General features: G+C 37.5%; 2 protein-coding genes and 1 pseudogene across 5 annotated transcripts; all 3 read left to right on the plus strand.

The window, feature by feature from the left end:
• The first annotated feature begins 7,202 nt into the window (after positions 1–7,202).
• DDX59 (DEAD-box helicase 59) lies at positions 7,203–29,223 on the plus strand. 3 transcript variants are annotated; one of them, XM_081297490.1, is made up of 9 exons: positions 7,685–7,755; positions 8,619–8,687; positions 8,773–9,569; positions 10,961–11,128; positions 16,148–16,237; positions 23,501–23,752; positions 24,439–24,591; positions 25,273–25,401; positions 28,841–29,223. In XM_081297490.1, the coding sequence occupies exons 3-9, from the start codon at positions 8,784–8,786 to the stop codon at positions 29,102–29,104; spliced, it is 1,842 nt and encodes a 613-aa protein (XP_081153616.1). In that variant the 5' UTR covers positions 7,685–7,755; positions 8,619–8,687; positions 8,773–8,783; the 3' UTR covers positions 29,105–29,223. The 3 variants fall into 3 exon arrangements, with proteins under 3 accessions (XP_081153614.1, XP_081153615.1, XP_081153616.1); XM_081297488.1 differs by lacking the exons at positions 7,685–7,755; positions 8,619–8,687 and adding an exon at positions 7,203–7,477; XM_081297489.1 differs by having other exon boundaries at positions 7,630–8,687.
• A 23,015-nt stretch (positions 29,224–52,238) lies between these two features.
• On the plus strand, positions 52,239–52,550 carry LOC308651312 (peptidyl-prolyl cis-trans isomerase A-like; annotated as a pseudogene). Its single transcript has one exon. The product of its transcript is annotated as a peptidyl-prolyl cis-trans isomerase A-like (transcript).
• Positions 52,551–55,592: 3,042 nt separating this feature from the next.
• On the plus strand, positions 55,593–121,287 carry KIF14 (kinesin family member 14). Its single transcript, XM_081300338.1, has 31 exons — positions 55,593–55,684; positions 57,130–58,318; positions 60,557–60,811; positions 62,218–62,305; positions 64,500–64,598; positions 66,027–66,079; positions 67,132–67,162; positions 67,553–67,660; positions 68,676–68,792; positions 69,264–69,379; positions 70,792–70,964; positions 72,326–72,473; positions 72,821–72,884; positions 76,263–76,447; positions 80,092–80,194; positions 81,074–81,234; positions 83,524–83,671; positions 84,133–84,285; positions 86,905–87,031; positions 89,844–89,888; positions 90,309–90,402; positions 91,640–91,769; positions 93,614–93,714; positions 96,947–97,041; positions 97,651–97,875; positions 98,051–98,235; positions 103,629–103,787; positions 104,353–104,475; positions 117,274–117,348; positions 118,308–118,443; positions 119,066–121,287. Exons 2-31 carry the CDS (start codon positions 57,240–57,242, stop codon positions 119,428–119,430), a joined length of 4,941 nt encoding a protein of 1,646 aa, XP_081156464.1. The 5' UTR covers positions 55,593–55,684; positions 57,130–57,239; the 3' UTR covers positions 119,431–121,287.
• Positions 121,288–121,896: the final 609 nt, after the last annotated feature.

Here is a 121,896-nt window from a genome sequence, read left to right on the forward strand (position 1 = left end):
AATTAGGCATCCCCTGATTTGGTATCCCAGAAGTTTCACTGTCAAAATTATGTACTTTGCACACCTGTAATCCCAATGGCTCAGGAGGCTGAGGCAGGAGGATCACAAGTTCAAAACCAGCCTCAGCAACTTAGTGAGGCCCTAAGTAACTCAGTAAGACCCTCTCTAAAATATTAAAAAGAGCTAGGGATGTGGCTCAGTGATTAAGTGCCCCTGGGTTCAATCCTTGATAACAAAAAAAAAAAAAAAAAAAGAAAGAAAGAATTACATACTCTGACTGGATCCAATGGGATGCATCTATAATCCTTACAACCAAGGAGACTGAGGCCAGAGTATCACAAGTTTAAGGCTTGTCTGGGAAGCTTAGCAAGACTTTCTCAAAATAACAAATAAGAAAGAGCAAGGCGTGGTGATATCACAAGAGACTTTGTCCTCTTTTGTTACTGCAGCATAATTTGGACTAAGTAGATTGATATGTAACCTCTTTCAATTTCTTGGATATGCTATACTACCACATTAAGCCTTTCTTTCCTGTTTTAGTTATCTCAATTCCTATTTAGCTTCTAGATTTTTGTTCAGATGTCGTTTCCTCTGGAATGCTTCCTCAAATCTCTCATATCTGGTTTGTGTGCCCATCTTACACATTCCTAGGAAATCCTGTACTTGTTCAGCATTGTTAGAGTCTGTAAACAAGTCAGGATGGCACCTGGCATTTTGCCAGAGGGAGTGGTTTGTGAAGTAGCCAGCGAGCCATTAAGTGTGGAGATTCCTTATTGGTTGACTGCTGTAGCTAGTTTATGTTAATTAAGATAAGCTGTGTGGAATGTATAAATACCTCTGTTGTCCTACAATAAACGGCTCCCACTCCTGCTGTATCAACGTACACAAGTTGTTCGTCACCCCCCCCCCCCCCCCCCCCCCCGTTATTTTTGCTGTGGCCGGACTGCGGCACAGCATAGCACTTAAAATGGAATTATCTGTCTCCCTTCCTCTGCTGTAAAGTTGATGGGGCAGAGATTATTACTTTAGCTGGGCACAATGGCACATTCCCGTAATTCTAGTGACTTGGGAGACTGAGGCAGGAGGATAGCAAGTTCAAGGCCAGCTTCAGCAACTTAGTGAGGCCCTAAGCAACTCAGCAAGATCCTATCTCAAAATAAAATATAAAAAGGGATGGAGGTGTGACTCAGTGGTTAAGTGCCTCTAGGTTCAATTCCCAATATCAAAAAGGAAAAAAAATCATAGGATGATGACTTCATATTTTTCGTCATTATATTCTCAGGTCTGGCACAAGGTGGATGCCATCAATCTGTTGAATGTTTAAATAACTCAACTTTTAGTATTTGAAGACATGGTCTTGCTATTTATCAGGCAAAGGTACAGAAGGAAGAAAGTAATAGGAGCCAAGCTCTGGGCTGATACATTGAGATGATTCAAGTGAAAAAAATTTCAGTGGCAAGTCGAATGTAAACAATCTGTGCTTTTCTGTCTTTACCTTGAGCTAAATTTATAGGAACTTCTTAAGCCTCATATACTTAAAGAGTAGGGAGTAACTATAAACTAATAGGTATGAGATTGAGGTTTCCTGAGATGAAAGAATGCTAGGCATTATTATTTCTATACATGTCTCAACAGCACATGAGAATAACATACAAGTCAGCTCACATTATTGCAGCACTTCCTGCTCTAAGATATAGCAAAGGCAAACTCTTAGGATGGATACACAAGATGTACGCATTCCACAACTGGTCTGAGTCACCCCTGGGTATTTTTCTGTCCCTCCCTGCCATGAAGCATAATAAGTAGGTATTAGTGAAGCCATCTGTGATTTCCATATGACCTACTCTGGGGAATGTTTTCTGTGACCCCACAATTAAAAGACCACCGTAAAACCATTTTAGTGAAGCTTTTTTGTAAATAAAACAGAAATAGGAGTTTCAGGTAATTATATTGTTTTCTGGTGAGACCTAAGAGGAAATCTGAATTTAAGCTCTTTAATTAAAGAGCATATAGTGGGTTAGAAAGCCACATGTGAGACCTGAGTGATTCTGAGGTTTGACTTATCAGCCCTGAAAAGAGAAGGATTTCACATTAATCATTAGGCTGGATTAAATATTAGCTTTCATAAAGCCCAATATTTAACAACTGACTTACGGAAATGATTTGTAGCTTACTAGACTGTACATTAAGAATGATTTATCCCACACATCAAGACTGGCTACTTCTCCAAAAGCAACAATATGAATGTGTACTATGTCAAAGGTTCAAAACTTCTGTGAGACAATTAAGGGAATTTGGGCAGGGCTAGAAAACATGTATTAGCCTGAGTTTTCTTCTAAGGTTTCCAAAAAGTTGAGAAATGCTAGGAACATGAAAAATAGTGGTTGGAACCAGATCCCTTGATTGAAAATAAGGGGACATGGTTATAGATCTAACATAAAAAACAGGTTAGTGCTGGGGAACAGTGGTACACACCAGTAATCCTACTAATTCAGGAAGCTGAGGCAGGAGAATTCCAAGTTAGAGGCCAGGCTTAGCAATTTAGTAAGGCTCCATGCAGCTTAGCAAGATCCTGTTTCAAAATAAAAAAGGACTGGGATGTAGCTCAGTGGTAGAGTGCCACTGGCATCATCAAACAAAAGCAGGAGGACTAGTGGGTTTAAGAGACAGACCTGACAGACCTGGGCATAAATTTCTATGGTGCCATTAACTACCTGTGTGATCTCTGGCAAGTTGATTAATTACCCTAACCTGTTTTTTCACTAATACAATGGAGATTTTAAAAACCTATTCTACAGGATTATATTGAGAATTAAACATGTCAATGTTTGAAAAATGCTTTCATAATGCCTACTCTAAAGATCTCCAAAGAAAAACTGGACTTCCCTGTAAGGAAAACTTCCTGCTTCTCAAAGTATTCAATAAGTTATTTGGTCATATAGGAGGGTATATAAAATAATTCTAGCCTGTGTCTGTATGGAGAGTGGCAGAGGGTGGTTACTGAACTCTGGTGAATACATTCAAATGTAAAATTCTACTACATATTAAGGTTTAAATTGTTTTACAAATATAAATCATAAATTAAAATGGCCCCTAAGTATACAAAACTAAAATGCTGGGGATATAGCTCAGTTGGTAGCACCACCAAAAAAACAAAAACAAAACACAAAACAAAATAAAAAACCTTAAATGTTAGAACAACAGGGGAAAATGGACAAATCTACCATTTTGATGGGAAATTGACATATCTATTTCATCCATTAGTATAAGAGAGGCAAATTGACAGGTAAGTCTGAACATGACCATTAGCAAAGATGTAGAAAATAATGAACAACTAAGCTTGATTTATTTGATACATCTCATTGCACCTATCTATTGGGGAATACATATTCTTCTACATTCTTCATTATTCTATCAAAATAATGCATTTCCAATCAAAAATCACATCAAGACTTTTTTTTTTTTAACTGACAAGTTGATTCTAAAATGTATACAGAAGAGCAGAGTTTTTGACACTTGAAGAAAGCTCAAGTCAGGGAACTTGCTCAACCAGATAGCAAAACATGTAATAAAGCTATAATAATCAAGACAGGATGATATCAGCACAGGGATAGATAGACAATTTGGAAGAGAACAGTGAGTCCAGACACAGACTTGTACATAGTGGAACCTTGATATGTGACCAGAGATGGCATTGAAGGTCACTTGTGAAAGGATCCTAGTCAATAGATAGTAGTTGGACAACTGGCTGGCCATTTGGAAAACAAAGAAGTGCATTCTTATTTCATACACAATATAAACCAATTCCATATGGATTAATGATTTAAATGTTAAAGGTAAAACTTTTCCAAAAAATTCTAAGAAAATACCTTCTTGACTTAAGGGTAGGTAAGGATATTTTTGGACAGCAAAGTTATGAGCTATGAAAGAAAAAGAATGACAAGTGTAACCATATTAAATTTGGGATATTTATTTATCCAAAGACTACAGAGAAAGTGGAAGATAGAGGCTGAGGTTGTGGATTAGTGGCAGAGCTCTTGCCTAATATATTTGGGGCACTGGGTTCAATCCTCAGAACACATACAAATAAATAAATAAATAAAGTTTAAAAAAAAAAGAAAAGAATTTGGACTTGATCCCTGATTGAGAGGAAATTGCTCTGAAGATCAACTGGCAAACTTCAGTGAAGACTATATTGATGTTTACCTATCTAAATTTGAGCATTGTTCTTTTTTATTTTATTTGTGCTGCTGGGGATTGAACCCAGGACCTTGTGCATTCAAAGCAAGTACTCTATCAACTGAGCTATATCCCCAACTCCTTGGGCATGGTTCTTTGTGTACATGAGAGAAAAATTTTGTCTTCAGAGGTTCATGCTATAATTTACTCTTAAATGATTCAAAGGCAACAACAACAAATAAATCTTTTTCACACACAAGTAAACTCTAAATCTATGTGAAAGAACATATGGGGTATATGTGGACATTGTATTAGCCATAAAACTTTCTTAGATCTTTTTCAAAGAAAGTTTAAAGTGTTTTAAAAATTAAAAGCATAGTACCCTGTAAATATATACATTTCTGGGCTTGTGTCAGTTAAAAATAAATTTAATTTTTAAAAAATTCTAAGTCATTATGGTCTTTCACAGTGCATATGCCAAAATGCATGAGGAAACTTAGAAATTCTCAAATGAAAAAAAATCACCTATTGGGGGCTGTGGCTGTGGCTCAGTGGCAGAGTGCTTGCCTCGCATATGTGAGGCACTGGGTTCGATCCTCAGCACCACATAAAAATGAATAAACAAAATAAAGATATTGAATCCGTTTATTAAAAAAAAATCACCTGTTATCAAAGTCAGTTTTTTTGTTTGTTTGTTTTGTACTGCAGATTAAACCCAGGGCTACATCCCCTTCCCTTTAAAAAAATTTTTTTTGAGACAGGGTCTCACTAAGTTTTCCAGAATAGCCTCAAACTGTGATTATAGGTGTATGCCACCATACCCAGCATCAATTACTTTTTAAATACGTCACTTAATAGATATCATATATCTATCCATCTACATGTGTAAATATGTATTTTATATATTTAAGCACTCATACAAGCCAATCTTAAAATCAGATCATGCATTGTCAAAAGTGGAAAAACATATGCTATAAACTAGGAGAAGATATTTGCAACAACTACAATTGACAAAAGATTGGTATAAATAATACATATATTTATACGCATTTTTTCCAACGCTTAAACGAGGAAGAAGAAACATCAATGAAGCACTACGTTAAAAAATGCTCAATGCTTACCTTCATGAGTAAATAAAGAATGCAAATTAAAATCATAATGTGGCACCTACTTATTCTTTTTTTAAAATGTTTTTATTGGGACAGGTGTCATGTCAGCAGGCTGAGGCAGAAGGATCCCGAGTTCAAAGCTAACCTCACAAAAGCAAGGTGCTAAACAACTCAGTGAGACCCTGTCTCTAAATAAAATACAAGATAGGGCTGGGGATGTGGCTCAGTGGTTGAGTGCCCCCGAATTCAATCCCTAAATTTTTTTTGTTTATACATTCTAGTTATACACACTAGTGAGGTTCATTTTGACATAAGGTACCTATTTATTCTTTGTAAACTACCAAAAAAGTAAGAAGTCTGACAATAAGGAGGATTGGAGAGAATGTGGGAGGCTAGAGCTTATCAGTACTGAAGGCAAAAGAGATTGGTACAACCACTCAGACAGTATCTCAGAGTTATCTTTGAAAGTTGGACATCTCCCTCCCCTCTGTTCCAACAGTGCTGCTCACAGATTCAAATGATTCTCAGATACACTTGCTGAAGGTGATCAAAAATGTCCTGCTAGCCTTGTTATTACCAGGAACAAAGCCAGATTTTGTGGGGGCATGAGTTTACATGATCAGAGAAGAGTAAGGTTTTTAAAGAAAACATACAGAATTTTGAATAATTATTAGGCTCAAAAGTGAATAGTTAGCTGGGCGCAGTGGCACACACCTGTAATCTCAGCCACTCAAGAGGCTGAGGCAAGAGGATTGCAAGTTGGAGGCCAGTCTTGGCAATCTAGTAAGGCCCTCAGCAATGTAGTGAGGAACTCAGGGAAGCAGATACATTTAGTGTGATTGCTATCAACATAGAAATAATAATGTAGCTAAATGCAAGTTTAAGGGCCTCAGCAATTTATCACGACCCAGCCTCAAAATAAAAAAATAAAAGGGTTAGAAATGCCTTTGGTTCAATTCCCAGTGCCAGAGCAGGGAAACTTTTAAAGAATGCATTTTTATATAATCATGTCTGAATACATTTCTGACAGGAAAGAACTCCCATTTAACTAGGCAGTGAAAATTAAATTTCTACTATTACCCTTAACTACTTTGATGAGTCAAAGGAACAAAAGTTGAGCAATAAAAGCAAATCTGGGAAGGCTATCTATATATTAACTATATTTTTTTTACAAGAAGAAAATGAAACAATAGTTTAGAGATGCATCCAAAATGCATCTACTAAAAATGGAAAGCAGAACCTACAAATAAAACTTGATAATGGGGGTGGAGGAAGAGGCAAGGAGTAGAATCCTGGAGATACAGAAATAAGTGCTAAATACTGATGATGTGGTTGGGTCAGATTTTCTTTTTATTAGTATGTTTTAAATTTCATGTGTTCGTTAAATATATTATTTTGTATGCATCAAATATTAGATGGGAAAATATTTAAGAATACGCCCCAAGTTATTAACCTTTACTTTCCTCCTTCCCCTCCTCTTCCCCACCTTCCCCTTCTCAACAACTAGTTTCCTGGGAGAGAGCTCCAGAGGCTGGGAAGGCAGAGAAAGGCAACCCACAGAGACCAAGAACCCTGATGTGTGTGTAGCCTGTGCCTTTTTGTCTCATTTTGGGTTCTTTCTTGGTGCTAAGGTGGAGTATGGTGGTGGTTGAAACAGTACTCGGTATATTAAATGCTACCCATTAAGTGCACTGTTTAATTTTTCAACTTATTCTTGCCAGCTGAAGGCGGAACGGCGCTTTCCGGCCGAACCGGGCCTCTGTCCCTCCCTGTCATGCTCAAACTTCCCACTTTCCAAGTATGCCAGGCCCCAGCGCCACCCTCTTGCGTCTTTCCGCGCGGGTCTGACTTTTTCGCCAGTCCCGGCCTACTCGATTACGTAAATTCTACCCAAAGGATTCCCAAACTGGGCACTCCATACAGAACCTGCTCAGCTCCAGCTCGGCTGAGATTGACAGTCCGCGGGAGCCGGGGAGGGGCGTAGAAAGAGCGCGGAGCTTCCCGGCCCCGCCCCTCCTCGCCAGGCCCCGCCCCTTCCCTCCGCCGAGCAGGAGCCCGGCCCCTTCCAAAACCCGGAGAGGTGGATCGTGCGGGCCGCATTTCGGCCTTGTCCGTAGCTGGCCCGGCCCAGCGCCTGAAAGGGTGAGCCGGCCCTGAGAGGAAGCAGATGCGGCCTCCGGTCCGCGCGGGTGAGGAACCGGGGCAAGAGGCCGCGGCAGCAGTGTGGGCCCCCCAAATCGGTTTCCCTTTCCACCCTTGCAGAGCGGAGTCCAGGCCTCCGTCTGGAACCCGACGCCCCGCCCGTCGCGTTTCCTAGCAGCGCCGTGACGTTCGCGCGCCTCCGGGTGCGCGGCCGCCGGGTGTAGGTGGGAGGCGACGCCTGTGGGGAGGGTCTGGGAACGCGCCAGGGTGCTGGGGGCGTTGGCGAGAACTGGAGGCCGCGAGGCTGCCTGCCCTGCCCGAGCCGGTTCGATTTCGTCATTTGAAGACTTCGTGTTCTGAGCTATTCCTTGTTTGCTTAGAGCTGTCCCCACCCACCCCTCTACTCTTTCAGAGAGTTAGAATGTTCATTCTGGACCCTCATTGCGTTTTATTCTCCCCCTACCCCGGCCCGGAAAATGGAATCTGGCAATTTATGTCAATAATTTTTTTTAGAAAAATATTAGTATATTTGATAGTCCTTAAATTAATTAAGAGTGATCTTTCCCAATTACTGTAATTTTACAAACATAATTTTGCAAGCTCTTTTTGTAAAAAATAGCTTGTGTTCTGGAGCCAGAATGCTGGGCCTCAGGCATTTTACGTGTGAGCTTGGACAAATAAACTTCATCTCTAGGTGGCTGAGTTTATGTGTAAAATGTGTTTATATATGAATATTTATATGCACGTTGATATACATACATTTTATTATGCTATATCGTGTTATTGTAATTTTTGCAATATGGTATATAAAATATATATAATATGTACACTAACCTGCTTTACACACTAACCTACTTTACATGATTGTGAAGATTAGGTGAGGCACTAAACACTGGTACAAAATAAGCAGTCCATAAATATTACTTAAAAATAACAACATTTTTCTCTATGGTTTGTGGTTTTGATTTTAAAGATTTTAACTGTGAAGTATCCCTTCAGTTTTCTTTGTGAAAATATTAAAAATTAATATCTACTTTAGAATTTCTATACTATCTGACTCAAAATGCAAGTAATCAATGAATAGAAGTAAACTCGGCACACCAGGGCTGGGTTGAGCAATGTGTGCAGTATTTCTACTGCTCATGTGTGTAAAGAAAAGACTGTTTTTTTGGTTTTGTTTTTAACCAGAAGAAACTGATAAATGGAAGAAAAGCTAGGTGTAAAGTAATGCCATGTGGTCTTCACTATTCCCTTAAGGTAAAACCTTGGGACACATAATCATGTGGTACTTTATATGTAAACTGAATTGAGGGTAAAATATTTCTTGCCCTTTTCTCAACAGAATATTGAAGGATGTTTGTTCCAAGATCTCTCAAAATCAGGAGGAATGCTAATGATGACATCAAAAGTTGTGTTGCTAAGAAAATTAAGCCAGAAGCCGAAGACCTTCATTTGGACAAAGGCAGAGATGTTGATGCTTTAGTTACAAAAGAAACCACTGCACCAGACAGGCCCAGAAGTGAATCAGGCTCCTTTCCCAGTCCTGCTGGCCAGTTGGCTGAGGCAGGCTTGGTAGGACCTGAACAGGGTGCTGAAGAGCCTGTGAAGTCATTTTCCAAAACACAGCGCTGGGCAGAACCTGGGGAGCCTGTCTGTGTTGTCTGTGGCCGTTATGGAGAGTATATCTGTGATAAGACAGATGAAGATGTGTGTAGCTTAGAGTGTAAAGCGAAACATCTTCTCCAGCTTAAGGAAAAGGATGAGAAATTAAAACTGAGCAGTCCGCAGAAAGCCAGTTCTGAGCCAGAGCCTCCTCCACTTGATGATGTTTATGTCTACAAAGAACACCCCTTTATTTTGAACCTTCAGGAGGACCAGATTGAAAATCTTAAACAGCAGCTAGGAATTTTAGTTCAAGGGCAAGAAGTCACAAGGCCCATTATTGACTTTGAACATTGTGGTTTCCCTGAGGCCTTAAATAACAACTTGAAGAAATCGGGCTATGAAGTACCAACCCCCATCCAAATGCAGATGATTCCAGTGGGTCTTCTGGGGAGAGACATTCTGGCCAGTGCAGATACTGGCTCAGGAAAAACAGCTGCTTTTCTTCTTCCTGTTATCATCCGAGCTTTATTTGAGGTATTTATAGAGTTTGCATGTATTATTATTAAAAATAATGACATATTTGCCATTTCATCCTTTTTAATTTTTTTTTATGTTTCATTCTTAACCATTTTAAAAATGCATGTTGAAACTAGGTATTTATAACTTTAGCCACTGGAGCTCCTCCTGATTTTGCTTCTTATAGTTCATATGCAAAACATAATTTTAGAGAATTTTTTCATTTTAAATTGAATCAAAGATCTCTGCATTGAAGGTCTAAAAAATTATTTACAAAACCTTTATTTTCAACAGATTATCTCTTAAAAGAATAAGCTTTTGATCTCATGGAAAAAATTCTGCTGATTACATGAGCTGTAGTTTATGTGTCAGTTAAGCCTCCTTGGATTTTGTATTTTGAAGGAACTGCTGTCTATCAAAATTGCAACCCTGTTGTACAGAGTTTCAAAATATACCCTTAAATATGATCCATGGTCCATCCTGAAATAATACCGCCTTATCGTGTTTGTTAGCTTACAGTGTATAAAGACCTTTCACAGATAATTTGCTTGACAAACATTTTGAGTAATGATTCCAAATACAGCGAATATCCTTTATCTGAAATGCTAGGGACCAGAAGTGATTAAAAGTTTTGCTGATTTTGAAACATTTTCATAGATATTACAGGTTGACCATCCCTAATTCAGAAATCCAAAATACAAAATGCTCCAAAATCTGAAACTTTTGAACATCATGTTGGTGCTTAAAATGTTCTGGATTTCAGGTTTTCAGATTGGGGATGCTTGACCTATACTGATGAGCTTGTGAGCTCTGACGTATGGCAAGGAAGGAAAAGAGTAAATATGGGCCAAAGAAAGGATAAAGGAGAAATATTTGGAAATCTAAAGAATGGTAAGGACCAAAATAGAACTAGAAGGCAGAAAATAAGATATGGATACACACATATATAAAAAATAAAAGTTTTTTGGTTTTGTTTTGTTTTTTTTTGGACAATGGAAGAATCTACAAGAGAGCTGAGAGGGAAAGATAATAGGTAGAATGCCAAATTTCAACAGTATCTTCCTGGTGACTATTGGGTTTTTTCTATAGAGAAGACTGGCTAAAGATTGCAGGATCCAGTTAACAAGGAACGGTCCCTCAGTTTTCCCACTTTGGTGACAATGAACACCTTTCCCTGCCCCCAGGTTTGATCTTTCATTGTGTATCTGTATTATATAAGAAATGGATTCAATTTATGATGGTCATTGGAGGCAAAACCTGCATTCAATGATCAGAAGGCAGGAGAGCTTGTATCTCTTGGGCTGATGGAAACAGAAGGGAAATGTTCCTGAAATCACTGTGGTGATTTTTTTCCATATCAGCAGGAATTAACTGCTAGTGTTTCTGACTTGCCTTTCTTGTCTTTGCAGAGAAAAACTCCATCTGCACTTGTTCTTACACCAACGAGAGAGTTAGCCATTCAGATAGAGAGACAAGCTAAAGAATTGATGAGTGGTCTGCCACGAATGAAGACTGTGCTTCTTGTAGGGGGCTTGCCTTTACCTCCACAACTTTATCGTTTGCGACAACATGTGAAGGTAAGCATCCATTTGATATAATGTCTTTGAAAAAGTTTTATAAGAGATATAGGAGTTAATAGTTGGGTTTTTTTTCCCCCTTGAGGAGTAAGTGTGGTTTTATGTAGCTTTAAAATTCTTGTTTAAGACTAAATATTTCTTTAAAGTTCATTTTATATAGGAGAGAAGCACAGTTTATTGAGTGCCTGTTGTATGCCAAATGCTGCTGGATATTCTCACATAGGTTATTCCATTTAACGATCACATTTGCTCTGGAGATAGGTTGGTATATCCCATTTTTTATGGTTGAGAAGGTGAAAGATCCATAGTCAATAAATTATAGTTGCTAGAATTGAAGGCTTAATTTACTTGACTACTCCTTCCTTAGTTATGCTATCATGTTATAATCTATATATTCTGAGATATACAAAAATATGTAAAAGCAGTGTGGTCTAGTTATAGCTTTGGAAATTAGGTAGTAATATGGCTGTAGATAAATTACTTAACTTCCCCAAGCCTCACTTTTCTTGAGTTTGAATAGAGGTGAAGATACCTGCCTTTAAAGTAAAAATTTTAATGACAGGATTGGCACATATGCTGACCACAGTGGACGGTAGCCTTAGTGCAGGGGCTGTGTCCTGGAGGCTCCCTGCTCTTCTGAGCATCAATTGTTCAATTTTGAAGGTAATTATAGAGCTCCTCGAATCCCAGGGGAGGAACTGAGATGCTGGGGAGACGGTGGGAGCACTATTAGAGGAAGCATCAACAGTTACTTATCCGCTGGCATGAAGCTCTGCAGTATTCAGGGACTTCTATGGGTGAATAATAGCCTTTCTTATATGAATGTTGTGAAGATAAAATGAGGTGTATTTGATAGATTTAAAACATGTGCCAGGCGTGGTGGCACACACCTGTAATCCCAGTGGCTCGGGAGGCTGAGACGATTGTGGATTCAAAGCCAGCCTCAGCAAAGAGCAAGGCGCTAAGCAACTCAGTGAGCCCCTGTCTCTAAATAAAATACAAAATAGGGCTGGGAATGTGGTTCAGTGGTCGAGTGCCCCTGTGTTCAATCCCTGATACAAAAAAATATATATATATGTAAAATATAATTGTAAGACATTACAGATTAATAATGGGACATTGGATCAATGATTTTTCAGCATGGACCTTCAATATATAAAACAGATAAATATTTTTTATTAATATAAAATTATAAGTTTAACAATGTATTTTATAAAGTAAACATTAAAAATATTTGGATTGAGGCTGGGTTTGTGGCTCAGTGGTAGAGTGCTAGCCTTGCAATGCGTGAGGCCCACTGGGTTTGATCCTCAGCACCACATAAATGTAAAATAAATACATTGTGTTCACCTAAAACTAAAAAATAAATTATTTAAAAAATATTTTGATGGACATCAATTTGAAATTGGGTTATTATAATTCACATCAGCCTCTGAATTAAATTTATTTTTGTTGCATAGAATATAATAGGTATGTAGGTGCAAATTCTAAACAGCTTTTAAGCAACTAATCTTGCATTCTCATTCTTAAAATAAATAATTTAATGCATTGGTAGTAATCTCCAGCTTGCAGCATGTAGTAGCTCATATGGTTGGGTACAGTGTTTTCACTGTATTTCACTTATTTTTAAGTCTCAAACTTAAAAAAAGGTGGCCAGTATGCTATACAAACCTCGGTTCCCCCAAGCTTCTTGAAAGTACGTTGTTAATTCGATGCCCCATGTATCTTACAGTATCATTTCTACAAAGACATTATCCTGTATAACCACAATGCAATTATAGAATCAGGAAATTAACATTGATATTAGAATACATCAGGAATTGGCATTGATAATCATCTATACCTTAGACTCTTATTTTTATAATTGTCCCATTTTTTTAATAGCACAAAAATCCCATTCAAAATCAAATTGCATTTAGTTGTCATGTCTCTGTCATCTCCTTCAGTTTAGAACAGTTCCTCAGTCTTTTTGGTTTTGTCATGATCTTACCATTTCTAAGATTTACAGTCTGCTGACTTTAAAGAACATCCCTTAATTGATTAGATTCAGCATATCTTTGACAGAAATTTTACAGAAGAGATGCTTTGCTTTTTTTTTTAATTGTATCCTTTTAAGTGGCAGATTTCAGTCTGTCTTTTCTGAGTGATAGTATCTGTTAAGTAAATGTAGGGACTGGGATTGCGCTCGCCTAGCATGTGGGAGGCCCTGGTTCGATCCTCAGCACCACATAAAAATAAATAAATAAAATAAAGATAAAAAAAAAAAAAGCAATATAAAGTTTCCCTTTTTTGTTATTAGTAAATATTTTGGGAGGAGTACTTAGATATATGTAAATTTGTGTTTCACCAAACTTTTATTTTATTCATTTATTTTATTTATACCAGTATGGACTCATCATTTCCTATTTTATTCAGAAGTTTATAAACTGTTATGGTCATTATTTGTTTGGTATTCCACTTATCCTTGATTTGACCAATAGAAGTACCTTCAAGTTGTGCCCTTTAATCATATGTCCATGATTCTGTGCTTGCCTTATCTTCCCTGACCCAGCCTGGCATGTCTTTCCAAAAACTCTGGCTCCTTTGGTGGAGAATTGTATTTAAAAACCAAGATTGAGTTCTCCCCATGCTCATTGTGTTTGGACTATTACTGCTTTTAGGACCTTGTAGTAAATAGATCTGGGGGATAAATATAAGTGTGTGTTTTTCTGTGTGTAGTTATTGGAGACTATGAGATAATGAGTTCATGTTAATAGTTACAATTCTAATTCAACACAACAGGAATTCCTTTAAGTTTCTTTTTTTTTGTTTGTTTGTTTCCATATTTGTAACTCTTACAGGGGAAACCAGCCACTCACTTTTTTTTTTAAATTTTTTAGTTGTAGATGAACACACGGTATAGTTATTTATTTTTATGTGATACTGAGTATCGAACCCAGTGCCTCAGGCATGCGAGGCAAGTGCTTTACCACTGAGCTACAGCCCCAGCCCCCCACTTTTCTTTTTTTAGTTATTGATTTGACCTGTCCCACCACACACACTGTCCCCTCCCACACGGTGATGCTTCCTCACTAGGTCCCACTCCACTTCCACCCCTCAGGCTCCAGCCCTCTTCTGCTCCTGCTGTCATTCCCACCCCTCCCACCAGCCTGTGTGCATTCCCCAGTACTCTCTGAGAAAAAAACACTGAAACATTTTTCAAGACCTAGCGCAAAATAAAGACCCTTTTAGATAAACAAAACTGCAAGATTATTACCATCTGAAGGAGCTTTCAAACTGAGATATTCTACAAATAAATAATTCTAGAAAGAAAGGTGTGGCATAGGTAAATACTGGCCAAAATCACATGGTGTTAAAGCATTTATCCTTGACTATTCAGGAAAATAATATAAAAGTTTTAATTATCTTCATACTTTATTAAATTATATATTTGTTAAAATGCAAGGGAAGACACTGCAAAAATGAAAAAATAATTTATAACCTAAAACCAGCAGATAGGAAGAAGAGAATAGAAGAAGTACACTCAACTCAAAATAACTAAAATTGATTTGAATATTTGTGATGTTTCTGAGGTACCTAAGCAGAACTTTATAGTTCTAGGACACGGATCTTTATAACCCTGAGATTTTATCATCCTCAGTGCTTTTTACCATTCTGTTGTTATATATTTGAAAAGTGGAATACAGTTAAATTTATTAGATCATGTGTAATTCTACTTTGTACCAGGAACTCTCATTTAATTGTCACAATAATTATTATCATTTTCATTTTCTGGGTGAGAGAACAGATACACCATTATTAAATACTAAAGAGTAGGGTTGTTGCTGAAGTTTTACTAAAGAGTCCCTACTTTTAGCTACTACTTTAATAAGTAATATATTATAAAACTCTTAAGAGCCTTGAATAAACATATAAATCATTGTACCCAGCATTTTAATTATAAAAGAAATAATGGTGGCACACCTCTGAAATCCTAGCAGTTCAGAAGACTGAGGCAGGAGGGTCGAAAGTTCAAGCCAGCCTCAGCAACTTAGCAAAGCCCTAGGTAATTTAGCAAGACCCTGTCTCAAAACAAAAAATGAAAAGGGCTGGTGTTGTGGTTCAGTACTTAAGTTCAATCCCTGGTACCTAGAAAAAAAAGGAGGAAAAAAAAAAAAGAGGAAAGAAAGAATAGGCCCAAAGAGGTTAAGGAATTTGCATTTATTCACAGAGCCAACTAGCTGTCAGCCAGCCTACAAGCCCCTTTCTTGTCCTTGCCAATCCTCAAGCCTCACTCTCCATTACACACCTCCCTTACCAGCTGTAGGCCTCAGTGGTCTCCCAGTCTCAGAAATTATATAGATGCTTTCCCTCTGCCTGGACCACTCACCTTGCAGATTACCACTGATTCTGTAGTTTGAGCTCAAGTTTAAGGTAGGACTGACAACAGATACCTCCATTTATTGTATACCTTATGAAAGAACGAGCAAGGCTTGCCGTCAGAGAAAATGTCCGTTTATTGAAGAACAGCTCTGCATATTTATAGAGCCGAGGATGGTTTGACAGTTGTCATGGGGTGCTTTTTGATTGGTGGGTAAGGATCAGGTGAGCCAGCAGGGCTAGTCTGATTGGTGGGTTAAGGATCAGGTGAGCCAGCAGGGCTAGTCTGATTGGTGGGTAAGTATCATGTGAGCCACCAGGGCTCACCTTTGGACTGCAGGATCATCTGAGCCAGCTCAGCCATTGGACAGCAGGATCATGTGAGCCAGTAGGGCTCACCATTGGAGGGCTCTTCTTGGGGGATGGGGAAGTTAGTCTTTGGAGCCGGGACTACTCCCAACACCATACTTATCTCATTAGCATTATTTGTTTCTTCCTTTATATTCCATGTTTTCTGAGAATAGAAACTATGTCTGACTTCTCTACCAATGAATTCTGAGTACTTAGCAAGTATCTGGCAATATTAGTCACTCAATAAAAATAGAATAAATGAGTAAATGTTGTCTAATTCTTAAATTTGTTTTTTTCTCTTTTATTCAGGTTATCATAGCAACCCCTGGGCGACTTCTGGATATAATAAAACAGAACTCTGTAGCACTTGGTGGAATAAAAATTGTAGTAGTAGATGAGGTAAGTAGTGGTGTTTAAAAATATTAGTCACATAATTTTGTATAACTCATAAATTATGTTATAAATTCATAAAGTATGTTATAGTTATAAAATTTTATTGTATATGTAGGGCATTTTCTCCACAGAGAAAAAAATTCCATGACTTTTAAAAAATTACAGTAGTGGTACTTAAGCTATTTCCTATGTAGAGCTAACGCTAAAATTAAACCAGAACTGTCTTTTCCTAATTGACAGGAAACATAAGTTCAACTGGTACTATCTTCTTAGTGATAAATTTTTTAAACATTTGATGCTTCATATCATTTGTCTGCAAAAGTAGGGGAATCAGTGACATATAATTATTACCAGGAGTTGTGGAGGAGGTAGCTAAATAATTCTTAGTTGGGTGACCTTTTTTCTTTCTTTTTTTCTGTGTGGTCATAAGCACTCGTGGTTATAATTTTCATTGTTAGTATACCATTATAGGCATTTTATATTTTGGGCTTCTATATGAAGGTAAGTAACTGCATTATTATTATAAATATTATGTCATATTCCATCATACACACAAGCATGAGAATACAGAACCGTGTACCAGCCCACACTGGGTATATTCCATTCCTGCTTGCAGGGTACATTTAACTTCACATAGGTCCCACCAGAAGTGATAGAGTAGAGTTTTGGTGTTACCCAGGAATGATAGAAATGTGGAATGCCAGATGTTGATCAGTGATAGCATCCTGGTATGTCCTCTAAACCCAAGTAAGTAACAGTGGGGTACTGGAGGATGTGGAAAGAAATGTAGCAAAGACTCTGAAGACAAGGTTTAGACATTTGTGCCACATCCTATGAAACTTTGGAAGTTACTTAATCTTCTAGAGCAGTGGCCAGAATGAAGAATGGTTACAGAGATGTCTCATAGACTAAAAAGTCCTAAAGAATGTAAGATTATGTTTTTCTATCGTTTAAAATATCTGCTAAGTCAGCATTTTCCTGCCATGGTCTGTTTATGGAACTCATTTATTGCCTGTGATCATCATCAGATTTAAACTGCCCATAAGACTACATTTCCATTTGTTGTTAAACTCATGTTCCTAAGTTATCCATATCATTGGAGCCTGAGAAAAGATTTTTTTTTTTTTTTTTTTTTTTTTTTGGTACTAGGGGTTGAACTCAGGGGCACTCAACTACTGAGCCACATCCTCACCCTATTTTATATTTTATTTAGAGACAGTGTCTCATTGAGTTGCTTAGTGCCTCACTTTTGCTGAGGCTGGCTTTGAACTTGCAATCCTGCTGCCTCAGCCCCCTGAGTTTCTGGGATTACAAGCGTGTGCCACCGTGCCTGGCTGAAAAAAGATTCTTGTGTGGAATTTAGTTATGTTCCATTCATTCTCAGTTCTCTTCATAGCATTTTCATTACCTTTGGTTAATAAGATTTCACACATTAATGTAAAAGAAGTACCTGTTCAGCAAACATGCACTGAGTGCCTGTCACATGCATCCCCTGTCCCAGCTCCTGGATAAGTTTGATCGGAGTTATAGAGTTTTGAATACCTGCTGAAATCTTATTGAAGAACGAAAGGCAAGAACATTATCCTATCTGCCGAGATAACAATAGTACTCAAATGGATGAGATATGGCAGGGTTTGCAAATGCTTTCTGTAAAATACCAGATAGTAAATATGGTAGGCTTTGGGGGCCATCCTGGTCTCTGTTGCAGCTAGTCCATACACATATACAGCATGACAGTGACTGTGTGTGTGTGTGTGTGTGTGTGTGTGTGTGTGTACTGGGGATTGAACCCATTCCAGGCAAGTGCTTTACCACTGAGCCGTGTCCTTAGCCCCTGCAAAACTTTATTTACAAAAACTGGTAAAAGTTGGACTTTATCCTGAGGGCCTTCATTTGCCACTGATAAAAGCTGTTGGTAAAAATAATAGGACTGTATATGGTTTGCCCATTGTCCAGGACAAATAAGACTGAAGGAGAAATGAGAGTAAACCCATTGGCACTGTAAAACATGGCTTCTCAGAGGTAATGGCATTTAGCCTGGGCCTCAAAAGGGGGAACATGATTCAGAAAATAAAGGATGTATCAAATATTCCAAGTGAAGAGACAGTGCTAGGAAGTCCAACTACCTGTGTGGCGGAAAAAGGAAAGAGACCAATCAGCTTAAGGAATTCTTCCCAAGAAACAATAGGAAGTAAAGTTGGGTGGTTAGGGTGGAGTCAAATTATAGAGGACCCTGAAAGGGAGTCAGAGGAATTTGGATTTCATGTGGGAGACAATGAGGCTTTCTAAATTATTGAGTTGGGGCATAACATGTTGAAAGTGGTGGTTTAGGAAAGTTACTCTGCTTCTCGGTACAAGAGAAATTAAAGAAGAAAGAATCTGAGACAGAGCAGCCAGCAATCCCGACAAGGGGTGAAGGGGTCAGGGACAGGGTGGAGGCAGTAGGACTGAAGGGTTAAATGAGAGTACTATAATTGTTTATGAGTCTCCTGATGACTTAATATAAGAGCAGCAGAAGCAGGCAGTGACAGAGGTGACTCCATAAATTATAAGTTGTGCCTTTAACTTTAGAAAAGGGTAAGTGGGTAACTGCTGGGTTTGGGTGATACTATTTAAGTTTGGCTTGAGAATGTTGAATTTTGTGTGCATGATGGACTAAGTGAAACAGTATGTGTAAGAAGCGTGCACTAGAATTCACTTGACATGATGGTTTCTCTAAGAGAGGGAACTTGGAGAGACATGGCTTGGGCATTTGGAAGACAAAGCAGTAAACAGAGTAATCTGAGAGACCAGAGAGGAGCTGAGAATGAATGCTGTCCTTGAAGGAGAGAAGCCACTGTTTCAAGAGGAGGGTTAGGACACAGGAATGACCAGGGGTGAATACCAAGATAATCCCTTTGAAATTTAAAAAACTCTGCTCTGTTGCCTTTCTGTGTCTCCAGTGAGACCTTTCCTTTGGACTAGAATTTTCTCCTGATACATTTATCTTCTGTGAGTGTCTGTGGCTCTGAAACCACCCCTCACTCCCCCAGGCAGGCTTTAGACTTTCTTTCCTCTCTGCTCTGTTGAACTGTACACAGAACTTGTTATTTTTCTTACACCGTGTTCTCAGCCATATCCCAGTAATTAAGCATGGTATTTACCCAAGTTTCCCTAATGATAGGAATCACCTGGCATGCTTGGTGAATATAATACAAGATCAGACTCTCACTTGATATTCTGATTCAGTAGTTTTGAGTTGGAGCCCAGGAATCTTTAAAAACTCATTCCAGGTGATTTTTACCTTCAGAGAGCTTTAGGACACACTGACTAGTAATAACCTGTCATGTAGTTAGGTGCTTGTTTGGTATTAGAATTAAGGAATGCTCATTTATTAATAAAATGCATTTTTAGGGCTTTTGATGTGCTGTATACTACTTTTGGCCTTGAGTCTACAGTGGAAAGTACTACAGATGAGTGTTCTGCCTCATGGGGCTGTGGCAGTTGTACCCACCCAAAGTAATGTGACAGAGACAACTGGTGGGCTACCTTAGATTGGTAGTTCAGAGCTCTCTGAGAAGGTGACTTATGCTGAAATCTGAACGAGAAGGAACCAGCCATGTGGAGGTCCATATGGAAGGAAGACTGTTTTAGACAGGACAGCCACTGCACATGCACTGACATGAGGCTGGTGTGGGTTATTTGGGGGCAGAAAGAAGGCTGGTGTGGCGGGATCAAGGACAATAAGGGATAGTGGTGGGAGATAAAGTCAGAGAAGTGTACAGCATGAGAGCTTGTAGGACTTCAAGGCCCTGGTGAGAGGCTGGATTTTACTCTATGTGTGATGGGAAACTACTAGCAGGTTTTAGTAGAGCAGTGATAAGATCTGATTTGTATTCTTGAAGAAGCCCTCTGGTTGCTTGAGGAGAATGGGTCATGGAGGGAAGGTGACAGGAATAGGAGCAGCACCTCCAGAGTGAGCTGGAGAAAAGTGACTGCACTGGGATGTGTTAGTGTGTCAACAGCATTGTTGCTGAGGAGGTGATTAATGAAGAGGAGATGAGGTAGGGATTTCTATTGATGTCATTTCACCAGATGTGTACTGGAATAGGGAGGAAATAAAACATTCTGTTATGAATATGTTAAATTTGAGGGGCCTGTTTGATCCAAGTGGAGATGTTAAGTTGGCAGTTGTTTGCTGAGAAGCAGTTGAGACCAGAGATAAGATTTGGGGACTCTGATATGTATATGGTATTCAGAGCCATGGAACATGTTAGTGTTATCTAGGGAGAATACAGATGAGGAAGCAAAGGAGGCCCGTGATGCAGCCCTTGAGGCTTTCCAGGTACAGAGGTGGTCCAACGTACAGAGACCAGGCAGAAAAGAGGAGTCTGAAAAAAAGAGTAGCCACTAGGGAGGAGAAAATCCATGAGGGAAGAATATAAGTATTTGAAGGAGATGATGGTAATTATGTTATGGGTAATTTAAATATGTATTTTAAGTGTATGAATTTTGTCAGTTTGGGTTGACACATCTGTTTCCCTGTTAGACATAAGTTCTTTGGAAGTGAGGTCTCTGTGTGCCTTGACCACCTGACAACCAGCATTTCTGCTTCATATTTATAATGCAGGTTCTACAGCCAGATTGCCACTGTCCCTTAATAACTTGTTATTATTCTGTATGATATACCTGTTTCCTCATCTGTAAAATGAGGGTCATAACAATGCTTACCTCACAGGATTATTATGAGGATATGTATGGCATTTGGAAAGGTCCTTGGCACATAGTAAATGCTCAGTTCATATGAATTCTGAACCACAGTTAGCTACTCAGTAATGGTTTGGCCATTAAATGTTTTCCCTAGGACCCTGAATAGAGGTAGAAGTCACATTTTCACACATTAAGGAAGTCATGAGTAATGAAATGTAAGCAACATCAAAAACATTTTTCAGAAAAGTTGAACAAAGTTTGTTTTACAATTAGGGAACACTTGTGTCAACCTCTTTTTCTCATCTCTTACATTGTTTACCACTTACTATTGCATTTCTGAGTAGCTTTGTTTTGATTTTAAGTGGTTCTAATGTTTGTAACACCTTATATTTATGTAGTACTTTTATTTTGAAGAAATTTTTTACAAGTATATTTTTTACATTTTAACCTGATAACATCCCTCTAAAGTAGGAAATGAGTTTATAAGTAGAAAACTAAGGTATAAAAAGAGCAAGGTTTGGGGCTGGGGTTGTGGTTCAGTGGTAGAGCGCTTGCCTAGCATATGTGAGGCACTGGATTCAAACCTCAGCACCACATAAAAATGAAATAAAGATATTGTCTCCACCTACAACTAAAAAATAAATAATAAAAACGAGCAAGGTAAAAAAAAAAAAAAACGAGCAAGGTTTCCCCAATGTCTGATTCATACTTTCAAAATAATGCAATTTAGATGGAGACTCAACACATGTATATTGTATTTGTATAATTATCCTTGCCACTTGTGGTTTTTCTATTCTGGTATTTTTTCTTCTGTTTTTTGATGGTTTTTAAAAATTTTTGTTTATGCCCATCATGCATTTTGAATGGCAACTATGTTTTATGAGTAATCCATGCACATTGAAGATGAATCGGCAAATGGATGGGGATGGGTGCATATCCCTACCACCTTAGAATAACCATAATTAGTGTTATTTCTTTTCAGATATTTCCTCCTGTGTATGGTTTGTAAGAGGCCTAGAGAGTTCAGACTTTAATCTGTACACATTGGGAACCCTCAAAGGATTTTAAGCAGGAATGTACTATAATCAGACTGGTATTCTGGACGAGAAGAATAGCCAGGAAGCCAGAAGACTGGTTCACAGAGCAGTGGGGTGGGAGTTGGGGGAGGCACTTCTAGACACACCTCAGAGACTGAAAGTTAGGGAGGAGGTTGTCTGCATTGTGAATTTAGTTCTTTTTGCTTTGTTGTGTCTACCAAGTTTTCTACAGTGAGCATATTCTATTATTCAAAAAAGTAAAAATAGTGTCTTAAAGAGAGACAAAGACTCTCTTTGATTTGGGCTCATGGGTAATGACTTCCACCTGGAAGAGAGTAGCTTCAGTGAGGTGAGTGGGTGAGGGTAGTGGGTGGAAGAGTGAGTGGAAGTGAGAAAGCAGAGGAATGGAGACGGCGGGTGCAGACAACTTTCAGAGCTGGTAGGAGACAGGCAGAAGGAGTTTAGTTCTAAAGGCCTAGAGGCTGCTTCTCCCAGATAGGAGAGGTGAGTGGCACTTGGGGGATCATTGAGGGATGTTTACAGAATGTACTCTGTGTGCATACATGCACGTGTTCTCAGTGTTCCATCATAAACAACAGAAATTTATTTCTCACAGTTCAGGAAACTGAGAAATCCAAGATCAAGGCCCCAGCATATTCCATGTCCAGTAAGGGTCTCTGCCTCAAAGATGGTGCCTTCTTGCTAGGTCCTCACACAGCAGGGGGGAGAGCAGCTCCCTTCATCCTTGGAACCCTCATGACTTAATTATCTCCTCAAGGTCCCACCTCATAACACTACCACACTGGGGGTAAAACTTGAACATAGTAATTTGGGAGGATACCAACATTCAGACCATACAGCCTCAACATTAAAATTTTTATTTAAAATAATATTTTGTTATAAATAAACTGTATGCTAATGGTAAAAAATAAGTAAATAAAAACCTTGCAATAAAATTTAAAAGTGAAATTGCTTCCCCATAAACCCTCCCTTGTTAACAGTTAACAATTAAGTTTCTTGAGTGTATACACATAAAATATTTTGTAACATGATAGCATTGTATTATCCACAGTGTTCTGTACTTGGCTTTTGCTCCCCTAGAATCATTCCTTATCTACTAAAGGGCTTTCTGATAATTTTTCATGACATCATAATGTTGTTACATCGATTTATCATAATTTACCAAGTCCCCTATTGATAGATACTTAGAATGTGTATACTTTTTGCAATTATTCATAATGCTGTAACAGCAATCTTTGTATATTGTTGTAAATATTTAGTTGTACAGTTTATAATTGTATGTAAAACTTTCTCTTTTGAGGGCTGGCAATTTAGCTTAGCAGTAGAGCACTTGCCTAGTATGTGCAAGACCCTGGGTTCAATCCCCAGCACCACCAAAAAAAAAAAAAAAAGATTCCCTGTTGATCCTTTGTTTTGGGACATTTTGGTATATTTTCTTGTGTGTTTTTAATTTTTATGTTTTTAATCATATTAGTCTTATTTAATGTTAAGCAAGACTAACTTCAGAATGCTTTTATTTTAGGCTGATACCATGCTAAAGATGGGCTTTCAACAACAAGTGCTTGACATTTTGGAAAACATTCCAAATGATTGTCAGACCATTTTGGTTTCAGCCACAATTCCAGCTAGCATAGAACAACTGGCTAGCCAGCTTCTGCATAATCCTGTGAGAGTGATCGCAGGAGAAAAGAATCTACCCTGTGCCAATGTGCGCCAGATTATCCTGTGGGTAGAAGACCCAGCCAAGAAGAAAAAACTATTTGAAATCTTAAATGTGAGTAATGAAGCAGTCAACCATGTTTTGTAGATTGTGTTTGCATTTTTCACAGCTCTTAAAGGGAGTGATATTTAGATTCAACTTTTTGAGGAATTTGGTGGATATTTAATAATGAATTGCTTTATCTGTCAGAATTCTGTGAGGATCAAATAAATTTTTATTTGTGAAAACATGCTATATTAATGCAGGGTGGGTTTGTCTTACCCTTGTTATAGAAAAGTATTTATGTATCAAATTATCATCAAGAATTTTTTTTTCTGAGAAATTTTAGTATTTCTTGGCTCCTCTGTCCTTGAGAAATTTTTAACTGTTGCTGATTTAAACAGAAATTTGTGAAGTGGATAATATGCACAAGCATAATTACACACACATTATTGAGTTAAATATGGCTTGTATTGGCTCATGAGCAGCCTTTAGAACTATACTGATTACACTTAAATTTTTTAATATACATTTGCAATATTAATGATTGAAAACTGTGAGGGGTGGAAGACTGGCTTCTGTTTATGCATATTTTAAAGAAAATATTCATTTTAACAGAAGATACCGTTTTATCTCCTTAATAGTATGTATTTATATATTTATAAACCTTTCAATAAATAGCTTGTACTAATGCTTTCAGAAAAACCTACCATTGTAAATTATGTTATGTGAATAATTTTAAATGTTTTTGATTTTTTCAGGATAAGAAACTCTTTAAGCCTCCAGTGCTGGTATTTGTAGACTGCAGACTAGGAGCAGATCTGTTGAGTGAGGCAGTTCAGAAAGTCACAGGTCTGAAAAGCACATCTATACATTCAGAGAAGTCACAAATGGAAAGAAAAAACATATTGAAGGTTTGACACTAAATACTGGATCTTCTCTTTGCAGTAAATCTGTTGTGCCACACTTTCAAGAGATAACATGTTACCAGCTGGTTTTTAAAGCAGACTTTTTTTTAATGACTGTGAGAACATCAGGCAAGCAGTGATCATGAAGTTAATTATTCCTCTTACTTAGGCTTCTGTGTTTTGGGAACAGTAAGCCTGTTCTCTAGGAATTGTACTAAATGGATTACTAAATTAGAATTCAACATTTCTGAAGTCAGGACGCTTTGACCTAGAGCAGAGCAGGTTTACTTCTGAAAAAGATTTGCCTGAATAAATTAATAGAGTCAGTTCCATGGTGTAGGTTTCAGATATGAGAAGATATGAGAAGACTTGTTTATTGGAAAGACATTGCAAAAATATATTGAAGTAAGATTTTAAAAAAAAGAAAAGGGGGCTGGGGATGTGGCTCAAGCGGTAGCGCGCCCGCCTGGCATGCATGTGGCCCGGCTTCAGTCCTCAGCACCACATACAAACAAAGATGTTGTGTCCACCAAGAACTAAAAAATAAATATTAAAAAAAATTCTCTCTCTCTCTCTCTCTCTCTCTCTCTCTCCCCCCCCCCCTCAAAAAAAAGAAAAGGTATGAGAATTGCATAAAACCACATAAAATGAATTCTGAATAATAAATTTTGTTGCTGTTTTGGAAAGGGATTACTTGAAGGAGACTATGAAGTTGTGGTGAGCACGGGGGTCCTGGGACGAGGCCTCGACTTGATCAGTGTTAAGCTGGTGGTGAATTTTGACATGCCTTCAAGTATGGATGAGTACGTGCATCAGGTAGGGAAGTTCTGTTACCACCGTTTTGTTAATGATCTTTTTGGAGAGGGCATTGTCAGTATGGTGTTATGTTAAAAAAAAAAAGGCAGGACAGAAAACTATGCATGTTTGTTCCTAAAACATATATGAATATAAGCCAAATTTTGGTTTCATTAGCTAGGTATATGCTTAAAATACATTTAAAAAAAACTGGAGGTAAGTTACATAAAATGTTAATTTAAAAAATTTAGACATTAAATTTCTTTTTATTCTTCATTGAGCATATTAATGGCTTTTATAATCAGAAAAGAAAACTGTTTTGAAAGATTGTTCATATTTGATTAAAATAAAATTGATCCTTTAAAGTATTTGTTTTTTTAGGAATCTTGTCTTCATCTCCTCTTTGTATCCTTACTGGTTCTAGACTTTCACCTTTTAAAGTTTCATTCCTTTCCTTTGCTGCCAAAGGTAACAATAGCTTCTCTTTCTGGCAGAAATAGAGCCTTTTCTTAGAGCCACGTTATCTTACTGACTGCTACCTGTCTTCCTTCTCAGGCATCACTTACAAACCTGCCAAATGAAGCCTTTCTCTGATGTTCTTAGAATCACCTTTGAATACCACATTTGCTTGAATCATCTACTGAAATGCTTTTAGTGCCTATACATTGTTTCTTTTATTTTTACTTATAATATAGAAGTACTTCTCTTTTTTTAATTTATTTTTTGGCACCACCTCATTTACCTGCACATCAGGGAATTGAATTAATATCCTACAGGAGTTGATTATTCAAGTAATCGAAGTGTATTTTCTTTCAAAAAAAGACTTTCACCAGGCATGGTGGTGCACACCTGTAACCCCAGCTGCTTGGAAGGCTGAGACAGTAGGATCACAAGTTGGAGGCCAGCCTTAGCGATTTAGCGAGGCCCTAAGCAACTGAGTGAGACCCTGTCTCGAAATAAAAAATAAAAAGTGCTGGCGATGTAGGTTAGTGGTAAAGCACACCTGGGTTAAATCCTCAGTACCAAAAAGAAAAAAAAAAAAGAATTTCATACACACACATGTATATACATATACAAACTTATACACGCATATTTATACACACACATATCTACTCACATGTGTATACACACATACATATGCATATAGGAACATGTTTATACCACACATACATAAATGGGACCACATCATACCAACTGTTCTATGCCTTTCTTTCTTTACTAAATATATCTTAGGTATCTTTCCTTAACAGCACACATAATAGGTATAAATGTTAATGTGTATTGAGTGCTTTCTGTATGAGCAGACACTGTTTTCTCTTTAAATGTTCTTATTTAATCTGGCTTGTTCTGTTTTGATAGCTGCAAGGTAATATGTTGTGTGTACATACTGTTATTTATTTTAAAAATATTTTATTGATGAATGAATATTTCTAGTTTATCAAATAATGTTGTTGCAAACACCCATGTTTGTGGTCTTCCGTGACTTGCTTCTTTCACTCAGCATAATGTTTTCAATGTTCACCCATGTTGTAGTATATATTAGTACATCATTTTTTATTGCCAGGTAATGGTCCACTGTGTCGGTATAATACATTTGTTTATTCATTCATTAGTTGCTGGATGTTTAGCCAAAAGTTTCCACTTTTTGGCTACTATGAATAATGCTTCTGTGAATGTTGATGTACAAGTTTTTGTGTCCACATGTTTTCATTTCTACTGGACTAGTACCTTAGGAATGGGATTACAGGCTCATTTGGTAACTCTATGTTTAACATTTTGAGAACCTGCCAGACTATTGTCCAAAGTGGCTTCATTCATTAGGTGTGGTGGCGCATGCCTGTAATCCAGCAATTTGGGAGGCTGAGACAGGAGGATGGCAAGTTGAGACCAGCCTCAACAACCCTGTGAGATCCTGTCTCAAAATAAAATTTAAAAAGTATGGAGATATAGCTCAGTATAGAGCACCCCTGGGTTCAATCTCCAGTGTCACCAAAAAAGAAAAAGTTGACTTCCCAATTTTATATCTCTAATAGTATATGAAAGTTCCAGTTTCTCTACATCCTTTGACAGCAGTTATTATTATCTTTTTATTATAGTCATCCTTGTAGTTATACAGTATTTCTTTATGGTTTAATTTGTATTCCTTAATGGCTAATGGTATTGAATGAACATCATTCCATGTTCTTCTTGGCTATGTGTATATTTTCTTTGGAAAATGTCTGTTCAAATCTTCTGCCCATTTTAAAAATTGTTGTATTTCTTATTAGTTATAAAAGATTTTTGTATACTCTAGAAGTCCTATTAGAGATATGATTTGCAAATAGTTTCTCCTGTGGGTTACAACTATCTTTATATTAGTTTTAATTTTTATTGGACTAATTAGGTAGTATAATTAAGCAAATCAGGTAAAAATTAAAGCTAATACTATATCATATTCACTTCCCTCACTTCTCCCAATCTCATTTCCTAGAGACTACCCCTTTAAACTCTTTTTTTATAATTCTTTTTTTTAATATTTATTTTTTAGTTGTACACAATACCTTTATTTTGTTTATTTATTTTTATGTGGTGCTGAGGATCGAACCCAGGGCATCGCATGTGCTAGGCAAGCGCTCTACCGATGAGCCATAACCCCAGCCCCCCCTTTAAGCTCTTTAGTGGCTTCTTCTTTTACAGTATTAAAAAGGCCTTTTTATATTGGTAGGTAGAAACTATCTATTGATTTGGGCATTAAATATAGACCTTTAAGGTTTCATTTCAATTTAAGAGCAGAAATGATTGTATTTCTCCTTCTTCTGAAGAGTACATTTTTATTTTATGTTTGAAGGCAAGTAGATTTGGGGTCTTACTGTGGATTTTCATTATATATATGTGTCCATTTAATTCTGTGAAAGTGAAGAATAACTATGAAAGAATGAATCCACTTAAATCTAACATATCAGGTACTTAGTATGCAAAAGCAAATAGTTTTTTTAATATTTATTTTTTACCTTTAGGTGGACACAATATCTTTATTTTATTTTTATGTGGTGCTGAAGATTGAACCCAGTGCCTCACGTGTGCTAGGCGAGTGCTCTTGCCACTGAACCGCAGCCCCAGCCCAGTCTTCTTGTTGTTGATGTAAGGCTTCCAAAATTTTTTTACCTTATCCCATCCACAGTGAGAAATATTTTTGTCATTACCTTCTTCCCACCACAACTACCACACACACGGGTATAACTGAAACACGATTTTCACAAACAATACTTACTTGTATTATATGTGATCACTCCAGTTTTTTACTTGGGTTGTTTCTTTAAAAATATTGCTGGTGGCAGAGGCACACAATTCAAAAACTGCTATCTGAATGAATGTCAATCTTAGCAAATCCTCTTTAAATAATAATCTTCATTTTTCTTTCAAGAGACATTAAGGTTTTATGTGAGCATTTTGAAAATGTCTTTTTTGCATTTTATTTCAGGTTGGAAGAGTGGGGAGATTAGGTCAAAATGGAACAGCAATTACTTTCATCAATAACAATTCAAAAAGACTCTTCTGGGATATTGCAAAAAGAGTAAAGCCCACAGGATCTATCCTTCCTCCACAGTTATTAAATTCCCCCTACCTTCACGACCAGAAGAGAAAGGAACAGCAGAAAGATAAACAGACACAAAACGATGTGGTTACGGGAGCTAATCTCATGGACATTATTAGAAAACATGATAAAAGTAATTCTCAAAAATGATTTGTTATGCCACTTTGAATAAGTTTTGTTGCATATTTTCAGCAGAATTTCTATAAATTATTACTGTGTAATTTGAGTAAATGATAATATTCATGAAACAGAATCTTTAAGATAGGATTTTTTTATTGATTATTTAAAGCATTACATAGCTCATGATATATCATCTTTCATACATTTGACTCAAATTGTGTTTTGAACTCCCATTTTCAGATAGGATTTTTTTTAACTTAATAAAACACATAAAGCAATATTGTATTTATTTCCCTTTAATTCTCACATTAAAAACAAAGTAAAAAAAATGAGTTTTTAAATAATTTTCTTATCTGGACAAAGTATTTTTTTTTAAATAGTTCTCAGAGCTACTATCAGAACTGGAAACATGCCACAAGCACATTGGAAAAAAATGGTTAGAACTACTCTTAAAAGAGTGTGAAATATGTGTTTTTATTCTTGGTTGTTTTTCTTTCAACCTAGCTAACAATTTTTTAATATACTTAATAATTTGGGCTACTTATCAAAGTCATGTCAAGTTGTATTAATGTTGCTTTGTAGTTTTATGTTTATGTCACTTTGCAAACTCAATAATTTTAAATACTGGAATAGGTGTTTGATTTTGATATATCTAAATATATTTCTTTAAAGTCTGATAGCATTAAATTAGTTGAGAAATTTAGGTGATCAGTAGTTATACAAAATTTGACATTTAAACAAGCTGTATAAGGTCAGCATCCTCCTTGAGGGGCTGTGGGAGAGATTTTTCAGCAAAAGTCCTGCATTGATAGTTTGTTAGTGTTGTCTTCGCCCAAAGGAGTAAGGGTTGTGGGGACAGAGGTTCTCCAAAGTATGTGATCCCTCAGTCTCTGGCTCTCTTTCTGTATGTCTGCTGTAACGTGGTGAGTACGTTTGATTTTAAGGGAACAAAGATGAGCAACTTTAAGGTTCCAGGGTGCTGTAGCAAAGGTACCTTGGAAGGCTGAACTCAACAGCATTCGCATGGTACCTAACACATACTAAGTGTCTTGAAAATGTTGATAATGATTACTAGAGAGCAAGGCAATTTTTTACTAGGCTTAAACGTGTTTATAAATAAAAGTGGGATAACCAGAAAAATAAGATGACTTTGTGAGTCACCATTTACAGGAGACCATATTTAAATAAAAATAAGTAATATTAGACTATAATGTAAACTATTAAACTGGTCAGCTTAATTTTCTGGCAGTCTGGCTTCTGTTCCCACAGATGCACTCACTGTCCTCAGAGCTGTCCCAGTATACCCTCCTCTAATCCCATTTTCTGCCACCCTCACTGTAAATTTCTTCATTGACTGGGCCTGGCTGACCTTCCTTCTGCAACTCTCACTTCCTTAAGGCAGCTCACAAATGAGATAGTTGTGGGGGGAAAAGCCCCTAACTCAGCTTTACTGTGAGAATTAAGTGAAATTGCTTATGTAAAGTTCCTTTTAAGAGGTGCCTTGGTGGGGGAGAGATGGGTAGTGCCATCAGCTCTCTTCACCATCTCCATTGCCAGGGAGAATGATTTACATACAACTTGGTTTTTAAGCTCCCAATTTGGCTTCATACTTTATCTTATGTAAGTGTTTATTCCTTCATGAAGGCATATAATATACCTCCTATTGCCCTTACCACAATCAAAACAAAAATGACTCCACAGACGTAGATATGGTACAGAGGTGACAAGTCATCCAAGGTGGCTTTCCTGGCAGCATGCATTAATCTGACTCTGGACAGACAAGACTCTTGTCTATCTTCAAGGCATACTTAGAATGACCCCAGAGGCGATGGGTCCTTGTTGTGAAAAAGTCAATAATGATAAGTAAACACAGTTCTCTTGTTTGGCTGTCAGAGTTAGGACTTATTTTATACTTACGTATTATAATATCTGGCATATATGGTATTACTGGACTCAATAACATAAGACAGATGTTTAATTTTATAGTATGTTTACAAATAGCAATTCTTTAGTTTTAACTTTATGAAAAATTTGCACATTATTTTTCTCATTTAATCTCAGATGAAAACTTGGCAAAGATATTTGCAAATAAGCAGGTTCCAGTTATATAGTTCCACTAGTTTTTTTTTTTTTTTTTTTTTTTACATTAGGGAGGGGCTGGGGATGTGGCTCAAGCGGCAGCGTGCTCGCCTGGCATGCGTGCGGCCCGGGTTCGATCCTTAGCACCACATCCAAACAAAGATGTTGTGTCCACTGAAAACTAAAAAAATAAATATTTAAAAAAAATTCTCTCTCTCTCTCTTTAAAAAAAATAAAAAATAAATTAGGGAAAATTCAAATCTTCAGCTTTGCTAACTTGAAAAATGACAAGGTTTGCTTTAAAGTTCTCTGAGGTCATCCCAAATATATATTTTCTATGCTTCATGCTTTTAAATCTCTATCTCCATGTATGGAATTTGCTTCAAAATAATATGGGGAAGAGGGAAAATATGCATGAAACAAGATTGGCCAAGAATTGGTTATTATTGATACCAGGGACTAGAAATGTTTGGACATGAGATTTTTTTGGCTTTTGTAATATTTTCTTATACATAATGAGCAATCTTGCAAATGAGACCCAAGTCTAAGTCTAAAATTCACTTATGTTTTATACACAACTTACTTCTAACCTGAAGGTAATGTTATGTAACATTTTGAGTGTGCCAGCATTTTGACCGCGACTGTTCACTTGAGGTCAGGTGTGGAATTTTCTACTTCTATCACATTAATGCTCAAAAAGTTTTAGATTCTGGGGTATTTCAAAATTTGGATTTTTCAGAACAGAGATGTTCAATTTGTATATATAATCTCCATTCCCATTCTTTCATTTGTGCTCTGAGTATCTTTAATTTACCACTGGACATTTTGGCTCAAATACAGTATGTCTAAAGCCACATTTATCATCTTCCTCATAAAAAAATCTAACTCTTCCTTTCTTACTTCCCTGTTGCCTGTGGAGCTACCCACACCCTTGGTCATGCTCAAAACCACAGTCATCATTGACTCACTTTTCTCCTAATCTCCATCTCTACTTAGTCACCAAGTTCTGTTGTTTTTTGAAAATGGCCACATTTTCATGCTGCCATATTATCACCCTGTGTCCAAATTGTACTAGCTGTCTCTGAATTGGCCTTTCTAAGTCTGAATTCCCATCACTCAATGTCCTCCCAATTTATAGCAGGAAAATGTTTTTTAGTGTATAATTCCATTATTTCTGATGATTTCTTGTTTAGACTTTTTAAAAAAATTTTTAAAAATCTTATTAGTTGATGATGGATCTTTATTTATTTATTTATATGCGGTGCTGAGAATCAAACCCAGTGTCTCACATATGCTAGGCAAGTGCTCTACCACTGTGCCATAACCCCAGCCCCTCTTGTTTAGAAATTTTAAGCAGCTCCCTGTTGACATTATCATCAAATCTGAGTTCTGGCTAGTGTCCGAATCCCTCCTTCCCCAAATCCCTCCTTTCCCAAGTCTACTCTACAACCGCTCCCCAGCTCAAACCATCTGTTGCGGCTTACTGCAGGCTAGAACAGGTCAGAAACTACCTTTGTAGGATCAGACAGTTCATCCCAACTTCCCTGAACACATTCATAATACAAGTAATTAACTGCTGGCAACCAAGAGCTGATGTGTCACTGATGAGCTCTCAACAAAACGGAAGGAAAACAAAGACTCTGCTAAGAGAAGGCCAGTTTAATTAGGGAATATTTTTTATACTTTCTTTTCCTATTTTGGATCCTGGTGATATTTGCTTGGAATTAATTACAAAGGATCTTAAGTGTTGGGAATCAGGAAATAGTAGTAAAGTGAATTTGGAAATGAGGGTTGCATTTTAGACTAACAATACTGCTCTGATGTATGAGTGAGGCAACTGAGAGCCTTTAATTAAATAAAGTCCTTTAGGAAAAGGAAGTTAAGGCATTTATAATGTTATGACTTTTAACACATTTTAAATAATTAGAACAGTTTATGACTTTTATGAATATAAAAAAAATTCAGAAAACTCCTAATTGAAAATGGCATTTTACATACAGTATCCTTGGAAAGACAGTAAAAAGGGAAATGTGGTAGCTGAAGGGAGAGGAGAAAGCTGAGAGACTTTTATGATATATCTTTTTAAAACAGTGTACAGAGGCTGGGGTTGTGGCTCAGTTGTAGAGCACTTGCCTAGCATGTGTGAGGCACTGTGTCCAGTCCTCAGCACCACATAAAAACTAATAAATAAAATAAAGGTCCATTGATAACTAAAAAAATATTTTAAAAAAAACAATGTACAGATTTCTTATTTGTTAATTGATAAATGGTTACTAGTTTTCTTTAAATCCTTTTGGATTTGAGGATGGAGGAAAGTATGGAGTTTTTCTATGTGAGCTTTATACTTAAATTTTATGGGGAAAACTAGATTATATGTTTGAGATTTCATTAATTTTACACATAAAATTAAATAGTACACATAAAATTATAATTCACTTAAACCTCTAGGAAATTAAAATAATTAGCTTAGTGATGATAGAGAGGTATTGGATGGGGGTGCATTTTTTACCTTTTAAAAACATCATTGATCAGGCTGGGGATATAGCTCAGTTGGTAGAGTACATGGCTACCCTGAACAAAGCCCTGGTTCAATCCCCAGCACCCCCCAAAAAACCCAGAAAAACAAACAAAAAAAAATCACTGATAGTTATAAATGTTCTCAGGGAAATTCAAAGGGTTTTATAGAAGTAGATAGTGCTGGGGATGTAGCTCAGTGGTAGAGTGCTTACCTGGCATAGACTCTATTCGATCCCCAGAATTGCAAAAATAAAGAAAGAAAAAGACAGACCAAGACAGAACGTGTCCTGGCACATTAGTCCAGGAGCTGAGGAGTCATTAATGGCTCCATTGTGAAGAAGGCCTAACAGCTTCTAACTTTCTCTCATCTTTTTCTGGCATTCAGTGGGCATGCAGGATGATAATAGGATCCAATTGAGCAATATGCTTCCTTGTTTAAAAAAATCAATAAAAAGGGATTCTCAGGATTTGAATTTCCTTTATGTGTAAATTAAGCTTCCATAGCTCTTCTTGATTAATTTTTGCATGGTTTCAATCTTGGATACATATATTCTCAAAGAACTAATTCTCTATTCTGATTTGCAAAAATACTGTTTTTACCAAAATGAGGACACAATCTTACAGATTTTTAGGACACAATTTATAGATTTTCTTTTTGATTGATTACTCTAATTAACACTTAATACAAAATGCAAAACTAGATGGAGCTGCTGCAAAAATACTGTTTTATTCAGTTAACCAAAGGGCTACCTACTTAGCCTTTGTAAGACTAATGAACTCAAATAGAATTGTGGGTTTTTTTAGTGTAGACATCTGCATCAGTTATATATGGCTATGACACATTTTCCGATACCAAAATAAGGACACAATCTTATAATTTTTTTCTGATCTAAATACATTTATGTGTCAGTCTTGCACAGGTTTGAAATCAATCATTATAATTATATACTCACTGAATTTCCAGATATTCACAGGACTTATGTCTATAGGCTGTGTGATGGTGACATCTTGTGATATTCTAGACCTTATGGTCTTTAGTAGCCATGAGTAACATAAGCAAATGTTAAGCTTCTTAATAGATCTGAAAATAAAAGTCAAGCTTCTTAAGAGATCTGAAAGCTTCAGACTGACAGCCTTTGAAAGCAGAGACTGTGTCTCTGAGGCTTGCTTGAGCTTCCATTATCAGCTTTTGTAATCTTGGGATAATGCTGGGAACTGTAGGGTTCTGGTTAATTGCATTCCTTTTTTTTTTTTTTTTTTTTTTTTTAAGTCTCTACCAAAGTTAACTGGGAGAACATAGAAAAAGTAGGACTACAATTAGAGATAGCAAGCTCATAGAGCTGATAGGCAGCGTGACTATGTGGATAGTGCCCTCTTGAGTTGTGCATCAAAGTCTCTGTACGTTTTAGGGTGTTTGTGAGAACTGGGAGGTGGATGTTGTGGGACCATTTAACCTCCCATAGCATTTGGCATCTTTGATGGCAATGTCATGTCATGGTTTGAAGCTAAGGCAGCTCTGACTTGGCTCTTAGCTGCCTCACGACCTCTCTGAGCTCCTTGGTTACAGTTCTGTATATCCTCACCACTTAGTATTCATGGAGCATCCCAGCATGCTTAGCAGAACACAGAACACTGGTGGTTCCCTGTAGCTCGTGGTAGATGTAGATGTGCCTGGGAAGGACAAGCATTTAACAATAACTAAAGGCAAATTAGGAATTTTATCTTGATTTCATGAACATTGAGGCTGGATTTTGTGCTTATCATGTTTTGATTTTATGAGAGAAAGAAGAATCCTTTTAAATAAATAGAAGACAGAGTTTTATTTGGCTGAAAGAGCAACAAAATAGCCACAGTGTAAAATTTTGTGCTGTGATGGAGGACTACTATTCCATTACCATATTATTTAAAATAAGCATGCTAAAAAGTAAGATGGTAATTATGAAAATGGAACTGTTAATATACTGCTAATAATAAGCAAATAATCATATAAGTATTTAGGTGATTGGTTTCTAAACTTGTGGTGCTACAAAATGAAAGCAATGACATTTATTTTTTTTAATTATAATCAATGAAAATAGAAGATGGAATGAAGAAATAATCAGAGCTCAAGGAAGGTAGGAACATAAAGTAATGAAACAAACTGAATAAGGATGACTGATATTCTTTTGGATTGATTTTACTGATTAACATTTAAAACAAAAATGCAAGCCTAAATTATCAAGAATAAAATTAACAACCCAGCTATCCTACTCCTTGGTTTATACCCAAGGGACTTAAAAACAGCATACTATAGGGATACAGCCACATCAATGTTTATAGCAGCACAATTCACAATAGCTAACTTATGGAACCAACCTAGATGTTCTTCAGTAGGTGAATGGATAGGGAAACTGTGGTATATATACACATGGAACATTACTCAGCATTAAAAGAGAATAAAAATCATGGCATTTGCAGGTAAATGGATGGAGTTGGAGAATATAATGCTAAGTGAAGCAAGCCAATCCCAAAACACCAAAGGCCTAATGTTTTCTTTGATATGAGAACACAGAAGCATAATTGTGATTGTGGGGGGAGCCTGGGAGGAATGGAGGAACTTTAGATAGGGCAAAGGGGAGGGAGGGGAAGGGAGAGAGCAAGGGGGTAGGAATGATGGTGGAATGAGTTAGACATCATTACCCTAAATACATGTATGAAGATACGAATGGTGTGAAAATATTCTGTGTACAATCAGTGTCTTGAAAAATTGTGCTCTCTCTATATAATATGAAATGAATTGCATTCTGTCATCACATATAACAAATCAGAATCAATAAAATAAAATAAAAAATAAAATTAACAATGTTAGTGAGGATGGGGGGGAAGGTACATTCATACATGGCTGGTAGGATTGCAAATTGGTGCAAACACTATGAAAAGCAGTATGCAGATTCCTAAGAAAACTTGAAATGGAAAAACCATTTAACCCAGTTATCCCATTCCTTGGTGTATACCCAAAGAAATAAAATCAGCATACTATATTGGCGCTGTCACATCAGTGTTTGTAACAGCTCAATTCACAATAACTAAACTATGGAACCAGCCTACATGCCCTTCAACAGATGAATGGATAAATAAAATGTGGTATATGTACACAATGGAATATTACTCAACCTTAAATAGAAATGAAATTATGGCATTTGCTAGTAAATGGACGGAACTGGAGACTATTATGCTAAGTGAAGGTCAAATATTAAGTGAAGGTCAAATATTCTCTCTGATAAGCAAATGTTAATTCACAATGTTTGGGAAGGGAATAGAAGTACATTGGATTAGACAAAGAGGAATGAAGGGAAGAGAGGGGGAATGGGAATAGGAAAGATAGTAGAAAGAATTAGATATAACTTTCTTATGTTCACATATGAATAAGCAACCCATGTAACTCCACATGATGTACAACTGAAGAATAGGAAGTTGTACTCCATTATGTATAATATGTGAAAATACGTTCTACTGTCAGGTACAACTAAAAAGAACAAATTAAAAAAATGCAAGCCTTGAAGGTTGAGTTAATTGAACTCTTTTAAATAGACTCTGGTTATTAATCTGCTAATGATTAAATTACTTCTAAGATAATAGAATTCCTTTCTAAGTAGGTTATAGGTACTGTTTCTCTGACTAATGCAAAGGAACTATTGTAGATAAAAAATTATTTAGTGAGCCAGGCATGGTGGCACATACCTGTAATCTCATCAACTTGGGAGGCTAAGGCAGAAAGATTGTAAGTTCGAGGCCAGCCTGGGCAATTTAGCAAGATCCTGTTTCAAAATAAAAAATGAAAAGGACTAGGGATATAGCTTAGTGGTAAAGTACCCCTGGGTTCAATACCCAGGACCAGAAGGAAAACAAATGCACATATACAAAGGTGTGTGTGTATAATTTAGTGATTCTTTTTTTTTGATACTGGGGATTGAACTCAGGGGTACTCAACCATTGAGCCACATCCCAAGTCCTATTTTGTATATTTTTTATTTAGAGACAAGGTCTCATTGAGGTGCTTAGTGCTTCACTTTTTTGCTGAGGCTGGCTTTGAACTCACAATTCTCCTGTCTCAGCCTCTCAAAATGCTGGGATTGTAGGCAAATACCTACATGCAGGGCAATTTAGTGATTCTTTAAGGAACAAAATAATAGCCTAAATTTTCAAGCTGTTTGACAAAGGCAATGAAGGATTCTGTTGCTTTTCCTGGAGGTCCAAGAGTGTTCCAACCTCTTTTGATAATTAACTGATTTAATTCTCACAAGGGCCTTATTGTCATCGCAAGGAGGTTCTGAAGGTCAAGAGGCAGAGGAGACCAGTGGGAACTTCCAGAGCTTTATTAGAAAGTGAAAGGTGTAGATACACATTCTCAGGGTAGAATGTGGGCCATCTCCAGAGCCAACAGTCCTTTGGGGGTTTGACTCTTCTAAAGGAAACCTGGTGAGGAGTGGGCATGGGAAGGTATGTGGAACGACATCAGCCTGGTGAACTCAGTGCTTTGATTGTGGATCAGAAGGTGCTTCTGGTGGTCTGGTCCTTTCTAAGATCTTCAGGTCAACAGTGTCTCCTTTGGACAATGTTAGGAATGTGCCCTTGTTTTATCTAATCTGAAAATACACTGTGTAGGTGAACACTGAACATAGGCTTTAACAAAATAAGGCAGTTTTGCAAATGAGTGAGTTTGCAGTAACTCTAAGATTTCTCAGAAATTTGGGAGTGACCAGTGGGAAGGAAAAATGGGTCTGGGGAGTAAGTCTGATCATGGGCATCTAGGTTTTCAGCTACAGTCTCTTTTTTCCTTCCCTTTGGTCTCCTTTCTGCCTATCTTTATTTCTTCTACCTTGCTATGAGCTAGGTACTTTTTAAATGGTACACAGGTTTCAGAGGGGTTTCCTAAGTTGCCCAAGATCCAAACTCAGATGGTTGGATTCTAGCGTCCATGTATATAAACACTTCTCTGTGCTCAGTTTTGACACAAGGACAACTTACAAGTTCTGTGTGTTAGGCCTTCTCTTCTCAAAACAAAGGCCATTTCCTCTGTTTAAGAACAAAGCATCTAGAGCTGGAGAAATCACCTGGACACTTCTTTGTTCCCTCTTAACTCTCCCAAAGAGGAAAAGTAGAACTATGTCCACGGCCTGTTGAAGGGCTAGGACCAGAGCCCAAGCCCTTTGGCTTTTTCTATGTCTAATTATGCCTATTTTGTTAGTTCTCAGAGCTGCTAGTACATTGCTGTGCTCTGTTATGTGAATGCTTAACAAGTATTTAACAACTGCATAACTTATAATAAAATAAGACTTATATATTAAAAAAATGGGGATGGGGTTTATTGGAGATTGAACCCAAGTGCACTTTACTACTGAGCTACATCTGCAACCCTTTTTATTTTGAAACAGGATCTCGCTAAACTACCCAGGCTAGCCTTTAACTTGTGATCCTCCTACCTCAGCCTCCCAAATCGTTAAGATTATAGACATACACCACTGCACCTGGCAAAATTTGTGTTTATATGTTATGAAAACTCAGAGCTGGGTACAATGATTCATGCCTGAAATCCCAGTGACTCAGGAGGATAAGGCAGGAGGTTTGTAAATTTAAGGATAAGCTCAGCAATTTAATAAGACCCTATTTCAAAATAAAAAATAAAGGACTGGGCATATAGTTCAGTGGTAAATCTCCCCTGGGTTAATTCCCCAGTACCCTCCGCACAGAGACACACATATTCACATACACACCCTTATATAGAGACAGATATTATAATTTCTTCTTTAAGATTATGAATTTATGGGGCTGGGGTTGTGGCTTAGTGGTAAGAGTGCTTGCCTAGCACATGTGACCCTGGGTTCAATCCTCATCACCATGTATAAATAAATAAAGGTATTGTGTCCAACTACAACTAAAAAAATAAATATATATTTTTTTAAAAAACCATGAATTTCTGGTCATTAAAAGAAAAGCTAAGGAGCTGGGATTGTGGCTCAGTAGTAGAGCACTTGCCTAGCACGTGTGAGGCACTAGATTCAATCCTCAGCACCACATAAAATAAATAAAATAAAGTCTGTCTACAACTAAAAAATATTGGCGGCTCGGGAAGGAAAGCTAAGCTGGCATGCTACAGGAAGCCACTGTTTTTCAGCCTGATCCTAGAAAGAAGGACACACGAGACAGACCTTAACCTCACCAGAGCCTGAAATAGAGTCATCCTAGCCAACTCACAGACTGGTGACCAAGGAAGTAGGAGCTATTGTAAGCCACTGGAATTTGGAGTTGTTTGTTACATAGCACTGTTCAGTAGAAACTGACTTCCATGGAAATCTTATGATGGCCAAAAAAGAAAGTCACACTAACAACTTACTATGTGCCAATTAGTTTATATTCCACTAACCCACATGATCCTTTCAAAAACCCTGTTACAACTATTATGATCCTATTTTACAGTTGAGGAAACTGACACAGAGAGGACTTGAGTAACTGCCCCAAGAACATATAGGTAGTGCAGTAAGACATGGATTTAAACCCAGGTACATGTGATTATAAAACTTGTACTCTGTCTTTTATAAATACATCATATATTATCGCCTTTTTGGGGAGCATTACTGGGGATTGAATCCAGGAATGCTCTACCTCTGAGCTACATCTTCTATCCCTTTATTTTTTGAGACAAGGCCTAGCTAAGTTGCTGAGGCTGAACGTGAACTTGGGATCCTCCTACCTCAGCATCCAGAGTAGCTGGGATTATAGGTATGTGCCACCAAACCCAGCTTTTGAATAATTAAAAAAAAAAATCTCAGCTATACAATGAAAAAAATTTTAAATAATACACAAACAGTATTATTCCAATAATAATTTTAAAACACCCAAATAGATGATAGAACATTTAATTCTATAAGATCAATATTAATGTTAAACATGAACTATAAGAATAGAGACTCAGGGCACCTGGAAGGAGCTGATAGAAGTCAGACATTGGTACGTTCCTCTGAGGGGGTAAGGTATTTCTTCATGGGCATTAGTCAAAAACAAACTTGGAAGGACTGTTTTCAAGTTTCTAGAAACAAGAAGTGAGGGTTCATTAGATTCTGTAATTATCATGACAAACCCGAACACACTTGTCTTGAGAGTGTTCTGTTCTTTCATTCATTTCAGAGGTCTCCTGTAAAGCCTCTTCCTGATGCTGTGGTGGACAAAATCTGTGACATACATTTCTATCCTCAAGAGACAATTCCTGTGGGAGGCCCAGAAGTGGCTTATCAGTTGCTTTTCAAACTGTTCCTGTTTAGTTTTGGTGGAGGGGGCTGGTGGAAGTTGGGGAGCCTAAGTTACCAGAGCACTGGCCACAGGCGCCCTTCACTCTGTTTCCCCTTCAGCTGCCATTGCTGATTGTTCTCACGCTCTTTATAGGAAGTGAGAGAGTGTCTCCACTCCCACTGCCCAGTCCTACTGGGAGGGTGAAAAGAAGAACCCTCAGTTTCTAGAAGTGACAGCCATTTCTCCTCAGTCATTCTGATGCCCCGGCTGGTGGGCGCAGAGCTGGGTAGCCTTGCTGTGCCCTGTCCTGTGCCCATCTTCCCCTCTCCTCCTCCTGCCTGGGGAGACTGGTGCTCTCCTGTTGTTGCCTGAACGTCCAAGCACAAGCCCTTTCCTTCAAGCCTGCTGTTCCTCATCAGCACCAGTGCCCACACCCATCCCTCTAGCTTCCTCATAATTAAAATTGGCTGTAACTCAAGTTAGAATGATTCTGATGAGTTAATTTCATATCGTGACTTTGGAAAAATGGCGATTTTCTCTTTTTTTCTTGAGGGAACAATTAAATGTCCTATTTGGATTATAAATAGTAGGATTTCAGGAATCAAGAAATATAAAGTGATAATATCTGCATTATGGAATGCTCTGTGTAAGGCAAATGTATTATCTCAGTTAATTCTCATAACGACCAAGAGGGGTAAATATACTATTGTTATCTACATTTTACAAATGAAGAAAATGAGACACCGAACTGAGGCCATGCAATAGAGCTGGATAACAATGTGCTCTAGAGCTTCAATCTTTTTCTTTTCTTTTCTCTTCTCTTCTCTTTTCTTCTTCTCTTTCTCTTTCTCCTTCTCCTTCTCCTTCTCCTTCTCCTTCTCCTTCTCCTTCTTCTTCGCAGTGTGAGGGCATTGAACCCAGGGCTTCACATATGCTAGGCAAGTGCTCTACCACTGAGCTACATTCCAGCCCTTTTTATTTTATCACTAAATTTCCTGGGCTGGCCTTGAACTTGGAATCCTCCTGCCTCAACCTCTTGAACATCTTGGCGTGTGCCACTGCACCTCCCTGAAGTTCACTCCTAACAACTACTGGGAAAGAAGTGAGATACTGGAAGTATCAGTGTGTGTAGATTTTGGTAGCCCACAGATTACCTCTCTTGGACAATACTTATGCCACTCCAAAGCCTGGCCCAAGTCCTGAGAACAAAGTTTACATGTTGAGCCACTTGAATGCCATCTACTTGGTGAGACTGAGCACAAACAACTGTTAAAGCCAGTAAGCCCTGACTCTAGAAGGTAACTGACAGATTATTTTGGTCAACCCCATCAGTTCACAAATGAAGAAACAGAATCAAAGAGGTTTAATTTATTTAATTGCACCTCCTGACAGCTGATGACTATTCAGGGATTTGTTTGCAGTACTGGATATGGAACCCAGGGGCACTTTACCATTCTGCTACATCTCCACATTAATTGCCTCATTTTTGCTCCTAATGTCAATCAAGTTGCTTATTACTTTGCACTTGAACCAATACCTATTCTGGCCTCCCTGCCTCAGTCTCTCCTTCAACACCTCTTTATTTCTCATGGTCATGCAGCATTGTCTGCACATCTTCTTCAAAACATGGCTTTATCTTGAGCATAAACTTGAGTACAAAGGCCTGGGTTTAAATTCCAGTTTACCATTCTACCAGTGAATAGACTCAGCCATTGTGGTTAAACACAGAGGTGGCCTGAGTCTGGACAAGGGTTTGGACCCTCACTGGCACTGGAGCACTGAATGCACCAAGGCATCAACCTGCAATGGCCAGTCAATCCCAGAAACCTCACTGAGTCAAAACCAAGAGACACAAGTTGTCCTGGAACCCAACAGGGTTGTCTTTGTTCAGGGCACAGTGGGGGTGGGGGAGGGGGGCTTAGGTACGCGGAGCAGGTGGGAGGATGGTGAGGAGACTGAATCCCACTGCCTATTTCATTTCTCAGTGAAAACCTTTCTTGTCCCTGGAAATGGAAGCAGAAATGAAACTTGTGGGGAGCCATTCTAACACGTGATTGGGTGACTCCCGTTAAGGGCCTGAGGCGCTTTGGCTCTGTCGAAGCTTTCCCGACCCTTTCCTGATGAGAGAGCCCATCCGTGTGCCTGACCACTGACCCCGGGGACCCAATCACTGACCCTGACCTTGGAGTGCAGCCCCCCCTCAACCTTCATTGGATGGAATTCTCCCCTGAATCTCTTGTTCCCCAAATAAAAGGCTACTCCCCGGCGTGTTCGCTCTCTCTCTCTCCTGCTAGCCCAGAGTAATCCTCGCTGCCCTGCTGGGCGGCTAGAGGTGGGAACCAGGGAGGCGAGCCGTCTCGGACCTAGCAATATAAATAAGGTAACTGGTTTGTGTGTTTTATTTCGATCTCTTCTAACTAACTTTATGCCTAGAACCTCATTAATGAAACCACTGCGCAGGCCGTGTGGTAGGGAAACTTTAGCCAGAACTGGGACTTATTTATAGCAGAGCAGGAAGACGGGATTTAGGAGAAAACTCATCTCCCCTCCTCATAACTCCAAGGCACAAGAGTAGAATACAAGGAGGTACAGATCAGAATGGACAGAACTGACCACCCTGCCCATGCAGATGCACACCCAATACCCCAGAAAAGCAGGACTCTTGCCCCTCCACCCCATGGGCCATTTTAATCACCCCACACTAGCTACCTTTCATACAAAGAGAGGATTGAGTTCATTGTGTGGTTAGGTAAGAAGCTAGGTTTACAGATGAGCCTGTGATGGAGGAGTATCAATTACTACATTCCAGGAATGGACCAGATTACTAAAGATTTGGACAGTTTAGGGAAATGGGCAGAAACGAGGCTAATGAAATTCAGTCTCACAAAGAGTAAGGTCTTGCATTAAAGAAGAATCCATAGTATATTTAAATGGAGCCTTAATAGGTGAAACTGCAGGAAATAATGAGGAAAGTGCCCCAGGGCTAGATAATAACATCATCAAGAGTCTAGCTGCAAGCAGGGGATTTCCTTATGGAGCAAAGAAGTAATGGTTTCTCTGTAAATGGTTACTCACGGCTCATTTAGGATCCTGGTATAATTCTGGGCTTATAGTTACTCAGAAGCTAACCCAGCACTGTGCTAAAAAGGGAGCAAGAAAGAAAAAGGAAGCATTGGTCTGGGGCTCAGAAATATGATGAATATATTTGCAGGCATTTTTCACTCTTTTCCTAAGTTCAGTACAAAAAGAACCCTTTAATTCAGGGGTTGCAAACATTGGATAGAGGCCCCCCGCAATTCTTTTCATATGTTTATCCTCTTTTGCTGACTTTTCACTTTTCACTGGTGTGTATGTCTGAAATAAAGCTTCCAGATTAATTATGAGGAGGGGGAGTAAATGCTGAGAAAGAGGAAATCAACTTTTTCCATTACATATATTTACTAATCTGCATGCTCTTTTACAAATCTACACCTTAGTTCATGATGTTTTCTTTGCTAAGATGTCTTTTCCCTCCCTGTTCATCTGGTATTGGAGGACCAGGTCTTCTTCCTTATAAGGATATGGAATAATTTTAAACTTAACATTAACTTGAACCTCATCAGGTGCCTATGAGATCAGGTTACTACTGAACCAGCAGTTAAGGATGGTCACCAACTTCATGAAATCAGAAGCTGCATAAACCACAAACTTCCACCAGGAGAGACCAACAAAAGCTCACGTTGCAGTCCTTGTCCCCAAAGCCAATTCGATAATAAGGACATGGTTTTGAGAAAAAGGAAAAGGAAGGTTAATAGTTTTGCTAGCAAAGGAGAAACACAGGGTACTTCTGTCCCAAAGGCCGTGATTCTGCCCATCAGCAGGAACAGGGGCTTTTAAAGAGATGACTCAAAGGCTACGTTCCCTGTTTCTCTGTCTATAGTTGTAATTTACTTGTTAATTTGGGAGTCATTTCTGAGATCTTCTGTTGCCATCACCAAAATCTGGGATTCTTTGTTCCTATGGTGGATGTGTACTGAAGGACAGATAACTCTGCCTAGGATGGGGAAGAAAGGTAATCCAGTTTCCTCTGAGAGGAGGGATGGGGAGAGATTAGGGAAGAGCTGGGAGAGGGACAGGGAAAGAAACAAGTCCATTTTAAAAACAAGTTGCAGTGGCAGAGCAGCAAGGGCTATACTCAAAGCAGAAAGTGGACCACTGTTAAAACAGCTCCTACAAGATTGTAGCTCACATTGTCTTGGACGGCATTGCTTTACACTTTCAGAGTGAAACAGATTTTTTCAGGGTAACAGTTTGCATTCCCTTGTGGCTTTTCAGGGGAAGGGGAGCAGCTGATGAACTGTTTTCATTTTCTTTTTTTTTCAGGACTATAATCTGAAACTGCTCAGGCCCAATTATTGTCTACTAGAATGGTCTTTGGGGATCAATGAATGCTTATGGTATTTAATATTTTAAGAATACAACTGGGAGAACTAAAGGACACTGTACAGATTCATTCTTTGGGTACAATTTCACATGAGCTGAATGAAACCCATGAAGTCCATCTGAACCTGCACCATGGCTTGTGAAACACTGTTTATCAGAGAAGATGGACAAGGCTACCACACATTCATCTTTGTACACTAGAGGAAACTGAGGAAAGGGGATGTAAATAGAACATGGAGCTCTCTGTTGTGCCTCAGACTGTTGTATCTGTGGGGGGATAAAAACAGAACTCCTTCTGATGGAGGATTTTTTTTTTTTTTTCTTTTCTGAGTCAGAGAACTGACTGTGGTCTAAACTAAAAAAAAAAAAAAATGAAGCCTTATGTAAAGGGGTAAAGGCATTGGACGGGTGTGGAATTATTCATGAAGCTGCAAGACTGAAGAAACACTCCCTTCTCCCCCTCTGGAAAGACTGATATGATGTCCAATTCTTGCAATCCAGATGGCTTCTTACTTGGCAACTGCCCTTTTATAGCCAAGATATGAGAAGCAATCACTTATCAAAATTGGTTTTATGCTACTTTTAAATTAAAAAAAAATGATTCTTGTGAATATGCCATTAAAACATGATTATAAATGTTAGGTGCAGGACAGGCTGAACTATGTTGTCTCCAGGGCAGGCTGAACCAATGTTAGCTGCAGGATAACCCACGCACCCAAACCGCGCTCTGTTTGGTCCTTTATCACCTGTTTTGCGTCAAGTCTGAACACTCAACCCCACTCAAGGCTGAACGCTCTACCCCCACTGGTCTGGTGCAACAGAAACCCACATCTGACCCCTGCCCCATCTGCCTGAAGGGAGAAGATGACACCCTTAGCAACTACTGGGTGATCCAATCATTGTACGCCAACAAGGCAGCTTGCAGACCCCCCCATTAGATTTGGGCTATGAAAACTCCCTCCTTCCAGGCCCTTCTTTCTTGCTCTTGCTCTCTCTGTCTCCCTCTCTTGCTTTCGCTCTCCCTTGCTCTCTCTCTCTTCTCTCTCTCTTTTTCTCCTCTTTTGCACTGCTGCAATAAAGATCTCTTGGTCACTCCTAGTGTTTTGGTCATTTTCCTTTCAATAAAAACAACTAAATGTGTATCATTCTAGACAGTTCTGGACATCAGGACACTACTAGTACTGACCTTTATAATAAAACGGAATTAGATTACAAAATATTTTGGAGAGAGCTGGTTTGTGGCCACTCCACCTCCTTTTTGAGATCATCCAATGCCTTTTAAAAAACCTGCTCGAAGGTAGTGGCTAGAAGCTCTTTCATTCTCCACTTAAGAGCTGCAGTTCGGCTTAGAGGAATCAGCAATATTGTCAACAGGATGTCAAAAGTGACCTTGGGCCATGTTGGCAAAGCACAGTGGAAGAAGAAGACCCCTGATAAAATTTAAACTTGGCCTTTAAAAACAATTGTTCTTCCTACATGAACTTCATGCAAGACCCACAGCTTCCTTTAAGTAAAAAAAGGCTACCCAGTAGGCTCTGGGGTTGACATTATCTTTTAAATCTTACTAATCTTCCCTGGAACAAGACCAACAACATTCAAAGAGAAAAAGAGCATTCAGTAATATTTGCTAATCCCTGAGTTTTTTTCATTTATATATTAAAAAGGATTACTACTTAAGGTAATTGCTTCTGTTAAAATTACTGGCAGTATTGCTAAATATTTTTTTCAATGAGTGATCACAACAGAATTCATAAAGGCTTCATCAGCCATACTAGACCAGGTCAAAAAGGATAAGCAGGGGGTAGGAATGAGAGTAGAATGAACCAGACATTATGATTCCTATGTGCATATATGATTGCATGACCCATGTAACTCTACGTCGTGTACAACCAGATGAATGAGAAATTATACTCCATTTATGTATAATATGTCAAAATGCATTCTGCTATCATGTATAACTAATTAGAACAAAAATATATACTTATTCTAATTATATATATGATATAAGCATATTATATTTCATAATTCCAGGACCCTTGGCCAAACACAGAATTTAGAAGAAAAATATGGAATATAACAGAATTCAAACTATTGCTATGTTCATGAAGTCTGTTTAACTCTTATGTCACAGAAATCTTTATGAAAACTGCTGTACAGGGTAGGGACACAGAGTGGAGACAGTGATGGTGCATTTCTTGAGTTCTGACCTGGCTCTGTGACTTATAGGTATATGATATCAGGCAAGTTATTTGTTTGGAAACTTAGTTTCTCCCAACTGTAAAACAGCAGTAATCATAATGGTAATGGGTAATGGAGTTCAATGAGATAATGTATGTGTTTTGCACTAAGAAACGACTCAGGACTTGTTACCCATGACGATTCAATCCAGTAAATTTGTTTCACACCTGAGAAAATTGCAATTGGGAGATTTTGACCATCCCACTCTGAAGTTGTGACAGAGCCACAGTTGGAATTCCAGTGTGGCACCCCTATCATTTCTCCACACCTTCTGCCTTATCCTTTGGATTTTAAAAGTATTAGTTTCTACAATTCTATTGAGCCTTTTAGTTATTGACCCAAACGTTAACTAATTATGAACACCTACAAAGCCGGAAAATACATCCCACATTTTAATAATCAAAAAATTATGAAATAAGCTGAATCGTAATAAATATGTGTCCTGAGAGACCATTAATGTTCATTAGTCAATGATTTTTCTTTAAATCTTAAAAAATCTATCTTAGAAGATGGAAAAATATACCCTGTTCATGGATAGGCAGAACTAACATTATCAAAATGGCGATATTACCAAAAGTTCTCTATAGGTTTAATGCAATGCCAATCAAAATCCCAACGGCATTCATTTCTTGTAGAAATAGATAAAGCAATCATGAAATTCATATGGAAAAATAAAAGAGCCAGAATAGCAAAAGCAATTCTAAGCAGGAAGTGTGAATCAGGCGGTATAGCGATACCAGATTTCAAACTATATTACAGAGCAATAGTGACAAAAACAGCATGGTACTGGTACCAAAACAGGCGGGTGGACCAATGGTATAGAATAGAGGACACAGAGACTAATCCACAAAGTTACAACTATCTTATATTTGATAAAGGGGCTAAAAGCATGCAATGGAGGAAGGATAGCATCTTCAACAAATGGTGTTGGGAAAACTGGAAATCCATATGCAACAAAATAAAACTGAATCCCTTTCTCTCGCCATGCACAAAAGTTAACTCAAAATGGATCAAGGAGCTTGATATCAAATCAGAGACTCTGCGTCTGACAGAAGAAAAAGTTGGCTCCGATCTACATATTGTGGGGTCGGGCTCCAAATTCCTTAATAGGACACCCATAGCACAAGAGTTAATAACAAGAATCAACAAATGGGACTTACTTAAACTAAAAAGTTTTTTTCTCAGCAAGAGAAACAATAAGAGAGGTAAATAGGGAGCCTACATCCTGGGAACAAATTTTTACTCCTCATACTTCAGATAGAGCCCTAATATCCAGAGTATACAAAGAACTCAAAAAATTAGACAATAAGATAACAAATAACCCAATCAACAAATGGGCCAAGGACCTGAACAGACACTTCACAGAGGAGGACATACAATCAATCAACAAGTACATGAAAAAATGCTCACCATCTCTAGCAGTCAGAGAAATGCAAATCAAAACCACCCTAAGATACCATCTCACTCCAGTAAGATTGGCAACCACTATGAAGTCAAACAACAACAAGTGCTGTCGAGGATGTGGAGAAAAGGGTACACTTGTACATTGCTGGTGGGACTGCAAATTGGTGCAGCCAATTTGGAAAGCAGTTTGGAGATTCCTGGGAAAGATGGGAATGGAACCACCATTTGACCCTGCTATTGCCCTTCTCGGACTATTCCCTGAAGACCTTAAAAGAGCATGCTACAGGGATACTGCCACATCGATGTTCATAGCAGCACAATTCACAATAGCTAGACTGTGGAACCAACCCAGATGCCCTTCAATAGATGAATGGATAAAAAAAATGTGGCATTTATACACCATGGAATATTACGCAGCACTAAAAAATGACAAAATCATGGAATTTGCAGGGAAATGGATGGCACTAGAGCAGATTATGCTTAGTGAAGCTAGCCAATCCCTAAAAAACAAATACCAAATGTCTTCTTTGATATAATGAGAGCAACTGTGAACAGAGCAGGGAGGAAGAGCAGGAAGAAAAGATTAACATTAAACAGAGACATGAGATGGGAGGGAAAGGGAGAGAAAAGGGAAATTGCATGGAAATGAAGGGAAACCCTCATTGCTATACAAAATTACATATAAGAGGTTGTGAGGGGAATGGGAAAATAAACAAGGAGAGAAATGAATTACAGTAGATGGGGTAGAGAGAGAAGATGTGAGGGAAGGGGAGGGGGGATAGTAGGGGATAGGAAAGGTAGCTGAATACAACAATTACTAATAGGGCATTATGTAAAATTGTGGATGTGTAACCGACGTGATTCTGCAATCTGCATTTGGGGTAAAATTGGGAGTTCATAACCCACTTCAATCTAATGTATGAAATATGATATGTCAAGAGCTTTGTAATGTTGTGAACAACCAATAAAAAAAATAAAAAAAAAATAAATAAAGTGTTTCAACCCTGAAAAAAAAAAAAAAATCCAGAAGGCTTCAAAATGTGCTTGCTTCACTTCTGAAATCCTGTGTTTCATTTCCGTTTGTCTCCCTCTGGTGGACTTTTCGAAAAAATACTCGCTTTCACTATCAGAATTACTGTATGGTTTATTTGCTCAAGAGTTCACTTGTGTCAGCCTGGTTCATATAGCAGAGCTTCTAGAAAACTGTCTTGCCTGAATGGGAGTCTATGCAGGGACCCCAGTTTAGAAGGATGGAAGCAGGCTGAGAGCACCTTTTCCCTGATACCTACCTGAGCACCAGGCAGCACATGCAAAGACACACATGGTATATTCAGAGAATCTTAAGTGCTTTGAAATGGCTGAGAATAAAGTGCAAGATATCAGGGTGGGAGCTGTGGCAGAAGGCACAAAGGAGGGCCAGGTCACGGGTCTATCAAATTCTATTTGTTTATTTTGTGGGTAAAGGTAATTGTATTTATTAGAATTGGGCTGCAGGGGCTGGGATTGTGGCTCAGTGGTAGAGCGCTCGCCTAGCATGGGCAGGACCCTGGTTCGATCCTCAGCACCACATAAAAATAAAGATATTGTGCTGAGTCCATCTACACCTAAAAAATAAATGTTAAAAAAAAGAATTGGGCTGCAAAAACAAACAAACAAAAAAAAACATAAAAAAGAAAAACAACCATGTTGGACTGCAGAAAACATAAATAATAGGTAACTTTTAAAACAGACATTTATTTCAGTCTTATGTAAAAGAAGTCAGGGAACTGGATGTAGTGCACTCCTGTAATCCCAGCGACTTGGGAGGCTGAGACAGAAGGAGCTGAAGATCGAGAGAAAGTAAGCCTTGGTCTTCAGGAAACTTGAATGAAGGCATAAGTAACCTGTCCTTGTCCCTATCATATCCTTGGTCCAATCATGTACCTGGAGGTTAGCATTCTGCAAGAGCAAGCTGTGGACAGACATCCCAGCAGGGTTTATGAAGAATGTCCCAGACTCTCTTGCTCATTTGTACCTTTTTCTCCTTTATCTCCATTCTTAAATTTACTGATATCCCAATAATTTGAGCCTTATTGGCCCTTTATTCCTTCTTGTTTTTTTTTAATTTTATATGAATACATATATTTAGGTTGTAGATGAACCTTTATTTATTTATTTATATGTGGTGCTGAGAATCGAACCAGTGCCTCACACATGCCAGGCAAGTGCTCTACTCCAGCCCACCCTTCTTGGTTTTAATGACAGTTGTTACTTCTTAGTAGTTTCTTTAGGTTCACAGTCTTGTGTTCTCTGGGCTTTCTGCTTGTCCAGGCTAACAGCCCTCCTGAAGCCTCTCCCCGACAAATCCAAAGGGCTTCACACCCCTCTAGACCTGGTGCACACCTCTCTAAGGGGAGCCAGGACATGAAAGGCGAAAATGAGATAGAGCAGGAGCTAGACAGCAAGAAGATCTGGGTGGGTGGGGCATCTATTTTTTTTTTTTTTTTAGATGAGAGACACGCTGAAGATGGAGGGAAGACAGGAAAAATTTGATGAAGAGAGGTCAATGGGGTGATGGAGAAGATGAATCCAGGACAAGGAGCAGGAGTAGCCCTAAGGAGTATTTTTCTAAAGTCAGAATGAAAGAAGGGATTACATGAAGGTAAGTCTGCAGCTGAAAGAAATAAGAAAAAAATGTATTAGTCGAATAATCTCAGGTGACTCAAGATGCAATTAGTTCTGATTTCATTCATATTTATGGTGTCCTTATATTCTATGCAATGTGCATGGAATAAATAATATGTATTACCTATTTTCATATACTTTACTATTTTAATCTAAATTATTTGAGTATTAACTGTATATCGTCACACATGTAACTACTTTAATTTATATACAGTAGTATGTAATGTTTTAAAAGTTGTTTCATATATCTTACCTAATTTTTCATATATCTATCTAATTAATTTTTCTATCAATCATTGATTTATTATCTCCTATTACAGGTAAAGAAGCCAGGTAAATGGCTTTGCAGAAATCCCTGTTGCCCCAAACTGCCTGCTGCCAGCCACCTTCAACCTCACATTCAACATCAATTCCACCCAGGTGTCCAACATCCTGTGCTGATGGCGAGCCCTTGGGCTGTGTCTCTTTCCAGCTCTTTGCAGACAAAATTCTGAAACAGCAGGAAACTTTTCACACTGGAGAGAAAGCATTGGGTTAAGAGGGTTCCTGCTTTCGCAGAATTATTCTTGAATTCATGTGCCAGGGAGAGTTCACATGCCATAATGGCACTGGCAGCAAATCCATCTATGGGAATAAATTTGACAATGAGAACTTCATCCTGCGGCATACAAGTGCTAGCTTCTTGTCCATGGCAAATACTCTATTCAACACAAAGGATTCCTAGTGTTTCATCTGCACTGCCAAGACTGAGTGATTGGATGGCAAGCATGTGGCCCTGGGGAGGGTGAAAGAGGGAAAGAACACCGTGGAAGCCACAGAGCCCTTTGGGTCAAGGAATGGTAAGACCAGCAAGAAGATCTCCATTGCCGAAGGTGAACAACTCTAGTAATGAGTGCACCCCGCCACCCCATCCTATCACTTTGTGCTCTTGCTCCAGTTCTTTATGTTCCAAATTCTCCTTATTCCCCTCTGAGTCTAGCTAGAATGTAGAGTTAGGCTTGTGATTATGAAATAACAGGTCTTTGAGTCTAATCTCCTAAAAGAACTATTATTTTAATGAGTCAAACTTGAAGACAGACTTGAAAATATAGGACCTTTTAAACAGCTGCTGTGTTGGCAGTAACACAGCACTCCAGCTGCCTAAATGGTAGAGAAAGGCTCTGACATTGCCTGCTGGCTTCATGTGTTGGAGAAGGCCTTGGCATCCCCCCCACCCCCACCCCCACCCCCTCTGAGTCAGGGGGGATCTGGTCACCAATTCAGAGGAACCAAGGCTTGAAAAGAATTGAGAAATGCCAGATTGTTTACTTTCTACAAACTTTGTATTAGCCAAATCTTCCTCTCCTAGACTCATTTTTCTTGTCCTTCAAAAAAAAAAAAAAAAAAAAAAAAAAAGAAACACACACAGTCTTTATTTTTTTTTAAATTTAATCAAATTGGAGCAAAACAGAGATTAGTACTGCTCCCTCTTAGAGACAATATTTCATTGTCCTCTCCTAGTTTTTAATAGAGCACAGTGAGCCCTTTACAAAAGGACTCACTATTTCATCATGTTGGTTATTTCTAGGGATTAAATAATAATCCTTATCCTTCATAAAATGTGTCACTATCATTATAACAGACAGCCCCAAAATGTAGAATCCTAGTTTCTCAGCACTAGCCTTGAATAGGGCTTTTCAATGCTTTGAAGAATTACATTAGGCTATGTAATTTAGAAACTAAAGTTTATTAAGCATTAATCCTGAATCAAATTTGATGTTGAACACTGCATACGTTATTTAATTTAATCCTTATTATGACTCTTCAGGATAGGTAACATTATCATCTGCAATTTCCAGTTGAGGAACCCGAGTCACTTAGAGGTTAAGTGACTTTTCTCTGCTAGTCAGCTTTGGACAGGATTTGCAGAGAAAAGTGCCATCTTAGTTTAATAACCAGGAGGTGAAAATCCCTCTTTTGTGTAACCTGGAGATAAATAACAGGTGGCTCTTGGTTTTGTGGGCTCTTAATCCTGTAGTTGAAATTAAATCAGGGGTTTCTAACAGAGAAAAAATAAGAAGAGGGGAGTTTGGCTATGTTCTGTGAAGTCTTGTGAATATTCCCTTCCAGTTACAGGGAGACAAGGGTGAGACAGACAAGGTCCCACTTTACCTTGAGCTCATAGTCTCATAGACAGATTAAGACTTAGTCTATAGCCCAGCATTGTCTGATTCTATTTAATTTATAATAACTGTATAACTTAAATGGACACAATAATTGCAACACTATTAATTTTCCCTCATTTTAAAACATTCAAAGTGGATTGGACCTAGTATGGATAGAGAATATTCCTGTGACTTTCCTGGTTTACTAAAATATTTTCTTAGAATAAACTTCTGTTATGCAGTTTCTATGTCAAAAGGTATGAATACCTTTGTGATTCTTCCAATACATTATACTACTTTTTAGAATGGTTTGTTATTCACTCAGCAAATATTTATTGAGCATCTAAAATATATATCAGGCCTATCCTAAACACTAGGAATGCACTCTGATTCTGTCTTCAAGAAACATTCCAACTTATATTAGTAGGTATGTTATTTTTTTTTATTTTGGTGCAAAATCATTAGCACCAAAATGAAAAAGAATTGTTTTATTCCTTTTTAAAAACTTGCTTTTAATATTTGAGTGTTTGCATTATATTTTTACATGTATTATTTTTGTATGCATGTGGACTATTTTGTGTAAAATTTTATCATCTATTTATTTTCTATAAAACTAAAAACATCTTTACACCTCTGTCACTTTCCTTTTCTTTTGGTGATGCTGCGGACTGAACCCAGGGCCTTGTGCATGCGAGGCAAGCACTCTACCAACTGAGTTATATCCCCAGCCCACCTCTGTAACATTTACTATATTTTTGGTTATCTTAAATTTTACTTCTATTATTTTAAGCTATATAAATTTAAAATTCTCATAAGAATTTAAAATTCTCATATTCAGTTGTCATATCCTCTTGATTATCAACTGAATGAACATTTTCCCAATAGATTTTGACAAATATATTCTATTTTCTGACAGTTTCCCTATAACTAAATTTTGTAGAGATTCTTTAGAGTGAGTTTTAGAATGACAACTTTATCATCCGACTTTTCTAGATAGTTGAAGCTGCTTCTGTTTTCCCTTCTATCCTGTTGAGTACATTTCCATCGTGTGCCCATTAAAAAAATACTGTTGCTTTAGAATATATGTTTGGCTAGAGTCTTTCCCATTAAGCTGGTTATTTTTTGCAATGTATTATTATTGGAACATTTTGAAACTGAATTAAATCTTATGACATCAGCTTTGGACTGTAGTCAGGCCACTTGCAAGTTGTCTGATCTTTAACAAGTTTGTAAACTCTAAACCTCAGTTACTCATCTGTAAAGTGAGGATAATATTAATCCTTATTTCAGACGATATTCAAGATTAAATAAATCATGTAAGACATCGAGTACATTTTCTACCTCAACGGCTTGCATAAGAAATACTAGAAAAGCATTAATTATTAAGATAAAACTAGGGGTATACAGTCATTTACAATGTGAAGTCTCTTCGATGTAAACAGGACAGACTACGCTTTGATTTATATTAAAGAACGACACGAGTGTCATTTGTCACGTTTTTCCTTTAAAACTCATTTTAGCTGGGCGCCGGTAGGAGCCTAGATCCCTGTCCAGCTTCTGCTGGGATTTACAGCGGCTCCAGCTGGGGTCCGGGTAGGCGTGACACCGTTGCCCGGGAGATGAGAGTGGGGTGGGTCCTTTTAGACTCAGAGGCCCGAACCCAGGCGCCGGCGCTTCCGGGGGGCGGGAGGAAGTGAAGGCGCGGCGCACGAAGCGACGTCCAGCAGCCAATCAGACGGCGCGGCGCCCATTCAAATTGCGGCCACCGCGGGAGCCGGCGCTGACGGAAGGGTGTTGTTTGGGGACCACTTGGATCGGGTCCCCGAGGTTGCGGGCATTGCAGAGGGGCGACGTACTTGTTGGGGAAGACGAACAGGTGCTTCCCCTCCTGACGGCCTCTGCCACGCGGGCCGGTGTGCTTAGGCCGGGGGCGGGGGGGGGGGGGCTGTTCTGTCATCAGAACTCTGGGTTGGCGGAAAGAGGGGTCCCGGAAGGAAGGGCTTGTCGCAGTGCCTCTGCCACGACCGGGAGCTGGACTTAGGGCTGCTCCGCCTGGCCCTCACCGGTAGAGGGTCCCCGAGTCGGTCGGCTCTAAGAGGTACATTGCCACAACTACTATACGAGAAACAACCTAAGAATCACCGGGATGTTTTGGTTTGGATTGTGACTTATTAAAATGTTCTTTCTAGTCCTCTTTAAAATGTGGTTGCGAAACTCCTCAAACAAAAATAGTATTGATTGGGTAAATAGCAAATGGTTTTTAGTTGCAGTGGGGTTTCCAGAATCTATTCTTGCCTTCTAATTTATTTCATAATAGTAAGAGTCTATATTTTGAAAAGTTTGAAAACTTGACGGAAGATGCTTATAACCTGGAGATGATGATGATGATGATGATGATGATGATGATGATTTTTTGGTAGCGATGACCTGTTGTTTTTTATGTAAAACATAAAAATACTCACTTAAAAGCGAACTTCTATTATTTTATTCCTTAATAGTAATCATCTGCGAATGGTTTCAGCCACGGTCATTTTACAAGTTAGAATCAGACATGCAAATTTAAAGACTTGTTTTTATATCCATCTAAGGAGTTTGATGCAGAGTTGACTAGAAGCCAGGTTGCTTAGCTGTAACTACTTTTTTCTTTATTTTAATGCATGATAGTGTTGGCATATATTTACATGCACACCTGTGTAGTTTGTTGTCTGATAAAGGGCAGGTGACCTGCATCTCATCTTGCATAGTTGTTTTTCAACATAAGCAATTATGTGTTAGTACTTATGTCTGGGTACTTATTTGGCAATTATCTGCCTTGTGATATCAGTCAATTTCCTCTTAGGCATTACTGTATTTAGCATATATCCAATAGGTATATATAAAGATGCTTTGCTCCAAACTGATTTATGTGCTAGGATTTCCTTTAGTACTTTGTCCCACTTTAAAAAAAATGCTGTGGGTACTTAAAAAAAAATCTATTCTGATGTGTCTCAAGACATTTGACCCATTTGACTTGATATAAGGGCTATCTGTGTATTCCTTCTATCCTGAGAAGGTGAGAATGAGGGTCTCGTCTTTGAAGTTTACAGTATCTGCCAGAGACCCTGGCATATAATGGAACACTCAGTAAAAATTTGTCAATAATGACTGAAAGCTCTTTGAGGACATATTTATCAGAAGTGACTTGAAAGCAATAGGTCAGCTGGAAGCTGTGATTTATTCTAATGTTTACCTCTGGGAATTTACTTTGAAAATTGCAGAATCCCTCTATTTTTAAAGCTTGTTTGTTGTTTATGCAACTTAAATCTTTTTTTTTTTTTTTAGCAGATATTTTTTTGAAAACGATACATAGAAAATGGCTGGAAGTCAAATGAGCATACAAAGAAGAGCTTAGATTCTTAATAATTTTCTTTTTAAAATAACTTGCTTCCAAAATGTCAGTACACACTGCTCATAATAAAAATAATAGTGAAGTCCTTGGAGTTCCTTCTTCCTCCAAGAGGTCATCACCGAATGCACTCACCGATAGTAGCCAACTTAAGCTGCATTTGAAATTGGATATGTCAGAATGTGAAAATGATGATCCATCGTTGAGATCTGCAGGTCAAATCAGAGACATAAATAGAACTTATGTTATTTCTGCCTGTAAAAATACAGGAGATATGCCTCTTACCCCTAATCCTGTGGGTAGATTGACACTTCAGAGAAGAGCCACAAGGAACAAAGAGTCATCTTTACTTGGCTGTGAGTTGGGAGACATAACTGAAAAAACAGAAAATCTTACATTACAGCGACGTGCTAAAGCAGATTCTGTGGAAAAAGGGAAAACAACACAGAATGTGGGAGATAAAACAGAAAAAAGATATGCTTCACTGGAAATTAGGACAAATGTGAAGATTATAAATAGTGACAAAAACTGTTTTGTTGCATCCTCTGCACATTTAGCTGAAGACCCAAAAGACATTGAAGCTATGGTTGATGGGAAACATAAAGAAACATTTTCTGTCCCTAGTGTGGCAAATGAAAATGTTACACTTAATCACTCAAGGAATAGAGCACCCAGTGGCTCCCAGGGTTCAACTGAAATTGTTAGATCAGGATACTTGGCAGTGAAAACTGTTCAGAACAAGTCTGATATCAAAGTGTCAGGAACAGGGAACTTATATCATAGAAATATGGGGAAGGATGCAGCAAAAGATTCAAATAAATTTGGAAACCTCGAAAAAAGAACCCCTGTGAAATGTATAACAGAACACAAATTGACACCAAAGCACAGCACACCTCAGTTTAAGAGCCCAGCTACATCAATACTGAAAAATAGGGTGCAGAACCTGCAAGTTAAGCCAAGTCCCAAAATATCTCTTTTTGGAAATAAAAGGGAAAGGTCACAAGAAAATACACTCCCTCCTGAAGAAGAAACTATAGTTCCGAACACCACTACAGAAATAGATGCTTTGAAAGTGGAGAATAGTCAAGTGACAGTCGCAGTACGTGTGAGGCCTTTCAGCAAAAGGTATGTTATGCATTCTAAATCTAAGGCCAAGCCAGCACCATGTAAAATGTCTTTAATTCCTCTCTGCTTTTAGAAAGTTTTGCATTTTCAAAATTGTTGGAAGATTTTTTTTTTGGGGGGGAGGGTATCAGGGATTGAATTTAGGGGTACTCAAACACTGAGCCACATCTCTGGCCCTATTTTGTATTTTATTTAGTGACAGGGTCTCACTGAATTACTTAGCACCTTGCTATTGCTGAGGCTGGCTTTGAACTTGGAATCTTCCAGTCTCTGCATCCCCAGCCACTGGGATTACAGCAGTATGCCACTGTGCTTGGCTTGGCAGAGTTTTTCTTTTCTTTCTTTTTTTTTTTTTTTTTTTTGTGGTGCCGTGGATTGAACCTAGGGCTTTGTGCATTTGAGGCAAGTATTCTATCAACTGAGCTATATACCCAGCCCCTCTTTTTTTTTTTTTTTTTAGTTGTAAATGGACACAGTACCTTTATTTTATTTATTTATTTATTTTTATGTGGTGCTGAGAATCAAACCCAGTGCCTCACATGTGCTATGCAAGCACTTTACCACTGAGTCACAACCCCAGTCCTTGACAGAGTTATTTAAGTTTTAGAGAAAACTTTTAGGTTTAGTTGTAGTGTGTTATTTTTTATGATTGACTATAAAAATTGTAATTGTATTCTGTATATGGAAGTTTCTCTAGATATATTGCGAAGTCTGAATGAATGACTTAATTTTGTAATGCAGTATGCTTTCAATTCCATGACTGAAACTTCCACCTTTCCCCTAAAAAGAGCGATAACAGGTCATTCATTTCCACCTTTCCCCTAAAAAGAGCGATAACAGGTCATTCATTTCCCAAAGAGGTCTTTCCAGAATGCTTTTTAGAGTGGTGATCAACAGCATCATCATCTGTGATTGATATATGTGGTGATAAATACAGTAATTTATTTTGATGGCAAAAAATTATTCTTCAAAGGTGACTGTGGGTGGATAGTCATAGATTAAAGATAGTGTTAAAAACAATGAATATCGGGCTGGGGTTGTGGCTCAGTGGTAGAGTGCTCGCCTAGCATGGGTGGGACCTGGGTTCGATCCTCAGGATAAAGGCATTGTGTTGTGTCCATCTACACCTAAAAAAAAAAATATATTAAACAAAAAAAAAAACAATGAATATGATAAAATGTGAACGTGGAATCTTTATTTTAAGATCTTTCAAGGAAGTACAGTAAAAACTTCAGGTTCAGTAGTTTTTAACTTGATGCTGTGTATCTAAGCAAGTTGGAAGTTGATGTGGTGACTGCTGCTTTGAGGAAGCAGCCTCCAGTTTGGACCTAAAATGTCATAGGTAAAGGCAGCTTATTTTATAAAGAACTTTATTGTGCTAACAGCCTTTTTAGTGAAAATGGGTTAGTGATAAAGGGAGAGAATAGGGTGAGTTGTTTTAAGAAAGTGAGGAAACCTAACAGAAATAGCCTTAAGAGCCATGAAAGGAAAAGAGACAACAGGAAGAATAGAACTAGTAGATGACCACACTAAAGAGAACCGAATAAGAGTCCAAGTGCCTGATTCTAGACTCAGACAAGCCCTAAAAGCAGAGGTGGGGCACTTGTCAAATTGATGAGGCAGATGGTTTTAGAATAAATTTGATTTAAATTAAAGCAGATTCTAGGGGAAATGGGTAGGAGACTATTGAAGGGGCTAACATCTAGGGCCAGACAAGGAGTGATACCGTTTTTTGTAGATCTAGAGAAGTGAAAGAATTGCATTTAGGTCTGAGATGGAAGAAGGATAGACATGAAGATTTGTGATTTAACAGAAAAAATCTAGCGGAAGGAGAGACCTTTGGATCAACAGTGACAACAACTAGTTGCCAAGAGACTTATGATTTAAACTTCTTGAAATGTATTTTATGCCAGCTTTATATATGTTTGTACCTCAAAACCTCTTTATAATAAAGATGTTTCCAGATTTCAACTAAAATATGTAGATAGGTTATAATGTAGAGTTCAAGAGAAAAAGAGGAAAGATGTTGTAAAAGCCAGTTAGGTTTTCTAGAAAAGAAATCTGAAACCCATTTGAACTGGGTTTCCTAGTTTTTTACATAAAACTAAAGAATTACCTTACCTTGGAGCAATGTTAAATTTAACTAGTTTTTAGTGTCTTGTTATATTTTGTGGGAATAGTACTCACAATAATTATAGTAACTTGTCTTTTTTCTTTTTCTTTTTTTTCTTTTTAAAGAGAGAAGATTGAAAAAGCATCCCAAGTGGTCTTCATGAATGGGGAAGAAATATCTGTGCAACATCTGGACATGAAACAAGTTTATACTTTTATTTATGATGTTTCATTCTGGTCTTTTGATGAATGTCATCCTCACTATGCCAACCAGAAGACAGTCTATGAGACACTGGCGGTACCACTCCTAGAAAGAGCCTTTGAAGGATACAATACCTGTCTCTTTGCTTACGGTCAGACTGGCTCTGGAAAATCATACACGTAAGTTGTATTGCACATGTATTTATTTAGAAATGTTTAAATTTTCTTTTGTGAGAAGTAACAATAGAATATAGTTTTTGCTGGGCACTGTGGTGCATGCCTGTAATCTCAACAACTTAGGAAGCTGAGGCAGGAGGATCACAAGTTTAAGGCCAGCCTGGGCAACTTATGAGACCTTGTCTCAAAAAAAAAAAAAAAAGCCAAAACAAACCCTAAAGGACTGGGGATGTAGCTCAGGAGTAAAAAGCCCTCGGGTTCAATCCCATTTCTAGAGAAAAATACCAGAAAATAGTTTTGAAACCACACAGATCTGGTCTCTGGTCTCATCCATTATTATGTACCAGTTTTTCAAACTTTGGTGAGTTACTTACTTCTGGGCTTTAGTATATGCAGGAGATGATTTACCTTTTAAATATTACTGGCTTTTTTACTACAATTTATATTTCTTGTATAAGCTGAAGCCCAGAGAGGTTATTTTATATTATGAGAATTAATAGTAGGGAATCTTAGTCTCTGTCTAGTGTTGGGCAGATCTTAGGAACTTATATCCATCCTGTATTAACCTGTATGAGCCATTGTCATTGGGCAAAAACATGGCTAGAAATTTTTGGACACTTTTATATATCGAGTAATAGATAGCTTTCCCTTTTATTTATGTCTTATACAAGTACCTGGTTTTATTTTTAAAAAATTCCAATGAAATATTTTTAAATCAATTAAAGATAAGACATAGCATGATAGAATAACCAAGGTTGACAACAATTAATTGTATATTTCAAAATAACTATTATAGAAGATTTTGAATGGAGAAATAATAAATGTCTGAAGAGATGAATGTCCCAGTTATCCTGATCTGACCATTACACATTATATACATGTGTTGAAACATACCACTGTACCACATAAATATGTGTAATTACTGTGTCAGTTAAAAAACATTAAAACAAAGGTAGGGTTAGGATTGTGGCTCAGTGGTACAGCGCTTGCCTAGCATGTGTGAGGCACTGGGTTTGATTCTCAGTACTGCATATAAACAAATAAAATAATACATGTCCTAGAAAGAAATATTCAGAATTTTAAGAGCAATTAGCATTGAGTTCTTACTAAATTCCAGGCACTGTACTTATACCTTTTGTATTCTCACAAACCTTTGAATTAGATACCCTGTTATTCCTATTTTACAGAAGAGGAATTTGAGGTTTTGTGAGGGTAAGTATTTTGTCCAAGGTCACATCTAATAATTAGTAAAATAAAGATTTAGATTAAGGTAAATTTGGCTTTGGAGCCCTGATTCTTAGATACTATGAACTTTAATTAGTTTGTTTGCAGCTTCCTTTCCCCAAAAAGAATTTTTAAAAATCCTCAAACTAATTAGTGTTATTTCTCCCTTATAATGTATTTTTCAGGATGATGGGATTTAGTGACGAACCAGGAATAATTCCAAGATTTTGTGAAGACCTTTTTGCTCAAGTAGCCAAAAAACAAACCCAAGAGGTATGTTCAAATTCAAATCAGTGTCACAGCCTCTAAGGAAATGCTTAATACACTCTTCCCTGGAACACAGGTGTAGAAAGGGTGGGATGGGATTCTAAATTCAGAAGCAATTCTTATAGGTAGACATTAATGGAGGTGTTTTCTCTTTTGTCTTCTCTTTCTTTGCTTATTTCCTTTTGTGTATGCATAGTGGCTCACAGTGTGATACTTATATCTCTTACATTTGTCTCTGTAGTCAAGCAGGTGCATACACTTAAATAAGGACAGCAGGCAGACTCTTGGACAATGTGAAGCTGAGAGTAGTGAAGTTGGAGTTGGAACCCACATCCAACTTTATAAGCCGTGCTTTTTCAGCTCTATCGTAGCTGAGCAGTTCCATGCTGGCTTCTCCTTTCACTTACTCATTCTTATGTTCAGCAAGTGTTTACTGAGAAGCTCCTGTTGCTAGGCGATCTCTTAGACTAGTTTTTCTCAAATGTGCTTGATCATGGGAATTATAAGGGATGTGGCAGGGTCAGTGGTATGTGTGCATGTCTGTGCATGCATGTGATGCACACGTGATCTTAAAAATCTTTTCTGAAGATTCTAGTTAGTCTAGAGTATAGCCTGGGAATTTGTAATTTATACTTTTATAAGGGAAATTGAGAAAGTATTGTGCTATATTTGGGGATATTGAGTTAGAAGACCTAGCCCCTGTAGTCAAGGGACTATAATAGGAAAACTGGGTCAGTAAACATCCAGGTATAATCAATTGAATGCTAGTGAATTTGAGTAAACACTATGATGACATTGTCTTACTCCTTTCTCTGTTGCTATAACAAAATACAAAAGATGGTAATTTGTAAAGAAAAAAAAATTTCTTACAGTACTGGAAACTGGGGAGTTCAATATCAAGCATCAGATGTGGACCTACCTGTTGCCTCATAACATGGCACAGGGTATCACCCGATGAGAGACAGGAGTGTGCTAATTCAGGTCTCTTCTTATAGAGCCATTAATTCTATTTTGCAAAGACCTACCCTAAGTCCTCAAGACCTCATCTAACCCTAATTATCTTCCAAAGGCCTCACCACCACCTCTAAATAACATAAAATTACAATGTATGGGTTTTTGGGGAACACATTCAAACCAGAGCAAGCAGGAATAGGAATTTGAGAACATGTAAGGTTGGGGGAGACAAGGGTTTTTTTTTGTTGTTGTTGTTTATTAGAAGATAGGGCAACTTAGTTTGTTTTTGAAGGACATGGCAGTTTAGCAATTATAAGGTTGAGAAAAAAGAGGGGAAGGACATTTCAATCAGAGGGAGTAGCTGTGCAGAGATTTGAAAGAAATCTATAAATTGTTTACTTTGTTTTAAGCATGGAATTTGAGGTGGAGGGTGATGAGAGGAAACTAGGGAGGCAGGCAGAACTTGGCTGAAGAAGTATTTAACAAACCAAGCTTCTGGAAATCTAGAAGGCTATGGAAGTTTTTTAAGCAGGGAAATAATATAAGCATATTTACTCTTTTTAAAGAAAGATAGCTCTGGCCGAAATGGGAGAATGGATTGAAGGGAAGTAGGATTGGATGGAGAAAGACCAACTGTGGGACTTGATCTGGATAAGACAAAACAAGGAGCTGAACTAGGTAGTGACAGTAGGGGATGACAAGGGAGCAAACACTAAGATCTTAGTAAGTAGGACTGATACGACTTTGTGCCTGATGGGTGAGGGGGGTGAGGGTGAGAGGAACCAGAGTGATACTGAGGGCATTTACTGAGAACACGAGAGGAAAAAAAATTAAATATTTGATGAGTTCTTTCTTCCTGTTGGATACATTGCACCTTCGTTACCTTCTTTTTCCTCTACCCCCAGAAATTAAATGGAGAATAAAAGAGGAATTAGGATAAATTGAAATTGTCTGAAGGCTTTAAGATGGAATGTGATTCGAGGCCAAGTTTAGATGGAATAGAAGAGTGAGGAAGCCATGGGCTTGTGGAGCAGAGGGTCTTCTGTTGACTGTTCAGATTTTGGAGGGAGAACAATTTGAAGGTAGTATAAATTAGGGAGAGATAAATGAAGTGAAGGCAGCGGTCTTTGGAATGATTTTGCAGAACTGGGAGGTTTAACATTTACATGGAATGACTGTACAACTGATTTGCAAAACATGCAAAGAATTTAAAAATAATTGATTGCTGTGTTTCTGTTTCTACTAGATCAGCTATCACCTTGAAATGAGCTTCTTTGAAGTATACAATGAAAAAATTCATGACCTTCTGGTTTGTAAAGGTGAAAATGGGCAGAGGAAGCAACCAGTAAGATTAAAATAATTTATTATTGTTATTTTAAAATTTCTGATTTTTACAAATGCATACAATTATGTGAATTATTTGGATAATATGGCTTAAAGTTTTACTAAAATGATTTTCTATGATAGTAAATGCCTGGGACTACAGTGTTACTATGTTGTTATTTAGAAAATAAGCTGAATATTATCACTGGTAGAAATTAAATTAGTTAAGATTTAGCCACTTTTTATGTTAATCAAGTTGTGTAAAAGTTAAAAGGTATTCTAACATTTAGTTGGTATGAGTAAAACACAAAATTTCTAATAGTCTGTAAATCCAAAAGCAATATAATTAGAAAGAAAAAATTTTTTTGTAGTCATAGATGGATGGCACGCCTTTATTTTGTTTGTTTATTTTTATGTGGCGTTAAGGATCCAACCAGTAAGGCAAGCACTCTGCCACTGAGCTACATATAGTCCCAGCTCCAAGTTTTTAAAAATTATATTTTTATAGTGGAATATGTATTTCATTGGGTTATTTAGCAAATTTATATTTTATAGATAATCTGTGAAATAATTATTTAAACTTTTTGAATCATTGCTATTAGAATTTTTAAAAATCTTTTTGTAGTTGTAGATGAACAGCAACTTGCCTCAGACATGCCAGGCAAGCGCTTTACCACTGACCTATAGCCCTGCCCTGTTATTAGAATTTCAAAGATTTTTAATTTTGCAGAGAAGCTTATAGCACAATAAATGATTTTTTTTTTTTTTTTTTTTTTGAGTACTAGGATTGAACCAAGGGGTGCTTTATCACTGAGCGGTATCCCTAGTCCTTTTAAATTTTTTTTTTTTTTTTTTTTTTTAGGCAGGGTCTTCTCAATTGCCTATGCTGGCCTCAAATGTGAAGTCCGCCTTCCACATCCTTCTGCCTCAACCTCCAGATTAGCTGGAATTATATGCATGTGGCACTGTTCCTGACTAGAAATAAAAATCTTGTTAGTTTCCTTGCTCAGGTTATATAGTTTACTATTGGCAACATTAAGAAACTTAAACAAAAATGCTGTTTTCTTCTATAACTTCCTTGCATTTTAAATTTTTTGGTCACAAAGTTTAAAATGTAAATATGAAAATGAAGAAAAATTTAAATGTCTGAAATTTAGTGTTTGTTTTAAAGGAAAGCATAAATAATTGTTATTATAGGATTTAAGAATAAAAAACTAGTAAGACATTTGATGTAGAGGATATAATTGCATATTGTATAACTATAATTAGTTTTGGTATTAAAGCAGTTTTAGTGCCTGACAGATTTGTTTTTTTGAGAATCTTTGTAGTTAGTTCTGGATAAAGAAAATCTCTACCTTGAAGTCAAAGTATTAAAAAAAAAGATTTATAATCATATTTTATGTGAAATATTTGTCATACTCTTAAAGATGCTAATATTTGCTTCTACTAGCTGAGAGTAAGGGAGCATCCTGTTTCCGGACCATATGTTGAAGCACTGTCAATGTAAGTGTTGGGCTCCAAAATTACTGGGAGGAGGAACAGATAGAGTGACTGTTGCTCTCCTGGATCCTTACTGTTGTTCTCACTAGCCTCCCCATCTCTGAACCTTGGATAATGGTTTAGCCTTCTACCCTTAATGTGGTCCAACTAAAATTTCCCTCTTTCCATATAGAGTGTTAGTTTTTTGATTTTTATATTTGTTTGTATCTTTCACAGCACCTATAAAGTGCCTGGCATAGAGTATTGATTAAATTGAGTGTGAAATAAATAGATTTCTCTCCCTTTACCCTCTTCTTTCCTTATTAAGATAAAATTAAGATAAAATCTTCCTCTCGGTCTCCTTTTTTATTTTTTGGGTACTAAGGTTTGAACCCTGGGTGCTTAAAAACTGAGCTACATCCCCAGTCCTTTTTTTGTATTTTATTTAGAGACAGGGTCTCACTAAGTTGCTTAGGGCCTTGATAAGTTGCTGAGGCTGACTTTGAACTTGCAATCCTCCTATCTCTGCTTCCTAGGTGGCTGGGATTTCTGGCATGTGCCATTATGCCTAGCTCAACCTGCTTTTTATACCATTACTTTAAATTGAAAAGGGAAGAAGGTGCTGATTTGTGTTTTATATATGCCAAGGGTCATTTACTTATCTTTCAACATTCCAAATGCTTTTCTTAAAATAAAGGAAAAGTGATTCAGTGTAAGTTCAGCTCTATATAATAAGTTTGAGATTGTTTTTGGACCTATATATTTCCATACAGACATATCCCTATGCATATACATATGTGTTAAAATATATAGTTTTGTGTCATGACTTAGACTTGAATATTATAATGATAAGATACTAAGGTACTTTGTTTAGAAAAATCATACTTTTTAGTAAAATTAAAAGATTATTTTATTTTCTGCCCTTTAATGATAGGGAAAATGAAAGATTCTGGGAGCAGTATAATGTTGTGAATTAGACTATTGTTGATCTTCAGAGAGTAATTCTGTAATTAAAAGACTATTTTTATGTGAACAATCAGTAAAATTTCTTTTGTTTTCTACTTCTTAAAAAATAGGAATGTTGTCAGTTCTTACTCTGATATCCAGGTAAGATTGATTATATTTTATGTTCTTTTTTTAGATAGAATAATTTTAAATATTTATGAAAATATTGCTTCTTTATTGCTATTTACATAAATACAAGGTTACTCTGATTTTGTTTGCTAAGTATTAATTTAAAAAGTTTATTATTTCCTGATTTGAGTTTCTGTACAGAAAAAAATAGGCAATGGGAATAAAATGATTAAAAGAGAAATACATTAATTGAATTTTATTAACAAATTATTAACGCATATATGTAATTTCATTTTATAAATTTTAAATGGGTGCTACAAAAGTATATAAGAAACAAATGTGCTTTCTTAACTTTGTTGTTCCTTAATTTTTTTCCCCAATAAATTATAATCTGACCATCTGAACTTCCTTCTTTCTTATTAGAGTTGGCTAGAATTAGGAAATAAACAAAGAGCAACCGCTGCCACTGGCATGAATGATAAAAGCTCCCGTTCTCATTCAGTTTTTACCCTGGTGATGACCCAGACCAAGGTATTTTTTTGTGTGTGTCATTGTTGATTATTTTCATAGGTGAGAGAATAAATATATTTCTTTTGTTATTTTTACTTTCTCCTGTAAATCAAAAGGTGAAAGTAAAGTCATATAGCTACATAAAGATAAGTAACTTTTAAGAATAAATATAATAACTTTGACTTTTGGTATATATAGTAGGATATTATTTCTCATTGTTTTTAAAACCAATAATTGTTTATTTCAATGATATGATCATATTAATATAATACTATGTTATCAGTAATATATGGTAATTATAGAGTATTTGTAAAAAATGTCAGAATAAAAGATTTTTTTAAATGCAGCCATTGATTCCACTACTCAAACCCTTGTAACATTTTTATTTATAATCTTTCAGTTATTTTACAATCACACAAACTAAATTCACAAAATCTCTAATAACTTTATGGCATTAAAATTTTTGCAGAGGCAAGTTTTAAAGAAATTTTTAAAAATATTTTTTCAGTTATAGATGGACACGCTGCCTTTATTTTATTTATTTATTTTTATGTGGTGCTAAAGATCAAACCCAGTGCTTCATGCGTGCCAGGCAAGTGCTCTACCACTGAGCCATAACTCCAGCCCTGACAATTTTTAAAAGCTGTATGAAAATATCCCATTGGTTATTGCAATTCCTTAGGTTTTTCTTTACTGTTAGGCATTTGTATTGATTTTAAATTGTTTTTATTATAATACATCTTTTTGTATTAAGTCTTTTTCTTTGTAGTTGTTTGCTTAATATAACTGAATAGTGATGGATTTTAATCCCTTTAAAGTCATTTTTCTTACTTTGGCATAATCCATCTACTGCTCAATATATTCTTTTCTGAAGACTTTTAAATTATTGCAGACTTAAAAATGGATGGTTAAAAAAAAAGGATAGCTTTTAACATAAATTAGTGATTTATAATCTTGAATAACTTTCCCTTTAAAAACTTCTACTGATAGCAAGTCATAGAAGAACTTAAATTATTTTAATATCATTTCACCATAGACAGAATTTGTGGAAGGGGAAGAACATGACCACAGAATAACGAGCCGCATAAACTTGATAGATCTGGCCGGCAGTGAGCGCTGCTCTGTAGCCCACACTAGTGGAGATCGACTGAAGGTGAATGATGATCTCATGTTTTGTGGTTTTTTGTTTGTTTTGTTTTGTTTTGTGATGATGTCTTGCTGTGTTGTCCATGCTGGCCTTAAACTCTTGAACTTGTGGTCCTTCTGCCTCAGCCTACTGAGTAGCTAGGACTACTCACACACACAACTGCCCACCTTGCTCTTCTCATTTTGATGAAATTTATTCCTGAGGGCATTATTTTTAGGAGAGTACAAATTGAATGTGCATAACCAAAAGTTCTCTTTACCTGTACTTTAAGGACTACCTTGTGATGGTTTAGAGATACATGCTTTTTGATTGTGATTACTTTACAAAGAAAATTAATAAATTTTAAGTCATACGAAAGTTGGAGTTTAAATATCAGAAACTATTTACTTAGTATTGAGCTCCAGGGGGAAAATATATTTTGTGAAATAAATTTGTTGCTGAGAAGTTAAAAAAAATTTTTTTTTACCTTATATACAGGAAGGTGTGAGCATTAACAAATCCTTGCTAACTTTGGGAAAGGTTATATCTGCACTCTCTGAACAAGCAAATGGAAAGAGGGTTTTTATTCCTTATCGTGAGTCTGTACTTACATGGCAAGTATCTTTTTAAAATTTTTAATGTATTTCTTTATATACATATTTTTTGGTATCAGGGATTGAATCCAAGGACACGTAACCATGAGCCACATCCCAGCCCTTTAAAAAAAAAAATTTTTTTTTTTTTTTTTTTAAATTTTGAGACAGGGTCTCACTAATAATTGCTTAGAGCCTTGCTAATTTGCTGAGGCTGGCTTTGAACTTGTGATCCTCCTGCCTCAGCCTTCCAAGCCACTGGGATTACAGACATGCGCCACTGCACCCAGCTGGCAAGTATCTTTTGAAGTACAAAGAATTACATGAAATACAGTGGGTACTGTGGGGAAGAGAATGATAGACTTGATTTCATACAACTTTGGGATAGAAAAGAAGTGGTCAGTAACAACTACTCTTATATTTAATTGTTATTAGTGCCTAACAATTATGATATTATCAAACATTGCTATGCATTTAAAGTGAAACTGAATAATTTTGTTTGCGTACTGTACAATGGCTAGCACATAGATACTTAGTAAGTGTTCATTAGTGAATATCCATTGAGGTGGCATCTGTATTCATTTAATATTCACTTTTGATAAACATTAATATAGATAGATGGTCCCCAACTTACAATGGTTAGACTCATGATATTTATCATGTGAAAGTGACATGTGTTCAGTAGAAGCTGGACTTGGAAATTTAAAGGGATAATCAATAATGTACTCATGATGCTGGGCTGTGTGGCATTAACAATGGGTTTATCAGGATGTAACCCCAGCTTAAGTCAAGGAGCATTTGTATACAATTATGATCAGGACTGTATCACTATTTAACAGCACTGTATCTTTATAATTGGTTAATTTTAACGTGGTTGCCACTTTGATACCTATAAGAGAAATTCTGATGTTTTTCATGCCTTTGGAAAATCAGAAATAGGGAAATTCATTCTGCCTTAATAAAAGATATATTTTAAGTCTTATGGTCTCTTTTTTCTATAAATTCTGCATACAATACAGTACTGAGGTTTTCTTTATCCATTCATTATTCTTAACATTTATTGAGCATCTGCCTCAAATGGTTGTGATAACATCAGAAATACAAAGATGACCAAGACATATGATCCCTTTCCTAAAGTAGTTCACAGTCTAGTATGGGCAAAGGTGCCTTACTAAAAATTTGATGGTTAAACATAGTTTAAAATCTCTGCACAGATTATTGATTTATGAAACAACATACAAAATGTCAGAGAAAAAAAGTATTTGAGATCTAAAATTATTTACAAATACCAAAAAATTTTAAGTGGTATTTGAGTAAAGAGTATAAATCTGTACTATATGCCATGCTAGTTTATTTTGTGCTTTCTAGATTATAACTGATAGTATGCTGTTGTAGAAGCAAAGTCTAATTGCATTTTTTTTTTTTCCTTGAAGGCTATTAAAAGAAAGTCTAGGTGGAAATTCAAAAACTGCAATGATTGCTACGATCAGTCCTGCTGCCAGTAACATAGAAGAAACGTTAAGCACACTTCGATATGCTAACCAAGCCCGGATGATAGTCAACATTGCCAAAGTAAATGAAGATATGAATGCTAAGTTAATTAGAGGTGAATAAATTTTTCAAAATTTAAAAATTAGTTTGCCATAGAGTAACATTAATTTGTCTCAAAATATGCAATTTAAAGAAAAATATTTTTCCTTATATACTTTATAATAGATTCTAGCCATCAGAATCTATGATGAAGAAAGATAGGTAGAAGGACACTGAGAAAGAGAATGAATGATAAGGAGGAACACAGTCAGAAAATGCCATAGGAAATAGAGTGTGGGTAAAGGATAATAGCAACAATAAAAAAGTAATTTTATAGACTGAGTCATAGCTGTGTGCACAAAATAACAATGTAGCTATTTATTATTTTTCTCTTATAACCTTTTCTTCATTATCATTCCATTCATTAGTTCTGCTTAGTTCATTCCTCCAAACTCTACTTGAGCTTGAATTTCTAGCATAGGCCTAATCTCATGTACACTAAAGATTGCTCTCTACTTATCTGTTGGTAATCATCCACTTATGATAGACTTGAACACCTGCAAGGAATCTTGATTTGTACTTTGCATTGTACTTAATTTTCATTTGATTCATACTTAATTTTAACTTAAGTAGAGCTGCCATCATTTTGTATGCCTTTGTCCCCTGGCACTTTTTAGCAGCAAGAAGGTAATATGTTTCAGAGGTGTTAACCAGAGCAGAATCAGTTTTCTCTTAGTTCATCCTTTTTTATATCCCTTCTGTTTTATAAATGGAACTGTTTTCATTAAAAATAAGTATTCTGGAGTTGGGAATATAGCTCAGTTGGTAGAGTGCTTGCCTTGTATGCACAAGGCCCTGGGTTCAATTCCTAGCACCACGAAAAAAAAGTATTCTGAATTCCAGCTTGAAAAATAATGTGTTTGATGTCAAAATTCTCTTATGAGTAGGGTTTGCTTAGGACAGTCTCAGTTTATATCCTGTTGTAATTGATAGTGCTGTTTTTCCCTCTCCAAGGGTGCACTGTTTTAGGTTAAGGATAGGTAGAACTTTTTTTTTTTTTTTTTTGGTACCAAGGATTGAACCCAGGGGTGCTTAACCACTGAACCACATCCCCAGCTCTTTTTATATTTTACTTAGAGACAGGGTCTCACTGAGTTGCTAAGTACCTTGGTAATCTCCTGACGCTGGCTTTGAACTTATGATCTTCCTGCCTAAGCCTCCCAAATTGTTGGGATTACAAGTGTATGCCACCATGCCCGGCAAGGATAAGTAGAAATTTATAGATCATATAAGTAAAGTTAAGCTGATTTGTCCAAATATTCTATTTCATTTAGTAATATTTAAAATTTCAAATAAAATAGAAGATTATGCCTAATGTGGAAATTTTTATATTTTATATGTAAAATGCTGTTAATCATACATTTTACAAATCTTTAGAATTGAAAGCAGAAATTGAAAAGCTAAAAGCTGCTCAGAGAAACAGTCGGAACATTGATCCTGAACGATACAGGCTCTGTCGGCAAGAAATAACATCCTTAAGAATGAAACTGCATCAACAGGAGAGAGACATGGCAGAAATGCAAAGGTGAAATAGTAAATGTGTTGCTGCAAGATTGTAGGATTCAGAGGAACCTTAAGAGGATATTCAGTGTATCTTTCTCCCCACTTTCTTTTTCTTTTTTTAATGTATCTTTATTTTATGTATTTATTTTTATGTGGTGCTGAGGATTGAATCCAGTGCCTCACACCAGGTGCTCTACCTCTGAGCCTCAGCCCCAGCCCTTTCTCCCCACTTTCCAAACAAACAGAGCAGCCCACTTTGAGACTATCATTTTAAATATTAAATAGTTCCCTAATCTTCATTGATTATCTTTTCATTCTCAGTCTTACATATCTTGTTGTTTTAATTATTATTTTGTTTGTTTTGAAAAGAGTATGGAAAGAAAAGTTTAAACAAGCTGAAAAAAGAAAACTTGAAGAAACAAAGGAGTTACAGGTAACATTTCAACTTTCTAAACTAATTTAAAAATGAAAGAAAAATGCCAATAAAGATATAAAGGGCTGGGATTGTGGCTCGGTGGTAGAGCACTTGCCTAGCATGGGTGAGGTACTGGGTTCAATCCCAGCACCACATAAAAACAAATAAATAATAATAAAGGCCACACACACACACACACACATATAAATTTAATTTTTCAAATATTTATTGTATACTGATTGTGTACAAAGCAATATCATATAGAGAATAAATATAAAGAATTGTTGCTGGGTATGGTGGTGCATACCTGTAATCCCAGTGACTGAGAAGATTGAGGCAGGAGGGATTGCAAGTTTCAGGCCAGCCTGAGCAACTTAATGAGACCCTGTCTCAAAAAACAAAAAGGACTGGAATATAACTCAGCACTAGAGCATTCAGTAACACCCTCCCCCACCCAGAAAAAAAGTTAAGATCAAGATTGTGATTTCCATGCTGGGATGTAGCTCAGTGGCAAAGTGTCTGCCCCACATTTGCACATTTTCAAAGCCCTGGGTTGGACCCCCAGTTCCCACTCCCCCACAAAATTGTGATTTCCTAGAGCCCATGTATGTTGGTTGGAAAATTAAAACGTAAACAAATTATCTTATTAAATTTACTTTGGTTTCACAAAAAATACAGGGACAGGGAATAAGTACAGTTAGCTCTCAGCTTGTAATTAAAAGACTGTGGTGTGATTTGGTTACATGGAACCACATGAAAATGCCACTTTTATAGGTTAAAAAAAAAGGTTCATCACTGGCAGCTTCATGTGGTTCATTCTAGCAATGAAAAAAATGTCAAAAATAGAGAAGCAGGAGAGAAAAGGGAATAATTAACTTTGAGGAGGTAGTTATCAAGGATGACTTCAAAGAGAAAGAGCAAGTAAGCAGAGTTCTGAACAGTGAATAAGAATTTGCTAGACTAACAAAGTAAAATTTCGAAGTAATACCATGATACAGATAGCTTGGATGTTAGAGAATTAAGAAGTTTCATGTAGTTGGAAATTGAAGTTGGTACAAAGTTTAGACTTTAGAAAGATGCAAGATTCAGATCATGATGTGCTGAGGAACTTGTATTTAGGGGGTTGGAAGACACTGATGGGTTTTAAGTGGAAGGGGAGCAACATGGGCAGATGATATTTTCAATAGATTCTTCTGTTAGAGTAAAAGGTAGATTTGAGGAGGAAGAGACTGATGGTGACAGGCACTGTTACTTGTTTAGGAAGCTGTTGCTGTGGTTAAGAGAAGAAGACAGCTTGGCATAAGGCAGTATCAATAGAAATAGTGGAGGAGTTGGATTCAGGAAATTAAAGGAGGTAAAATTGATAGGATCAGGAGTTATTTTAGATGTGTGTATTGATAGAAATGGAAAAGTCAAGCCAGACCTGGTGGTGCACATGTGTAATCCCAGTGACTCGGGAGGTTGAGGCAGGATGATTGCAAGTTTGAGGCCAATCGGAGCAACTTAGTGAGGCTCTAAGCAACTTAGCAAGACCCTGTCCCAAAATAAAAAGGGCGGGGGATGTAGCTCAGTGGTAAAGTGCCCTTGGGTTCAATCCCTAGTATTCCCGTGCCGATGCCTCCCCGCTTTAAAAAAAAAAAAAAGGAAAATTAAGAACAACTAATAATTTTTCTTTTTTCTTTTTTTTTTATTTAAGAACAACTAAAAAAAAAAAAAAAAAAAAAGAATGACTCCCGAGCTGGGTATAGTGGTGCATGCCTATAATCCCAGCAACTTGAGAGGCTAAGACCGTAGGGCAAGTTCAAAGCCAGCCTCAGCAAAAGCAAGGCATTTAGCAGTTCAGTGGAACTCTGTCTCTAAATAAATTACAAAATAGGGCTGGGCACGTAGCTCAGTGGTTGAATGCCCCTGAGTTTAATCCTGGTATTCTCCCTGCTCCCAAAAAGACTCCCAGCTTTCAGAAATATGTGCATTGAATTGTGAAATTATGAGGTTATTCTAGTGATAAAGGAAGAAGCCAGATGACCGTGGGTTGAAGAATGACAGAAAGGAAATAGAACCACACATAGGAACTCTTTGAAAATGAGAAAATTATAGGGAGAAGGGCTGTAAGGTTGAGTAAAGTTTGATTTTTTTGGTTTTTATTTCTTTAAAGGGTAGGAAAGTACTTGAACATTTTCATTGAAATCAGAACTCTTTAGTGGAGTGAAATTCTAAAAGAGATTGGAGAAGATGAGTCAAGAGCATAGGTAGTGGCAGCAAAGCTATTTCAAATAAGTAGTAGGGGAGTATTTTAAGAATTCAGGAGAATGAGGGAAAATTCCTTGGGAATGGCCAGTCCAACCTTATAGATATGGTGCAATATGAGGTTGGCTTTGAAGCTTGAGTCAGAATTTGATAAGCAGAAAATAAGAGGAAAACATTGTAGGAAGGGAAATATGTGAGAGTAAAGGAGGGAAAGTTTAATATGCCCTCAGAAGAGACTGTGTGGATCAGTTTATTGGAACAAGCAGCTCATATGAGGCCATAAAATTAGAAAGAGATGTTATGGTTAGTTTATTAAGGACTTCAAGTTTTATCCAAAGGAATTAAAAGGGCATCAAAAAGTGTGTGTCCAGCCAGGTGCAGTGACGTATTCCTGTAATCCTGGTGGCTCGGGAGGCTGAGGCAGGAGAATCATGAGTTCAAAGCAAGGCGCTAAGCAACTCAGTGAGACCCTGTCTCTTAAATAAAATACAAAATAGGGCTGGGGATGTGGCTCAGTGAGCATGTGGCCCTGAGTTCAATCCCTGGTAACCCCCCCCCCAAAAAAAAAAAAAAAAAAGTTTGTGTCCAGGGAACTGACATTTTCTTTTAGGATAATTAATATGGTATAGGATGGAAGATTGCTGAAAACAGAAGAAATTGTTGTCAGGGTGGTCCAGTAGTTCAGAACTACTGCTGTAGTGGTTCTGGTGTGAGTTTATAAGGGCTTAAATTATGCCAATGGCCCTTGATAATGCAACAGAAAGAACTGGTTCATTCTAAAGACAATCGGGCAGTAAGCATAGACACAGGTGATGCTGGGTTGATATATAAGTGGACTGAGGTTTGTGAAGGACAAAGAAATGTCAAAAGAACTCAAAAACTTTGAGTATGATGCTACAGTCACAGACAAGTCACAAAGGAGAAATTCTAACAAATATTTACTCTTTTTTTTGGTGCTGGGAATTGAACCCAAGACCTTGCTCATGCTAAGCATACTCTACCACTGAGTTATGCCTCCAGCTCCAAGAAACCTTTACTTTATTGAGACTTCACAGAGAATGGTTCTAATGGTTAACTTGATATTCATTTTAGGTAAATTTAATAATTTCATGCTGTGGTTAAGATTATTTTTTTTCTGACTTCTACCAGAAAGCTGGAATTACATTTCAAATGGCCAACCACTTGCCAAACCTTGTTAATCTCAATGAAGATCCACAACTATCAGAGATGCTGCTGTATATGATAAAAGAAGGAGTAACTACAGTTGGAAAGTATAAATCAAACTCAAGCCATGATATTCAGTTATCTGGGGTGCTGATTGCTGATGATCATTGGTATGTTAATTTTCTAAACCAAAGGTCCTCTACTTGTTTTTCAGTAGACTTCCATTTCTTATTGATGTGGAGTTTCCTTATATGAGGCATTCATTTATACTGATTCTTGGCAGTACTTCTTCAAATCTATCTTTTTTAGCCAGAAAAAACAGTGTTGTGTAAGGATAGCAGGTGAGTTACTCTCAATATAAGATATAATGTAATGTTCCCTGTATTTTTGTTTTGGTGTACTTGATCTGTTGGTTGAAGGATAATTTATTTTCTTAGAATTATGATGGGCATAAAAGTAAATTTGCATCTATCTAATGTGGTAGAATAGTTAGATTGACCTATTTAAAAATTTCGTTTTATGTTAATTTTGTTTACATGAGTGGAATGATTCTTGTATATATTGGGATGATAGTGTTTATAAACTTCTTTGGTTTACGTTGTGTTTTTGAGATTCTTCCATGTTCATGCTTCCCTTAAAGTATTACATTTATATGAATTATCTGTTATTATAATCTAGTCTATTTTGTTCATAGATATTTGTGTTGTTTTTAAGTTTTTGCTACCACAATATTGCTGAGTATTCTTGAACATATTTCCTGATACAAATGTAAAGAGTTTCTTTAGAGAAGTTTCCCAGATGGTAAGGTGATATATTGACCCTAAGAGTTCTCAGGGAAGCTTGTAAGAACTTGGGAGGCCTGACCCATCAGACCAGAGATCAGTCTGTTTTCCCCAAGCTGCTTGATGATTTTTAAAGTGTGCTATAATAATTTTTAAAGTTTAGAAAGTGTGTATTAGAGATATTAGGTTGTAGGGTATGTGCCTATTCAAGTTTACTAGAGATTTGCAAATTGTATTCCAAAATGATTATCAGTTTCTACTCCCATTGCACAGAATGTTCCTCTTACTTCTCCTCATCACCAACACTTAGAACTGTCAGACTTTTTAATGCCAATCTGGTAGATGTCAAACAGTTATCTCACTATGGATTCACTTTGCATTTCCTCGACTAGTAATGAGGCTGAGCCTCTTTTTGACTTGCCTTGTCCTTTGTGCTTTTAAATTAGATTGATTTTATTCTTAATGATTTGTAAGAATTCTTTGTATAATCTGGTTGCCAGTCTTGGTAAGTTTTATATGTTGGAAGTATCATTTTTTTTTTTTTATCTTGAGGCTCATCTTCCATACTCTTATGCCTTTTGATTGATTCAAGTTCTTTTTTAAAAATTCGTATTTTTTATACCTTTATTTTATTTATTCATTTTTATGTTGTGCTGAGGATTAATCCCAGTACCTCACATGTGCTAGGCAAGTACTCTACCACTGAGCCACAACCATAGCCCTTGATCAAGTTCTTAATTTTATTTCAGTACCCAGTATGAATATTTTCCTTTATGGTTGTTAGTTTTTTTTTTTTTTTTTTTGGTACGGGGGATTGAACTCACAGGCACTCGATCGCTGAGCCACATCCCCAGCCCTATTTTGTATTTTATTTAGAGAAAGGGTCTCAATGAGTTGCTTAGTGCTTCACTTTTGCTGAGGCCTCCAGCCACTGGGATTATAGGCCTGCACCACCACGCCCAGCCCTACCGTTGTTTTGTGTTTTCTTCAAAAAAGGATATTTCTACATTGAAGTCATAAAAAAGTTTCCTTAATTTTTCTTCTTGATGTTTTGAAATTTTGTTCTTATTTACAGCCTTAAGTAGTCTGAAACTTTATTTGTTGTGAAGTAGAGATCTAAATTTATTTTTCATAGGAATGACCGATTCTTGTACCTTATATTAAATAGTATATGGCTTCTTTTGTGTTCTGCAGTGCTTTTACGAAAAAACTCTAAAAAATAAAAATAAGAAAGTAAAAAAAAACCTCTATAATTATGAGATGTGTTTCTTCTCACTGACACCCCATATTCTTAATTGCTTTTGCTTTATAATGAGTCTTTATATCTGATAGGACAGTTGCCATATGCTTCAAGTTCTTCTGTTCTTCTATTAATAAATATAGTATTATTTACATCAGTGGCAAAGATACAGAGCATACTCCTGAAGAACTAATAATGTGGTAGAGAGCTGGGTGTGGCGGCACATACCTGTAACCCCAGCAACTTGGGAGGCTGTGGTAGAGGATCACAGTTCAAGACCAGCGTAAGCAACTTAGGTAGACCCTGTATCAAAATAAAAAACAAAAAGGACTGGGGATGAGTGGTAGAGTGCCCCTGAGTTCTATCCCTAGTACCAGAGTTGTCTGGGAAGAAGTCCACTGAGTGGCTGGGAGACTCTTGCCTAGGGGCTGGGGCTGACTTGCCTTGGAACTCCCTACTTCCTCTTTTAGTGCATTTGTCATTGTTGTTTTTACTCACTAGACTGAACTCTGTGATAGCTGGTTTCATATTTATCTTCACTGCTGACACACATCTGGCTCATGGGGTCCCCATGAATAAAAGACACCAGTATCAGTACTCAAGTGTAGATGAGTATTACATACTTAGTTAGAGGGAAAAATTCACTTCTAGCCCCAAAGAAAAGCTTCTTAGAGGACTCTAGTATGTAAATTGAGCCTTGAAGGATGATGGAGACAAGGGAGAGAACATTCTACGTTGAAAGAATGACTAAAAAAAGGAGGAAAGCCTTTATTATGGCAAAGTCAGGGTCTTGGTATGATTGATTGTGAGATGAGTTTTTATGGGGAAAAGGTGGCAGATGAGAAACTGGTGACTACAGCCAGACTGTGTGGGGTCCAGAATGCTAGGCCATGGAATTTGGATGATAGAGTAGATAGAACTAGGAAAGGAGAGAGTTCGAATAGGTGAACATTGTTTAAAACTTTATCTGGCTAAGGCACTAAACTTATAGTTAGTACTCTATGCTGCATAGATGTGAACTGTTTTTCCCAGGTAATTTTTTCTTGTGTTGCTTGAATGAACTATTATTCTTTAATACTTATTACAGATCTTGGAGCCTAATCTGTAGCTAGTCCTTTGGTTAGGACTTAGCTTTGGCCACTATTTTCTCTTTCTGTCCAGTTAGCTCTTTGGAATTTCTTTCCTATTGTTCAAATAAAAATACTCCAAGGAATATGTGGCCTTTTTAGCTAATTTTCCATTTTCATCTTATAGTCAGGATCCATTAAATTAGATGACTAAAGAATATGCTTTTATCTCCTGTCTTTCCTTTCAATATAATATCTGACTTCATAAGGGAAAAATGTTGTTTGTTCCATTATTAAAGTTTATTTATAAAGCCAGAAACTTAGAAAAAAATAAGAACACTTAAAACCATTCCATTCATAGGTAAACATTGTTAATATTTTAATTTCTTTTTCTTTAAATTTTTAATGTATATTTTTTATTTTTGGGGAAGGCTTTTACATTTTTTTTCTTTTTAAAAATAAGTTAAAATGCATACAATGAAAATTCTTCCCATAACTGGTGGATAGAATTGCTGGAGAGGGTAGAGTTTTTTCACTAAGCTTCAAAATCTGGCTGAAGGTTTGAAATTTGAAGGAAAATAAAATAATTTTGAGTTATTTTTACTACAAACTGATGTGAACTTTTAACATGAGAGAATAACCCAAGCAGTATTATCCCATCTGGCCTTTTCTTAACTTTTCAAAGTATCCTGTAATTGTAATGTGTGTGCTTCTTATTTTAACAGTACTATCAAAAACTTTGGAGGGACAGTGAGTCTTATCCCAATTGGGGAAGCCAAAACATATGTAAATGGAAAAGATATTTTGGAACCTACAGTATTACATCATGTAAGTTGATGGGTGCTACAATATAAGAAACTGTTTGACTTTGGGCATGCTGTTTAATTTCTTTGAGTTGTAGTTTTCTCTAGTACAAGGGAATTGAATTGGATTAAGAATTTTTTCATTTCAAAAACTCTGTTTCCTATTAATTCATTAGTTGCCTTCTTTGGTACCAAGACAAAACTTATATTACTTCAAAGCTGTAACTGGAGAACTGAACATGGACAAATTATTATGTGTCTTCTGAAGACCTAGGCTTTGGAAGCAGGCCAGACAGGGTTAAAATCTTGGCTCTGCCATTTGCTGTGTGATCTTTGGCTACTTAGCCAGATGATTGAATGATCTCACACAAAGATATTTTTTAGAGCATTATTAATAATTACATCGCGAGAACTTGCATAAACAAGTCTATTGTAGGCAAACCCAGATGTATGTTCACTCTCTATATATCCTATTTTTCAGGGATAGTGGAAGATTAAATAAAACAATTTGTTATAGTTTTAAAAACATTGCCTGCAAAGAGTAAGCTCTCAGTGAGTATGTGTTGTTATTATTTAAGGTCTGTTATTAAGGAAACTTTTTAGTTTCCTCTTTCCCAAAATTGGGATAGCATGTATCTTATTGAGTTGCTGTGATACATAAATGAAATTTTATACTCTCTGTCTGTTTCAATGGATGTGTGTGTATGAAGTGCTTGACACAGTTTTTGGCGTATAGAAAGTATTTAACAAATGAGTTGCTATGATTATGTTATCATTAGTAATACTAATGATTACATTATCATTAGTAGTACTAGATTATTTTGAATTGTTGACTAATGATTTTTCTCATGTAATTTTTTGGTTCAGACGTACTACAAGTAACAAATTTTTTGGTGTGTTTTAGGGTGATCGGGTGATTCTTGGTGGAGATCATTATTTTAGATTTAATCATCCTGTTGAAGTCCAGAAAGGGAAAAGACCATCCAGTAGAGATACTTTTATAAGCGAGGGTCTAAAAGACTTTGAATTTGCCAAAAATGAGTTACTTTTGGGACAGAGATCACGGTAAGTATTATTGTTGTTGTGAAATATTAAGTATGTGAGAAAGGTCTACAGTGGATTTAATCACATCATGGTAGTTTCCAGGAGTTAAGTCTTCGATTGCTAATTTTTAGTGATGTACATTTTTTTCTCTTGGTACATTCATTCATTCAACGAGCATTTATTAAGAATCTATTATGTGTTTGTCACTGTACCAAGTGCTAGAGATACAAAGAAGAGTAGTTGAAACTTATCTCCTGTCCTGCAGGAGTTCATCATCTCATAGGACTTACGGATAGTGGTGCCAGAGTCTTGCACTGTGTGATGTGGAAGTTTAGGGGGTGACACCTAGTTTCTACCAAGAGTCAGTGAAGGTTTGTAGGGGATGAGAAGATGTCCCTGGAGCAGAGTCCCAAGAGACTATTAGAAGTTAGCCCCTAAGAAGACTGGGGGAGTGGACATTTATTTTTCTTATCTTTTGCCCCAGTTTTAATTCATGCATTATTGTACTATTTCTGGCTTAAGCTGTGTCCTTGTTAGCTGAACGGTAAGGTATACATAATGAACTGTGGAAGAGTGGACTTTATCTTAAAAGGAGGAGAATTGTTAAAGAATGTTAAGCTTCCATGCAATACCCCTTCTCCCTCCCTTTCCCTCCCACCTCTCTTCCCTATCTAGAGGTAATTTTCTTCTCATGCTCTTCCTCCCTACCCCATTTTGAGTCACCTCCCTTATATCAGAGAAGACATTCGGCATTTGTTTTTTTTGGGATTGGCTAACTTCACTTAGCATAATCCTTCGTTATACAGAATACAGGTATGAAGATGTGAGGGGGGGAAAAAAGAAGTGGATCACAATAGATTAGGTAGAGAGAAGAGATGGGAGGGGAGGGGAGGGGAGGGGGAATAGAAGGACAGCAGAATAAAGTAGACATTATTATTACTGGGGTATATACATGACTGTATACTCAGAAAAATGAGAAATTATATCCCACCTGATTCAAATGTATGCTATGTCAAGATCATTATACTGTCATGTGTAACTAATTAAAACATAAAAATAAAATAAAATAAAAATTAAATTAAAAATAAAATAAATAATATCACCTTAAAAAAAAAAAAAGAATGTTAAGCTGATATGAGACACTCATGATTAGAGTCAGTTTTAGAGATCACTCTGATCCACATCTGAAGGGTGGATTAAAGGTAGAGCAAGATTCCAGGCCTCTAGAGCAGTTGAGAGATTAGTGAAGAAAGGTAAGAAAAGTGTGGTTGGATAGGAGAAACATACAAAGGAGGTAAAATCAACAAGTCTTGTTGACTAAAGGCCAGCAGCAGGAGGAATCAAGGTGACTAGTAGGAGTGGGTGAATGCTGCGTGGTAGTCTTTTAAAAAGCCCAAGCCTACTTTTTACCCACTTTAGTTTTTTTTTTTTTCCCTTGGTGGTGTCATATATGTAGCTTAAAACTTAGCATTGTAGCCATTTCAAGTATGCAGTCCAGTGGCATTTAGTGCCTTCACATTGTGCAGCCATTACCACCGTCCTTTTCATCAGCCCAAACTGGAGCTGTATTCATTAAGCAGTGGCGTTTCACTCTCCTTTCTCTCTACTTGTGGTAACCACTAGCCTTATTTCCTAGTGACATTCTTACTCTTTTTCTATGCGCTACAGTGTTAAAATATTGATTTTATGGAAAGAAAGAAGCTATCTTATTTTGTAATCATTAATTTTTTTTCTCTTGTATATTGAGAAGTGATATAGCTGGTTTAATGTTTGGACTTATCAAAACGTCAGATTATTACAAATGATTGAAAATATATGATACAGTTTCTGCTTTATCATCTCTGGTATCATGTACTTGCAGTCATTTCAGTATTTTCTTAATCTATGACCCAAACACAAAAAGAAGTTATAGAAATATGAAGTCTTACTTTGCTGTATCCATTGTTTCGTCTAACATAAAATACCCTTATTTTCTGTTTATTATAATGCTAACTTATATAATATTTACTGTAATGTTTACTATAACATTTTATATAATTTATTTTCCTTAAGCTTTAGAAAAATATATTCATTCACATATCAGGCATTTGCAGTAGAAACTAAGTTAAAAATAAGCACATTTTCATTCTACATTTTCTTGTGTGTAAATAATTCTAGAGCCAATGAAAAATTTAAGAACACTGTTGAATGTCAGAAATTTTTGCAGTTTAATGTTTGTTCAATGGAAAACATTTTAATATGATCAAGGACTGCTCTGATATATACAGAATTCTTGACAGCGTATTCTGTAAATATTTTGCTCCTTTGTAGACTTGAAGCTGAAATAAAAGAGGCACAGTTGAAGGCAAAGGAAGAAATGATGCAGGGAATTCAAATTGCAAAAGAAATGGCTCAGCAAGAGCTTTCTTCTCAAAAAGCTGCATATGAAAGCAAAATACAAGCCCTGGAAACAGAACTGGTAATATGCAGAATTGGGAGTGCACCCAAAGTGATGTGTTGATTGTATAATTGATTGTCCTTCTAAAGGAACTGGGGGAGTATCAGAGATTAGAGAGAGCCACAGTGAGGCCAGGCCCTCTTTAGGAAGTAAGTTGGTAGAAAATAATGACTACTGGGAGAAGAAGAAAATGGAGAGGCTTTGTCTTCTCCACTTGAGATGTGTCTTCTCTCCATGGCTTACTGATAATTTTGCATTCCCAGAAACACATTTTAGAGGAGAGTACTCTAAAAAGTTTGACTAATGACATTTCTTTTTAGTTAGATGAATTAATCTGAATGAAACAAAGTACAGGACTTTCTTAATAATAATTTCTTTTGCATTGATAAAGGGAAGGACTTTTGTACTTTTGGGAGGTAAAATGTTTTTGAAAAATGCTTTGCACTTTTGCCTCAGTTATTTTTTATTAATGTTCTTTAAAGAGAGAAGAGTCTCAAAGGAAGAAAATGCAGGAAATAAATAACCAAAAGGCTAATCACAAAATTGAAGAATTAGAAAAGGCAAAGCAACATCTTGAACAGGAAGTATATGTCAACAAAAAGCGATTAGAAATGGAGACTTTGGCTACGAAGCAGGTAATTTCATTTTAAGTTTGCTGTATTCTGAAGGGAAGCTGAATTTTCTTCCTTCCTTCCTTCCTTCCTTTCTCTTTCTTTCTCTTTCTTTTTTTTTAAAGAGTGTTTGATTTGAATATGAAACCACAAGAATGTGGTCCTAAGTTTATACTCCATGTATGCACAATATGTCAAAATACACTCTACTTTCATGTATTTCTAAACAGAACAAATTTAAAAAAAAAAAAGTGTTTAATATCTTCATAGGCCAGAGACAAGTCCACGTCCCTAAGTGAGAAACGGCTCCTCTTGCCTCACGCTCACACATTATCACACAGGTGTTTGGCGGAGAGCATTCTTATTTCCAGCTAGTTCCATCCCAGTTTTCTCTGTATACATCTACATCTGTCCTGTCATCAATCATGCCAGATAATGTAAAGTACAATCATAGTTGGGCTCAGTGTATAGAAGGAATGTCAGAATGAAACATTGTCTACCCATGGAAAGAGCAGCAAGCTGGAATTTCCTAATAAGAACTCATCATAAGGCATTCCATACACCAGACTTGCCAGCTTAGGCATTTACTTCTATCATATCATCAAGGACAGAAGAAACTTTTCTAGGACTGATCACATTAACCAAGCTTACACAACTGAAGGATAAAATAAAAATATTACTGTTAATGTCTTTTGTCAACTTACTGACAATATTTTTTGCCAGTTTTTATATTAGTGGTTCTTAAAGTGCAGTTCCATTATCAGCATCATCTGGAGATCCATGAGAAATGTAAAGTTTTAGGTCCCACTCCAGAACCACGAGTCAGAAACACAGGGGTCAGAGCCCGGAATCTGTTTTAGCAAGATCTGCAGGAGATTCTGATGAATACTGAAATTTGAGACCAACTGTTTTAATCTTTACTTTGTTTCCTTATATCTTAAGGTTTTATTCTGAAATGGCAATTTTATTTCTCTTTCTTCCATGTTTGTGGAATGGAGATGGGAGTAGGGTTGGAAGAAAATACTCCTAGTAATTCCAAAGAAATGTTAGTACAGAGATAACACTACGCGACAGCTCCAGGACAGTAGTAGCTAGTGAGCCACATTGGAGATTTGGAGGAAAAATACCAATGCTTAAGTCTTTTTTTTTTTAATTTAATTAATTTCTTTTATTTATATATGACAGTGGAATGCATTACAATTCTTATTATACAAATAGAGCACAATTTTTCATATCTCTGGTTGTATACAAAGTATATTCACATCAGTTCATGTCTTTATACATGTACTTTGGAAAATAATGTCCACCACATTTCACCATCATTTCTAACCCTATATCCTCTCCTTTCCCCTCCCACCCTTCTGCCCTATCTAGAGTTTGTCTTTTCCTCCCATGCTCCCTCTCCCTACCCAACTATGAATCAGCCTCCTTACATCAGAGAAAACATTCAGCATTTGGTTTTTTGGGGATTGGCTAACTAACTTTACTTAGCATTATCTTCTCTAACTCCATCCATTTACCTGCAAATGCCGTGATTTTATTCTCTTTTCGTGCTGAGTAATATTCCATTGTGTATATATGGCACATTTTCTTTATTCATTCATCTACTGAAGGGCATCTAGGTTGGTTCCACATTTTAGCTATTGTGAATTGTGCTGCTATAAACATTAATGTGGCTGTGTCCCTGTAGTATGCTCTTTTTAAGTCCTTTGGGTATAGACCAAGGAGAAGGGATAGCTAGATCAGATGGTGGTTTCATTCCCAATTTTCCAAGAAATCTCCATACTGCTTTCCATATTGGCTGCACCAATTTGCAGCCCCACCAGCAGTGTATGAGTGTACTTTTTCCCCCACATCCTTGCTAACACTTATTGTTGTTTGTATTCTTAATAGCTGCCATTCTGACTAGAGTGAGATGAAGTAGAGTAGTTTTGATTTGCATTTCTCTAATTGCTAGCGATGATGAACATTTTTTCATACATTTGTTGATTGATTGTATATCATCTTCTTAGAAGTGCCTGTTCAGGTCCTTGGCCCATTTATTAATGGGTTATTTGTTTTTTTGGTGCTTAGCTTTTTGAGTTCTTAATATACCCTAGAGATTAGTGCTCTATCTGATGTGTAAGGGGTACCACTGCTTAAATCTTGAAAAACAATTATTTGGAGGCTATTTGTGAATTTTTTAAAAAAATTTTTTATTCATTCAACAAATTTTCTTGAATGTGTGTTTTTTTTCAGCACTCTTTTTTTCTCTAAAGGTTATTTACTTCCTATAAGTGGAAAGAAAAAGATTAATTTGTGCCACTAAAAATTCCTAATGATTTTGTGATGAAAAAAATCATATTATTAAGAAATTTTATAAATCATTAAAAAAAACCCTTTTGTGTTTTAATATAAGACATACTAACCATGAAATGAATACTATCATGAGGTTTAATTTTATTGTGCTACCATTATTCATCTATTTTTTTAAAATAGATTTTATTGTATACATAAGGTATTTAACATGATGTTATAGGATACATCTAAATGATAAAATGGTTACTGTAGAGAAGCTAATTAACATATTTATCATGTCAATCTGATTTTATAATTTCTCTGCCTATCCTCATGTGTGGGTCTGTATGAATGAATATCAATTAGGCTTTAGAAGACCACAGCATCCGCCATGCAAGAATTCTGGAAGCTTTGGAAAAGGAAAAGGAAAAAATTGCTAAAGAAGTACAAATTCTACAGCAGAATCGGAGTAATAAGGATAAAACTTTTACAAGTGAGTATGTGTTGATTTTAGCAGACATTTTCTAAAGTTATGTATGTTATTACATATAATGACTAAATGTTGGTTGCCTCTTTTTTTTTCTTTCTTTTTTTATGGTAATATGGATTGAACCCAGGGGTGCTCTACCACTTAAGCTAATTCCTTAGCTCATTTTTTAAAAAAATTTTTTTATTTTGAGACGGGGTCTTGTTAAGTTGCTGAGGCTGGCCTTAGGTTTGTGATCTTCCTGCCTTGGCCTCTCGAGTCACTGGTATTACTGATGTGCACAACCACACCCAGCTGTTGGTTGCCTTTATATAGTAAAAGTGTTTTATTCTAAATGTTGTCACTCTTCCAAGCTTCAATAAATTTGTATGAATGTTTTTTTTAGAATATTCAATTTTTAGATTACTTAATTATATGAGTTCAATATATGGAATGTGTCCCCCCACACACAAAAAATTATATTTTGAAATTCTAACTCCCAATATGGTGGTATTGGGAGATACAGCCTTGGTAGGTGTCATGAGGGCCCCATCCTTATGAATGAAATTGATGCCTGTCCTTATGAATTAAATTGATGCCCTTATAAAAGAAATCCTAGAAAAACTCCTCATCCCTTCTACCAACCAAAGATGTGACAAGAACATGATGGCAGTCTTCAACTCAAAGGAAGGCTCTTACCAGAACCCAGCCATGCTAGCACTCTGATCTTGGACTTCCAGCTTCCAAAACTGTGAGAAATAAATTTCTGTGGTTTATATGCCACTCAGGCTATGATAATTTGTTAAAGCAGATCAAATAAAATAATAAGCAAATGGTAAACAAAATTCCAAGTATTATTTCATGTACCACATAATTTTTAAAACATATATTATTATAACCTAAATCTTTATTTTATATCTAGTTGTACTAATCCTGGGCATTTTGTTTACTTAGAGATTTTTTTTTCTAGCTTTACTGAGGTATAGTTTTTAAAAAATTACATATATTTAAGGTATATAATATGTTTATATATATTAGGAAATGATTAGCATAATTAAACTAATTAGCATAATTAATAGTATTCAAATAATTGCCATTGTTCTTCTTATATGGTGAGAATTATTAAGATTTACCCTCTGGGCAGATTTCAAGTATACAATATCACAGGTGGTACATTAGATCTCTAGAACTTGTTCAATATACTTACCCAAAGCTTTGCACTTTATGATCAACATCTTCCCATTGCCCCCACCTTGTAGCTCCTGGCAACCACTCTTCTTCTCTCTGCATTTTTGAGTTCAACTTAGAGTCCATATACAAGTTATACAAGTGAGATCATGCACTAATTGTCTGTGTCTGGCTTATTTCCCTTAGCGTAATGTTATCCAGAATTTCTTTCCTTTTTTTATTGGCTGAATAATATTCTACAATTATACCACTTTTTCTTTTTCTTTTTTTATTGAGACATAATATGTAGGGTATATTATAGTAATTAAATATACATATATACAATGTGTACTAATCACATCAGGATAAAAAACATTTCCATCTCTTTAAATATTAATTATTGCTATGTGTTGGGAACTTTGTACTCTTCTAGTCATTTTGAAATATGTCATAGATTGTTTTCACCTGTAATTACCCCATTATGCAATACTGTCCTGAAGAAGTACCACATGTAATTCCTCCATTTTGTGCTTTTGTTCCCCAACCCCTAACTCCTTGCTTTTTTTTGGTACCTGGAATTAAACCCAGGGATGCTTAACCACTAAGCCACATCCACAGCCCTTTTTTATATATTATTTAGAGACAATGTCTTGCCGAGTTGCTTAGAGCCTCACTAAATTGCTGAGGCTGTCCTTGAACTCTTGATCCTCCTGCCTCAGCCTCCTGAGATGCTGGGGTATAGGCATATGCCACTGCATTTGACACCTGTACTCAGTTTCGTTTCGTTTCTTTTTTTTAGTTTGTTCTTTTTAGATATACATGACAGTAGAGTATATTTTGACATATTATACATACATGGAGTATAAACTTATTCTAATTAGGATCCCATTCTTGTGGTTAAATGTGATATGAAGTTACATTGGTTGTATATTCATATATGAACATAGGAAAGTTATGTCTGATTCATTCCACTGTCTTTCCTATTCCCAACCCCCACCCTTCCCTTCATTCCCCTTTGTCTAATCCAGTGAACTTCTATTCTTCCCTCCCCACCTCATTGTGTGTTAGCATCCACATATCAGAACATTTGTGTACTCAGTTTCTTTCATCAGCATTTTAGTATTTTTATGCACAGATCTTTTCTCTTCCACAGTATTATTCCTAAGTATTTTATTGTTTTTGATGCTATTATAAATGAAACTTTTTCATAATATTTTCAGATAGTTTATTGTTAGTGTATAGAAATGCAGCTGAATTTTGTATAGAGAGGAAACACCAAAGACAAAGTTTTTCTGATATCTTTCAAGGTTTTATTTTTCCTAGCATGGTGGGACATGTCTGTAATCTCAGCAACTTGGGAGGCTGAGGCAGGAGGATTGTGAATTGGAAGCTAGCCTGAGCAACTTAGTGAGACCCTGTCTGAAAATAAAAAATGAGGGCTGGGATGTATGTAACTCAGTGGTAAAGTGCCCTTAATTTTTGTTCATTTTTTTCCTAATTTCTTTAAAGTATCAGGTACAGTATAACACAGCCTTACTTTTATAGAGCCACATCCCTTTATTTTGCAAAAATACATACACACATACACATTTATATTTGTAGGAATAACATTTTAAAAAATAAAAAAGGAAAATAATTTACCTACAATTCCATTTTCCTAATTTATATTTAGGTCTTTTTAACTCTATATCAACTTCAGTTTTCAGTCCTTCCACAGGTGAGAGACCTTATTTTATATGAAGAATTATTTTTCAGTACTGGGGTTTGAACCCAGGGCCTCACACAGATTAAACAAATGCTCTACTCTCAAGCTATGTCCCAGCACTTTTTTATTTTATTTTATTTTGAGATAGGATCTCATTGAGTTGCTGAGGCTGACCTAAAGTTTGCCATCCTCCTGCCTCAGCCTCTAGTAGCTGGAATTAAAAGCTTGCACCACCAGGTCCTAGAAGAATATTTGATTTTGACAATGAGATTTAAAGGAAAATTACTCAAATTTTATTCTTATCCTTCTGCAATACAGATTTAAAATCATTTATTTAAAATCAATCTTTTGTTTTCTGGAATTGTTCTGCCTAGTGATGTGTGTTAATGATCATATGTGTATTTTGAATCTTCTTTGTATGCTTTGTATTAGTTCAGCCAAATTGGAGCTCCATGAAGCTTTCAATGATGATTCAGGAAGCCAATGCCATCAGCAACAAATTTAAAAAATATTATGTTTTTGGCAGGTAAGTAGTTAATTATTCTGATTACAAAGCAATTTTTTTATTTTTATTGTTTTTCTTCTTTTTGGTACTGGGGATTGAACTCGGGGCACTCAACCACTTAGCCACATCCCCATCCCTAGTCTGTATTTTATTTAGAGAGGGGGTCTTACTGAGTTGCTTAGCACCTTGCTTTTACTGAGGTTGGCTTTGAACTCACGATCCTCCTGCCTTAGCCTATAAGCCACTAGGATTACAGGTATGCACCACTGTGACCTAGCTAAAGCAGTTCTTTATTAAACTAATTGATCTACATACAATCTTGGTTTTTAAATTTAGTTTCTCTAAAGTTTATTGTACAGTGTATGTCTAGGGAAGAGCTGGTATTATAATCCTTCATGACACTTTGAGACTCACTTGGGAGTAAAAGTGTTTTTAGCAATTAGTATAGTAGTATTTATAAGCAGGATAATTTAAATATTTTAGGAATTTACTGATTTTCTTTTGAATTGAAAATTTGTTTACCAGCATTTCCCACCTCCCCCCCATGCTGGGGATCAAATGCAGGGTCTTATAATGCATATCAGAAGTGATTATTATTATGAGCTGTGGCTGTGGCTCAGTTATAGTGTACTTGCCTGACATGCATGAGGCACTGAGTTCAATTCTCAACACCAATATAAATAAATAAAATAAAGGTCTATCAACAACTAAAAAAAATTTTAAAAAGTGATTAATATTACAATAAAAATGCTAAGGAATGATTTAGTCAATAGATTGAATTTTTATTTATTTATTTATTTATTTTACTGGTACTGGTGATTGAACTCAGAGGCACTTAACCACTGAGCCACATCCCCAGCCCTACTTTGTATTTTATTTAGAGACATTGTCTCACCGAGTTGCTTAGTGCCTTGCTAAGTGGCTGTGGCCTCCCAAGCTGCTGGGATTATAGGGGTGCACCACCGTGCCTGGCTGAATATTTATTTTTAATTTTGCTACTAGGGATTGAACCCAGGAACCCTCTACCACTGATCTATATCCCCAGCTCTTTTTATTTTTTATTTTGAGACAGGGTCTTGGTAAGTTTCCCAGGCTCTCCAGGAACTTGTCATCCCCCTGCTTCAGACTCCTGAGTCATTGGGATAATACCCCCATGTCTAACTGATGGACTGAATTTTTATGGGTTTTTCTGCTCCAGAAACTTCATATGAATGGGTGTGTATGCTTTAGGATAGCATTTCAAAAATTTTTCTTTCAGACATGATGCATCAGATAAAGGTAGTTGTGAAACTTCTATTCGGGTTCGTAACCTACAACTTGGGATCTCAACTTTCTGGAGTCTGGAAAAGTTTGAATCTAAACTTGCAGCAATGAAAGAACTTTATGAGGTATGGAATATTGTTAAAATCTGTATAAACATTTCAAAACAAAAGTATAAAAGTAACATATTCTTGGCAAAGAATTTGAAAAATAAAAGGTAATCTATCAATTACCCAAACCAACCAACACTAACAATTTTGTACTTTATTTTTGCATGTAAGTGGCATTTTGTTGGTTTATTTTAGCATGGTTATAAGTGGTAGAGAATTTTAGTGCCAATTTATTGAGTTATAATTGTATATTTTTAAAATTTTGCATGTAAACTGGAGGAAGAGATTTGATAGACAACTTACATTGTTTGAAATTATTTTCCTATGCCTGATAATGTGCATTTTTACATATTTACATTTTTCTGTTGCCGCATTTGGGTGTTTCCACTTATTTTCTGTTTTATGTTTTTAAAAAATATTTTTTTAGTTGTAGATGGACACAATACCTTTATTTCATCTATTCATTTGTATCTGGTGCTGAGGAGCCAACCTAGTTCCTCACATGTGCCAGGCAAGTGCTCTACCACTGAGCCACACCTACAGCCCTTGTGCTTTTAATGGTCACAACTAAGAATATTTCTGCATCAATTCCTTGCCTTCTGTTTTTCAAAATGGTACCAAGATATTAATTTTTTGTTACACTTTGATGTTCATTGACAAAAGTGCTTTCCAGAAATGTTGCCACTTACCAATTACCAGTTTGCTTCAATTTGTATTTTAATAACTAGTGAATCTAGCTGTGCATGTTGGCATATACCTGTAATCCCAGTGGCTCCAGCAGCCTGGGAGGCTGAGGAAGGAGGATCACGAGTTTAAAGCCAGCCTCAGCAGAAGCCAGGCACTAAGCAACTCAGTGAGACCCTGTCTCAGTGATTGAGTGCCCCTGAATTCAATCCCTGATACCCTATTAAATAAATAAATACCCCCCAGAAAACCTAAAAAGATGACTCAGAAGAGAATGATAAACCAACCTTAATATGAAATCAGCTATAAAAACCATGAGTGAAATATTAGTAATATTAGGAAATCAAACTCAAAATGATATTTAATACTTACTCCAAGTAGAGTTTATTCCAGGAATGCAAGGTATACTCATAATAGAACATCAAAATAGACTGAAATATATCATACTGAAATGTGCTTCTCTTAAAATGATAGGTTTGTGTTTTTGAGTTTTTCTTTGTATTTATATGTATTAATAATTTCCAGTTTTTCTACAGTGAATGTGATTTGCTTATGTACTTAATACAACTAAAAAACCATTGAAAGCCTTTGAATGTTCTTGCTTTACTATATACATTAAACCTTAGTGATGAGTTACTCTTACTATTATTTTACTTCCTATTTCAACCACTCATTGTAGTTCTTTACTTATTTTTCCACATACTTGTAATCTGTCTCAATTAAGAGCTACATAGTATTTTGGTAGAATTTAATTGGTATTCCCTTACTTAAATTAAAATGAAGATTATCATCATGATCAATATATTCAACCAAGAAGTTATTGCACCTTTTACTTTGTCAGATTATTTATTTATTTTTCTTTCAAGGATTTTATTGGTTTTGTTTTTAATATGTCTTCTTAATGCCAAGTTTATTATTTCTGAGATATTTAATTCTGAGATATTTAATTGGTTGCTATATCACTTTCAAGATAACTATATCACTTTCAAGATAACCTTGGCATCAGATGATTTGTTTTTAATTTTGTTAGGATTATTTTCTTTTTACTTTTATCAAATAACCTGTAATTTTGCTAATTTTATATTTTAAATGTAACAAAGTATATAAGCTTTTTTTCCTTAGTTGCTAAACAATTTTTTCTTATAATTAATGGAAACTATATATTTTATTTTTCTTAGAGTAATTGTAGTAACAGGGGTGAAGATGTCTTTTGTGATCCTGAAGACGAATGGGAACCTGACATTACAGATGCACCAGTCTCTTCATTTTCTAGAAGGAGGTAAAGACTTCTTGTTGTTGGTTTTCTCTGGACGGACACACACACACACACACACACACACACACACACATCATGTGTATATATATTTATACTTACCATATCTATAACGATATATGCTACATTTTGTAATTATACATAATTTTCTCATTTTTAAAAAACTCTTTACTGGGGCTGGGGTTGTGGCTCAGCGATAGAGTGCTTGCTTAACATGTGCAAGACCCTGGGTTTGATCCTTGGCACCAAATAAAAATAAATAAAATAAAGGTATCATGTCTAACCACAACAAAAAATAAATATTAAAAAAACTCTCTTTGTCTTTGGGATGAGATATTGCCTAGCATTTTTTTTTGACCATGCTTATTTTAAACTCATTTATTATTTTTCTCAAAGACATACAGCTACTTTATAGCAAACTTTCCCTTTTCTGCTTTATTTGCTATCTGCTGACTGCTAAATTACAGTAAGAAATTGCTAAGACATCACAGGCATTATCCTAAATAAAATACAAAGCATATCCTTTACACAGAGGACATCCCTTTAGTGTACAAAACATATATGTACCCCCTACACAACATAGGAAAATAAAAAAGGTCACAGGCTCCAATGAGAATCCTGTGTTCTAATCTATGCTTGGTATAGTCACACATCTTTAGGCATCAGTTTTCTCATCTATAAGATGGAGACAGCAGTATATACCTACTCTACAGGAGTTTATCATGAAGATTCAGCTCACATGCTGCTTCTGTGACAACTATGTTCTGTAACACAGATTGACAGTGTCCACATTGCAGAGTTGTTATGGGAATTAGAGAAAATGTGTGTAAAGATCCTACTGCAGTAGGTAGGTGTTCAATAAATGTTAGCTTGAACTATTATTGAGTGCTTAATATGTATAAAATTATATCTTAGAAAACAGAAGATATGATCTCTGGTCCAATATAAGTAAACAGTGATTTCTACAGATCTTTTTTTTTAATATTTATTTTTTTTTAGTTTTAGGTGGACACAATCAATATCTTTATTTTATTTTTTATGTAGTATTGAGGATCGAACCTCGTGCCTGGCGCATGTCAGGCGGGCGCGCTACCACTTGAGCCACATCCCCAGCCCTGTACAGGTATTAAGGACTCAAAATAGAATAGGCTTTGGCACTAAAGTGAGCAAAACAAGACCATAGGTAGAATTGGGTAGATAAGACTTGGGCCTAGAATAAGATAAACCTCCCCAAAATGTAAACCAGACCAACAAATTCTTTAGAGAGTGATTTATAAATTCCTTTGGACTTTAGGATTACAGGTATCTTACTATTTTCATCATAAACAAGTGTATACAGGTATGTATTTAGAATTGTGGATCACAATATGAGCATTAATAATTGATGAGCACTAAACTTTGAGCCTATCGACTGTTGGCTGTTTATATCTTATTTCCTGCTGACTTTAAAGTTAATAATAGGAAACCAACAGAAGTTTAAAATGTTACTGAAAAATCAACACTTCTTAATATTTTCTAAGACTTTGAAATTAGGTGTTTTCTTTTGGCAGAGATATTTTTGAGAACTTCTGTAATTTGAAAGTATCATATTTTTTTAAAAAATGAATTGCTCTTAGTCTGAGACCTTGTGTATGAAGTTTCAGCCTTGTAAGAATGTTTATGACAGAATTGCAAACTCTGAGAATGCCTGCAGGTAATGGAAACAGTGACAGATTCTTAATTATAGAACTGCTGCTCGGCAATGATATGCCACAGTTGTTCTGCAATAAAATAGACTGATTTGGCTGCCTATAAATTTTGATATGTACTGGTGACATTTAAAAGTAAATTTTCCCTTGAGGTTAAGTAAAAACTCTCTGAAAGGATCATGACAAGCATTTTCTTTATTTGGGGTTAAACATTGTTCAACTATGATAGTGTTGCAAGAATAACAGTTTCCCCAGTTAAGACTTGCTATAATAATGTACCATTTCATTTCTCTTAAGTAGAAATGCTGTAATATTTGAGAATTGGTATTTCTTCTTTCTCCTTTCAGTCATATTTTTGTGTTTTTCTTGTAGGAATTCACAGGGAGGCAGAATTTATATTTAGGTTACTATGATAGAATGCTGTTGTTTAACAATCTTTTCAACAAACAGTATTTTTCTTTGAGTGATCAATAGTAGGAGAAAATTTTGTTAGGAAAATAACACAAAGGAGCCACATTTAGATCAAAGGATTCATATTTAGATCTAGGTCACTTTTCAAATTGTCCTAATGAGCTGGGCTTGGAGTTAGAGAATTGATACATGAATGACAGCATGGAAAGGAGACTGCTTTTTTTAGGAGCAGAAAGAGTAGGCTCTATTTTGGAGAAACAGTTAAGAGTAGCAGCTAGATAGCCAGAAAATCTCTGGAGAGATTTCTGTGTTTTTAAAGGCTGAGGGAAAAGACGGAGCTGGTGGGGATAGAATCACTGCGTCCATTGTGTTCCTGCCACACCTCACAGGTAGCACACCATATTGTAGATATTTGCCTAGATGTTTATTTACCTAGACCATTTCCCTATTTACAGTCCTTCCTTGAATAAATGCTTAGGATAAAATCCAACCTTCCTTAATTAGTACACAAGGTCAACCTCAGGATGGCCCCAGCCTCATCCCTTGCCTTTCTCTCTCACCACAAACTGCAGTCCTTTTGGATCTCATTGGGTTTTTTACATGTGTAATTTATTACACCTCTTCCCATATCCTGGTGCCTGTGTCTGAGACAATGTTCCCCGCTTCTCCAGCCTGCCCCCAGTTCTCTAGTTCTGCTCATCCTTCAGGGTCACTGCTCCAGGGAGGACCCTCCCACCCCTTGGGCCAGGCGAAGTTCTTCTCCAGGGCCTGCGAGAGCACTCTAGGCCCTCATAACACCATCCCTTCATTGTACTTATTTGCCCAATTTCTCTTTTGCTTTGAACTTTAAGTTCAGTGAGGCCAGAAGCCATGTTTGCCATGTTTCACCATAATCCAGAGCCTATAAATTTATTCTCTTTAATTAATTATATGCCTAGAACAATGCCTATAAATAGTAAAATCTTTGCTCAGTGATCCAAGTGAATTAGGTCTTTCATGGAAAACATACACATACATATTCATTTTCTTTTGATAATTCAAAAATAAACATTCTTAGAAATCTTATTCCTTGTGGTGTATAACTTACTGATCTTATGGTTTGTCTTTTTTTTTTTTTTTTTTTTTTTTTTTTTTTTTAGGAGCAGGAGTATGATGAAGAATAGAAGAATTTCTGATTGTTTACATGACATGCAAGTCCACCCAATTCAGAATTTGCATTCTTCACATTCATCAGGTATTTTTTTCAAGTTTTCTGTACAGTGAGAAAAGCACCAATTCCAGGTTCTACCACTTGTTTTGTGTCCTTGTGCAAATTATTTTATTTCCTAGAACTTGTGTTTCCTCTGTAAAATGAGGAGGGTGAGTTGGACAACCTCTTCCACTTCTAAAATTCTATACTCCGATTTATTTTAAAGCTTTTTAATAGAGTGGCAATTCAAATGTGAAAGTCACATATATCTTTATAAATGAATAAAAAGTTATTTCCTGTTTCTGTGATGTGGGGAATCAAACCCAGGCCTCATGCCTGCTAGGCAAATGCTGTACTGGTGAGCCACATCCCCAGCCCTCCCCCATACTAACTGACAAAAATGTTTAGGGGCGTAGCCCAGTGGTAAAGCACTTGTCCAGCATGTATGAAGTCCTGGGTTTTCAGTCCCCAGCACTACCGAACAACAACAAACTCAAAATAAAAGTTATAGAAATTATTTCTCTGAATAATTATTTTGTGCCAATATTCCTTATAACATTAATTTATAAATAGAAGAGAGGATACACTATATAAATTTCTATGTGGAACTACCTATATAATTTAACTAATGATGACTATTTTCTGTTGATGTAGGCTTAATGGAGAAATCAAACTCCATTTGTTCAAATTCAGCAGAATCATATCTCCCTGGAATTTGCAAAGAATTGATTGGTTCATCAGTAGATTTTCTTGGACAGAGTTATGATGAAGAAAAAACAATAGCAGATAGCCTGATAAATAACTTTCTTAAAATTTATAATGGACTGTTTGCCATTTCCAAAGCTCATGAAGAACAAGATGAAGAAAGTCAAGATAATTGTAAGCAATCCCACTTTTACTTACATGATGATTATTTTCTGCACATTATACTTTGTTTTGAATGACTATTTGACACATCTGGCAGGCATCTTTTAAAGTGTTTTAATGGTGAGCATATGCTAGTTCTTTTATTTGGAGATTATTTCTAACAATAATTTTTCTTTTTCTTTCAAAGTGTTCTCTTCTGATCGAACACTCCAGTTACTTATTATCCAGATTTCTTGTGCTTTTGAGCAGCTTGTGGTTTTAATCAAACACTGGCTGAATGATTTTCTACCTTGTACTGATTTAGCAACACTTGAAGATGAATTAAGACAAGAAGTTAAAAAACTGGGAGGCTACTTACAGTTATTTTTACAGGTAAATTGATTCCTTAGTATTATTTGATGCATTTATTTATTCAGTATTTATTGGTTCTCCACTACCTGCATCTTCCACAAATTAGATCTGTTTGTAATTGATTTGTTGAGCCAGGACTTACATGGTTCTCTGTGTACTGAGTGATCTTAAATGATTTACAGATATTAATTCATTTAATCCTCATAAGAACCTCCAAAGTGACTACTCCTATCACTGTTTTATAGGCAAAGAAATGGAGGCTTTGGGAAGATATGTAGCCCATCTGGTGTTACTTAACTGGCCAGATGTGAACAGAAAGTTGTATTTGAACCCAAGCTGTCTTGGGTCCACAGTTCATACTCTGCCATTATTCTCTGCTGACCTTTAATAAAGAGTACTGGGGAGAGAAGCAGTCTTGCTATGGCTGTGGATTGAGTTTTAGCTCATGCTGAATTAGTCACAAGCCTGCTGACATAGAAGCAAGGAAAGTGATTTTGTTTCCTGCTTACCTTGTATCAGGTGAGATTAGGTTTGGCTATGAGGAAGAAGCAAGACAAAAGCTTATTTTTTCTCACATAAAATCTGGAGGTAGGCTTGGGTGCTTTGCTCCACTAAGTTTGCAGGAATCAGGCTCTTTCCAGCCCTTCTGCTTTGCCTAAAACATGGCCCTTGATTTCATGGTCTACTGTGATGGAACTCTACCTTAGTTCAGTGCAGCAGGATGAAAGAAGTAACAAAGAAGAAAAGGCCAAGTATGCCTCCTCCTCCTTTTTTTTTTTTTTTTTTTTGTACTGGGGATTGAACACAGGGGAACTTTACCACTGAGCCACTCAGCCCTTTTTATTTTTTATGTTGAGACAGGGTCTCATTAAGTTGCTTAGGGCCTCGATGAGTTGCTAAGGCTGGCCTTGAACCTGTGAGCCTCCTGCTCCCAAATCAGTGGGATTATACCATTTGTGCCTTCTTTTGATGGAAGTTTCTGGAAATCACCATAGTATACTTGTACTTCCTTCATCACCTGTCTACATCTAGCTGCAAGTATCATTAGGAAATTCATTTTTTATTCTATGCCTCTGTAACAAGCTAAAAATCAAGAGCTCGATCACTATGGAAGAAGTGAGCACTTGATATTTGATATTACCTAGTCATTGCCTTAGTCAGTGATCTCCTCTTCAAGAATTTCTTGAAGAGACAAAGGAAGATGTTGAGAAAATACCAAGAAGTTAGGTTTTATTTTAGAAAATGGATAATTAGACTTCATGACAAAAACCTCTAGACTATTTGGTTAAATCTTATGTTATAGTGCCCCACCAAGAGACTTTATACCTCAGTTTTTTTGGTGGGTCATGTATTTCCTAAGTGGGTTATTGACTGACTGGGATTTGGAAATTGTATTTAATTGACTGATATAACTAAGTAAAATTAATATCAGATGTTTATTTTTTTTATTATTTTTTAATTGGTTGTTCACAACATTACAAAGCTCTTGACATATCATACTTCATACATTAGATTGAAGTGGGTTATGAACCCCCAATTTTACCCCAAATGCAGATTGCAGAATCACATCAGTTACACATCCACAATTTTACATAATGCCCTATTAGTAATTGTTGTATTCTGCTACCTTACCTATCCCCTACTATCCCCCCTCCCCTCCCCTCCCTTCTTCTCTCTCTATCCCATCTACTGTAATTCATTTCTCTCCTTGTTTATTTTCCCATTCCCCTCACAACCTCTTATATGTAATTTTGTATAGCAATGAGGGTCTCCCTTCATTTCCATGCAATTTTCCTCATCTCTCCCTTTCCCTCCCATCTCATGTCACTGATTAATGTTACTCTTTTCTTCCCCCTCTTCCTCCCTGCTCTGTTCATATTTGCTCTCATTATATCAAAGAAGACATTTGGTATTTGTTTTTTAGGGATTGGCTAGCTTCACTAAGCATAATCTGCTCTAGTGCCATCCATTTCCCTGCAAATTCTATGATTTTGTCATTTTTTATTGCTGCATAGTACTCCATTGTGTATAGATGCCACATTTTTTTTTATCCATTCATCTATTGAGGGGCATCTGGGTTGGTTCCACAGTCTAGCTATTGTGAATTGTGCTGCTATGAACATCAATGTAGCAGTATCCCTACAGTACGCTCTTTTAAGGTCTTTAGGGAATAGTCCAAGAAGAGGAATAGCTGGGTCAAATGGTGGTTCCATTCCCAGCTTTCCAAGAAATCTCCATACTGCTTTCCAAATTGGCTGCACCAATTTGCAGTCCCACCAGCAATGTACAAGTGTACCCTTTTCCCCATATCCTCGCCAGCACTTGTTGTTTGACTTCATAATGGCTGCCAATCTTACTGGAGTGAGATGGTATCTTAGGGTGGTTTTGATTTGCATTTCTCTGACTGCTAGAGATGGTGAACATTTTTCATGTACTTGTTGACTGATTGTACATCCTCCTCTGAGAAGTGTCTGTTCAGGTCCTTGGCCCATTTGTTGATTGGGTTATTTGTTACCCTATTGTTTAATTTTTTGAGTTCTTTGTATACTCTGGATATTAGGGCTCTATCTGAAGTGTGAGGAGTAAAAATTTGTTCCCAGGATGTGGGCTCCCTATTTACCTCTCTTATTGTTTCTCTTGCTGAGAAAAAACTTTTAAGTTATCAGATGTTTATTTTTAACAGCCATTGTTCTCTCCAAGGAAGTCTTTCTGAGTCTTGCCAAGACTTAGGCGCCTGTCTTATTTGCTTCTCTGTTAACCCTGTACTTTACTCACGTATATCCTTTTTTTTTTTTTTTTTTTAATACTGGGGATTGAACTCAGGGGCACTCAACCACTGAGTCACATCCCCAGCCCTATTTTATATTTTATTTAGAGACAGAGTCTCATTGAGTTGCTCAGTGCCTTGCCATTGCTGAGGCTGGCTTTGAACTCGCAATTCTCCTGTCTCAGCCTCCCAAACTGCTGGGATTATAGGCGTGCGCCACTGCACCCAGCACGTATATCTTTAATATGCTATTTGCAAGCTGTGTTAAGCTCTGATAAGTTAGAGGGATTGTGGGCATCTTCTCAAAGCCTAATTGTTATGATAGATGCTCAATTGTATACTTGTTATTGAATTAATTTTAAATTTACATTGGATGAAGAGTCACTTTGGACATAGATAATGAGAAAATAGAATGATTGTAGGATTACAAATAGATGTGGTGAAGTAGTAGATGAAGAAAAAATTGAGTGCAGAACCATGAAAATGCAAGGTGTGAATGGCCAGAGAGCAAAACTAATGAGCCAAACAAAAGCTGAAGGTCTGGCTTAGATTTGGGCCTAGAGAAGGAATCTGGCTGCAGGATGGTGTGTGATAGACATAGGAGATCGAGATATGCTTAGTTAGCTCTCAGATGCAATACAAGAATAGTAGGGGCAAAATACACACACAGACCAAAATCCCACTATTGATATTTGAATCCAGTGTTTGAACCCCTGCTAGATTTGTTTATATCCTTGAGTCTCCCATTTTCTCACCTAGAAAATAAAAATAGCAATGCCTTCCTGACAGGGTTGCTGTGATTATCAAATGAAATAAAATTATAAGAAAGTGCCTGTTGAAGAAGCTGGAAAGATCACTTTGAACCTAACATGGATTTCAACCTATTTTATAAGGAACCAAGGATGGAGAGCCAGGTGGAGAGCTTCCTTACAGAGGAAGTTAGGTTGAGCCCTTGAGAATCTTGTGTGAAGCTGGCAAAACTGGTGTTAGTTACTGCACTTTCTGGTGAAGTATAGTTTGAGACTTCTTACCTTGTAGCAACACAGTTAGCATCTTCCAGAAAGCAGTCCAAGAGAAGTACTCTAAGAGCCACGGTAGTGGGCAGGAAAGAGAAAGAATGGTTTGCAAGATGCTTCCCCATGCCTTTGGATATGTGCTGAGTGCACATGGGAAGGCCCCCCCCCCCCTTTTTTGAGATATAAAGGACATATTTGTTTGTTTATTTAGCTTTTTAAAATTCTTAAAACATTATAGTTACATAGTAGTTGGGTTCATTTTGACAAAATCATACATACAACGAATTTTATTTTAATACCCGTCCCCACCCTTTTTCTCCCCTCGTCTCTCCCCCTATTCTCCTTCCTCTGGTTTACTGATCATCTTTTCACTTCTTTATTTATTTTTGATTGGTTCTTTCTACGTATATATAAAGGTTAAATTCCCTTTGGTACCTTTGTATGTGCATATAGCATAATTTTATTGAATTCCATGCAAGTTTCCTCCCATTCCCACCTCCTTCCTTTCCTTTCATTCTCTACCTTCTGCTGTACTTAGCTTCCTATGTATTTATGATATCTGATCCCCCCACCACTGCCTTCTTTCCTTTATTTTTCTCTAGCTATGGGAATCCTTTTGTTTGAAAGTTTTGGGTTTTTATCGTCTTCTCACTCTCCTTTTTCTTCTCCCCTGAGAAACGAAAACACTATCTATTAGATGCTTATAAGGACAGGAAAAATTGAAAGGTAAAAAAGCCACCACTTTGTTCCTTTCTTTTGTCATTCACTTATCAGTTCTATCTTTTATCTACTTTTTTCACACTTGCCCTATGTCCCCTATTAGTGTGTAAGGTCTTGGAGAGGAGAGTCTCTTATTCATACTGTCACCTTCAGTAGCCATAGGGCTGCATGTTTCTGGTTCTATCACATGTTTTTGAAGAGTGGTCACTATGTCAAGAAATGCAGAATTTATTGCCACAGTCTGGCTGGGCACAAATAACCGAGCCGCTACAAAGCCTTGTAGATTCAAACAGCAACTCTTTATTCCCCAACTCTCACCGGCACTGCACACACCACACGGGAACACACTCCCTCCACCGGGCTCTGTCCAATCTCCCTGAACCCCCGCGAGAACTCACGGGAACTCTAAAGTAGCAGGCGCCTGAGGCAGCAAGAGTTGCTCTATTGCCTGACAGTAAAGGTCAAATATACAATACAATCAATCCAGCGTCACATAACCCACTTGAATCTAATGTATGAAATATGATATGTCAAGAGCTTTGTAATGTTTTGAACAACCAATTAAAAAAAAAAGGTAATTCAAAGACTAAACTCCAAAAAAAAAAAAAAATATATATATATATATCTTAACTCAAATCATCATCTCAATGGTTCGCTGGTGTCACCTTACAACCATTCCCTCTGGCAAATGCCAGGCATCATTCTGACTGGGCTGTGGCTCTCAACAATTTATTTTCTTAAGATTGTTTATTTTTAATTTTCGTCACCATTTTATTATGTTGACAATTTAAGCCAGCACATGCTAAGCATATACTCTACCACTGAGTCACACCCCTACCTCCTATCTAGTCTTTTTACCTTTTCTTTATAATCTTATGAGTCTGATACACTTATCTGTTTTTATCTCATAGGGATGCTGTTCAGATATTTCATCAATGGTAAAAGAGGCTCAAAATAAAGTGATCCAAATTGTACAACAAGCTGTTAAGTATGTGGGACAGTTAGCAGTTCTCAAAGGAAACAAGCTATATTTTCTGCAAAATGGTAACAATAAGTCTGCCAATATCCAGGTAATTTATCAATGTGAGTTTTGAAAGACTTGATCAGAGGGAACATTAGAGATTTTTTATTTTAGTTTCACAAACATAACAGATGCATTTTATTTTTCAAAATAACTTGTACTTTTAATTGTTTGGCAATAAGATTTAAAATTGTTTCAGTCCAAATTGATTAAATATACTGGATGATTTTACAAACCTTACTTTGCCTTTTGAGTTCTCGGTTGGGTGATGGCTATCTACCATGGAAGGTTTTCTCATCCAGTCAACACATGAAAAACTCTGTAATTCTAGAAGATTTATATTTGCTTGCTTTAATTACAAAAGAAAACAATGTTATATAGAATGTTACTGTGTTCCAGAAAAATAGTGTCCTGCCTAGAATGATATATAATATGTGATTCCACATATTATATGTGGAATACTAAATAATAGTTCTGCCAATTTGATTTCCTAGTGGACTCTTAGTTCTTATTCTAGCTTTAGTTGAACTTAATAATAACTTAATTATCTTATATTTTTAAAAAATTATTTTAAAAATTGAATTTATCAGTTAATGCTTAAACACTTTTCCTAGGAGGAACTCATGGGTGCTATTTGTGATGGTGTAGGCTCGGGAATGAAGATTCTGTTAGATTCTGGACTGGAAAAAGCAAAAGAACTTAAGCATGACCTCTTAAGGCAGTGTGTACAAAATGAGGTAAGATGAGTAGAAGAATGTTCTATACCAGATAATTATAAAGTTGATTAAAAATAGTTTAATGTACTGAATCCCTTTCTCTCGCCATGCACAAAAGTTAACTCAAAATGGATCAAGGAGCTTGATATCAAATCAGAGACTCTGCATCTGATAGAAGAAAAAGTTGGCTCCGATCTACATATTGTGGGGTCGGGCTCCAAATTCCTTAATAGGACACCCATAGCACAAGTGTTAATAACAAGAATCAATAAATGGGACTTGTAAGACGCCGCACTGCACTACGAATGGGAGACACCACACGACACAAATCACCGGAAAGGTTCCGCTTTATTACAAAAGGCTGTGTGTTTATATAGATCTAAGGAGAGGTAGCAGGGCTGAGGTAGATAACGGGTCGCCTGTTTATTGGCAAGCTCTTCCATATGTCAGTTCCGGAGCCCAAAAAGTTAATTCTTATTGGTGCTAAGGTTTCCCACCCACAGGATTTGAACATTGGCGCCGACAGGAACGTTTCACACCAGTGAAAGAAAAAAGAGGAGAAAGAGAGTCGTTAGGCGGCGCCATGTTGGGGTTTTTCTCTGGGGTGCTGCTGCCGTTATATGTTTTCCCAACATTCCTCCCTTTTTGTTTTCTTAGTAATTGGGGCGTCATTGGTCAGATCTGGCTGCTTCTGGCTGTGCGGGGGTGGTGTAGGGCCTAGAAGGGGAAGTGGAGGAATGTTGGCGGGGGGGGGGGGGGGGGGGGCAGGTCTGGGGATATCATGGCAACCAGAAATAAAACCCAGTGGCTATAGACAGCTACTTCCGTAGGGGTGAAGTCTATGAAAGTTCCCTGAAACCACAAGTCATCGATGGCATCGAACCAGTCCTGGATGGAGGAGATAGTTGGTATCAGCCACTGATCCTGTAGCAGAGACTCTAGGAAATACTGTAAGTGTTGCCTTGACATGGTGTCACCAGCACCTGAAGATCAGAGCGAACAAAAACAGGATGAAGATAAAAATTAAAGCAAATGTCAGTTTTGGGCAGAAGTTCCATGTCGGGGGACTGACAGAGAAGAGGCCAAGGGCCATGAGGAGGCTTAAAAGGACATAAAGGCTCAAGAATCCAGGATGGCAGATTAAGAGGTTCTCCGGGCTCATTGTCGCTCACTGTCTGATGTCCGTTGCATTCCATCGCGCCTGGTAGTGAGCTTCAGCAATGAGTGAGCTGTTCTCTTGAAGATGTTGGCTGGTAGTACCTAAGCAGAAGCTGGTTGAAAGTTTGGTTAGAGATCTTCCGTAATTGGCCCTGTAGGAAGCGAAGCAGACAGGGCAGGAACAGACACATCAGGAAAAGGAGACATATGGGCCCTAAAAGAGGCAACAGCCACAATTGGAAGTGGGCTAAAAAGAAGGTGGCAAATGGGTTTTGGTTTGGTGGATTTTTCAAAGAGGTAGCCAAGTCGGTGAGCTTGACTACATTAGTTTCCACAAGGCCTGATTCATTGATGTAGTAACAGCATTCTTCTCTCAAGAAGAGATAGGTTCCACCTTTTTCGGCTGTGAGTAAGTCTATAGCTTGTGGATTTTGAAGAGTAACTTGAGCCAAGGATGTGACCTGTCTTTGTAAAGATGCTAGAGATTCTGCCGTAGAAGTGAGTGCTTGTTCAAGTTTAGAACTTAAGTCCTGTACAGCCCATAAGGAGTGTCCTAGAGCTCCACCAGAAATTCCTGCTCCCGCTGCAGATGCAGCCAGTGAGAGACCCACCAGTATTGGAAGGAAAGTAGCCCGCTTATTCCGCACTGGGGGGAGACAAGAGGGCCTGCACTTCAGCTGGGGTATAGAGAGTCAATTGTGGGACAAGCATCACCAGTATACAAGGGGTAGAGGTGTTGGTGAATAAGATAGTGATGAGGGAACCATTACACCAGAAGAATGAGCCAGGTGGTGCATAGAGGGTGAAGTTAAAGGTGATGTTAGAGTGGCAAAACTTTGGGAGACACCCAAGCCCAGGAGGCAGCGCCGGGGAATCACAGTATGGTTAGACTCCTCGGGCTCCCATAATGGAGCATCGGGTGAAAGGGTTTGGAGAGAACGGCGGGCAGATGGAGTGGAGAAATTTGAGAGGTCAGAGCCGAGAAGTTCAAGGGAACCGCTGCAAGCAAAGGTCGAGTCAGAGAGGCGCATAAGTAGCAATCAGTTGGTGTAATGGCGGGGAGAGTTAGATTTAAGAAGGTTACAGTTTCAGTAAGTAGTCGTAGCCATGAATACTGTGGTGAACTCCCGACATTAGGCTCATATGGATCCTGTATGGAGTCTAACAACTGCTGTTCAGAATGCTTTATGTCAGTAGAGATTATAGCTACTGAGGGCTGGGAGGGTTGAAGCTCTTGGGAGATGGAGATGGAGCCACAGGGGGTGGGAGAGGATATGTCACAGTAGAAGGAAGCATTTACCCTAGAGGTCCAGGGTGGATGGTTGGGGTCAGTGATAGCCAATTGATAGCCCCCCGAGATCAATCTGAAATTTCCAACGCAGGAATCCCCGATGCATGCACGTGGGTTATGAACGATGCATGACCAGTAGGGGCACCCCCCATAGGTTTCGGGCCACCATTTGCAGTAATCCTCTGTCTGATCATATAAGAAGCAAAGGTAAGGCCTAGTGGCTGTTTTTAAAAGTTCAGAATTCTGGGAGGAGAGGGGAAAGAAGATAGATGCATTACATCCCGTAGTGGCACAATCAACCGAAGAAACTAGGCGAGTGTAACGAGTGCTGCTTTGGACATGTGTCTCTCTGACTTTGAATCTCCAAGTATAAGGGGAGGAGGATGATGTCCCCGGGAGAAGGGTGATGACTGTGAAAATACCACTTAGAAGAGTGGGAGTCATGGTGAAGTATGGGCAGTTACGCGAGACAGGCGAAGCTTTAGAGGATAGTTAGGATGTGGAGAGCAGGAGTAAAGGGGAGGTCTAGGAGGTGACTCTTGAGGCCCTTCTGGGGTAGTCTTGTCGTCAGCAGATGGGGCCTCCTGGTAATATGGCTTCAACCTAGAAATGTGAATCCAGGGGGTGAGACGGTTGCCTGGTAAGGAAAGTTTGGCGGCGATGGGGGTACAGAGAATGACAGGATAGGGGCCTTCCCATTTTGAGGCAAGAGGCCCTTTGTCCTCTGGAGTGTTATAATAGGCTAAATTCCCAGGTGTTAAGGGAGGAGTGTTTGGAGAGGAGTTTGGGTCCAGAAGAAACCAGTCTTGATATTTCCAGAGTTCTGAGTGGAGATGAAACAAGAGAGGTAAAGACAAATCTCGTGTGAGAGGTCCTTGTGAAATGACCAACCCAGGGGGTATAAGAGGTCTTCCATACATTATCTCAAAGGGAGACAGTAAAGATGGTTTCTTAGGGAGGGCTCTGATCCGAAGCAAAGCCAAGGGAAGGAGTTTGACCCAGTCTAAGTTTAATTCCATTGTTAATTTGGTAAGGACTTCCTTCAGAGTCTGATTTACCCTTTCCACTTTCCCTGAAGCCTGGGGGCGATATGGACGGTGGAAATGCCACTTGAAGGAGAGGGCTTGAGAGACCTTTTGTGTGATCCTAGAAATAAACTCAGGGCCATTGTCAGATTGTAGGGAAGTGGGCATACCAAACCTGGGGATGATGTCTGTCAGTAAGATTGAAGCTACAGTGGAAGCCATTTTATTGGAAGTGGGAAATGCCTCAACCCAACCAGAGAAAGTGTCCACAAAGACAAGGAGGTATTTAATGCGCCGTACTGCTGGCATGTTGGTGAAGTCTACCTGCCAGTCAGCAGCAGGAGTGTGTCCCCGGGCTTGGTGGGAGGGAAACGGTTTAGGCCTTAAAGGAGTATGAGAGTTGGTTCGATGACAGATCTGACAATTAGAGGCTATATTCTGTAGCATGGCTTTGTCAGAGGGGTTGAGGGAGAAGCAGCTCTGTAAAAAGAGGGTCAAAGACTGAGAATTGGAATGGAATAGAGTATGGAGGAACTCAAAAAGATCCCTGTTCTTACTGGAAGAAGTAGGGGCTTCAGATGGACAGTCTAAAGCGGCCATTATATGTCCCCCAGGGGGGTCATACTTGGAAGTGATAGCAGCCATTCGTGCCACCTGGTCAGCCCTGGCGTTGCCCTCAGTGATAAGAGAGCCGTCCTTCTGATGGGACCTACAATGGATAACTCCCAACTGGGTGGGTAAGTGGGAGGCCTCTATCAAATTGGTTATAAGAGCCGAATTAGTGATCGCATTACCTTTAGTGGTAAGTAGGCCTCGCTCCTTCCATATTGCAGCATGGGATAATAGAATATGGAAGACATATTTTGAGTCAGTATAAAGGGTGAGGGATTTGCCCCGTGCTAGGAGACAGGCACGAGTGGCCGCTACAAGTTCGGCCTGCTGGTTGGTAGTTCCTGAAGGCAGAGCTTTGGCCTCTATAATCTCAGTGGCTGAAACTACGGCGTATCCAGAGTAATGAGTGCCGTTCTGCCTAAAGGAACTGCCATCAGTGAATCAGATAAGGTCAGGCTTGGTGAGTGGTCCCTCAGAAATGGAAGAATGACAGGGGAGGAAATCATCCAAGGTTTCCAAGCAATTATGAGCTGGTGTTTCAGATGTGGGGGTCGTTGGGAGCAGTGAGGCAGGGTTCAGTGCAGAGTAGGGGAGGAACGTAATATTAGGGTTTTCCAGAAAGGAAGTGAGGAGCGACAGGACTCTGGATGGAGGAAGGGTTTGAAGGTCCTTATAAGCTAAAAGATCCTTCAAGTGATGTGGGAGTGGATAGTTAAAGGGGCCCCGAAAGTCAGCTTAGAGGCTTCTTTGTGTAAAATTTGTCCAGCAGCTAGAGCTCTTAAGCAAGGGGCCCACCCACGGATGGTAGGGTCTAACTGTTTGGACAAATATGCCACAGGTGCAAATGTAGGCCCATAATTTTGACCCAAGACCCAAAGTGCTTGCCCCCCCCTTTTCATGGACATATAGGTGGAACGGTCTTGACAGATCGGGAAGGTGAAGGGCGGGTGCCTTTAAGAGGAGTTGCTGAAGTCTGCGAAAGTGGTAGCGGGGGGAGGAGGCAAGAGATTCACCAGGGGGTCCCTTTGCTAGGTCATACAGGGGTTTAGCTAGAAGAAAGTAATTTGTGATCCAGGCCCTAAAATAACCTGCTAGTCCTAGGAATGATAGTATTTCGGCTTTCGTATGAGGCACCAGAAGATTAGAGAGGAGTTGCCTCCTCTCCAGTGTTATTTCCTTTTTTCCTGGTGCAAGGTGAAAACCAAGGTAGGTGACAGAAGACTGGGAAACCTGGGCCTTGTGGAGAGACACCCTATATCCCTTATCCGCTAGGAAATTGAGAAGCTGGGCGTGTGGGATTGAGAGTGTTCCCAAGAGGGACTACATAGAAGAAGGTCATTGACATATTGAAGGAGAGTAGAGTCAGGGCAGGTGGGGTGAAAGGATGTGAGGTCCTGGGCAAGAACCTGGCCAAAGAGATGGGGACTGTCCCTGAATCCCTGCGGGAGGACGGTCCAGGTAAGCTGATGAGAATGGCGGGTATGAGGGTCAGTCCACGTAAAAGCAAAGATATCCTGAGATTCTGAGGACAAGGGAATAGAAAAGAAGGCATCTTTTAAATCTAGGACTGAGAAGTGGGTGGTAGTAGCAGGGATCTGAGAGAGGAGGGTGTAGGGGTTGGGCACTAGCAGGTGGATGGGGACCACAGAGGAGTTGATGAGGCGAAGGTCTTGAAACAGCCTGTAGGACCCATTAGGTTTCTTATCAGCCAGAATGGGGGTGTTGAAAGGAGAGTGTGTAGGCCCAAGATATCCCTTCCGTAATAAATCATGGATGATGGGTTCTAATCCGAGAAGGGCTGTGGTTGTGAGTGGATATTGTGGTTGACTAATATATCTTGAAGTGTCCCGTAAGACAATATGAATAGGACTGCATTTAGCCATAGAGGGTGTAGTTGTGTCCCAAACCTCAGGATTAACTGGTTTAGATAGTCGTGGGAGAGTGCATGATGGAGGTGTATCTGTCCCTAGGATCATCATGAGGAAATGAGAGGTGGGGGAAGTGAGGGGTGATATGTGAATAGTGACCTTCAATAATGAGAGTATGTCCCTTCCCAGAAGGGGAATGGGGAAATGGCTCATAACGAGAAAGGAGTGTGTGAAGGACAAAAGGGATCCCTGCATATAACATGATAAGGGGGATGTTTTTCGAGGGAAAATCTGTTTACCTCCTACCCCGACAATAGGAGTTTTTGAGGGTGTGGTAGGACCCCAATACTCCCTCAAGTCCAAAAATGTGGTACCAGTGTGTAAGAGAAAAGTAATGAAGCGTCCATCCACTAGAAATGTGACCCTAGGCTCTTGCATCTTGATGGTAATTGTTGGGAGGGAAGGCCCAGGGCTCTGTCAATCCTCCTCTGCCAAGCCCAGGAGAGGCTGGAGTTGTGGGGCGGCTGACCAACCTCCTCTCCGGGTTGTTGGACAGTCTACCCCCCAGTGTCCCCTTTGGTGGCATTTTGGTCAGGGGGTGGAGGGTATCCTCGGCGAAGGACAATCCCTGGCCCAATGTCCCTCCTTACCACATTTGAAGCAAGTTCCAGGGGCTGTCTTATTGGGACGGCGTGGTGATGACTTTCTCTGAATGACCTGGGCCAACATTTGGAATTTGGCGTATTCAGCCCTCTGCCTACGACGTTTGCTTTCATCCTCTCTACTATGGAACACCTTGAAAGCGACCGCGAGGATTTCGGTCTGAGGAGTAGCAGGGCCCTGTTCAAGCTTCTTAAGCTTGGCTTTAATATCAGGGTAGCTTTGGGCCAGGAAATATGTCATGAAGACATGACGGCCATCAGGGCTTTCTGGGTCGAGGTTTGTGTGCTGCTGGAGGGTGTTGGTTAGTCTATCCAGGAATTCTGAAGGTGTTTCTTCCTTCTTTTGAATGACCTTCTGTACCTTTTGAAAATTAATGGCCTTGCGAGTGACCTTTTTTAGGCCCGCCAAGGGGCAGGAAGCAAAAAGGTCACGAGACTGTAAGCCTCCAGGGGTATTATAATCCCATAGAGGATCCTGCTCTGGGACAGCATGAGGGCCCGTGGGGTGGTTGGGATTGGTGCTATGATTTTCATCAGCATGGGCTTGGGCTAGTTCCCAGACCCGTCGCCTTTCCTCAGGGAGAAGTGTATTGGCCAGGAGCATGTAGATGTCGTGATGGGTAAGGCTGTATGCCTGCAGGACCCATTGGAACTCCCGAATGTAAGTGGTAGGATCAGTGGTGAACGAACCTAACTTCCTCTCTGAGTAATGTCCGACATGGAGAAAGGCACATGTACTCTAATAACATCCTCAGGACCAGCTACCTCACGAAGGGGTGCAATCGTCATGGGAGTAGGAGGGGGTCCCTTAGACCTGGTGACAGGAGGACTGAAGAGGCAGTCGGGGGCGGACAGGAAGTAGAGGGAGGGGAAGGGGATGTCTCAGCGGTGGAGGAGGTGGGACTGGCGGAAGAAGGGGGGTGGGGAGGGGGATGAAACGGAAGACTGAGGATCGGTGGAATCAGGCGGAAGAAGCGGAGGGTGTAGCAGGAGAGGAGGGGTGGATGCGGCTGGGGGATAAGGTGGAGGTTCATCTGCTGGGTCAAATGAGGAGGAATCTGCGGAGTCAGGGGAAGAAGTAGGGGAAGGGAAGGAGTTTACAAGCAAGGAGTACCTGAGAGGGAGAGCAGGAAGTGCAGAGGGCAGCGTGTTGGGAAAGAAGCTAAACCTTCAATGTATGGGACCTCTCTCCATTTTTTTAGGCGCAGGCAGTAGTTAAGAAGATCCCGAAAAGAATGTTTGGATCTAACAAGCCTTCTGGAGGCCAATGATTGTCATTATCTAACGGATATGCGGGCCAATCTTGGGTACAGAATCTGATAAGAATTTTGGGCTTGAGATCCGGGGAAAGAGAGAGTAGCCAAATTCTTAAGGAGACACTTGAGTGGTGAGTTTTTGGGTATAGACGAGGAGGCACCCATAGTTAAAGAGTGGAGGAAGGGACAGCAAAGGGAGAAAAAGAATTAACCCGGGCCGTAGGGGCTTCCTGGAAGCGTAGAGCAGATGGAGGATCACGTGGGCGTCCCCGAAGTGACCAGTCCACTGTCAGTAGGCACAGAGTGCACAGCTCGGTAGTCACCTATGAAGTGCAGTCTGTGTGACCCTGTAGGGTCGAGGCCATGGGCAACCTGACGTCAGGAAAATTTTTCCACCGGAACAAGAGAGAGTCAAGGAAGGAAGGGACAGAGCCCCAGCAGAACGCAGCTCCAGGCCGGAAGTTCAGCTCCGGGCTGAACACAGCTCCGGTGGGGCGCTCCACAGGGAACCCGAAGGGAGTTGGCGAGCCCGGTAGGGGGAACTTACCTAAACCTGATCAGTGGTGAGTGCAGGGAGCCAGCGCCCAAAAGATAGACAAGGGCGAAATGTGTCGTTGGTGACGGCAGTGGCGGAGACGGCTCGGTTTGTCGAGCACACCGTCTCCCGGGTTTTCGGCACTACTGTAAGACGCCGCACCGCACTACGAATGGGAGAGACCACACGACACCAATCACCGGAGAGGTTCCGCTTTATTACAAAAGGCTGTGTTTTTATATAGATCTAAGGAGAGGTAGCAGGGCTGAGGTAGATAACGGGTTGCCCATTTATTGGCAAGCTCTTCCATATGTCAGTTCCGGAGCCCAAGAAGTTAATTCTTATTGGGGTTAAGGTTTCCCACCCGCAGGATTTGAACATTGGCGCCGACAGGAACGTTTCGCGCCAGTGAAAGAAAAAAGAGGAGAAAGAGGGTCGTTAGGTACCATGTTGGGGTTTTTCTCAGGGGTGCTGCTGCCGTTATGTTTTCCCAAAAGGACTTACTTAAACTAAAAAGTTTTTTCTCAGCAAGAGAACCAGTAAGAGAGGTAAATAGGGAGCCTACATCCTGGGAACAAATTTTTACTCCTCACACTTCAGATAGAGCCCTAATATCCAGAGTATACAAAGAACTCAAAAAATTAAACAATAGGGTAACAAATAACCCAATCAACAAATGGGCCAAGGACCTGAACAGACACTTCTCAGAGGAGGATGTACAATCAGTCAACAAGTACATGAAAAATGTTCACCATCTCTAGCAGTCAGAGAAATGCAAATCAAAACCACCCTAAGATACCATCTCACTCCAGTAAGATTGGCAGCCATTATGAAGTCAAACAACAAGTGCTGGCGAGGATATGGGGAAAAGGGTACACTTGTACATTGCTGGTGGGACTGCAAATTGGTGCAGCCAATTTGGAAAGCAGTATGGAGATTTCTTGGAAAGCTGGGAATGGAACCACCATTTGACCCAGCTATTCCTCTTCTTGGACTATTCCCTAAAGACCTTAAAAGAGCGTACTGTAGGGATACTGCTACATTGATGTTCATAGCAGCACAATTCACAATAGCTAGACTGTGGAACCAACCTAGATGCCCTTCAATAGATGAATGGATAAAAAAAATGTGGCATTTATACACAATGGAGTTCTACTCAGCACTAAAAAATGACAAAATCATGGCATTTGCAGGGAAATGGATGGCACTAGAGCAAATTCTGCTAAGTGAAGCTAGCCAATCCCTAGAAAACAAATGCCAAATGTCATCTTTGATATAAGGAGAGCAACTAAGAACAGAGCAGGGAGGAAGAGCATGAGAAGATGATTAACATTAAACAGGGACGAGAGGTGGGAGGGAAAGGGAGAGAGAAGGGAAATTGCATGGAAATGGAAGGAGACCCTCATCAGTATACAAAATTACATATAAGAGGAGGTGAAGGTAAAGTGGGGGAAAAAAACAAGGGAGAGAAATGAAGTACAGTATATGGGGTAGAGAGAGAAGATGGGAGGGTAGGGGAGGGGGGGATAGTAGAGGATAGGAAAGACAGCAGAATACAACAGACACTAGTATGGCAGTATGTAAAAACGTGGATGTGTAACTGATGTGATTCTGCAATCTGTATACGGGGGAAAAATGGGAGTTCATAATCCACTTGAATCAAATGTATGAAATATGATATGTCAAGAGCTATGTAATGTTTTGAACAACTAATAAAAAATAGTTTAATGCAGTGAATTTGATTTTTATAAATTCTTATGTTTTAGTTTGTGTGGATTATTTTTTAATTGAAGAGGCTGATAATATCATTATGTCTTGATGATCTTTTCCCAAGTTATTCTTGAGTTGCTGCAGCCTCTTAATCTTTTGCTAGCTCTGTCACAGCTATTAGCAATGAGAGTTCAGTCTGAAGACAAACTCCCAAGCAGAGTGGAGTATGGTAGTGACACCTAGTGTTTATTCTCTGGTTGTCTTTTTCTTCCTTACTTAGTTCTATACTCTTCTACCTAAGAATGGAAGCTAGCATTTCTTTCTTTTTTTTTTTTTTTCCTTTCCACATTGTTTTATTGGTGCATGTTTATAGTTGTGCATACTGATGGGATTTGTTGTTACATATTCATACATGCATACAATATAACAATATAATTTCGCCAGTATCCTCCCTTGTTCTTTCCCCTTCCTTCCACAGCATCCTCTCCCATCCCTTTTATGTACTGATCTCCCTTTGATTTTCATTAGATCCCTGCTCCCCCACCTTTCTTTTCCTTTTTCCTCTCAACTTTCCATATATGAGAGAAAACATGACCCTTGACCTTCTGAGTTTGGCTTATTTTACTTAACATAATGGTTCTAGCTCCATCCATTTTCTTGCGAATGTCATAATTTCATTTTTCTTTATGGATAAATTATGTATTTATACCACACATTTTCTTTATCCATGCATCTGTTGATGGACACCTAGGCTGGTTCCATAGTTTGGCTATTGTGTATTTTGCTGTTATAAACATGGGTATACATTATCACTGTAGTATGATCACTTTAATTCTTAAGGGTAAATACTGAGGAGGGGTGTAGCTGGGTCATATGGTGGTTCCATGCCTAGTTTTTTGAGGAACCTCCATCCTGATTTCCATAGTGATTCTACTAATTTATAATCCCACCAACAGTGTAAAAGTAATCTTTTTTATCCACATCCTCTCCAGCATTTATTATTGTTTGTATTCTTGATGTCTGACATTCTGACTGGTGTAAGAAAATCTCAGTGTAGTTTTGATTTGCATTTCCCCAATTGCTAATGATGTTGAATATTTTTTTTCATATATTTCTTGACCATTTGTGTTCCTTTTTTTGAGTCATTTCTTTTAATTCATTTTTCCATTCATTAATTGGGTTATTTGGGATTTTTTTTTGTGAAGTTTTTGAGATCTTTAAACAGTGTAAATACTAATCCTCTGTTAGAAGACTAGCTAGCAGAGATTTTCTTCCCATTTTGTAGGGTCTCACTTCATACTTTTAATTGTTTCCTTTTCTGTGAAGGGAAACAAACATTTTTGATCCAATTATCTTGAACTAAATGTTTTTTTTAGGGGCATTCACATCAATGATTTTATATCAGAACATTAAACTGTTCTTCTACTTCCCATTTAGCCTTGAATAACTTATCTGTGCCTCAGTTGTTCTGTTTTAAAGGTGGGGATGATCATATTTATTCCATAAAATTATTCTGAGGATTATATGAGAATAAGAAGCACTGTATTCAAGAATGCTAAATATAATGCCTTGCAAATCTTAAGTCACTCATCCTGCTTGCATGCATTCTTTTTCTCTATCTTCCTCTTGCACTTTGTGTATTTTGCATCACTGGAATTCTGTTTGTAGAATTTTTCCATCAATAAGTACAAAAGGATATAGAATAAGTTAATGAAAGTAAAGAGGAAATAATGTATGTGAATGTGTTTATTGGTAGGTATAGTTGTTATTTTGAGGAAATAAATAGAAAAGGGATCAGGCCCATCTTATATATAATTTGTATTATCTGCATTTTCATGCAGAATTCTATCCAACTTCTCATTTTTTCCTACCTTCTGCCAAAGTTATACTTTGTTGTTTGTAGTGAAATTTTGTTTTATGTTCTTATACTTAAAATTTATAAAGAACTTCCAACAGAAAAAGTAGAATATTCAAAGAAATGGGCACAAACATATAAGGCACTAGAGTCACATTTTAAAGCTGCAGTCAGGAGGAAAAAATAATTTGGATTGATTATTATTATTATTATTTTAAACCACATGGAACAAAATCTGTGTTTGACCTAGGGAATAGTTCTATTGGTAAAGCCAATTAAATACTTAAACAGAATCCCCTGCAGAAATTAAGCTACACCTTAGGGGGCAGCATTGAGAAATGTAAAAGCAAAGGTTTAGAATTTGGGTTGGAGCCCCCATCCTGGATCTGAGTCTTTGGAGTTAAGACCCAGGATTGTTTTCCTCATTTGTAAAATAAGGGCAGTACCATATGAAGCATAAGGTCATAATTGAGAATCAAAGAAGAAAATATTTGGAAAGTTCTTAGAGAATATTTGCTTGATTTGTTAATTACCTCACTTCCTTCCAAGGGAAGTTTTAGAAATTTTATTCTTATAAATATTTAAATAAAAGGCAAATTCTTCTAAAACAGACATCAGAGATTGTCCATATTTAATACAGAAATCAATTTGCAATTTATTTTTTAGAAAATTTCACTTTTATATGATTTAAGTACTCTCAAGCTATTTATTTACAATCTCAGAGATAGAATTTTAATTTTCTGGCTTCTAGACTAGAACTTCCTCCACCATCTGGTACCATACAATTCCAGTTTTTATATTTCTCTATAATTATTTGTATAATAAAATATTTTAATATTCTCCACAGGTTACTAAACAGATGAAAGCTTGTGCCATGGAATTGATCAGCTCTCTTGAAAATATCTTTTCTGAATGGAAAATAGTAAGAAAAGCTTTAAATTATCTTCATTTCATTTTAGTATACTTAATCATTTTTCTTTGCTCCACTGTAGATTATTTCCTTAGCCAAAGATAGCTTCTTTGTACATGTTTAATTGAAACATGTAGTTCTCTTGGATATAATAATTTGCTAGTTTTAGAAATAGATTTCATAGATATTTATTAATATTAGTTTATCTGTTTCTTAACAGCTACTATCAGCTTTTGCTTGGATAGTCATTCATTACAGGCTAAAAATTACTTAATAAAAGTCAATGTGCTCAAAGATTTAAAAATGCACGTGAGGTGGACAGATTATTTTATGCTCATGTCATAGTTAAAACAGAAAAATAAAAACTAACTATGTAATCAGTATATTAAAAAGGAGAACAATTTTTATGCCATGAAATTTTTTATTTCAATAAAACAAATGGGATATAAAGTCGAAAAGTTGAGCCTTTTTTTTTTTTTTTTTTTGATCTACCAGGGATTGAACCCAGAGTTTTCAACCACTAAGCCACATCCCCAGCCCTATTTTGTATTTTATTTAGACACAGGGTCTCACTGAGTTGCTTAGCACCTTGCTTTTGATGAGGCTGGCTTTGAACTCATGATCCTCTTGCCTCAGCCTTCTGACTGTGGGGTAAAGTTGAATTCTTAAAAGTTAAATAAGTTTGTCTTTTATGAATTCAATAACAACATGTTATGAATTCAATCACATCCAGTTTCACATGAATGGAACTGGCATTTTGTTCCATTCATGCATAACTGGATGATGGGATTTTGCTTTAAAATTAATTGAAAAGTCTTATTTCTTTTGAAAAATAGTAATACTGCGGTTTGGTTTTGCTTATAGAAATGGAGTTAAGCATTGGTAAGAAAATTACATGTCTTTCTTAATAATATTCTGAAAATACCTCCATCTAACCTGTTACATATTTTTAAAACTATTTATTTATACAGAAAATTTTCAAAACTCAAGTACAAGAAGATTCTGGATACCAGGATTATAAGAAGATGTCTAATTTTGTCCCAGAATTCTTGAAGTTAAAACATTGCTTAGACAAAACCATTCAAGTTATCATTTCTGCCTTGAGAGGTAAATACTCTAAGTAGAATTTGTAATCAGAATAATATATATATTTATATATAATATATATATTTTAATTTTTTAATTAATTAATTAATTTTGGTACCAGGAATTGAACTCAGGGGCACTTGCTCACTGAGCCATATACCCAGCCCTATTTTGTATTTTATTTAGAGACAGGGTCTCAGTGAGTTGCTTAGCGCCTCGCCATTGCTGAGGCTGACTTTGAACTTGTGATCCTCCTGACTCGGCTTCCTGAGCTGCTGGGATTACAGGGGTGCACCACCGCGCGACTAGAGTAATAATATATTTTAAGGAGTCTCAAATGTCTTGCCTTTTCTTTCTCAGCCTAGCTCACTAACTAAAGCCCACCTAGTGCTGTTGCATTGATATTAGTGACCAGCACAGGAACGTCTGTAATCAAGTGGGGACCTAATATACATGTGGGCACTTCTGCCTACATAATTGCTTATGGAGCAGATGAGTACTTTAGTGGGAATCATAGTGAATACTTTGTAATTGTCTTGATAAGAGTCACTTTGCCTTAAGGTGTATCTGGAGTCATCTAATAGTAATAAACACTTGACAAAAGCTGAAAAGGGTAGTAACTTTTTCTTCTCCCTTTGCATAGAATGCCATAGTGATGTACATCTTCTCAAGAATTGTATTGAAACTATTTGCAGCTTGGCCAGTGATGTTCACAATGACTTCAGGGACCTCTCCACTTCAGTTGACAGCTGTGAGAAGAAAATACAAGCTAATCACAGCGAACTAGAATCTCTAGCTAAGTCACTTCTCTTATGTTTTGAATCTGAAAAAAGACCTGATTTGTTGAGACCCCAAGAATCTTGTAATCAAGATACTAGAGAAGAAGAATCCAAATCAAGCTGCAGTAGGAATAAAAGTGTACCAAAGCGTGTTTATGAACTGCAGGACAATATGCCCCCAGCAGTCAGCTCAGAAGGGTGCATGCCCAGTAGGATTCAGTGGGTGTGAATGCTAGTGCATAGGCACTTGGTGATCATCCATGAAAAAGAAACTTGGTAAGCAATTTTCCTTATAAAGGAGAATGTAAAAAGAAATCAGTGTATTTATTTCAAAGAAGTCCAGCCTGTCAATGGCCTTACACTGGGTGTAAACAAGATAAGTATGTTTCAAAATGCTAGAATGTAAACTCAGAATTTTCTCAGCTGACAGTTTTAAACAAGTGTTTACTATATTGGAACATTTAGCCAGGAGAATGAAATTAAGAATTTAGGACTAAGTGAATGGTTGTGTCTCTAGTTTTTCAATTGTCTTGAATTTTAAATGTTTAACACTGGTATGCTATCTCTTGTTGGTTCGTTAGTCTGCTTGTAGATGGTTATTTTTTCATAAATGGTGGAAATGTGAATAATCAGTATACCTTTGGGCCTGTGCATTCTCTTCTCTGCAAATAGCTAGGATGAGGTTTATGGTGAAATTGCCAATACAACTTGGACTAGGCAGCTTATTTACATTTTTAAATCTAAAACTTTTCTGAAGGGTTGACTGGTTTCCCATTTTGAATAGTATACATGTTCAAGATATAATTTCTTGTTTCTTTACAAATTATAAATAACTACCTAAGAATAGTATGATTATATATTAATAATATGACTTACTGGCATAATAATTTACTGTGTTACCTATGTTTCAAAATGGGGCTTGTATTAGTGTAATTGAAAATTAATGAAATTTTTCAGAATCACACTTGGGAGATCAGAGGCTGGTTCTTTTCTTGACAGTGCTTGCTTTGCTAAAGATGTAATGAAAGGGTTTGTATATGATTTGATGGAGATTAAAGATCCTAATTATAAGCTGGGTGTGGTGGCACAGGCCTGTAATCCGAGCCACTTGTGATCTTCCTGCCTCAGCCTCCCAAGTTCCAGGCCAGCCTCAGCAACTTAGCAAGACCATGTCTCAAAATTAGAAAAATAAAATAAAAAGGTCTGGGAGTGTGGGTTAGTGAGCACCCCTGGGCTCAATCCCCAGCACTGTACACACACACACACACACACACACACACACACACACACACAATCCTTATTATATTTCACAGCTTTAAAAGTCATTTATCTATGATCAAGTAATAAATATAATATTCTACTTGTAGAATCTTACATGATGGAAATAGTCTTACATTTTTTACCTCAAAATGTGTGTGATTTGAAAAGATGCTTGGTAACTCTGCTTGAATGATGTTATCATTTTCCTGAGAATAATTTTTTCAGACAAAGATACCACCTGCACAAAGGGTGTAACTAGTTGAAACTCTTAGTTTCTTGAACAGATCTGATGATTTCCATGTTGGAGAGATTGCAGATGGATTCTGGTCATGGTAGAACAGTATTAATGAAGCAAGTGTGGTCTTTTCAGATGTTTTAAAATGGTTCAGTGTAGTAAATTTGTTTCATTTTCTTTTATTTTTGAGCTTATATTCTTTGTGAAGTTCTATATTTTTGTCAGTGCTCTGGCAAGTAGCACTTTTACTATCAAGTTTGATGGAGTATAGATGTACATATAAGGATTTTTCCTGAAGCTTGTACTTCCTTTCAAAACTTCCCAAAGTATCAGAATGGTAGTTTTCATCTTGTAGTTTGATATCAATCTTTAGTTTCTGCTTTCAAAACTCATGATTTCATGGCCAAAAACATTTTAGTGTCTTTGTAAAATATTGTATATATATATATATTTATGCTAAATAACTTGTTATACTATATTTGAGGGAATGTTGAAAACATATGGGCTATTAAAATCATATGCTCTGAAAAGACATGTTATAAAGAGAATGCCTTTAATCTTGTCAGCTTCATAATTGTCTCTTGGTCTAAGATTAACTCCTGATTCAAAAGTGCTATAATAGGGGCTGGGGATGTGGCTCAAGCGGTAGCGCGCTCGCCTGGCATGCGTGCGGTCCGGGTTCGATCCTCAGCACCACATACCAACAAAGATGTTGTGTCCGCCGAGAACTAAAAAATAAATAAATAAATAAATAAATTCTCTCTCTCTCTCTCTCTCTCTCTCTCTCTCTCTCTCTCTCCCCCTTTTAAAAAAAAAGTGCTATAATAGCTTTACATTGATTTGCAATACTAAAGATAGCTATTATCAAATAAATTGGAAGGAAGCACTAAATAAATATGACAGCTACTTAGTTTTTTCTTTCCTCCTTTCCTCCCTTCCTTTCTTATAGTCTTGGAGGTTGACCCCAGGGCCTTTCACATCCTAAGCATGTGCTGTACAACTGAACTACAACCCAGCCCCCCCTACTTAGTTTTTCTTTAACACTGTTGTGCCTTTCTTTAGTTGGTTGTAGATTTATTTCCATGTGCTGTAGTAGAAAGAGCATAAAGTGTTGGAGTTGGACATATTTTTCACACATTTGGAGTGTGAATCTCAGGCTGCTAAGTAATTTACATAACCTTAGACAATTATTGTCTTCAT

The sequence above is a fragment of the Spermophilus citellus genome (genome assembly GCF_964194105.1).
Source record: "Spermophilus citellus genome assembly, chromosome: 6".
Classification (NCBI taxonomy): domain Eukaryota; kingdom Metazoa; phylum Chordata; class Mammalia; order Rodentia; family Sciuridae; genus Spermophilus; species Spermophilus citellus.

What these genes read in the sequence shown, in the direction of transcription:
- DDX59 (XM_081297488.1), top strand. Translation starts at nt 8,784, where the DNA reads ATGTTTGTTCCAAGATCTCTCAAAATCAGGAGGAATGCTAATGATGAC. An exon ending in AACTATTTGAAATCTTAAAT is followed by an intron (nt 23,753 to 24,438) that starts GTGAGTAATGAA and finishes TGATTTTTTCAG; the next exon opens with GATAAGAAACTCTTTAAGCC. An exon ending in AAAGAAAAAACATATTGAAG is followed by an intron (nt 24,592 to 25,272) that starts GTTTGACACTAA and finishes TGTTTTGGAAAG; the next exon opens with GGATTACTTGAAGGAGACTA.
- KIF14 (XM_081300338.1), top strand. Translation starts at nt 57,240, where the DNA reads ATGTCAGTACACACTGCTCATAATAAAAATAATAGTGAAGTCCTTGGA. An exon ending in GTTCTTACTCTGATATCCAG is followed by an intron (nt 67,163 to 67,552) that starts GTAAGATTGATT and finishes CTTTCTTATTAG; the next exon opens with AGTTGGCTAGAATTAGGAAA. An exon ending in AGTTTTCAGTCCTTCCACAG is followed by an intron (nt 89,889 to 90,308) that starts GTGAGAGACCTT and finishes GCTTTGTATTAG; the next exon opens with TTCAGCCAAATTGGAGCTCC.